At 44.4% G+C, this 144,179-nt stretch overlaps 4 protein-coding genes across 17 annotated transcripts in view; 3 read left to right on the plus strand and 1 right to left on the minus strand.

Moving 5' to 3' along the window:
• pdlim2 (PDZ and LIM domain 2 (mystique)) overlaps window positions 1-7,169 on the plus strand; it is a 9,461-nt gene extending 2,292 nt beyond the window's left edge. Inside the window, exons 2-5 of the mRNA XM_011619742.2 lie at window positions 3,467-3,585; window positions 5,751-5,869; window positions 6,025-6,136; window positions 6,279-7,169. Coding sequence (XP_011618044.2) covers window positions 3,467-3,585; window positions 5,751-5,869; window positions 6,025-6,136; window positions 6,279-6,465 — 537 coding nt within the window. The 3' untranslated portion in view covers window positions 6,466-7,169. The remainder of the gene's footprint in view (window positions 1-3,466; window positions 3,586-5,750; window positions 5,870-6,024; window positions 6,137-6,278) is intronic.
• A 16,738-nt stretch (window positions 7,170-23,907) lies between these two features.
• adgra2 (adhesion G protein-coupled receptor A2) lies at window positions 23,908-77,025 on the plus strand. Of its 3 annotated transcripts, XM_029829007.1 has the most exons (19): window positions 23,909-24,817; window positions 50,850-50,921; window positions 58,371-58,442; window positions 60,754-60,825; window positions 60,917-60,988; window positions 61,203-61,366; window positions 62,531-62,744; window positions 62,858-63,022; window positions 63,096-63,294; window positions 63,385-63,534; window positions 63,621-63,782; window positions 65,653-65,838; window positions 65,951-66,140; window positions 67,328-67,536; window positions 71,626-71,753; window positions 72,015-72,138; window positions 72,226-72,377; window positions 74,251-74,340; window positions 74,496-77,025. In XM_029829007.1, exons 1-19 carry the CDS (start codon window positions 24,513-24,515, stop codon window positions 75,913-75,915), a joined length of 4,146 nt encoding a protein of 1,381 aa, XP_029684867.1. In that variant the 5' UTR covers window positions 23,909-24,512; the 3' UTR covers window positions 75,916-77,025. The 3 variants fall into 3 exon arrangements, with proteins under 3 accessions (XP_029684868.1, XP_029684869.1, XP_029684867.1); XM_029829008.1 differs by lacking the exon at window positions 60,754-60,825 and having other exon boundaries at window positions 23,908-24,817; XM_029829009.1 differs by lacking the exon at window positions 58,371-58,442 and having other exon boundaries at window positions 23,908-24,817.
• Window positions 77,026-77,598: 573 nt separating this feature from the next.
• On the plus strand, window positions 77,599-84,400 carry rab11fip1a (RAB11 family interacting protein 1 (class I) a). 12 transcript variants are annotated; one of them, XM_011619739.2, is made up of 7 exons: window positions 77,600-78,282; window positions 78,942-79,378; window positions 79,465-80,150; window positions 80,247-80,326; window positions 81,232-82,797; window positions 83,138-83,246; window positions 83,430-84,400. In XM_011619739.2, the coding sequence occupies exons 1-7, from the start codon at window positions 77,933-77,935 to the stop codon at window positions 83,622-83,624; spliced, it is 3,423 nt and encodes a 1,140-aa protein (XP_011618041.1). In that variant the 5' UTR covers window positions 77,600-77,932; the 3' UTR covers window positions 83,625-84,400. The 12 variants fall into 12 exon arrangements, with proteins under 12 accessions (XP_011618042.1, XP_011618041.1, XP_011618040.1 ...); XM_011619738.2 differs by having other exon boundaries at window positions 77,600-77,980; window positions 78,056-78,282; window positions 79,465-80,326; XM_029829010.1 differs by having other exon boundaries at window positions 77,602-78,282; window positions 82,627-82,797.
• A 28,019-nt stretch (window positions 84,401-112,419) lies between these two features.
• Window positions 112,420-116,828, minus strand: adrb3a (adrenoceptor beta 3a). Its single transcript, XM_011619736.2, has one exon. The coding sequence runs from the start codon at window positions 116,313-116,315 to the stop codon at window positions 115,032-115,034; it is 1,284 nt and encodes a 427-aa protein (XP_011618038.1). The 5' UTR covers window positions 116,316-116,828; the 3' UTR covers window positions 112,420-115,031.
• Window positions 116,829-144,179: the final 27,351 nt, after the last annotated feature.

The following is a 144,179-nucleotide window of genomic DNA, read 5'->3' on the forward strand; positions in this document are numbered from 1 at the left end:
TTGTAAACAAACCTGTCAGTACAGTGAAACTTCTTTGGAGTAAAAGAGACACATAAAACATTTTGAAACAACAATGATATCATTGATCGGATTTGTTTGATTGATTGACATTAAAGCTGATCATGCAAATTGCATAAAATCTAAATATTTACCAATCTGATCAGATCCGGCATATTAACAAAGAGCTAACTCAAAGTTTTCAGTCATAAGGCGGTGAATCTTGCGCAGAAAAGCATTTTCGCAACACATTCAAACCTGATATTCAACTGGTATTCATCCTGGTATTCATTAAGATGGACTGCTGTCACTTAAAAAGAGAAAATGTTCATATTGAGCTATTTCAGCTATACGTCTGTACTTCATCTAATACACAAGTCTTGCTTAAGATGAAATATGTGAGATGTCAGAAGTTGAAAAATACATACAAGACTTTTATACCACAAAGAATTCCAGACATTTTTCAGAGTTGGTAAATAAGCAAAGCTTTAAACTTTTGAACATTTTAAAATTTGTTAAATGCAGTAGTTGTCTGAGAAGATCCCTTTTTCAACCCTCTTTTTGAGTTTGTATATTTCTTTTATTGGTGCATTAAATAGGATTTTGCTGGGCATCAGCAGTGTCCAGCCCCAGATCACTGCCTTACGTCAGCATACTTTTGAACAATGGGAACCATTCTCACCATGATATATCTGACATTCAAGTGGCTGACAAGTGGCTGTTAGATGCTGTCACTAGTCTACAGTATGTTTTCTGCACATTTTATGTTTTTAAAAATACCTTGTTTTAGTCACAAAATCTAGTCTCATAAAGGATTAGGACTGCATTAGAGATTATTTGCAATGGCAATCTTCAAACAAATGCCAAAGCCGCATGGTATATACAATACTGTATGTCTCCCTGAAAACCCTGAAAGACTCTCCCTGAAAACATCTGTTTTTATAAATTCTGTGAAACCACATCAATAACACTGTGGAGTTTCAGTGACGCTGCTGCAAGTAAACCAAAGTGTCACACCTTCTGTATTGGTGCACCAAAAACACTTGAGCTGTGCTGTGGTCAAAAGCTCCTTAAGGAAGTTAAGAAATTACAGCATTCCAGTCAGAACAGTCTATCCTGATCTTGCCTGTTTGTAGAGTTCTGCACTTTCATATTCTCCCTCTTTTTTTCCCCAATTCCACTGACCTTAATTTCCCTCAAAATTGAAGCCAAATTGTGTGTCCTCTGGGAGAATTGCATTCTATTTCATTTTATCACTTTCTTTCAATATATTTGAAATTTTAGCATGTAGCATGATTATTTTTCTCCAATTTCTTCTACTTCTAAAAGTGTTGCCTGTTGTTTCGGTCATTGTTTTGATTGAAGTTTTTTTTAAACCTCTTCATTTATTGGGCATCCATCCTTGTTGTCAAGTATTCTGCTGCTTCTATAGATACACTGCCCTTTTAGAACCCGGGTTTGCAAGAACACAACACCTTAGTAAGCATTGATATGTGAGCTGGCTGTCCTGGCTGAAAGCTGCCAAGTACAATTGATTAGCTCTTTTGAAGACCTCATTTTCAACTGGGATTTTTTTATATAAAGTATTAGAGCAGTAAATCAATACCATACATAAGGACATGCTGTCAACAACCAACTGCAAGAATTAAAAAATTAATTCTGAAGCTTGACAGATAAATTCAGATTACAGAGGTCTACATGGCAAAGATGTTGTCTGTCATCCATTCTATTATTTCTTTTTATAGAGTTATGTACCAGCCTTTTAGAATGGACCAAAAAATCAAGAGTGTTGGTGATGGGAGAAAAAAATGTACCATTCTTCACAGATGATGTCATAACACATCGCATGCACAAGTCAAACAATAAACCAACATGGGTTACATTACTGTCAGACAGTGCAGTGCGCTTTGTCGACAATACTGTAGTGTGTTGGGGTATACTGTATATGGAATTGGCTTCCCAAAATGCTTAGTGACATTGTGTTGGTGGATATAATTTCACGTTAATTCTGTCAAAAATCACCACAGATGTCTGTTATGCAATCTTTAGTCGTACTGTTCTATACAATATTCCACTAGTCTGCAATTACTGTTATAGGAAAAAGCACTTTAAAAAAAATAATAATTTGAATTCTAATTGTGGATTGATTAGTTGACTGAGGTGGATAAACAGTATTTCTCCTGTAGTTGAGCAGTGTGTGAGGTCCAAGAGCTGGTTGCCACACTTTATTCAGCCACATGTGTTACCCAAACAAATTTGTATATTTGCAGCTTTACCCGTTTCCTCTCAGGGTACGTCTTGAATGTAAAACCATCTACTGTCTGGCTGTTGTCGTCTCTTCTGGAATTACTTGCAATGTAAACAATGGTACATTGCAAGTAATGGTATGTGACTCAATGGGCCTGATTCTGGGCCTGATTCTGTATCATCATACTTTTATGTGAGGCTGCTGTCAGCTCATCGATGACATAGCCAGAGAGGGCTGGAATTGAATTAGCCCAAAAAACGGAATTGGCCCAGAAATGTAAAATTTGACTGCTCAAAGTTTAGCAATGACTAAATGTGAATAAGCAGACTTTTGCTCATCATATAAATGTATCCTACATTTGTTGTGATCCCCTCTACTGTCACAATTTAAACATTGGCTAACCCCATTCTTATATTTTCCTTTGTATGGTTAAGTTTTAAGTTTAAATAAATATTTTTTTCCTTGCCTGTCATCTTGATCTAATTTTTCCCAAATGTCATATATAGAGAGTCCATGTAGAAGGAAATTACATGTGTTAAATATCAACACTCTGCTTAACTGAGCAGTAACACAGGGACTTATGCCTCAGCACTGAGTTCTTGTGGTTGCAGCACTTAAATCAGGGGTGGGGAACTCCCGGCCTCCGGGCCGTATACGGCCTACGAGACCATTTCTACCGGCCCGCAACGCAATAAGATTTTTGTATTTTATATGTGGGACTAATATTTATGGTGGAAATCACAATATGCCACTCTCCGAGTGCTTTCTAGTTGTTATTATTATTGTCTTTATCTTTCTTTCTTTTAATTTATTTTCTTGATTATCTTGTTGTATTGCAGTTTTTGTGAGTAGAGGCCTCGAACAGGCCCTTACGGGTCTCTTGCCTCAACTCTGCACCTCTTTTTTTTTATTGTTTTGTATGATCATGAAAACATATTTTACTTGTTTGTCATTTTATTCTATTTTTTTGGGGTGATTTTTATATGCATGTGTGCTAAATAAATAATTCAAACTCAAATGCAGCAATCATGAGACTTAGCAACACAGTGGTTATAGACTTTTTTTTGTCTTTTTTTTTGCATCCCTAGGTATGTGTTCATAATAGTATGGCCCTCGGAGGACTTTATAAAAATTGAAATGGCCCTATATATGAAAAAGGTTCCCCACCCCTGACTTAAATGGTAGTTGGGTGCTCACTGTTGCTGACGTTTTCCATTACAGGAACACTGTTCTGCAGACGACAGAAACAACTCACTGTCCAGCAGAACTCCAACCCTACCAGGACATGACTCACCTCATAGCCCAATTGATCTGGATGTTCTCACATCTCCATGCCATAGGTAAAGTCCATTCCTAAGGCGATCGCACAATCACACTTAATTGCAAAATAAATATGATTAATGTCCACAACAATATGTTGTGTAGAACATAAATATGGAATATCTTGAAAAAGAACCAGACATACAGTTGAATAATTTATCATCAAAAAGCCTGAAATTATCATTGCGTAAAAGAATATTATATAACAAACTCAAAGATTTGTCTGGACTTCTTAGGGAATGTCACACATGCTACATAATATATCTGGAGTTAATTTTGTGATCTAAGAACATTTTTATCAAATATTTATGGGGATCTATTGACAAGTAAGTCACATTTGATTGCTTGTTGCGGGTCAGACCCTGGGATTCTGTAAAGCGCCTAGAAATAAGTTTAATTGTAACAAACGCTATATAAAGATTGATTGATTATGTGAACATGGGGGATGTAAATATTTTTTTCCAAACTTATATCAAAACTTACATTTTCAATACCTGTATTTGAGTAAAATTATTTTCTTTAATTAAACCATGATCACAGTCTTTATTAATGAATTTAATTATATTATAATCATATCATTATTTATTTACTTACTTTTTATTGGTTAACTGATAAAACAATAACAAAGATTTTTCATAATGAGCTAAAATAATAATCCTGAATAATAGAAGTGTTGAGCAGTTGAGATTTATTTTAGACCTGCCTAAATTTTTTTTTCCTCTTTTGTTTGCATTTGTATTTCCACTTCACATAATGGTTGATTGGCCCCTGATAAACCACCAAATTAGTGATGTGTCAGCAGCTGCAGTCAAATCCAAGCATTCCATTTAGCCAAAAATCCTGTGATTTTCTGTGGTTCTTCCCCTGATTGGCTTCACGTCGGAAGTCCCCAGCCTGACCACAGAGTCAGTGACACCCATTTACCCTCCCCTTTATGACACATAGCCAATGAGTGTTGGGCAAGAGTCACACCTTACAACTCTTATTTTGTTGTCTGTGTTAGTGTCGACATATTTAGTTCCGTGTAGTATGTCTTTTGAGAGAGCAGTGCTAGTCATACGGGACAGACTGTAACCAAACAGTTGGACTGTTTCTTTGTTCTATCTTTCTCTGTTTGTAAGGTGAGTCCTGCCATGAGTCATTTGAAGATTCTGTTTGGTTCAGGCCAAATAAAAGCATGATTGGAATTTGCCATGTCAATCTGAATGTTTTTAGTACGTGTGTGCTATGATTATATCATTATCCATTCTTGCTTTGTGCCATTGTGCACATTGAAACCAGAAGTACATTCATCATCAGCTCAGACATTTCACAGATGTGACAATAGAACCAAACAACCAACTTTCTGAAGTTGTGTAATACTTTAAAAGATCTGCCTTTCCCCAACTCTAAACCAACTATGTCATTCCTTTCACTCTTATGCTTGTATGTTCCTTATTTGAACTTGACTTTCCATTTATTTTAAGATTGCAGTTCCAGCAAGCATGGTGAGAGAAGTGAGATGGGAAAATAGGCTGAGGGTGGAGTAGAGAATTTGGAGGGTCTGTTTTCAATTGGAACCATGTTCGATGATGCATAGGGAAACACATTACATGTTTTGAATTTTCTGAATGTTCTTCTGTTCCCCAGAGCGTGCATACTTGAGGCTAGAACTGGAAACCAGTACACAAAACCTAAATTAATATAGCCTCCTCAATTTCTTTCACTTAAAAGTTTTTTTTGTTGCATTTTGTTGAATTTTTTTGTTGCATCTCACATTAAAGTATATTTGACACATTCAACAGTAATACATAAAACTTAATCAAAAGGGCCAAATACAATATGGGGAATTAAAAATATGATTATGGAAACACTGTATAGTTGTGCTCTTATCACACAGTTTGTCTTATATCATCCTGAGTTTATGCTCGTTTTCTGGTCAGGGTTGTCACACTATTAGTTTATAATAAACAGTCATGTTATAGAAAAACATTACTGTTGGAAATCCAGTGATTGAGAACTGTCACTTCACCTGGACAAATAAAGGTCTGATAAAAAAAAAAAAGTACTATCTGAAATTAGTGCAGCTGTGCTCAGGAAACACGTTAAAAAAAGACATGAATTCAACAAATTTGGTAAATATTAAAATATCTATTGTGATTTCTCTCTCTGGCAGCAGTTCAGGCTCTGATTTTGCCATGAACAGGTTTGACAAGGATTCTGAGGTGTACAAGATGATACAGGAGAACAAAGAGTCCCGTATACCCCCTCGTCAGTCCAACACCTTTAAAATGCTACAAGAAGTCCTGGAAGCTGATGAGAGAGGTGAGGAAAAAGATATAGCAAATTATTAATTGTAATATCAATCTAATCTTTATTAAAAGACAGCAATAACAGGTCTATTAATGACCAGTTTTTGTCTGAGTGTGTCTGTGTGTATATGTGCATATATGTGTGTGTTGTAATGTACTGTACTGCAGAGGCAGCCCTGCAGTTTCCTGGGAAGCTTTCACCCAACATCTCTAAACTGACCATGTCAGAAAGTGGTGAAAAAAAAACCCGCATCTGTGAAAAGTGTGGCGCCAGCATTGTGTAAGATTGGCTTCACTTGAACTTCTATAGATTGTGACCTCTGTTTGTGCTTTCCTATAATTTTCCTTTTTTGATCCTTGTTTGTAGACTTATGTGGAAATAAATCCATTATCAGCTCATCTGGTGTCATCTCTCTCCACAGCACAGTCGCTGTGCGCATCATGCACAACCACTTTCGCCACTCGGAGTGCTACACTTGCACAGATTGTGGTCTTAACCTAAAGATGAGAGGCCACTTCTGGGTAGGGGATGTGATGTACTGTGAGAAGCATGCCAAAGAGCGACATCAAGGCCTGGCATCCACTCAAGCCATGGTAACCCCTCACTGAGACTGGTGCTACACCCTCCAGGCAGAGTGCTGCTGAGCTTCCTAAGGTTCTGCCTCACCTGACCAACTTAAAGACTTTGGGATGGGGTGAGGTGGGGGCACTGGTTGACTAAATGAGGCAAGATGTTGAACAGCATTTAACAGTATTTTTCACTAGGAAGCTTCGCTTTTGCCTTTCTTGTACTTTAGTTTATTTACAGCTCTAAGGTTGCACAACCACAGTGGAATCTTTATATTGTACAAAGGCCAGATTTATCCAGCACCAATGCTGGAGACCAATTTGACAACACTGGTTTTCTGATTCAGAATCTGGATTCTTCTGGCTGTATGCAACTAAAACCCAGTGGACCCAGTACTGCGTGTTTGAGATGAAGGGGGAAGCAGCGTATGCATATATGAAATTACAGTCAGTTCAAAAGGGCTCAAGTTTTCTCTTTTTTGCATATAAAGCAAAATTTAATGACTAGAGGTAGTGGTGAAAATATACACAAAATCTCAACTTGTTTCTTATAGGTTCATTATTCTTTTATTTTAGTGTTATTGTGAGTGAATTGTATTCTATAATATAAATGCATATTGTGCTCATTGAACCATTCGCAATTACTTGTAATGATTCTAAACTCCAGATACAGCAGTACTCAGACACATTAACATTTTCAAAATTAAGTGCAACTAAATAAAACTTCACTGCCTGAGGTTTCTTCACTCAATTGTATTGAAATCATATGCATGAATCATCAGTTATATTGGTTTTGTTCACTGTCATTGAGCCGTTTCTTACAACACAATATAAGGTTTCACAAGCATCAGTTTTAAATTTCAATCTACCTTACACCAGAATCTCGACAGTGAATTGAAATTATGAGAACTCCCAAAAGATCCAAAGTCTAGCTTAAATTCACATTTCTCATTGTGAAATACGAATGGTGTTTCATTAATTATGAGATAACTTGACACAAGCCAGACCAGGCTAAATCTGAAAATGTAAAAACCCTATTCACGGGAAAAAAAATAGAAACAGAATAACTTCATGTCTTGGAGATAGGACAGACACAAAAACTTTTTCAGTGACCCTTTCTGTTCTGTTTTGTACCTTGTTGAAAAACATTTAAAATCCAAATTAAGTCTCTTTATAGAGCTGTGTCGAGGATGCATTCAACATAAACAGTGTGACAGATATCACAGCTAATTTTTAGGAGATAGAAACACAACAACGAACACATATCTAAAATGTGCGACATACATAAACCAAAATGAGATCATCAGAAAGCAGTTCGGTGTGTTCACCAGTAGAGGGCAGCATTGCAAAACACACATAAACTGTTCAAAAAAAGTAGAGGAACACTTTTTAATCAAAGAAAAGCAACCAATCAGTCAAACGTCTGGGATATTGATCTGGTCAGTTAAGTAGCAGAGGGGGTTGTTAATCAGTTTCTGCTGCTTTGTTGTTAATGAAATCAACAGCAGGTGCATCAAAGGGGCAACAATGAGAATGTTTTCGAAGTGTTTTTGAATTTTTTTGAGCAGTGTATGTATGTGTGTGCATGTGTATGTGCATATATATATATAATATACCGGATGCTACCTGATGTCAAATGAACATCAGGTAGCTACTGATGGCTACTGGAACAAGGAGTCATTCATGGAGCAGATCAGAGATCCTGGTTGTGATGGAGTGTTACTATGGGAGTAACCCCAGCAAGAGAGGGTGCATGCAGAGGATGTGGGAGAAACAGTTACTTCGAAACCCCACATCCTCACTGACTAAGAAGCAGCTCTTAGCTCAGTGTTCGAATATGCTTAAAAAGTAAGTTGCTAGATATTGATGAGGTACAGTGTTGTATCTTGTCCACAGTACAAATACGCTACGGCAAGGGGGAGCCAGGACGCCAGGTCAGCTTGTGGGTGATTTCACCATCATCCCCAAATATCGAGATTGGGTACAAAGCCCCAATGACAGACGGACACAATACATCATGAAGTCCTGAGGGAACTCAACGACCTCCTTGCCAAGGCTAACACAGTACCAGAATAATCTCTACTGAAGGACTTGAACGCGGCACTGCCAACCATCCCTACCACTACCATCACTGAGACCAATCAGCTGATGTATGCAATGGCACCTGTCATCCTACAGATGCTTGGCTACAAGATGAAGAGCATGAACAGCCAGAAGGAGCAAACTGCCCCATGGAGGAGAAGGCTAGAGGCAAAAATCATGGTGGCACAGAGAGAAGTCAGCCTTCTAACAAAACTGAGTAGAGGCATGAATCTAAGGAAAGAGCTGCCCAAGAAATGTAACAAACTGTCCACAACTGAGGCACTGGAGACTGCGAAGCAAAGACTCACAGCCCTTGCTACCCGACTAAAGAGGTACACAAAGGAGGCAAGAAGAATAAACAAGGTGTTCTCCACCAATCCAGCAAAGGTGTACTCTCAATGGCAGGGCAACAAGATGGCAAGAGACACCTCAGGGCTGTGACTGAGCAATACAGGAAGAGTATCTGGGAAGAGTGGAGGGTTTCACCATACCATACCATCCTCTACCGCTTATCCAGGGTCAGCTTGCGGGGGCAGCAGCCCAAGCAGAGAGGCCCAGACTTACCTCTGCCCAGCTACTTCTTCCAGCTCGTCCGGGGGGGATCCCGAGGCGTTTCCAGACCAGTCGAGAGACATAGTCTCTCCAATGTGTCCTGGGTCTTCCCGGGGGCCTCCGACCGGAGGGCCATGCCCTGAACACCTCACCAGGGAGGCGTCCAGGGGGCATCCTAACTAGATGCCCAAGCCACCTTATCTGGCTCCTCTCAACGCGGAGGAGCAGCAGCTCTACTCAGAGCTGCTCCCGGATGGCAGAGCTTCTCACCCTATCTCTAAGGGAGAGCCCAGCCACCCTATGGAGGAAGCTCATTTCAGCCGCTTGTACCCGTGATCTTCTTCTTTCGGTCATTACCCAAAGCTCATGACCATAGGTGAGGGTAGGAACGAAGATCGACCGTTAAATCGAGAGCTTCGCCTTTTGGCTCAGCTCTCTCTTCACCACAATGGACCGGTGCAGAGTCCGCATTACTGCGATTCGCCTGTCGATCTCCTGCTCCATTCTTCCCTCACTCGTGAACAAGACTCCGAAGTACTTGAACACCGGAGAAGGCACTCCACATTTTCCGGTTGAGAACCATGGCCTCGGATTTTGAGGTACTGATTCTCATCTCAGCCGCTTCACACGCGGCAGCGAACCGATCCAGTGATCGTTGGAGGTCACGGGCCAATGACACCAACAGGACCACATCATCTGCAAAGAGCAGATCCTGAGGTCACCAAGCTGGATCCCCTCAACACCATGACTGCACCTAGAAATTCTGTCCCTAAAAGTTATGAACAGAATAGGTGACAAAGGGCAGCCCTGGAGGAGACCAACCCTCACTGGAAACGAGTTCGACTTACTGCCAGCAATGCGGACCAAGCTCTGAAACTGATCGTATAGGGAGAAGACGGCCCGTAACAGGGGGCCCGACATCCCATACTCTTGGAGGACCCCCCCACAGGAACCCCCCGAGGAACACGGTTGAATGGCTTCTCCAAGTCTACAAAACACATGTGGACTGGTTGGGAAAACTCCCATGCACCCTCAAAGACCCTGCTGAGGGTGTGGAGCTGGTCCACCGTTCCACGGCCAGGAAGAAAACCACATTGCTCCTCCTAAATCAGAGGTTCCACTATCTGCCGGACCCTCCTCTCCAGTACCCCTGAATAGACCTTACCAGGGAGGCTGAGGAGTGTGATCCACCTACAGTTTGAACACACCCTCCGGTCCCCCTTCTTAAAAAGGGGGACTACCACCCCGGTCTGCCAATCCAGTGGCACCGCCCCGATGTCCACGCGATGTCGCAGAGTCGTGTCAACCACGACAGCCCTACAACATCCAGAGCCTTAAGGAACTCTGGGCGGATCTCATCCACTCCCGGGGCCCTGCCACCGAGGAGTTTTTTGACTACCTCGATAAGTTCAGCCCCGGAGATACGGGAGCTTGTTCCCAGGTCCCCAGGCCCTGCTTTCTCACTGGAAGGCACGTTGGTAGGATAAAGGAGGTCTTCAAAGTATTCCTTCCACCGATCCACAACATCCCGAGTTGAGGTCAGCAGCACACCATCGCCACTATACACAGTGTTGACAGTGCACTGGTTCCCCTTCCTCAGTCGCCGGATGGTGGTCCAGAACCTTTTCGAAGCCATCCGGAAGTCGTTCTCCATGGCCTCATCGAACTCTTCCCATGCCTGGGTCTTTGCCGCGGCAACCGCCGTAGCTGCACGCCGCTTGGCCTGCTGGTACCTATCTGCTGCCTGAGGAGTCCCACAGGCCAGTAAGGCCTGATACGACTCCTTCTTCAGCCTGACGGCATCCCTCATCACTGGTGTCCACCAAGGTAAATGAAACCCCAGGTGAAAGTGTTTACCTGTAGGACAGAAAGTCTGACTTGGATCCGGCCCTCGATGCCCACCCCTGCCCTAGAAGGAGCGCTCTCCAGCACTCCCTCTAAGGATTCCCTAAAGGGTGGATATGCTGAACTGCTGTTTGGGCCATAGGCACAAACAACAGTCAGGTTCCGTCCCCCCACCTAAAGGCGAAGGGAGGCTACCCTCTCATCCACTGGGTTAAACTCCAATATACATATATAAGGGGAGCAACGAGTATTGCCACCCCTGCCTGTCGCCTCTCACCATTGGCAACTCCAGAGTGGTAGAGAGTCCAACCCCTCTCGAGATGACTGGTTCCAGAGCCCTTGCCGTGCATCGAGGTGAGGCCGACTATATCTAGTTGGAACTTCTCAACCTCAAGCACCAGCTCAGGCTCCTTTCCCATCAGAGAGGTGACATTCCATGTCCAGAAAGCCAGTTTATGCAGCCGGGGATCAGACCGCCAAGGTCCCTGCATTTGGCCCCTCATGCAGGTGGTGAGCCTATGGGAAGGGTTTCACCTTAAGTCCAGCATCCTGAGGCTGTGTACAAAGTGAAAGGAAATGGCCCGAGGACTAGTAAATGTCCGAACTACTGTCCATGAGGAAACAACATGCCACCGAGATGGCCCCCTCAAGAAGATGGCCCCCACTGACCTACTGCTGAGTGAATGCCTCAGGCAACAAAAGCCTAGCAAGGAGGAGGAGCCTGAGGGGTTATTATGCAAGGACAAGCCCTGCATGGTATGTACCACTGACAAATTGAGGAAGTGGCTGATATCGAGAAAACATACCAGTGGCTGGAATAGGCCGGACTGAAAGACAGCACAGAGGCACCACTCATGGCCGCACAAGAACAGGCCCTGAACACCAGAACAATAGAGGCCAGGATCTACTATACCAGACAAGACCCCAGGTGTAGACTGTGTGGAGACACCCCTGAGACAGTCCAGCATATCACAGCAGGGTGCAAGATGTTGACAGGCAAGGCATACATGGCGCGGCATAACCAGGGTGACTGGCATAGTGTACAGTCATAGTGAACATCTGCACTGAATATGGACTGGAGGTCCCAGGGTCCATGTGGGAGACACCCCCGAAAGTGCTGGAGAACAAGCAGGCCAAGATCCTGTGGGACTTCCAGATCAAGACTGACAAGATGGTGGTAGCTAATCAGCCTGACATACAGTGGGACCACTACTTACGAACGTCTCTACATGCATATTTTTCAGGTTACGAAACGTCTCAACGGGAAAATATTTCCTCTTGTTACGAAGGAAATTTCAGGAAACAAAGGTCAAAAGTATGCTACCGCTGCTACATGCAGCTCGCGGAGTTTAGCGAACACAAACTTGCTTGTAGCTGCCATTGGCTATCGCCTAGCATCTTCCTGTCATCCCATAGCAGGGGACATCAATATTTACAGGTGTGTGTGTCCCAGCGTCGTCTCTGTTTAACTTTTATTCGCTATGGACCCCAGGAAAGTGATGGATAAAAGTGAAAAAGAAGAAAAGAAGAAGAAGAGAGGTTTTTTGTCAATACAAATGAAGCAAGAAATAATAGAAAAGCATGAAAAAGTGATGCGTTTGGTTGATCTCGCCAAAGAATATGGCCGTAATATGTCGATGATCGCCACAGTATTTAAACAAAAGGAAGCCCTAAAAGCTGCGACTCCTTCCAAAGGACTCTCTGTCCTTTCAATGAGGAGGTCGGCAGTGAATGATGAGATGGAAAGGTTGTTACTCGTGTGGATAAAGGAGAAAGAGATCGCTGGTGACACAGTGACCGGTGCTATAATTTGTGAAAAGGCAACCGCCATCTATAATGACCTGGTGACGGAGGATGCAGGTGGGGGAACTTCAGCGCAAGAATTACACCAGGAGTTTAAAGCATTGCGTGGGTGGTTTGAGAAGTACAGGAGGAGGACTGGAATTCACTCTGTTCTTCGCCATGGTGAGGCATGTAGCACAGACGACAAAGTGGCTGAAGAATTTGTGCAAAAATTCAAACAATTGGTGATTGATGAAGGCTATGTTGCACAGCAAGTTTTTAATTGTGATGAGATGGGCCTTTTTTGGAAAAAGATGCCTCGCCGTACCTTCATCACAGAAGAGGAGAAGAAAATGCCAGGCATGAAGGATCGCTTTACGCTTGCTCTTTGTGCCAATGCCAGTGGGGATTGCAAAATCAAGCCCCTGCTGGTGTACCACTCCAAAAATCCCAGAGCAATCAAGGCTCACAAAATAATAAAAGAAAACCTTCAGGTGCTATGGAGGGCCAATGCCAAGGCCTGGGTCACCCGACAATTTTTTGTTGAGTGGGTGAATTTGGTTTTTGGCCCTGGTGTTAAGAGGTACCTAGAGGAGAACAATCTCCCCTTCAAGTGCCTCCTCATTCTTGATAATGCTCCTGCCCACCCACCTGGCCTTGAAGATGATATCCTGGAGGAGATCTCGTTTATTAAGGTGCTGTACCCCCCACCTAACACCACCTCTATCTTCCAGCCCATGGACCAACAAGTCAATTCGAACTTCAAGAAACTCTACACAAAACCCATGTTCAAAAGGTGTTTCGACATCACTGAAAACACGCAGCTTACCCTTCGTGAGTTTTGGAAGCAGCACTTTGATATTGTTGTTTGCCTCAAGATGAGTGACATGGCTTGGCAGGAGGTGACCAGACGTAACCTTAATGCAGCTTGGCGAAAGCTGTGGCCCGATGTTGTTGCCCCACGAGATGTTGAGGGGTTCGAGGTGGAGGGTGAAGTTGAGCCTGAAGTTGATTAAATTATTTCGCTTGGCAAGGGCATGGGTCTTGAGGTGAATGACGAAGACATCAACAAGTTGATTCAGGAACACAAAGAGGAGCTTTCGACAGGGGAGCTGAAGGCGTTGGAAGCGATGCAACACACGGCAGTGCAGGAGGAATTCGGAGAGGACGAGGAGGAGGCAACCAGAATAAAAGACATTTTAGGAAAATTCCATGAAGTTTCAGAATTTGTCCCAGAAAAAGTCGGGCTATTGCTCATTATGATGATGTTTGCCTTTCACATTTTCGAAGGATTCTCAAAAGCCGACAAAAGCAAACGTCCTTGGATCAGTTCTTTAAGAAACATCAGGCAAAATCCAGAGAGAACTTGAACCAAAGAAGGCAAAAGGTGACGATGATAGCAGCTAAAAAGTAAACATAATTTTTATTCTTTACATTATTCTTTGTTTTTTGCATTATGTACAGTTCTGTTCGTTTATTGTTGTAGTTCAAATGTTTATCCATGAGATGGCGTGTTACCACAAGTGTTAGTAATGTTGCTAGTAATGACGGCTAATGTAAGATTAGCCTTTAATAAAGTTCATTTTGTTCCTGAAAAAGCCTTGCACTGATTTCCTACATTTATTGTGCGGTAATCTAATTGTAACATCTATTTGTTACATGTTTTGATGCATTTTTATGCTTTATAAAAATAATTATGTCCGAATTTTTGGGGGCTTGGAACTAATTAGGGCATTTACATGGAAAACGCATCTCTACTTACGTAATTTTCAGGTTACGAAGCAACTTCTGGAACGAATTAAATTTGTAATTAGAAGTCCCACTGTAGTGGTGATAGAGAAACACCAGAAGACAGTGGTGGTGATAGATGTAGCAATTCCAAGTGATAGCAACATCAGGAAGAAGGAACACGAGAAGCTGGAGAAGTACCAAGAGCTGAAGGAGGAGATAGAGAGAATGTGGGGCATGAAGGCAACTATGGTCCCAGTAGTGATTGGGACACTATGGTCCCAGTAGTGATTGGGACACTAGGGGCAGTAACACCCAAGCTGAGTAGTTGCTCCAACAGATACCAGGAACCACATCAGAGATGTCTGTCCAGAAGAGCGCAGTCCTGGGAACAGTTAAGATCCTGCACAGAAACCTCAGACTCCCAGGCCTCTGGTAGAGGACCCGAGTCTTTTTTTTTCTTGCAGGGCATATATATATATATCTATGCATTCAGGGCTGAGCCTATATTATGTACAAAACATTCAGTCATTAGGCTAATGAATGTGATAATGAGGGTGGTTCAAAGTGATTTCAGGTGCCTCTTGTCTTCTTTGTTCTTTGATGTTTCATTCTTTTTGCATTGTCTCTTAATTTCTGTCTGTCATTCTTTATTTGTTGTTTTTTTTCAGCTTTGTTTTTCTGCCTTAAATTTTCTTTTTTTTAAATCTGTAAATGATTGATGAAAAAAAAGATGGAGGGAGTGTGTTTTATAGATTCAGATTGTCCACAAAGAAAAAATAATAAAAGCCACCAGAGCTGACCCCACATTCTTAGCAATTACGTACCAGAGTTTGGCTGAACACCGCTTTTTTGTCAGAAACAGACAACAGACAGGATTCACCGGGGAGCAGGCAAAACAGAATGGTCAGGAACAGGCAAGGTCGGAACCGGGCAGGCAGGCAAACAGGAAAACGCTGAACACAAATAACGATCTGGCAGGGAGCAGGTGTGCCTCCGGGAACTAAGAAGGGGGCTCATTGGTGTCCAGATGCACAACAGGTGCGTGGGGCAAAGCAACTCAAGGGCGAGATTCCCTGCACCTGTGACAGAGCCCCCTCCCCCCTCAAGGGACGTCCCCCGACGTCCCCAAGGTAAGTCCAGGGTCGCCCTCCTGGGAACGGTGGGTGTGTGTGTGTGTGTGTGTGTGGGGGGGGGGGGGGGGGTTAGAACTCCTGTGACCCTGACGACTCCAACCCACGGTCCTCGTTCTCCACCTCCACGTCTGGTTCAGGCCTCCGAGGTCTGGCACGACCTACTCTCCTGGGTCATGAAGGCTGATCCGGATGTCTGGTGTGGAAGTCTCGAATTAGCTCCTTGTCTAGGATGTGTCGTGCAGGTACCCAGGCCCTCTCCTCAGGTCCATAACCCTCCCAGTCCACCAGGTATCGGAGGCCCCTGCCGCGGGGTTGGGAGCGCTGGAGACAACTGACTGTGTACGCCGGGCCCCCATCCACTAGCTGGGGGGGAGGGCGGGCGATCCGGGATCAGGGGGCTCTCGTGGGCAGGCTTAATTCTCGAAACATGGAAGGTGGGGTGAACGCGCATTGACCGGGGAAGCTGGAGTCTGACTGCCGCCGGGCTGATGACTCTGACGATGGGGAATGGACCCACGAACCATGTGGCCATCTTCCTGGATTCCACCTGAAGTGGCAGATCCTGTGTGGACAGCCATACGCGTTGCCCCACTCTGTATCTAGGGGCCGGGGTCCGGTGCCGGTTGGCCGCCACCTCGTACCGGGCGCCTGCCCTCACAAGATTGGCCTGAGCCCGGCCCCACATCCGCCTGCAATGGCGGGCATAGGCTGCTGCAGAGGGACAGGATGGTTCATCTGATTTTGCTGGGAACAGAGGGGGTTGGTATCCGTAGACACACTGGAACGGCGAAATTCCCGTCACCGAGCTGATCAAAGAATTGTGGGCGTACTCGACCCAGCCCAGAAAGGTTGACCATGTGGCCGGGTCCTGTGTTGCCATGCACCGGAGGGCCGTCTCTAGGTCCTGATTCCTCCTTTCTGTCTGGCCGTTGGTCTGCGGGTGGAATCCGGATGGACAGACTGGCGGTGGCTCCCAGATGCCCGCAGAACTCTTTACAAAAGATAGAGGCGAACTGAGGAACCCTATCTGAAACTACACTCTCCGGTAGGCCGTGAAGCCGGAAAACGTGCTGGATCACCATTTGGGCAGTCTCCTTTGCCGACGGCAGCTTGGGCAGTGGCACGAAGTGAGGCATCTTGCTAAACCTGTCGATGATCGTCAGAATGACTGTGTTCCCTGCAGACTGGGGCAGTCCGGTGATGAAGTCCAGGGCGATGTGCGTCCAGGGTCGGCACGGGACCAGCAGTGGTTGCAGTAGCCCGGCAGGGGCTCGGCATGGCCGTTTCTGCTGGTTGCAGATGGGGCAGGCATTGACGAATTCCTCGACATCCTCCTCCATGAAGGGCCACCAAAATCTCTGCCTCAGCAGGCCCGCCGTCCGACGTGCTCCAGGGTGGCAGACCAGCCAAGACGCGTGGGCCCACTCCAGGACCTCTGCCCTGACTGGGTCAGGCACGAAGAGCCGGTTGTTGGGGCAGGTGCTAGGTCCGGGTTGACTGGCAGCCGCCCTCCGGATTCTCTCCTCAATTCCCCAGGTGACTGCTGCCACGAAGAATGTTCTCCGGGATCCTCCTAGGGCCTTCGTCCTCCTCCCCCGCGAACTGCCGGGAGAGGGCGTCTGCCTTGCCGTTGAGTGACCCTGGGCGGTAGGAAAGGGTAAAGTCGAACTGAGTGAAAAACAGTGACCACCGAGCCTGACGGGAGTTCAGCCTCTTGGCTGTTTGAATATAACCAGGTTGCGATGGTCTGTCCACACGATGAAAGGCAGCACAGCACCCTCCAGCCAGTGCCACCATTCCTCCAGTGCCAGCTTGACGGCGAGCAGCTCCCGATTTCCCACGTCATAATTCCTTTCCGCTGGCATCAAGCAGCGGAAGAAGAACGCGCACGGGTGCAGCTTCTGGTCCTCCTGAGCCCTCTGTGACAGCACCGCTCCCACCCCCGTGTCGGAGGCGTCCACCTCAACCACGAACTGGCGACTGGGGTCTGGTAGTTGCAGGATGGGGGCAGTCGGAACCTAGGAAGTCCTAGGAAGCCCGCGTCCGCCTCTGGAGTCCAGGCAAACCCCTTCTTGGTGCTAGTAAGCGACATGAGTGGGCCTGCTGTGGAGCTATAATTTTGAATGAAACGCCGGTAGAAATTAGCGAACCCCACAAATCGCTGCAGCTGTTTGTGGGATTTGGGACGCGGCCAGTCCACGACCGCCGAGACCTTCCCCGGGTCCATCTGGATGTTCCCTGGCGCAATGATGAAGCCTAGCACGGGGAGTGGAACTGGCACGTCTCGGCCTTTACGAACAGCCGGTTGTCCAGTAGCCACTGTAGTACTGCCCGCACATGCTGTCCTTTCGAAAAGATCAAGATGTCGTCCAGGTAGACAAAGACAAACCGATCTAACATGTCCTGGAGTACGTTGTTAACTAAGGCCTGAAAGACGGCCGGTGTGTTTGTCAATCCAAAGGGCATTACAAGGTACTCGTAGTGGCCGGCCGGGGTGTTGAACGCTGTCTTCCACTCATTGCCCTCCCATATGCGAACCAAGTGGTAGGGGTTCATTAAGTCCAATTTCGTGAAGACAGTTGCCCCCTGGAGCAGCTTGAACGCGGAGGCGACAAGAGGAAGTGGGTACCGGTTCTTCACGGTGATTTCGTTGAGCCCCCGGTAGTCGATGAAGGGACGCAGAGACTTGTCCTTTTTTTCCACAAAGAAGAACCCCGCACCTGAGGGACAGGAGGACGGCCGGATCAGCCCGGCAGACAGAGAACTGGAGATGTACTCCTCCATGGCCTTTCGCTTCGGTTCAGAGAGGAAGTAGAGTCTTCCCTTGGGTGGTGCGGTGCCTGGGAGGAGGTCAATCATGGAGTCGTGCAGTGGAAGGGAGGTTGCCCGGGCCTTGCTGAACAGCTCGGCGAGGTCGTGGTACTGCTCCGGAACCCCGGCCAGATCTGGGGGCGTGACGTCAGGAGCCAAGGTCCCCCTTAGGGCTGGCGCTGGTACTAGGACTGGTGACAGTCTGTTCCCCACCCCAGGATCTCCCCTGTCTCCCAGTTGAGTTGCGGGTTGTGACGGCGGAGCCACAGGTAGCCCAAGACCAAGGGAAAGTGCGTCACCTCCAAGATGTGGAAGCGTATCTCCTCCCGGTGATTGCCCTGCAGCAGCATTGTTAGCGGGCCTGTCTGGTGACGGATGTTCCCCAGGTGATGCACATCCAACGCTTGGGCTGGGATGGCAGACGCCAGTGGTTCGTGTCCGAGGCCTAGCTGTCGGACCACCACCGGGGTCGTTGAAGGGAAGCAGAAATAGGACTCACCAGTATTCCCCCAGCTACTGGTGAGTCAGGGCTTTTACTGGACAGGTCGCCATGAAATTACCTTGAACTGACGCCACCTCCTGCGCTCCTCCCCTGAGAGCGAGGTGCGGCCAAGCTGCATGGGTTCCTCCTCACTGAAAGACGCTGCAGGCCGAGGAGGAACTTCCGTCGAGAACTTGCCTGCCTCCGCGAAGTGTCCCCGCCGGGCTCTCTCCCACCGACGAGCCTGAACCCTCAGGTCCACCGGGATTGCTAAATCAATGGCCCCATCCAGCGAGCTGGGGATGTCGTAGGCCATCATTGCGTCCTTAATGTGGGCTGCTAATCCATGCAGGAAAGTGTCCACTAACGCGGCGGGGGCTCCACTGGCTTCAGCTGGGCAGGGTGCGGAAGTCAACTGAGTAATCAGACACAGACCTCTCTCACTCTCTCAAATGCGACACCAGAGTTTGGCTGAACACCGCTTTATTATCAGAAACAGACAACAGACAGGATTCACCGGGGATAGCGAGCAGAATAGAATAGTCGGGGACAGGCAAGGTCGAGATCGGGCAGAAGGCAGACAGAATTTACCGGGGAGCAGGCAAAACAGAATGGTCAGGAACAGGCAAGGTCGGAACCGGGCAGGCAGGCAAACAGGAAAACGCTGGAAAATCATCTGAACACGAATAACGGTCTGGCAGGGAGCAGGTGTGCCTCCGGGAACTAAGAAGGGGGCTCATTAGTGTCCAGATGCACAACAGGTGCGCGGGGCGAAGCAACTCACGGGCGAGATTGCCCGCAGCTGTGACATTCTCAGTCCAGTTTCCTACTGCCTGAAACAGCACTGCCCCATTATTTATTTAGGCATCATTATCATGGACCAACAAAAACAAGTTTGCCTGATATTCTTATCTCCTTATAGCAGCTATACCCTGACTTCTTCATTGTGCCTCCTTTTCTTTCTCTGCATTCTCTTTACCTGGAACAGAATCCAAATGCAGACTAAGGTAAGAGATTACCTGCTTGGTATTGAAGACAATATTGAAGACCGGTGATTCCGGCGTGGTGCATGGAGAGAAAACACTGATATTGTGGCAGGACGAGGAAAGGCACAGCCCCCCAAACAACCAGAATGGAAACAGCAGAAAAAGGGAACAGCAAATAAAATAAAAACTTCAGTCCCTGACAGGGGGTTTAATCAACCTGCCATAACAGCTGTGGCGCCCCTCTTCTGGGAACGCAGATGAGTCACAGGCAGGAGAAACAAAGTCCACAGCAGGCTGTAAATTAGAACAAAGATCATCAGACGGGACATTCTGGACCCTAGGAGGACGGCCCCGACGGGGGACCTGAGCCGGCAACACATCCTGCCCAACCAGCAAATGCGCAGGCTTCAGCCTATCCAATGTGACCCGCTCCGCCCGACCACCCATATCGAGCACGAAACTCTTCGCCCCCGTCTCGAGCACCCGGAATGGGCCGTCATATGGAGGGCGAAGAGGTGACCGGTGGGCGTCATGTCGCACAAAAACAAAGCAAGCCGACGCCACGTCCGTCGGAACAAACGACCGCGGAAAACAGTGGAGCACGGGGGATGGAGCCAGAGCGGGCCCAGCCAAAAAGGAACCTCTGGCAGGAAAGTTACAAGGAGGTGCACTTTCCGGCAGAAATTCCCCTGGAACACGAAGCGGTTGCCCCAAGACCAATTCCACAGGTGAAGCAAACCGAGCATCACCCAAGGTAAACGATCCACCCAGCTGTCATTCGAAAGCGCGGCACGCAATGCAGCCTTGAGTGAATGGTGAAAGCGTTCACATAGCCCGTTAGCCTGAGGATGGTACGCGGTGGTATGGTGAACCTGTGTGCCCAATGACCTCACCATAGATGACCAGAGATCCGAAACAAACTGAGGTCCCCTGTCAGAAGTAATGTCGGACAGGGAGCCGAAACGTGCGACCCAAGCAGAAAGAAATGCTCGATTGACGTCTGCCGATGTCGTGGAGGGAAGAGGAACCACCTCCGGCCACCTGGTGGTCCGATCCACCATCGTGAGCAGATGGGTGTACCCGTGGGATGGAGGTAAGGGTCCCACCAGGTCCACATGCATGTGGTCGAACCGTCTGGCTGGAATCGTGAAAGGCTCAAGGGGTGCCTTTGTGTGCTGGTGAACCTTAGCATGCTGACACGCCACACAGGCTGCCGCCCATTCCCTGACCTCTTTGCAAAGGCCAGGCCAGGCACTCACCAGTTTCCCCGACGCACGAACCCCCGGGTGTGAGAGGGAGTGGACCATATCAAAGACCCTGCGGCGCCAGGCCACCGGGACCACAGGTTGGGAACGACTGGTGGAAATGTCACAAAGGAGGGTAACGGTCATGGGCTGTGATGTTGTTAAGACGACGAAAATCGCCACAGGGCCGCCAAGTGCCATCCGCCTTGGGCACCATATGGAGCGGAGAGGCCCATGGGCTGTTAGAGCGCCGCACAATTCCCAAACGCACTATTGTGGCGAATTCCTCCCTAGCCGTCTTCTCAGCGTCGAGTTGCCGTGTGCGTGCGAAAACGGGCGGACCCGCGGTGGGGATGAAGTGCTCCACCCCGTGCTTTGTGACGGCCGTGGAAAATGTGGGCGTAGAAAGCGACGGAAAATCACCCAGCAATCGCTGAAAAACATTACCTGCCGCAGCAAAACTGGCATGTGCCAGCGGCCTAGGTCCCCCCGTCAGACATGGAAAGGTGGCAAAAGACACAGCATCGATTAGACGTCGGTTAGCAACATCCACTAACAGACCATGAGAACACAGAAAATCTGCGCCTATGATGGGAACAGTAATGGAGACCAACACAAAGTCCGCACTCGCGTCCAGAAAAACAAACAGTCACGGACCTGGTACCAAATGTCTCAGTGGAGGAACCATTAGCGGCAGTCGGTTGGGGGCCTGCGGCCAAGGATGACAGGTTCGCGCCGCCTGGAGGGAGGAGGCTCTTCTGGGAGCCAGAATCCACCAGGAACCGCTGGCCTGACAGGGAGTCTTTGACAAACAGCAGCTCCTCCTGTTCACCAGCGACCACAGCTGCTACTGAGCACTGGCCCTGGCGTTTCCTTGCGTCTCGAACGCACATGGAGGAACGCAGCGCCGGGCCTTGTGGCCAAAACGCTGGTGGAAGAAAACACAGGTTACTCAGGAATCTGCCAACATGCTCTGCACGGAGGTCCTCCTAGCAGTCAGCAGCACACGATCCGCTTCTTCAGCCAAACCACGGAAATCACCTGCAGCCAAACTCGGAGAGTTCGCCAAGGCTGCCTGGACCGGATGTGGAAGTTGGCGCAGGAAAATGTGCGGGAAAAGAAACCCGCCCTCGTCTGAGCCCAGCAAAGACAGCATGCTGTCCATAAGGTCCACCGCCGAACCATTGCCCAAAGCAGGGAAAGCAGTTTGTCTGCCCTTTCCGCGGCGGATTGGCTGTACCTCCAGAGCAGGAGCTCTTTGATCGCTGCATACGTGCCATGCGGCGGCGGGTCCCGCAGCAGTTGCATGACGTGGCGAGTGGATTGCTGGTCCAGAGCCGCGACCACCAAATAATATCTGGAGTCGTCCTCTGTGACTCCTGGTGGAACAGTGCTTCGACATGCTGGGCAGCTTCACGGATGCGGTGAAACTGGCTGGCTGCGTGTGTCGGGGCGACATGGCCGAAGAGGAGATACCATCGTCTGCTGCCTCGAACATGTTCAAAACGGGGTCACCAATATGGCAGGACGAGGAAAGACTCAGACTGAGCAGATGGTTTTAACATCTTTATTCCGCATCCACCAGACAATACCGAATGGCGCTTCGAACAGTGCATCTAATCAAGGGCTAACCACGCCCATCACCCCATGCATCACCTGGGTGTGAGATACACCCCTATGTGTCCGCCACAATATTGAAGTTTGTCCGCATGTTATTAAAATACAAACTGATGTAATGTGTAGACTTAAACATGGCATTTTAAATGGAAGCTGTGCTTTCCAGATGAGATTTGGACCATAAGAGAGTCTGGGGGGGAGCTTTTGTCAGCTCAGAAAAACATCCCTGTTTCAGTGCTGACCAGGCAACCATGCACCCTTTGTGCTTAATAACCGTGTGGGACTTCTCAACCCCCTTCATTGCACAGTATGAATGCAGAAATAGCAAACCTGGGCTCCACCGTCAGCCTCGGAGCACTGTGCACCATTATACTGCAATGCTCAGGTGCATGACTGAGTTTCCTTTGCAAAATTCTCCTTAACAAGAACTCTCCCGCTTCACCATTTCATATTTTGAAATGTTTCAGTCCCATTCTCCTGGGCCTCTTGCCTATCCAAAAGGTCTTTTTAAAGTACAAATAAGAGGAATCTAGGTACGAACTTTGTGCACACACACACACACACACACACACACACACACTTTAATTATGTGTTTATTGAGGGGGACAGCCTAAATTTTAAAAAAAATGAGATTTTCCTCCGTGTAGAACCTTCATTGCATGAAACAGTGCACTATACTGGGAAAAGAACGTTGGAATTTGTTGTTTTAGTACATTTATAAATGATACATGAATGTTGCTTTCCACACAAGGAATCCAGTAATTCCTGAACATTAAGATATGTTTTACATGCACAAAAAAGAAAAACAACTTCTCAAACATTGTCAAACAGAGTTGATGTACAGGATGAAAGCATTGATTCTTCTATTCCTGCTGACAGCTGCTGAGTTTTGTAGAACACTACCAGGTGGTAGAGTGAAGAAAATTATAAACGGTCTACTCACACACTAATGTCCCACATTACAATTTATTTTAGATATGAACGTCAGATTATAGTTTCACCAGATAGTGCATTTGGCATTTGCTTTAGTCCATCCCTTCTTTAAAATCCTACCTTATATCCATCTTCCTTGTGACGGGTAAAATACATGCTAGAAAAAACTTTCAAATGTGGTTCTAACGGTCTTCTATATTTTCTGGCACTCCAGATCTTTATTTGTGAATCGAAGCCATCTGGACCGGATGCGCTAGGACCGCGAGGACACGGACCGAAAAATGTGAAGGAGTAGGAGCACTTGGAGTAGCATATGCAGTGGGGAGCTGTTTCTTGGAGCGTTAGTGGCAAGAGATAAAACCGCTATATTTTGGGAACGACACAGGAGATGATCAAGACAAGCTCATTTCTGTCTGCCACAGTTTTATTTCCCTGTAAAACTGGAGGCAGGCGTCTGTGGAGAAAGCTCTGGGCTGGTCACACTTTCAAAAACGTTGGCGAGTAGCGGCACGAACGCGTAAAATGTTGAGATGATACTCTTTACCTATTCTTTAATACGTGCCAGTGTGACCATTCAGTTTTGGATACCGTCAATCGCTGGAATAACTTTCACTTAAAGTTAGGGCACTTCAAGGGAAGTTATCAAATACCATCGAAACGTTTTTTGTTTTTTTTTTAATTTAAAAAAAAAAAAAGCCTGTTTGTCACTAGTGGGTCGTTTTGGATGGGCCATGACATAGCGGAAATGTTGGAACTTATTTCTACATATTCAGAAAATGACCAGATAATGAGAATTTAACTGCCCAACGGACTATTAATCTGCAGCGCGATCATTTCTGACCTCCTCGTCCTACTTAACGCCCCGCTGGAAGCTCCATGGTGGAGATATGGGATGACTGGTGGCGGCGATGCAGCTGAGGTGAGATTCAGCCGAAGGACAATGTATGGTCCCGGTTTTAGCTTTTGTTTGCTGTCGGAGCGTCTAGTACTGATGCTGCTTTTGCTGTTGTGCGCCACCGAGCCGAGGCTCTCCCAGCCTTGTCCCGGGTTCCTCGCCTCCTCTAGCGCCTGCAGTTGCACGGACGAGCTGTCCAAAGCGCATGGAATCCAGGCTGTGGGGAGAAGGGTCAGCTGCAGCAAAGAGGACCTGTTAGAGCCTCCCGAGGCCAGTCTGCTACCTGATGGGACCGTCAATCTGTGAGTTGAAAAAGTCCGACAAACTGTCTTTCGCCTGTGGCTTGAAATATAACTGCTATCCCCACATTAGTATAAGATAATTTGAAACCAGTGTGATTTTTGTGAGCATCAATGGTTTTAACTGTGTAAGTTTGAAGGTGTTCAGGAAACTCCAGATGGATGGTCATGAGTCTCTGCATGGATGCTTTGCTGTTTTGATAAGCCTTATTAGGCAAGATGTGCGTCTACTTTAACATTTTACTTTCTACTTTACATTCGAGGAATTAGTGTCTCCTCTGATAAGAAGACTTTTTCAAGCTAGGGAAAGAAGAAATATGTTCAGATTTTTCTTTTTAATATTGTGAAAGGAAATGGATGAGGCCTTGACATGATTTAAATACATTTTAGCAACTTATTTACTTAATCTGGACAGAACATGAAAGGACATGGCTATGGGCCAAAAATAAGAAATCATTTTTTGATGGGGCAGTTATCAGCAGCATTTAACAGCTGGGAAGACAGCTGCCCTGAAGAACATACTGTTAATGACATTGCATTATTGTCCCCAAGACACAAATGGGAATGAATAATAAAGAACAATTCATGATTATGTGCCTTTCTGCATTGGGTTTATGAGGTATGGAAAGTGAAATTATGCCTCAGGAGAGCAAAAAAATATGCAAGTCAATAGGCTCTATGTGTTTTTCTTAATTAAGGCAGAATAAACATCTGGCAGGGGGTGGGGGAAGGTTGGTGGCAGTTGTCAAGGCCATTGTGCCAACAAACTTTCACTGAGATTTTTTTGTTCAGATGACTCACACATGAGGGCTTCTCTCAGTCCAAGAAACAAACAATTCCTCCTGTATTGTGCTATTTTTACATTTACCCTCCCTTGTATTTCTGATGTCTGAAAAGCTCATTTTCCCGAAGAGTGGGTTCCACAACCTACCATCATTGCTTCATGACATTTGTTCCAGATGTGTAACGTGAGAAGCTGGGCTGATATTATTGCTGACAAGCTTCTACCAGCCTCTCTGAAATGATCACCAAATGCAGCAGAGTGGACCTTTCCCCCATGCTCCAAAGTATTTCAGGCCATGACAGCTTGCCATGTCTTCTCAGGCACAGCCTGGAGGAAAAATTTCTTTTCTTAGTGCTGACCCTGCAGGTTTGAAGAACAGCAGGCCCAAGGCTTCCGGCACTGGCGGCTACGTCTAATGCAAGACAGCTGGCCTCTGAACATTCCATCGGAGGCCCCTCAGCCTCATGGGAAATCCAAATGGGGATTTGTTTATTAAAACTATTAGTTGGCTGTTTGTTGTTCCAGCCAACATTGAAGAAGCCACCATCTTTCCCTGGTATTTAATTATATCACCTCCTCCTTTAGGTGTGCTTATATATGGCAGCATAATCTCACATTCATAACGTCCATGATGATAGAAGTTTGGTTGGAGGCATTAGTTGCTGTCTTATGTATCAAACAAAGGTTGAAACAATCAGTGATCTGTAAAATAATATATGCATCCAGTTTGACCCTGTAATGATCTGACTAGCTGTCTAATTTTCCAGTTTGAACCAGGATCCATATTAGTATGAATGGTTTTAATCAACAGACCGTAATGTTAGGACGAAGTGATTACGGTAAGTCATGACACAGATTGTGGTAGTGAAGTATTTTGAAACCTGGTTGTCATTGAATTTAATTGATTAATTTTCATGAACTTTGTGAACTACATAATATTAGTGAATTAAACATTACATATGATGTTTTTTCCCTATTGTGGGGAGGGGAATGGCCCTTTTCCAGCTACATACGGGCAAAGGCAGGGTACATCCTTGCATTGACTTGGCAACTCGTGGCACGGCCCAATGTCAGCATTTGGGGGTTTGTACTTTGGCAGTACTCTGAATGAGTCTCCCTTCCACAGCACCGGGGCTTGAATTAAGACCCCTTCACTTCTCAGCCCAGTCCCCTACAGACTGAGCTCCCAATAAACCATAGTCAAGCCACATATTTTAGACAGCTTTTTTAGACAGCTTATTTTTTAAGTACATTCTAGTTATAAAGTACATCTCCTTATTTTTTGGCCCCACTTTCCCTCTGTCATTAGATCTGCTGCTCCACAGTTCTTTTCCCTTCCCACCCCCTTTATCACAAGTTCATGGACACGCAGTAACTCTTAACCTAAATATTTAGTCGTCTTTGTAGGAAACTGCTATGTCCAAACTCCTTCCAGATGTGACCCAGTACAGACTTTTGTTTAGGCCTATTTATGTGCAGCTGTAGAGTTTTCCTTGGGAGAGAAAAAGCTGGATAGTGAGCAAAAAATCATGGAATTGTGAAAAAATAAATCTATCACCTCAAGTTGGACACAATTAAAGTAATGCAAAATTAAAAAAAAAAAAAAGGCTGAAGCAAAGGTCATAGATATTACAAGTACGATGAACAAATGCAGAAAGAGAAAGAACACAGAACAAGAAAGGATGGAAGGGGGAAAAGAGAAGCTGGCTAGGCAAATCAGAGGGATGTGGCTGTGGACATTCGAAATCCTCCAGGCCCTGACTTACAGGTCTTCTGCTGAGAAGGAGGAGCTTCAGCACGCCATCGCTCAGTGTGTCCATTATTTTAGTGTGAAAAGGGGGAATTTGGTCATTTTGCTGGTGAGATATGTACAATTGGCCACACTGGTTTATTTAGGGAAATAACCAGTAATCAGTGTGCAGTGGCAGTCTGTGTAGGAAGATTTTGCTGTCTGTATTACTGCGACTCTGTGACACTGTACCCTCTGCAAGATTGTTGTTGTCATTTATTTTAGTGACTTAGATTTTACAGTGAAGCATGCGCTGCTGTGCGTTCTCCACAAGTGCATGCTGGTCAGTCAGGTCGAGTTGTTTTGCTGACTCGTTGTCGAGGTTTTAAAATAAATAAAATCTTAACTTAAAATGACTAGTTGAGAGACTTCCACTTTATTCAAGGATTAATGTGTTTTAATGGTAGCCTCCTAATGTATTTGCTCTTCTTGCGTCAGATTAAAAGACTAAGACTAGTCTTTCGTTTGTCGGTTCCTGTTTATCATGACCCTTTTGGGGAAAATCTATTTTACAGTATTTTGCAATCATTAGTGTGTAATTGGCTGATTTTCATAGTAAAGTATTTTACATTTTCCATACATTATCAGCTTATTGAGAATGGGGCTATGTTTTTCTGTGTCATTAAGGCTTTCTCTTCCAAAATGGACCTCAGTTGGAAGGCACAAAACAGTAGCCTCAGTATCTCATTTAGAAGAGGGAAAAACAAAAGACAACAATGTTGGGAAGTAGTGTGGGAATTTAAAATCGGGTCCCTTTGGCTGAAATGTTAACAGAGAAATAAATAATTTGTTATTTGTCATTCATAATTTGACAACATGCAATTAAAGGCATGACACAACATTGTTCTGTGTAAGTTTGCAATACAATAATAAGAATCAAGCCAGTTTAGCAAATGCAACCGATAAAAACAGGACACAGTGTTGCAGTGTATATCAGCCAGAAGGTTTCTGGAATGTGCCACAGAATCCATCCAGTCAGTTCCATTCATTCCGTGTATTTATATTTTGCAATAACCTGACAAATTGTCCACTTGAAAGCAGGTAGGATAGACAGCCCAACTTCAAACCCATGATGAGATACATTAATTGAAAATGAATGAATGGCCAGTTTATGATGCTTTATGTTTCCTTAAGCTACGTCAACTGGCATTTGATTCACATCAAGGTCTTAAAATTGTACAAACCTTTAGTTAGTTTGTTGCTCTATGGCTTCAGAAACCTCCAAAAAAATCCCTTATTTTTTAAGCCTTAGTTTTGGTTCCATTTGGCAACACATTTGCTGCTGCTGTGGAAGGAAATCAAGTGTCAGATAGTGTCACTAGTTTGTGTATGGGACTTTTCAAGATGCGAGTATGCCAGCACCATCTTATCAGCTGGGAGAATTCCAGTAGAAAGGAAAGTGGCAGACCCCAATCATTCCTGCTGCAACAAGGTTTATTTATATGAAGAAAATTGCTGAGAGGAGGGGAATGGAGTGCCCCCTCCACACATGTAAAATTGGGGGAATGCTCAGAAATAAATCAAATAAGCAAACTCATGAGGACACTGGATACTTGTAGTTTTGTAATCCACTATAGCGCCTGCCAGTGCCACACACGTCATGGTCAAAGAACAGCCAACGTCTCATCTGTGGTGACTTTTAGTTAAAAAGACTGTAGTAGTTCCAAACCTGGCAAAAACACAGGTGCACGTTATCCTTGTAAAATCCTCCAAGTGATGATCTTAGTTAGTTTTATCTTTCATCTTAGATTTTAATTTCTCCTCCTCTCTTCTCATCTTACTCCAAAAATGGCTGTTTCTTACTTCTAACCAGTGGTAATTTCCCTTGCCTTTCCCTCCCCAGCTTCAAAACTTCAAGATTAGAGTCTACAGCAAACAGATACAGATAGAGATAACAGATGCCTATAGTAGGAATGCCTCTGGCCTGTGTGTGTGTGTGTGTGTGTGTGTGTGTGTGTGTGTGTGTGTGTGTTTATCAGCATGACATCATACATGGATTAGGTATGGAGAATAAAGACTAACAAAAATAACAAAATCAGTTAACTCAGTAATTGTGAAAGTTATGTAGGAAAATAAACAACTCATTTTTGACACAATTTTTTCAAATAAAGGAATCAAGACAAGATAGTAGTGTGGAATTTAATGGTCAGCTCCATCAAATTTCTTGTAGCATTTTTGGCATAAAAATGTGCAAATTGCTAATATTATAATATAAAAAAAAATCATTTTCTTGTCATCTTGTCAGATTAAATGTACTATGTGAGTTAAACTGCAGTAATAATTAAATGCAAACACTAGTCACAAAACTTAATTGGTTGTACAATTCTTTTTTGATCTGTTCCATATTCTCTTGTTGGAGGAAGGAATACTTATAATTTTTTTTTTAGTTAGTTTAGTTAATTCACCATTGAATCGTCAATTGTGCATTAAAATGGTTACGTAAACCAGCCAGTGAGAGTTCATAATTTATCATTACACATAAAACCACAAGACATTTTAATGCATTATGTCAGATATTTTATATAATGCTCTGTTTGCATGTCTGAACTGGAAAGAAGATGTGGTACAAACGCTCAAGTAAAACCTTCAATTTAAAGCACACCTGTCTGATCATCATGTAAATTAAAACTGAAACAGAAGACACAACCGTCTGATACCTTCATTAGAGTATCTAGGCCACAGAATTTAGCCAGCCTTTTGTATGAGAAGAGAACAGAGATTAATTATGAGACAGAACAATTAGACAATGTAAGCCACAGTGCAGTGTAACACAGTGCATTCCTCTCACAACTCAACAAGGACTAAATTGCTTCAATAAAGTGTGTAAACACTTTAGACAGTGATGAAACTAACTATTGTGTTCTTGTTCTCTACCTATAAAACTTTACATTTGACATTTCTTGATTTAACTGTAAATATTGCAGTAATTTATTGGAGTATCAACATTTGGTGGTGTATAAGCCAATTTTCTGAATTTTCTCAAGTTCACAAGTTGTGCATCTTTTGCTGACTGATGCACAGGTGGCAGTGCACATATACACACACCGATTAATCATCTGTCTTCAGTGGCAGATTTTCCCCAGTGCACAGTGTTTAATGTGTGCATGTGCACAAGACTATTTGCCTCTGCATGTGGAAAGGGTGGGCATGGCCTCAATTTTAAATATGGGATTGTTTCCTACCCTTCTAATTAGAGACATTCAAAATACTCAGCTTTGATTTTAAATCAGCTTTTGGCTGAGCTCTACACACATACACACAGAGTATGTGTGCCAAAGGACTGTACATGCTTGAAGCTATAATGTAGAACAGTGCATCAAATAGTGACTTATGTTTGGGTGTTTAGTGATTTATGTTTGAGCTATACACTAAACGTGTGTGTGTGTGTGTATATATATAAAAATCTCTTCCTCACCCTCCTGGGCGGTGCCTCCTTCCTTCAGACTCGGGTTCTTTACCAGAGACCTCGGAGTCTGAGGGTTCTGTGCAGGATCTTAGCTGTTCCTAGGACTGCGCTCTTCTGGACAGAGATCTCTGGTGTGGTTCCTGGTATCTGTTGGAGCCATCTACTCAGGTTGGGTGTTACTGCCCCTAGTGTCCCGATCACCACTGGGACCACTGTTGCCTTCATGCCCCACATTCTCTCCATCTCCTCCTTCAGCCCTTGGTACTTCTCCAGCTTCTCGTGTTCCTTCTTCCTGATGTTGCTATCACTCGGGATTGCTACATCTATCACCACCACTGTCTTCCGGTGTTTATCCACCGCCACTATGTCAGGCTGGTTGGCCACCATCTTGTCAGTCTGGATCTGGAAGTCCCACAGGATCTTGGTTTGCCTGTGGGATCCCCAGGTATTTGTAACTGTCCTGCACATCTGTGATGTTCCCTTCAGGTAGTTCAACCCCGTCAGTTGCGATCACCTTTCCCCTTCTAGATATCATCCGCCCACATTTGTCTAGCCCGAATGACATCCCGATGTCTTTGCTGTAGATCCTAGTGAGGTGAATCAGAGAGTCGATGTCATGCTCGTTCTTGGCATACAGCTTGAGTGTAGTGTAATGTAGTGTAGTGGCATACAGTCCATGTAGAGGAGGTGGCTGACGGTTGTTCCACTTTGGAACTGGTACCCATAGCCACTCTTGGTGATGATCTGGCTGAGGGGGTTTAGGCCTATTCCGAACAGCAGGGGGGACAGAGCATCTCCTTGATATATGCCACATCTGATACTCACCTGCACAATTGGCTTTCAGTTGGCCTCCAGAGTCATGTTCAACAGCTTCATGGAGTTCTGGATGAACTCTCTTAGTATCCTGTTGATGTTATACAGCTTTAGGCACTCTAGTACCCATGTGTGCGGCATTGAGTCATAGGCTTTCTTGTAATCAATCCAGGCAGTGCACAGGTTGGTGTGCCGCATCCTACAGTCCTGGGCGATTGCCCTGTCGACCAGTAGCTGGTGCTTGGCACCTCTGGTGTTGTTCCCTATGCCTTTCTGTGCTCTGCTTATGTATTGATCCATGTGCCTTCTGAGCTTAGCCGCTACGACGCCTGATAGGAGCTTCCATGTGGTGCTGAGGCAGGTTATGGGCCGGTAGTTGGGCGGCATTGTGCCCTTCTGGGGGTCCTTCATTATGAGGACTGTCCGGCCTTGGGTTAGCCACTCTGGGTGGTCCCCTGATATTAGCAGCTGGTTCATTTGTGCTGCCAGGCGTTCATGGAGTGCAGTATGCTTCTTAAGCCAGTAGGCGTGGATCTTATCGGGCCCTGGCGCTGTCCAGCTCTTCATTTTGGACACTCTTGTTTGGATGTCTGCTGAGGTGATGACTACTGGGTCGTGTTCTGGGAGTTGGCTGTGTTCAGTCTGTAGGTCTTGCAGCCATCGGGCAGTAGTGTTATGCGTTGCCTCTTTCTCCCAGATACTCTTCCAGTATTGTTCCGTCTCAGCCCTGGGGGGGGTCTGTTGTCATCTTGTTGCCCTGCCATTGAGAGTAGACCTTTGCTGGGTTAGTGGAGAACACCCTGTTTATTCTCCTTTCCTCTACTTCTCTTGTGTACCTCTTTAGTCGGGTAGCCAGGGCTGTGAGCCTTTGCTTAGCAGTCTCCAGTGCCTCAGGTATGGACAGTTTGTTGTACTTCTTGGGCCGCTATGTCCTTAGATTCACGCCTCTACTCAGCTCTGTTAGGAGGCTGACTTCTCTCCCTGTTGCCATGATTTTTGCCTCTAGCTTTCTCCTCCATGGGGCCATTTACTCCTTATGGCTATTCATGCTCTTCATCTAATAGCCAAGCATCTGTAGGATTACCGTTGCCACTGCATACATCAGCTGATTGGTCTCAGTGATGGTCGTGGTAGGGATGGTTGACAGCGCCATGTTCAAGTCTTCGAGTAGAGATTTGTCTGGTACTTCGTGTATTAGCCTTGGCAGGGAGGTAGTTGGGTTCCCCCAGGACTCCATGATTCTCTCTCTCAGGTCAGCTGCCCTTGACCCGATTCCGTCTGTCATTGGGGCTGTGTACCCAATCTCGATATTGGGGGGGGTGAAGATAAAATCACTAGCTGTGATAGCAGCTTCTTATTGCGGATATTCAAACACTGAGCAAAAAGCCGCTTCTTAGTCAGTGGGGACGTGGGGTTTCGAAGTACCCATCTCTCCCACATCCTCTGCATGTACCCTCTCTCGCTGGGGTTACTCCCGTAGTAACAATCCATTAGTACCATGTTCTCTGCCCTGCTCCATGAATGCCTTGTTCCAGTAGCCAATTTGACATCAGGTGGCCCTGGTTCCCTGACCCCTGACGCGGACCTTGTTGACCCGGGCGACGTCCAAGCCGGTATGACTCTATCAGTTAATGTTCCGCTCATACCGAGGTGTAGGCATATATGCGTAAGGAGCCTTGCCTAAGGGCTCGCCTGGATTCGAACCGACAACCTTCCGCACCAAAGTCAGTGGCGTAATATATATATATGTGTGTGTGTGTGTGTATATATATACATATATATATATATATATACACACACACACACACACACACATATATATACACACACACACACACACACATATATATATATATACACACACACACACACACACACACACATATATATATATATATATACGTGTAATCAGATACCCTGCTGGCATAATACCCTGGCCACTGGAAGAGATACAAGCCACTGACCTCAAGACAAAGAAGCTCCTCACCATGCACGGAGGGTTTCACCCTAAGTCCAGTGTCCTGAGGCTGTACACAAAGCGAAAGGAAGGGGGCCGAGGACTAGTAAGTGTCCGAACTACTGTCCAGGAGGAAACAACAAGCCTCCAAGAATACATCAAGAAGATGGCCCCCACTGACGCACTGCTGAGTGAATGCCTCAGGCAACAAAAGCCCACCAAGGAGGAGGAACCTGAGGGGCTATCATGGAAGGACAAGCCCATGCATGGAATGTACCACCGACAAATTGAGGAAGTGGCTGATATCGAGAAAACATACCAGTGGCTGACAAAGACCGGACTGAAAGACAGCACAGAGGCTCTACTCCTGGCTGCACAAGAACAGGCCCTGAGCACCAGAGCAATAGAGGCCAGGGTCTACCATACCAGACAAGATCCCAGGTACAGACTGTGTGGAGATGCCCCTGAGACAGTCCAGCACATCACAGCAGGGTGCAAGATGCTGACAGGCAAGGCATACATGGAACGGCATAACCAGGTGGCTGGCATAGTATACAGGAACATCTGCACTGAGTATGGGCTGGAGGTCCCAGGGACCAGGTGGGAGACACCTCCGAAAGTGGTGGAGAACAAGCAGGCCAAGATCCTGTGGGACTTCCAGATCCAGACTGACAAGATGGTGGTGGCCAACCAGCCTGACATAGTGGTGGTGGATAAACACCGGAAGACAGTGGTGGTGATAGATGTAGCAATCCCGAGTGATAGCAACATCAGGAAGAAGGAACACGAGAAGCTGGAGAAGTACCAAGGGCTGAAGGAGGAGATGGAGAGAATGTGGGGCATGAAGGCAACAGTGGTCCCAGTGGTGATCGGGACACTAGAGGCAGTAACACCCAACCTGAGTAGATGGCTCCAACAGATACCAGGAACCACACCAGAGATCTCTGTCCAGAAGAGCGCAGTCCTAGGAACAGCTAAGATCCTGCGCAGAACCCTCAGACTCCCAGGCCTCTGGTAGAGGACCCGAGTCTGAAGGAAGGAGGCACCGCCAAGGAGGGCGAGGAGGAGATTTTTTTTAAATTTTTATATGTATATATATATATATATATATATATATATATATATATATATATATATACCGTATTTTCACGACTATAAGGCGCACCTAAAAGCCTAGAATTTTCTAAAAAATCTACGGTGCGCCTTTTAACCCGGAGCGCCTTTTGTATGGATTACGGTAATATTGGTTAATCGCGGCTACCGTAGTCAGTAGGCGTGGCCGAGGTAACAGCAGTAAATTCAGTCCCAAACCATTTCTGTCTGTAAAGACCCCAAAATGGCTCCTTGCAAGAGACGCGCTTACGACGCAGAGTTCAAACTGAAGGCTATCAGTCACGCAGTTGAACACGGAAATAGAGCAGCGGCAAGAGAATTTAACGTGAACGAATCAATGGTGCGGAAGTGGAGGAAGCAACAAGACGACCTGCGCCAGGTATAGACTCAACGGAGCTTCCGAGGAAACAAAGCAAGAAGTGGATTAACAAAGGAACTCCAGCCGCTAGATATTGGTGTCAACGGGGCATTCAAAACTAGACTGCGAACTGCGTGGGAGTGGTGGATGACGAACGGCGAACACACGTTCACCAAGACGGGGAGACGGCGCCGAGCGTCATACGTCACTATCTGCCAGTGGATCGTAAATGCCTGGGCATCGACCGTGGTCCGAGCTTTCAGGAAGGCAGGGATTGTCACTGAAATGCCAGACAACACCAGCGACACCGACCCTGATGACGACTTTGACGAGACGGAGCCGGCCATGTTGGACGCCGTATTCGCACAACTGTTCAATTCGGACACCGAAGAAGAAGAAGAATTCGAGGGATTCCTGGATGAGGAATGAACTGATAAAGTGATCTTTACATGTTTCTTTTGTGTGTTTACAACTTAACAAGGCTGGTCATACTGTGAATATGGAAATTACCGTTTGAACAACGTTGTTATATTGCTATTGCTATCGCTTTGCATTACTTCGAGAGTTCGAGTTACCGTATATTGTTTACACTAACGTTTGATTTACCGCAACGGTACTACGTGATAAAAACGTTGCACTAAATCGAAGATTTATTAAACTCCACTATCCACTTGTGATAAAAATGTTGCACTGCCTGTTATAACTCGCTGTTATTAAACGAACTGTGTTACGCGAAAACACTACGTCACTCGGGAAAAATAATAAAACAGCTGTTTATTCGTTTTGGGAGTGAATAGAGTTGTGAGAACGACGGTTTGTATTCTATTAATAAAGTTTGACTGACTTATCTGGCTGTTTTATTGACATTCCTTTTAGCGCAGCTCGATCTAGTGAACGCGTCATGAAACCACAGGCACTACGCAGTTTCTATGCTATGCGCCTTATAGCACGGTGCGCCCTGTGTATGAAAATATTTCTAAAATAGGCTGTTAATTGAAGGTGCGCCCTATAATACGGCGCACCTTATGGTTGTGAAAATACGGTACGTATATATATATATATATATATACACACACGTATATTTGTAAGAACATGAGTAAACCTGCAACTACAAGTCCCAACACAACCATACAGATTCCCTACATGCTCTCATTTCACTTTAGCGCTACAAACCATACTTTAATGTTGCCTCTTTCGCCACAGTCTCTCTATCTAATGGCTACTTTAAACAATCAGGGGTGTCCGGATCATTTCAGAACAATATTTTTAGCATGTAATTATATGTTTACTCATTCTCAATTTGAAAATGCAGCCTTGAAAGGATTAGCTTTTTGGATGGATCCCACGCTGGCTAGTCACAAAAAGTACATTTTGCAACAAAGATGACACAATTACCTCCCAATGTGATAAAGTCTAGTCTCTTGTGAAGTATAGGCAGAGTTCAGGAAGAAGCAAGGCAGAAAGAGTTGACTCATGCGAATATTCACCTATGTGTAAACATTCTATACAATTATAGTGACACAGAAAGGCCTGTGTGATATTATCACTTATTATTATATATTATTATTATTATTATTGTTGTTGTTGTTGTTGTTGTTATATGTTCATCAGCTGTCACACTTTTCCTGTAGTGTCAACTCATTTTCCAGAGTTTATAAATATATTAAAGCCACACTTAGCTTTCCAAGCCTTTGACAGTAAGTCCTGATACTATTTTTCAGCGCATATCAACTTAGACTTATCACTTGAACATTACATTGTTTTCTTGGCTTTTTGACCCACATATTCTGCCTAATTTAGCAATGAATTGGGAAACCTGCTGTGAAAATACCTTTTGTCTGCTTTTTCCTGGAAAGCATGTTAAAAGCTGATAGCAAAGTACTTGAGTTATATTGGTTTGATTAACTACTACAGCAGTACAGCTAAACCATAGCTAACAATACACTTTTTAGCATTGTTTATTAGAAAAGCTTTATTGGATATTTTTTTTACGTTTTACTTCACTACCCACTACAAGTTATTTCTACATACAAATTTCAATGCACTAATGCACATACAGGTAATCTAATTTTTCAGATTCCCCCAGCCCCACTTAACCGCCCATCTTTTTTTAAAATTGAATGTACGGTGTATGTGTTTAATCTTCTCCTTTCTTACCTTTCTTGAGCTCTATCTTCCCTCCCCCTCCTCTTTATTCAGAGGGTCCACGCATTTGAGCCTGGTCCTGTTTGAGGGTTTTTTTTTCCTGTTGAAGGGATTTTTGTGATTTTTGACACTGTCACTTCAGTGTCAAGGAACACTGGTGGTCAGCCTCATTGGTGGTCAGCCTCTGGGTATCTGTAAAGCACCTACACACAGTCATGATTATAACAGATGCTATATAAATAGAGGTGAACTGAACTGAGTCAATTATAATCTGATATAAGTGAAACTGCAAACTGAGGTGATGTCCAGCGACAATTGGTTCCAGAATTTTGAAATGAAAAATGTTCTGCTTCAGACTTTGATTTGGCAGAAAATCAACAAGAAGCACCTGGCCAGCAGATCAGTTAAATTTTATGGTTACAAATTTAGCCACTTCACAAAAACAAATGTTATTTAAATCATGCCACTCATGTCATGTGCAGAGAAAAGCAGGTTTCACGGAGCATATTTTTTTCTTCTACTTTGCCATCTCCAATAAAAAGAAATTAAAATATAAAAAATGCAAGTAAAAATCTACAGTTGTATGATTACTGTAGATTTTGTCATCATCTGAAGGCATGAATATATGCGTTTACCTCTTAATGAGACCAACATGGCTTTGGGAAATGTGCGCGACACAATTAATCAACTGGTGAATGCAAACTGACGATTACAACAACTGGCAACTATAAAGCAGCTGACTAGCTTTGTTTAGCTTTAGCTTATCTCAGCATAGCATAGGGAATTGCAGCCAGATAATTTTGTGATTCCAATGTGGTATGGTGGCATGGACCGGCCACTGCAGAAATGAGGTGAGCAGCAGTTCTACTTTCAAGATGCAAGATGTGTTGCCCAGTGTTAGCTAGCAGTGCTGACACCTTGACTGAACCATATCATATAAGGAGTGGGGAGGGAAGCAGACCATGGCTGACTAGATTTGTTTATTTATTTCTTGCCAAAAACAACACTAATATAAAGACAAAAAATTAGTTTTTTAGTACTGTACGATGCAGAAATGTTTACTGTGACAGGTTAAAAATATTCAGATTTACTTTCCACTAATGTTTTATTCTCTGTGGCCCCTGTCATTCATGGGCCCAGTACACCTGTACTGGAGTTTTGTTGTCTTAATATTGTGCAATATAAACTTACTTTCTGATCAACGTTTTGTGGCTTTTCATTTAAAAACATATCCAGTGTGTTTTTGGGATAAAAACTTCCATGACATATGAAAGAGCAGAAGAACATGTTCATTCTTACTTGGTCACTTTCTTACAACATTGCTTGAAGTATTACTTAACACACATACGCAATTTGAAATAAATAATTTTAAAGACATTTAAACCTTGCGACTAACCGAATTTAGAGAGAAATAAAAGTCAGACGTTGATTGTGGATCAATCAAATAATATAAAGCGTGGATGAAGAGAGCCCATGAAAGACAAAATAATTAAAGAGACCATAAACCTAATGCCATACCAATGTTATAGACTCTCGGTCCACATAGCCATAAGATTAATGGTGTGGTACAATTGATACAATGCTATATGTTTTAGATCAACAGAATTGATGGTAAATATTATGGTGACGTTATCTTACTTGATGAAATGTTTTTTCTGCTCTTTCTAATACTGGATAGTTTGTTTATCTTGAGAATATTCTCTGCAGACCTTTACCTGCAGACCTAAGGTCATCAGCAGCAGATCTAACAACCTCTGTAATGAAGTTACTAGTCATTCTCCTTGTCTCTCTTAACTGTTCTGTAGTCTCGCTCAGAAACCACATTGCCTCCACTGTCACTAGCCTCAAGACACTGTTCCATCTGTCTTTTGGCTGGCCAGGAAGTCCACTCTCCATAACCCCTGAACTCTGAAACTGGGCTCTGAATAAACAACTAATTGACTGGGTTTCCTGTTTAGCCTAATAGGAATGCCGAGTATTTCTGGCTGTTTACAGTCTTGAGCCTCTCTCCCTTTCTTTGACTCTATGTTTTGTTTATAAAAGAACAATGTGCTTTGCAACAACTGTGCTTCAACATATTAGGCTTTGGAGATTTTTCGGTAGTGATCAGATGCTTTAACTCTGCCTGTTTTTAAAGTGTCTATTTGTCTGTGGGAAGGGTTCACTTCACTGTTTTTTTTTTTTTTGCCTTTGCTTATTTGTGAAATTCGATTTTCAAGTTTATATGTATAGCAGCATAAAAGCTTATTGTAATTTTGTCTGATGAAAGGCATTGACCTGAGCCAACACAGCAGTACTGCAATATCAAAACCATTCATGTGCAGAACATGTGGGAACATTGGAACATCTGTTGAAAGAAAGAATTGTGTCAGCATGCAAACTGTTCACATTAGAAAATCTGCAGAATAAAAAAATACGCTGACGAGCGTAGTCCAGAATATATTATTTGTATCAAAACTGTTAAGTAAATGGATAGTTGTCATATGTGACTTTCTCCTCTCTAAATTCTAAACTCTTCAGTAGTAATTTTGAATAGTAATAATGAGTAGTAACCAGAAAGTAGTAGTATTTAGCAGTAATCAGTTACTGTTTTATTTGCATCTTAAAATCAATCACATATAGCTGTCAAATAATTAAAATTGGAATCATTAAGTTCAGGGGATTTTACTGAGGTGTTTAGACACCTGAGGCCGATGATGTTGCCCAAAATCTTGAATGGAAAACTTTTATACGCAACTTATCTTGAGTTTGTAAAAGTCATTTGGTGTCCCTTCAAGCCTAGACTGGATGATTCAATCAAGACAGTGAGCTTGAAGGTACAAAGCTGAAGGTGGGGTTTTTATTGATGTGGAAAGAAACTGGGGGTCGATTGCTTCCACATAATCTGAGTTTAACGCCAGGTCCCACAGACACTCAGCTAAGATCACTTTTTAATGAGAAACACCCAGTGGTGCAGACCCTTTAGGCCCTTATAGCACTGAAGTGATAGCAGGCTGTTGCTAGAGCGCAGCATAAGCCATGCCAAACAAACAAGATTGAGACTGAAAAAGTCAACCTACATTTCAAGATCAAAACACTTTTCTGCATTTTTTTTCAACTTGTTTTTAATAATTTTCAATCATAACATACAAAAATGGCACAAAAGTAGAACTCACTAACAATGGCACATACACACACAATTAATTAATTAAAATATTAATAAAATAAACCAAAAATTGTCACACGCAATAGCCTTATAAATACGTATCATCGATTACTGCAGGGGTGGACAAATTCAATCCTTGAGGGCCAGATTCAAGCCAGACTTTCTGTCCTACAGGTAGACAATGCTTTCACCTGGGGTTACATTAACCTTGGTGAAAATGGTTTCTGCCTGATAAGACACAAAACCCAGCTTGAATCCAACCCTCAAGGACTGGATTTGCCCTCCCCTGTCCTAGAATCATGACAGCAGGGATGGGCAAGTCCAATGCAGAAAGGCTGGATTCCAGCCAGGGTTTGCATCCTACCAGGAAGAAACTGCTTTCGCCAAATGAGGCAGAACCCCAGGTAAAACTGAACTCGTGTGCCTATAGGATAGAAAACCCGGTGTGGATCTAGCCCTGCATTAGTCTCTCTCTATTAGAGCAACCATCCTCCTGCCTGCAGGAGGCCAAAGTTGATCTTGTTGTCAAAGTTGTCTTACATATAGAGTTAACAGAAAAGCCTTTCAGGTATATCCCTAAGATACAGCGTTTTGGAAAGCAGTATCTGTAATTTTACTTAGAGTGCGAACAACCATTTTCCAAAAAGATATGAATTTAGGACATTCCCATTTAAAATGAATCAGAGTACCCTTCTCAGTCAAACACTTTTCACAAGTATCTGGAGTCCCAGAGGACCATTTGTTAAGTTTCCGAGGGGTTATCTATGTCTCCATCATCATCAATACATGATTAATCTTAACTTGATTGAACTAATGCTTTGCACTTTATACTGACATTAACCAGGCCACCCTTGCGCAGTCAGTCCAAAATGCAGCTGCTCACCTTTAAAAAGGCCCCTATCCTGCCCCCCTTTACTGATTTCTTGTTTCTTTTAATTCTGGTAAATTTTAAATGTCCATCCATCCATCCATCCATCCATCCATCCATCCTCTACCGCTTATCCGGGTCGGGTCGCGGGGACAGCAGCCTAAGCAGAGAGGCCCAGACTTCCCTCTCCCCAGCTACTTCTTTCAGCTCGTCCGGGGGGGATCCCCAGGCATTCCCAGACCATTCGAGAGACATAGTCTCTCCAATGTGTCCTGGGTCTTCCCGGGGGCCTCCTACCGGAGGGACATGCCCTGAACACCTCACCAGGGAGGCGTCCAGGGGGCATCCTAAACTAGATGCCCAAGCCACCTCATCTGGCTCCTCTCAACGCGGAGGAGCAGCGGCTCTACTCCGAGCTCCTCCCAGATGGCGGAGCTTCTCACCCTATCTCTAAGGGAGAGCCCAGCCACCCTACGGAGGATGCTCATTTCAGCCGCTTGTACCCGTGATCTTCTTCTTTCAGTCATTACCCAAAGCTCATGACCATAGGTGAGGGTAGGAACGAAGATTGACCGGTAAATCGAGAGCTTTGCCTTTTGGCTCAGCTCTCTCTTTACCACCAAGCCAGATCCCCTCAACACCATGACTGCACCTAGAAATTCTGTCCCTAAAAGTTATGAACAGAATCGGTGACAAAGGGCAGCCCTGGCGGAGACCAACCCTCACTGGAAACGAGTTCGACTTACTGCCAGCAATGCGGACCAAGCTCTGACACCGATCGTACAGGGAGAAGACGGCCCGTAACAGGGGGCCCGACATCCCATACTCTTGGAGGACACCCCACAGGACCCCCCGAGGGACACAGTCGAATGTCTTCTCCAAGTCTACAAAACACATGTGGACTGGTTGGGAAAACTACCATGCACCTTCAAAGACCCTGCTGAGGGTGTGGAGCTGGTCCACCGTTCCACGGCCAGGAAGAAAACCACATTGCACATCCTGAATCCGAGGTTCGACTATCCGGCGGACCCTCCTCTCCAGTACCCCTGAATAGACCTTACCAGGGAGGCTGAGGAGTGTGATCCCCCTATAGTTGGAACACACCCTCCGGTCCCCCTTCTTAAAAAGGGGGACTACCACCCTGGTCTGCCAATCCAGTGGCACCGCCCCAATGTCCACGCGATGTTGCAGAGTCGTGTCAACCATGACAGCCCTACAATATCCAGTGCCTTAAGGAACTCTGGGCGGATCTCATCCACCTTGCCACCGAGGAGTTTTTTGACTACCTTGATAACTTCAGCCCTGGAGATACGGGAGCTTGTCCCCAGGTCCCCAGGCCCTGCTTCCTCACTGGAAGTCACGTTGGTGGGATTAAAGAGGTCTTCAAAGTATTCCTTCCACCGATCCACAACATCCCGAGTTAAAGTCAGCAGCACACCATCGCCACTATACACAGTATTGACAGTGCACTGCTCCCCCTTCCTCAGTCGCCGGATGGTGGTCCAGAACCTTTTCGAAGCCGTCCAGAAGTCGTTCTCCATGGCCTCATTGAACTCTTCCCATGCCCGGGTCTTTGCCTCGGCAACCGCCGTAATTGCACTCCGCTTGGCCTACTGGTACCTATCTGCTGCCTCAGGAGTCCCACAGGCCAGTAAGGCCCGATACGACTCCTTCTTCAGCCTGACGGCATCCCTCACCACTAGTGTCCAGCAGCGGGTTCGGGCATTGCCACCACGACAGGCACCAACCACCTTGCGACCACAGCATCGGTCAGCCGCCTCAACAATGGAGGCACGGAACATGGTCCACTCGGACTCAAAGTCCCCCGCCTTCCCCGGGACATGGTCAAAGCTCTCCTGGAGGTGTGAGTTGAAGCTCCTTCTGACAGGAGACTCTGCCAGACTCTGTCTGTAGGGCATCCTCCCCCACCATCGGAGCCAATTCACCACCAGATGGTGATCAGTTGACAGCTCTGCCCCTCTCTTCACCCGGGTGTCCATAACATCCGGCCGCAAATCCGATGACATGACCACAATGTCGATCATCGTTCTGCGGCCTAAGGCATCCTGGTGCCAAGTGCTCATGTGGACACCTTTATGCCTGAACAAGGTGTTTGTTATGGACAATCTGAGACGAGCACAGAAGACCAATAACAAAACACCACTCTGGTTCAGATAAGGGGTCCGTTCTTCCCAATCACACCTCTCCAGGTCACACTGTTGCTGCCAACATGAGCATTGAAGTCACCCAGGAGGACGAGGGAGCCCCCAGAAGGAGCACTCTCCAGCACTCCCTCTAAAGACTCCAAAAAGGGTGGATACGCTGAACTGCTGTTTGGGCCTATGGCAGTCAGGATCCGTCCCCCCACCCGAAGGCGAAGGGAGGCTACCCTCTTATCCATCGAAGTAAACTCCAATATACAGGCACTGAGCCGGGGAGCAACGAGGATTGCCAACCTTGCCCGTCGCCTCTCACCATCGGCAACTCCAGAGTGGTAGAGAGTCCAACCCCTCTCGAGAAGACTGGTTCTAGAGTCCTTGCTATGCATTGAGGTGAGGCCGACTATATCTAGTTGGAACTTCTCAACCTCAAGCACCAGCTCAGGCTTCTTTCTCATCAGAGAGGTGACATTCCATGTCCCTAGAGCCAGTTTCTGCAGCCAGGGATCAGACCGCCTAGGTCCCTGCCTTCGGCCGCTACCCAACACACAATGCACCTGACCCCCCTTGGCCCCTCCTGCAGGTTCCCACGGAAAAGGGGCCCCCTTGTTGCTTCTTCGGGCTGTGCCCGGCCGAACTCCATGGGCAGAGGTCTGGCCACCAGGCGCTCGCCAACGTGCCCCTTCCCCAATTTTATGTCATTTTATTTTGTTTTTCCGACCATTAATATTTATACCCCCTTAAAATCTACAACTCATCATCCCAAAAAGTTTCATTTAAATATTTTGTGGGGCACCTTCTTTATAAAATGTGCTATACATATATAAACTGGATTGGATTGGCTGATCATACTATTCAGTTAGGTCATTTTTCAATAAACAGATTGACAGTATTTAGCAGCAGCTTGCCTCTAATATTGCTTCAATTTTACCCGTACCAACTTTCCAAATCCCATCCTTCCTAAATTGATAAAACAAAGGTTCTTTCTGGCACCAAAATGCAAGGACAAAAAACTTCTCCATTTTCATTGATGATGTCACAGTTTCCCCGTCCCAACGTACTAACAGTCTGGGTATCATCCCTGACAGTATTCTCTCAATCCAGTCCCATATCCATTATATTGCTCTGTCAGCTTCTTAAAATCATCATACCTCTCCCCTGTATTACGAACTGCAGACATGAATCAAGACCCTAAATGCTTACACACAAGATAGGGTGAAGTTGAAAACAAGTTTACTGAGGTCCAAGTTCTGAACAGAGCCAAAGGGTGCAGGTGAGAAACACACACAGTCAGATTGGAGCAGGCATCCGAGAGACGATCTGCTTTTTTGTAGCGTGTCCCACATGGAGAAACATCAAAGCACTTTGGGGTATCTCTTCTCTTCTCTTCTCTTCTCTTCTCTTCTCTTCTCTTCTCTTCTCTTCTCTTCTCTTCTCTTCTCTTCTCTTCTCTTCTCTGGGTGAGACGTGTGAGAGCGGAGGAGCGAGTGAGTGGAAAACCGTGCAAAAGCGCTATTTTTCCTATTCTTTCTTGTGTGCGAGTGAATGCTAGATAATATAGTTTAATTTATTGTGGTGTTTGCAAGTTTATATTAGTTTATCGAATGTTTGTGTGAGTGTGTGGGGCGGCCAACGCCGGTTTAACCGGCTTGAGTCGGAAGGTGGGAGTCAAGGTGGGTGCGGGCTCCATGCTTAGTGTGGAGGAGGTGGCGCTGGCTGTGGGCCAAAAAATTGGCCACAGCTCAATCAAATCTGCCGCCCGCATGAATAGGGTGGTGGTGTTGTTCCTTGAAAAGGTGGAACAAGTCAACAAGTTGGTGGAGATGGGGATCACTGTGGGCGGACAGTTCGTCCAGGTAACTCCGCTAACACAGCCGGTGGCACGGATTACACTGTCCAATGTGCCGCCGTTCATTAGCGATGAGTTCCTGGTACGGGAGCTGTCTCGGCATGGGAAAGTGGTGTCTCCCATCCGAAAAATGTTGTCTGGCTGTAAGTCACCGCTGCTGAGACACGTAGTGTCTCACCGCAGGCAGGTGCACATGATCCTCAACAATAGGGCGGAGGAATTTAATTATCGTTTCATCGTTTGGGTAGACGATTTTGATTATACCCTTTTTGCAACTTCCTCCGCCCTCAAGTGCTTTAATTGTAATGAGGAGGGTCATCTCGCCAGGGCTTGTCCGAGCCGCGTGGCCTCGGACGCGCAGGCGTCGGTGGCTCAGCGCGGAAGGAAGCTCCGCTGCCCCGGATGGAGCGACAGCAGAGTCGTAGATGGAGGAGAAGCGGGACGAGTTTGTGCGTGAGAGTGAGGTGAGTGGAGAGAGCAAGATTGTGGAGATGGTGGTAGAAATGAATGGTGAGAGTGGTGAATCAGGGGGGAAGGTGGATTTAACTGGGGAGGTGTGTGATCTGAGTGGTGTGATGAGTGAGGTGGTGTGTGATTCAAATGAACTGGGGGAAAATGGTGAGGTGATGGGTGAAACAGTCGAACTTGGTGAGGCAGGAGAGACTGGAGACAGGATCCAAACGGGTGAGCAGGGTACAGTGGGTCAGGTGATGGGTGGACTCGATGGGCCAGGGATAGCGGCTGGTGAACGGGGTGAAAGAGAAGTGAGCACAGGTGAGCGGGGCGAGGGAGGAGTGAGCACAGGGGAGCAAGGTGAGGGAGCAGTGAGCACAGGTGAGCGGGGTGAGGGAGGAGTGAGCACAGGGGAGCGTGGTGAGGAAGCAGTGAGCGCAGGTGAGGGCACGAGTGGCGCGTCCAAGTGGTGGCTTGTTCCCGCAAAGCGGCGGAACAAGCGGAAAAGCGCCATGAAGGACAAGGGGGGCAAGACCAGAAGGCTGGAGGATACAGCAGTAGATACAGACACCAGCGACTGCAGGTCTATATCGGACGGCAGCGAACTGTCCGGCACAATGCCAGAGGGGCAGGAAATTGACCTGTACCCCTCAAGCTTGTTTAAAAAATTCCTTACCCAGACCAAGGGCATGAAAGGTCTTGATCTGGGAACATATTTCCCTGACAGGCTCCGTTTTATCCGGTCAGCAAGCTTTTTAATTAGAAATAAGGCAACGTCAGGCCTCACCGACCCTGAAATTTACAGGCTAAGGAAACACATGGGCAAAGCAAGAAAACAGCAAAATTGAAAAAATATCTTACTGTGGTTTCTTGTACTTATTTTTTACTGTCTTTGATTTTAATCTTTTCCCTTGGCATGAACATATTCAAAATGGGAACGTTGAATGTCAACGGAGCCAGGGACGCAAGAAAACGGGCACTAGTGTTCGGCACAGCAAAAAGAAAACGCATTGATGTCCTGTTCCTCCAGGAGACCCACAGCGACTGCGGCATAGAAGCGGACTGGGAGAAGGAGTGGGAAGGACAGGTGCTGCTGAGCCACAACACCACCCTCAGTGGTGGAGTGGGCCTCCTTTTTTCAAGGTGCTTCACTCCATCGTCCCTGGAGGTGGAGCATGTGGTGAGGGGACGGTGTTTGATGGTGAAAGCGCGCCTCCAAAACCACTCCTTGGTTTTTATTAATATTTATGCTCCCACCAACGGTACAGACAGGAAGAGCTTTTTAGAAAAAATCGGCACTGTTTTAAATGGTTGTGGGGATGATTTTTTATTCCTGGGTGGAGACTTTAATTGCACCGAGTGTTTTTTAGACCGCAACCATGCAGAGCCTCATCCAGCCTCGCAACATTGTCTGAGACAGCTGGCCTATTCTCATGGCCTCGTGGATGTGTGGAGGAGGATGCACGCAGACAACAGGCAATACACTTGGTCCCACTTGAGTGAGGGTAGGATCTCCTCGGCCAGACTTGACCGATTTTATTGTTTTAAACATCATTTTAGTGTTTTTAGGAGCTGTAGCATCACGCCAGTCGGCTTTACAGACCACTCGTTGGTTTTAGGCGAAGTCGCCGTGAAGAACATCTTGCCCAAGAGTGCATACTGGCATTTTAATTCCAGCTTAGCTCAAGACAACAGTTTTAGAGATGTTTTACGGCACTTCTGGTTGGGGTTTCGAGAGAGAAAATCCGATTTTACTTGCCTAAGACAGTGGTGGGACCATGGAAAAGTAGAGATACAGCTCCTGTGCCAGCAGTATACTCTCAATGCCACGCAGGTCGATCAAAGACCTGGAGATGGAGATAGTGGAACTAGAGGCGATTGGCAGCTCCACAGGAGATCGAGGGTGTATTGAAATCCTCCAATCCAAAAAAATGGCCTTGGCCAGCCTGCTGGACAGTCAGGTACAGGGTGCACTGGTCAGGTCCCGGATTCAAGACCTCACTGAGATGGATGCTCCCTCTAGTTTCTTCTTTGGGCTGGAGAAAAAGCATGGATGGAACCTAATAATCCATTCACTGTTTTCGAGCACAGGGCGGGAACTCGTGGAGCCGGGCCAGATAAGGCAGCGAGCGGTGGAGTTATTTTCCTCCCTGTATGAGAGTGAGTATCGCAGGGATGACGGCCTGTTCCATGAGTTCTGCGGGGACCTTCCTCGGGTCTCTGAGGAGGCAAACTCGCGGCTGGACAGGCCGTTGCAACTCGATGAGCTCCACGCAGCCCTGCTCAGCATGAAGGGAAGGAAGTCTCCAGGTGTCGATGGGCTCACAGTAGAGTTCTTTAAAGCCTACTGGGACATTGTGGCCCACGACATGCTGGAGGTCTTTAATGAAAGCCTGGCCTCGGGTTCCCTGCCATTGTCCTGCAGGAGAGCGGTGGTCACCCTCCTGCCAAAAAAGGGCAACCTGCAGGAGATCAAGAACTGGCGCCCTGTGTCTCTACAGTGTGTGGATTATAGGATTCTGTCCAAGACTTTGGCCTCCAGGCTGAGGGAAGCTATGGAGCAGGTCATCCACCGGGACCAGACTTACTGTGTGCCCGGCAGGTCCATAGTAGATAATGTCCACCTAATTCGAGATGTTTTGGAAGTCCCCAGATCATTGGACGTTGATACTGGTCTCATTTCGCTAGACCAGGAAAAGGCTTTTGACCGGGTTGAACACCAGTTCCTCTGGAAGGTGATGGAGAGGTTCGGGTTCAGCCCTGGCTTTATAGCGATGATCCGCGTCCTGTACTGTGACATTGCGAGTATGCTGAAGTTTAATGGCAGTCTGTGTGCTCCCTTCAGAGTGCGTAGAGGCGTCCGGCAGGGCTGTGCCCTCTCTGGAATGCTCTACGCTCTCTTCCTCGAACCCCTTCTCTCTAGGGTCCGTGCAAACGTGGATGGCCTGTTTTTACCGTCCTTTTACAGAAAAATTGTGTTATCTGCCTACGCAGATGATCTAATAGTAATGGTGCGCAGCCAGAGGGACGTAGATGTTTTATCTAATTTAACAGTTTTATTCAACCGCCTGTCCGCGGCCAGGGTCAACTGGCAGAAGAGTGAGGCCCTGGCCGTTGGCAGGTGGACAAATGGTCTGCTGGTCCTTCCCCAGGACCTTGCCTGGCGGAGGGACGGCCTAAAGTACCTCGGTGTTTTTATTGGAGATGAAGAAACTGAAAAGAAAAATTGGCTCAACACGTTGGAAAAGGTAGACGGAAAAATTCAAAAATGGAAATGGCTCCTCCCTCGCATGTCGTACAGAGGCAGAACTCTTGTCCTCAATAACCTGGTGGCCTCTGTGCTCTGGCACCGGCTCAGTTGCATGGAGCCACCCTCGGGGCTACTAGCACAACTGCAGACCTTCTTTTGGGACGGCATGCATTGGGTCCAGCAGGGGGTGTTGTACTTGCCCAGAGAGGAGGGAGGACAGGGCCTCATCCACCTGGCCAGCAGGACCGCCGCTTTTAGAATACCGTTTTTACAGAGGTTTTTAACAGGGCCGGCGGACCTAATGTGGAGAGATGTGGCCAGATGTGTCTTCAGACGGGTGAGTAACTTGGGGCTGGATGATGCTCTGTTTTTATCTGACTTTAAATTTGCAAAGTTAAATGGGCTACCTCTTATCAAAGTGTTGTTAAGGCATGGGCCCTTTTTAAAGTTGAGAAAAGAACCAGCTCTGAATCTCTGTATTGGCTGCTAAGGGAACCCACGGTGCACGGAGCCAGGCTGGATGTCTCGGCCGAAGCCCCGCCGAGGCTGACGGCTGCACTGTGGCGGACCCGGATCCTACTCCTCCAGCACGTAGTGGCCGTGGCAGGGCCAGACCTAACGGGCGCGGAGGCAGTGGGTTCCCTGTTAGGCATCCGCTCTACCCAGGCAGCTGAGGGGGTGCTTCGGCTATGGAGGAACAGACTCAGCACGAGAGAGAGGCGTATTCTTGAGGACTACGGCCAGGGGACCGAACCCGACAGCGAGGACCCCTTCCCGGAGATCAGGCTGGTTGCCCACCTCGGGAATCTAGACGGTCCTCTCCTCAGACCAGCAAAGACCTTCTCCCTGGTAGCAGTCGATAAGAAGACCCTATACAACGACTGTGTGAGGGTACTAAACAGGAGAGGACTGTCGAACAGGAGCACCAGCATGTGGGCCGATCGACTGGGAGGGGATGGAGCCCGCCCCTGCTGGAGGGTCCTTTACAAGCCGCCCCTGAAGAAGAGGACCGGGGACCTCCAGTGGAGGATCCTACATGGGGCTGTCGCCTTGAACGCTCTCCTCTCCAGAATGAACACTGCTGTGTCGGACCAGTGCCCGTTTTGTTCCGGGCGAGAGACTGTGGTCCACGCGTACAGTGAGTGTGAGAGGCTCACTGTACTTTTTAATGTCATGAAGGGTGTTTTTAATGGTTTTAAGGAAACCTTTTCTATTAGAACTTTTATTTTTGGCGCAGGTTACAACTCAAAAGCCGCTCGCAACAAGTGGCAACTCCTGAATTTTATCTGTGGTGAGGCAAAAATGGCAATTTACGTCTCCAGGAAGAACAAAATTTCAAAAACTGGGGATAGTGAGGCCGCCTCTGTATGGCGCTGTAATGTCCGGTGCAGGCTGACGTTGGAGTTTGGGTTTTATAAAATGATGAACGACCTCGGCAAATTCCAGGACATATGGTGTCACAAAAATGTTTTATGCACTGTGACAGAGGATCTTTTGCACTTTGCACACCCCCTGGTGGGATAAATTGTATTGTATTGTTGATTTCTTAATATTTATTTATTTATTTATCTATTTTTATTGTGGTTGGTGGTATCATTATTATTATAACTATTGTTATTGTTATTATGATTACTATTATTATTGTTATCATTATTATTATTATTACTATTATTGTTCTGTGGGTTTTCTAAACAGTGCGTTTTGTGGCCCTGTGTAAATTTGTGAATTAAAGTATTTTGTAAAAATCAAAATCTCTTCTCTCCTCTCCTCTCCTCTCCTCTCCTCTCCTCTCCTCTCCTCTCCTCTCCTCTCCTCTCCTCTCCTCTCCTCTCCTCTCCTCTCGACTCTCCCCCAGCAGCAATGGAGATGTCTTAAAAAGCAACATATTTGAGTTTAGCATCATCATTTTCAGAGAAGTGCACTAACAGTACTGTTTTTTATTGCAGGATTCTGAGCCACAACAAAATCCATGCTCTGAGAAATGGATCATTCCTTGGACTTAATTTTTTGGTGAAACTGTGAGTACTCTATTGTTATAGCTATTATTTCTGTTCTGCAGACATCAATATATACATTTCATATAGATGCGGCTTTTAAGAGATAAAATCGGATGAAAAACTTGTAGCTTATCCTGATGGACTTTGTAAACAGGTAAATGCTTCTGTTTTTGGGAATTGTCAGCTTCTTTCCAGCAAAGAGAATGCTACAGCCAGACCGGCTATAATGGCATTTAGTATGTTGAAACATTCATGGAAATACACTACAGTCCATTATCAAGGAAGCCTCCACTCCTCTAGATAAGAAAATGCTTTGAGTTTACATTCAACAATTTATTTATAACAATTTAGACAACAACAACTTGTAATTAAAAGTCCTGGAAATATTGGTTGAAAAGGAGTTAATCAGCCTCATTTAACTCATTGAACAATATCAGCCTCTGCTGGCTCATGGACACGCTGGTGGAGGTCTGGTCTCGCACTCTAACCACACATCTGCGCTCATGCTAAAAGTGCTTTCTGGTAGGAAAAATGCTAGGTTGACATTCACTGGCACAGTGCTGAAAGGTTTTGAAATGAAGGTAAGTTTACAATTAACCCTTTGCATTTCATAGTTTAGTTTTGGCTGTCTTGTTCTCCCATTTCGGTTTGTCTTATTGGGCCTTATTTCCATCATTGCCTCTACATATGTTCATCATTTTGGAGCAGTAGTGAATAGTTACTGTTATTATGTGGTGTTATAATCAAAGGCCAGGTCATGAGGTCTGAGTAAATGCACATCAAGGATTTACACTGCATTCTTTCCTGAAGAGGAGAAACACACTGCTAAATTTATTCTCATACAATCTCACTCTTGGACTGTGATCTTTCCTAGTATAGAAATGTTCTCATTTTCCTTTCCAGTTAAAGGTTTTTGGCTAACAGACACAGTTGAGCTGTGTGATCTGTCTGATCTGTGGGTGCTGATTGAGGAAGCCATCGAGTGTTGTTCAGTCAGCAGTCAGCATACTGTATACAGCCCTTTCTTTGGAGTAAACCTCCTCAGTCTGCTGCCTTGATAACTTGCCAATCCACCCAGTACAGCAGAGCTTTTTTTCTGGACTACTGTCAATTTTAAACAAATTTGCTACATTTTGATAAGGCAATACTGTACTGTTCAGAAGTCTTGTTAGAGGACTAGTGGAGTCAAACTCGGCTTCTACATTACAACTTGCCATCCCCAAAATAGCCAGTGAAGTTTGGGAATTGAATTAAGTATATTGACCAAATTATTACATTGAATTATAAATATTAGAACTTTCCTGATTATAAGATTAAAAAAAGACATTGTTGCTCCTTTATTTATTCCGCTCTTAACAGGATTTTAGTTTTGATTATTTCTGACTGCTGAAGATATATAAGATAACTGTTTGTCATACTTAGTAAAATTGTACAAAATTGTCTTGTCCTTTGTTACCAGCTACTACTACACTACTTCCACTCAAAATACCTCTATGTGTCTATGGTTGGCTGCAGACACCAACAGGCATTTATTACAGTACTTGGGCTGCTATATAAGCATATCCACTGCTGTACACACACCCCTTTTTTATGAGACCTCGCTGTGCCAATACCAAGCCAGGACCCTTATGAGTTTTGGACATATCCCGGCAGTCTTCTCTGATTAGAGTCAGTGTAATGAGAATAATGAGCAAGGAGGGCTGGGGCAGTCTTGCTCTCATCCAATTAGGGCCCAATGCACCATAGGACACAGGACAGGCAAGGCATGAGGGGCCCTCATTCTGAGCTCTGTTCACCCAACAGGGAGAGAGAGCAGAGAGCAGCAGTGATAATGGATAAAGGAATAGCAAGCTGCTCGCTTAGCTTGCTTGTAATTAATGCTGGTTGAGCAACAAGAATTAAAGCTGCAGGCAACATTGTTTGGGAGCAGAAAATTTCACACAGGGCTTGCTTCGTTTTACTAGCAGGTGGGATTATGTCTGTAAGAGAATATTACTGTGTGTACATATATACAGTATATCACTGAGGCTAAAATCATTAAGAAAACATTGGGGAGGTGAGCTTGCACTGTTTTGTTTTGTATTTGCTTCTAATGTCAGCAGTATTGGCATTATGCAATATTGCATAGTGCAACATTCACATAGTACACTCCAAATATGAAGACTTTTGAAGGGTGCTATAGCTAAAAACAAATATGGAAATTTACATGTGTTTGGGTCAGAATTTTGGTCAAACATACATGGGTGACAACAATTTTTCCATTTCTGGTAGGACATTCAAAAGTTGAATTTTCACAATAGTGTCTTAAACGTTTTGTTGGCCTCTTCACCCCATTTGAGGTGAATATGCTCAACACACATGGAGCAGGCTATCACAATGCAAACCATGACATTTCCAACCAGCGGGCAGGACTATATCTATTACTGCAAATTATAACATATATTTGTCCAGGCCGAGACCACAGAGATATGATCTTTGACCCTGGTTCTACAATGCACATCTAAGTTACAGCCACTTCCTGTTTTATGGTGAGAGATGAAAATTTACCTGTCTACCACACCCCCACCTGCTTATCAAAATTTAAAGCTTCATAATATGTATAATATGTAAAATATGAAGACAATCCAATCAAATCTCTAAGAAAAATCCTGCAAAAACAAGAGAGCCTTGCACCAGTTGGGGCCGGGGTCCTAATTAAAGGAAGTTTGCATTGAAATCATTAAGATACATTTTGTATGAGCTTGTGCAGGCAAGTTTTAGGAACATCTCTGCATGATGGAAAACATACACTCTCAATGTAGTGCATTTAAAAATACTCAGACCAATTCATTACTTGTTTTGATAAAATCAAGTTTGATACAGGGAGGCGGCCCACAGAGTCATTGCCCAAATCACTCTATTCTGAGCAGCTAAAGGTTAGCGAGTCCCTTATTGATGATAGTAAAGGAGTGAGAGAAGGAGGGAAAGACCAAGAGAGATAGTGGAGGAAAAGACTATCTTGAAGAATATCTTGAATTAGAGATTCTCGTATGTGGGAGACAAACAACATTTCCACACAAATTAAATTACTTTAAAGTTGGTGGGGAAGCAAGAAGTGGGCACATAAACATAGTGGAGATGGTGTGTATATACAAAAGACCGTCTCCTGGTTGACATCATACCAATCCACCATACTGTGCACGGGCCATTGGACTTTGTTTAAGTAGTGTCACCAAATGAGAGTGCATGACATTATGGCGTGGAATGGGTGAGGAAGGGGTTAAGCATGCTTTGAGTGGAAACAGAAACAGGAGGGGGGCTTCTTTAGTTGATAGGTTCCAGATGTCTCTTTCAGATAAAGTGAAGGAACAGGACATGATGGTGTTGTGAACATGGCTTAGTCATGGCTATAAGAGTTTATTAAAACAATGGAAAAACCACCGTAAACCCATTAACAAAATGTTAAATTTACATGCAAAAGTCTCACACACATTAATACAGTTTCAAAGGTATCATCCTTTCAGAGGCACTGAATTTTTCACTCTTATATATCTTTCTTTCTTCGATCTTACTTATCCCCCAACACATACACACACACACAAACACGAACGTACTTCCGATTGTTTCTTAAAGTTTATTTTTAACTCTCCCCTCTCCCAGTTCAACGTTTCTCCCCTTCCCATAGTAGATGTTATAGTCCACCTACTGTTTGAGCATTAATTGGCAGCCATTCAATGATAGATGAAGTGTGTTTGTTCCTGTTTCCCTTCTAGCCATTGAGAGTGTTGTGTATTGTTTGAACCCAGTGTTTATTCAGAAAGGCTTTGAGGCTACTTTAGATTGTTTAACAGAATATAACTGTCAACTGTTTCCAGCTTTTCACTTTTCAGAAACCTGTTTTTATGGACTGTGTTGTGGCTATTAAACTGGCATATACGGTAGTATGTTATGATCTAGAGTTCATCTGACTAATGCCATATATTGACTTTGATACTTTATGATCACTTTAAAACGAGCAGCTTTGTAAATTGATAAAGCTGCTCCACCACCATTATTTAAAAGATTGAAGAAATAATGGTGACAGATTTCCTCTTTTGACCAAAGAAATGCATCATTAAAAAAGAAACATTAAAATGGAAATAAAATATTTCTCATTAATTCTACTAATAGACCTTAGGTTGATGTTGCTATTGATTTTGTAGCATTTGAAATTGTAGCATTTGTTTGAATATAATATAGTGGATGATTGAGTGTTCATTGTGTAGTTTTGAAGGGGAATATTTTGAATGGCTGGCAGCACATTACATAAATATACTAGAATGGTGTTATTTGTACCTTTGACGTCATGGCTGCACCATTTGTTGCCAGATGACAAAAGTTGATTAGGTAATATTCGTAATTCCAAGAGAGCTCAGGGGAGGGGCTTGTGTTACAGGGCCCCATTGTAAGCTTGTGTCCTGACAGAAGTGTGCACAGCCAAATGTCATGTCACTCTGAATTCTGGCTAGCAAAGTAGCACAAGCTTGCAAAATTAACAGCAAATGAAACGAAAAATTAATGAGGCATGGGCTCTGCATCCTGACAAAAAATGACATGCAAAACAATGATGGTTTTCTCACAGCTGTTATTTGCTTTGCATTATCATAGAAGTGCAAATAAATGGTTGTAATTGGTCTAGTAATGCTTTCTATTTCCATTTTTAAAAAATCAAGAAATTCTTGATTTCAGTCTGCTGGTAATAAGCCAGCATTTCAGGCTTCCGGTCATTTTCCCAGTACCCTCCAGGGCCATGGCTAAAATGTTTTACGATTACTATCCTCTTGCTGCCATAAAGACATGTCTCTACTCTCCTGACTACATAGGGGCCGGGTGCCCATCCCTTAAACCTACAGTGAAGTAACTCTTCAGATTGGGCAAGGCCCATTACCATTATAAACTTAGAATGGGTGAGAATTAAAAATAGATTCTTATTGGCAGCTGCTGCTGTTAGCCCATCTGTAGCAAACAGTGGCCACTTCTGTGTCCGGAAGCAGGATTGAGTCTGTATAGGTCACTTGTGTGGGGTGGATAAAGTGCTGCACTCCCAAAGTTACTGAAAGAGCACACAACAATCATGCACATGTACACAATGTACACCACAATTAGTAAAAGTGAGGTACATGCTGCTGAAGATAATTTAAAAATTGTAGTGCTTCTTTGGAGTGTTCCGTCTATTGCATAATTCTTCTGCCTGGAGTAACCTAGAGAAAGCTGTTGTCATCGGTATCAAGGCCACTGAACTATGAAGCTGCTGTCAGGCTTTGGTTCTTTCTATTACAGATGGCACACAGGCAGTCATTAACTGCTGTATAGGAGGACTTCCTAAAGCTATATTTTCTGCATGCAGTATGTTTGAAATATGGTTGGCAGGAAATCTGAGGTTGATATAAGGATGAGTGAAATTGATCCAACTCTGTATGGAATACTTGATTTGAATATATTTATTTTCAGGTACCATTGAGCAAGGTAGTGAACCCCCAAATGGTCATGTAGGTCCCTGCAATGAGCTGGTGACTCGTTTAGGGGAGTATGCTTCTTTTGCCCATATACAGCTGGGATAGACTCCAGCACTTCTACCCCCAAGACCCCAAAAGGGATATAGCAGTAAAGGAAAACAAACAAATACTTTACTAAAATACTTTAATTTCCAACACATTAAATAATATTTGATTATACTTCCTTTTTTTCCTCCATGTCCTCCAAGTAAAGATAGAAAGGAACACAGCTAAATTCTCCATCAAAAAGTTCACAAAATTTTAAGACCTTTTATCTACCATCCATCCATCCATCCATCCATCCATCCATCCATCCATCCATCCATCCATTCATTCATTCATTCATTCATTGATTCATTCATTGTCAGTTTAGTGTTTTAAAAATCCATCCACACTCCTGTCATCTGAAATTGTTTTCATTTCCTGTAACATGTAATTATGGTGTCACAAATATCAGGGAAAAGCAAAGCCAAATGACACTGCTTAACTGAGAGGGAAATGTTTGATTGCATTGTATTAAGTAAATTGTCTAATTTTAACTATATTCCTCGTTTGATATGTAGATGCTTTATATGACCACCAAGTGTTAAACTTTATCCTCAGTATTCCTATACTTTCAATCTTGTTTATATTTTTAAGTTCAACATCTTCAACTACATGTCTGGGTCCATATATGAAGGTCAGAATCCCACATTCCACACATGATATAATTTCAGTCATTTTCAATTTAAAACTCTTTTCAAGAGTCACAGAGTGTTGTTGGTACATTGTTGTTGGTACATTGTTAAGGAGATGGGCACAGTTCAGCTTTTTTAATGTGAAGCTTCACAGTGTTTCTATCATTGTAATCTACTATGTACGTAATCCAATTGTAAGCAATGGTGCAACAAGCGTGTGGACACAAAGTGAAATCCTACATTTTTGCTGTCAACTAAATTCTTATCATTCTGCACAATCCTTGGTGTGGTCTTGCATACCACAATGGCATCTTGGACATATTCAAGAAAGATGAGAAAAAATACCTAAAATGCAGCCATACCAGTGATGTTTTCTTGCTCTAAATTCTAACAAATTAAATAGTATTGAAGTGTCTGATGGAAACAATGACTTTCTTTAGGATGAAGGGTCACACCACAGCCCATTCCAAATACCATCGGTCTTTTGAGACATCTTGAGCCCACTATTCCCACCTGGGCAATAAGAAATTTAATTTGAATTTGAACCAGTGATGAAAGTGATGAAAATCGGCTTCTGGCTGAAGAACTCAACTCACAAGTAATGTGGTGGACAAGACAAGGGAGAGAAAAGGGCAGCAACAGTATAAAATTAGCCCCTCAAAGGTCATTCATCACGGGATTACTAATTTTTAAACAACCTCAAAAATGACAGAAACTCTTGCAGTTTCGCCTTCATTTATTCATATTGTTTATCTGCATTGAAAGGCCAGGATTTTGAAAGGGGTTTTGCACAAATCTGCAAACATACCACTCTAAAACTCAAAAGCATGTTAAATCAATATAAAAAGAAGCTATAAAAAGAAGCTATAAAATGAGTTTTACAGTGTTGTGGATACGTTTTTTATTCAATAGAAACAAATGTATAAAATAGCACAACGGGTACCCATATCGATGTATAACATTTGTATCTTTCATGCTTGTGTCTGTCCTAGTTTGGAACAATTCCAGCCCACAGTTTTTCATTCTTGTCATTCACATCTGCTCTCTCAACAAATTACTATACAAGAAATGTGTAGTACTCACCAAGATGAGTTTGTTAGATTAATTTAAATGTGTATAATGCAAGATTTAAGTGGAGGAATTAACTTTCATATATGTAAAATTACCTCAAAGGAAAGTGTCAATCTGATCTCTTTATCGACATTGTTACTCCCTTTATTGGTATTTATTAATCCCTTTATTTTTACTGCTCATTTAGCTAATATTTTCTCTACCTGCAGGGATTTGAAGCACAACCTAATCAGCAGAATCATGCCAGGAGCTTTTTTAGGCCTTTCAAAGCTTCGGAAACTGTAAGTAGACGTAAATGTGACTCACATTTTTTTGGGGGTCAGTACATTAAAGATGGTAATTATGGGCCACACCAGTTGTCCTTTTAACATTTCACCATAAAAATCCATGAGGAAGTAAGTCAGCGAGGTGAGCGGTCAAGATGGTTGCAACATAGGTGCTTATCTGTCTTTTCGCTCTGACTGGTCACTTAAAAGGTTTGTGCTTAAACAACCAATTTAGTATCAATACTCATATTAGGTGGCATATGAGTAATATTATTGTTGAGTTGAAAGCAACCCTAATTCCAGAATAATAATAATATTAAGATACAGGGTTATAATAGTTATTTGGACCTTTTATTGTCTTCATTTAGCTCCAAAACAGTGCTCAAAGCTTTGATTTTCCTTATTTCTTTAACATTTCTCAAGTTATGCTACAAGTGCTTTTACAATGGACAATTCACCATTAATGCAAAGCTAAAGGTAACTTTCTCCACACTTATTGGATTGATTGATTGCTTGATTGCATGCTTGCTTGATTGATTGATTGATTGATTGTTTTTTTGTTTGTTTGAATATACAACATCTTCACTGAGACATAAGTTGTTTGCATGTTACTTGGGGCCCTAATTGATTTCATTTCAAGTTTGATATATTGTTGAATGTGAAAGGAAATGGGTCTCCTTTTCCCTTCTTTCTCAAAGTCCCAGCCACTATAGGAACTTTGTAACTGAAACAATGCTGTTACAATATAGTCAGTTCTATAAATAGTTAAAAGCTTCTGTCTGAACTAAAACCAGATTTCCCTTCTCTCAAAATCATGTTAGGTAAAGCTAAAATCTTTATCATTACCATTTTGTGTGAGCCAGTTTAGAAGGCTATAAATTACCCATCAAATGAGGGTTTTTTTTCTAGTATCAAGTTGTTTAAAGATGATACTGTTTTCTCAAATATTTTCTCTTCCTATGTTTTATGGATTTTACATTTTTACATTTATTATCATGTCACTAAATGTTACTATAAAAAGAGATATTGTTCTGCAGTGGAGAACTGATGCAGATTTAAATTCGAATTGTGCTTTCCAAAACTGGATGTAAAAAAAAGCATGTTAAAAAAAAAAAACACACAAGATAATTTTGTTTTAACTCTCTCCTAAAAATTGGCTCGAAAGGGTACCACCTCATTCTAACTTCACTTTTTAACTTTAACAATCTTTCAATACATTCAGTTGTTCCAGTTCATTTGGAGTCCAGTGACTGCATCTTTTCATCTGCAGAGGTCCACTACACAGCTGCAGACATCCCTTCCCCCTGCCAGATCCATCCTTAAATCAAGAAAACTCATATTTGCATTTGAATAGACACACTAAGCCTATAATTGCCATAAAACACATAGTACTAGCTAGATCATTTTGCTGCAAAGCACAACTGTGTCCCCAGACACCACAAACAAATTAAAAATCACACACACAAAAATGTGTTTAATCTGCAATGGAACTGCAGTAGCATCTTTCAGTTGCTGCCATCACGAGTCGATCCTGATCCCTCCCTGGGTCTCCTCCATCACTGGCCTCCCTTTATTCAAGTCAATTGCTAGCTCCTCTGGGTGGACCACCCCGTGCCAGTTCTGTGTGCTTTTTTTGCAGCTCAAAATGTACAGAAATTCATTGTCAGCACAAAACAAATCCTTCACTTCATTTGATAATCGCTATTTAGGCCACACAAAAGTAACTTCCCAGACTGCAATAGAGTTTTATATATTCTTGTGTTTTTGCATCCAGAGATGTGCAAGGGGCCGTCGCTGCAAGGGAAACAAAAAAAGGGGAAATAAACACATGTTTTGGACAGCTCTCTGGTGTGTAGAGCATCGCAAAATCTGCCCCGACTAAAGTTGTCCACCAAACTCGGATGTGCACGGTAGAAAATAGACCCAGCTTGTATCCCCACTGATGACAAGCCTATGCTAAAGTTCAGTCCAGTTTATAAACTATTTAGTTAGCTTTCCAACAGGAAAATATATGCATGTTTGATTACAAAATATCTAACTGCTGCAGGAAATGTTAAAATTACACATTTTGTAAAATTAGGAATAATGTAATTATTCCATGCTTAGGGCTGCTTTATTTGGTGATTTCCTCCAAAATTTTAGAATAATTGGAGATCCTAGATTGGCACTGAATGTGACTATCCTTGCTTTACAAGAAGCATTTAACAGAAAATGGATGGATGCATCGCAAATTTATTAACGACAAAATATCACAAGTATTTCTGAGATTATTCCACTTGCTTTAAAAATAATTAAAGCATTCCCTCATTTTTTCCTGCTTTTTTAGTGACTTGTCCAACAACCGCATTGGCTGCCTGACTGTGAATGTATTCCAGGGATTAACTAATCTCACAAAACTGTAAGAGAAGGATACGATGATTTTATTAAAATATTGTTTGCACTTTAGAGGTACTCGATTGAGTTACATTTGAATGTGTGTGTTTTGTTAGGAATCTCTCTGGCAACATCATACCAACCATTGATCAAGGAGTGTTTCAAGAGCTGCCATCCCTTAAACTAGTGTAAGTGTTAAAATGTTGGCCAGCCAACAAATTCACAGCACGCATATCTGAAACAATGTATGTAACAATGATGTAATTTGAACTAACATTACGTCTAAAGAATTAATGAGAGGAATAAGAAACAGAAAATGCCGGGGGAAAAAACAAAATAGTGTGGCTGAATCTCTGGAGTATGTCATTAGAGTTGTAACATCTCCAGTGAACATCTCCTCAGGAACTTTAACTCAGACTTCCTGACGTGCGACTGCAGCCTGCACTGGGTCCCCAGGTTCTTTCACAGCAGTTCAGCCCGTTTGGGGGAAGAAACCCTGTGTGCATTCCCCAGAAGTCTCAGGGGAAAACAGTTGCGTGGACTCAAAGAAAACCAGCTGAGTTGTGGTAAGATTATTTGAATAATGCAGTTTAACACTTTGCTACAAAGAACATAGTTATGTGTTTTATTACGCTCGCTGTGTCTGAAAACACACTCGTTCCCTATTCACTACTCACTACATGGGGGACATGGATTGAGTGAACTACGTAGTGCACTGAATTTAAAATGATCATTCAGACACTTCGGCGCACGCAAAATGACGTCATGGTGTCGCATAATAATTACGACCCCGGTCGACGGTAAAAGTGGCCAGGTCCATTTAATTATTTTAACGCATCCGAAATACATTCAGCGGTCATTTTATGAAAATGCAATATTTTACCCTATAATTAACTTTATATAATAAATACAATATTAATGTCAATAATAATAAAATAATAATTACTTATTACCTAAAATAATTGGTGTCCCTTGATATTTTCAAGCCAAGACGTGATGGCACATTCTCAAGTCATATTCCACTGCAGGGAAATCATTTAATAAAGCAATTTTTCATCACGAAATGGCTCCAGAGCTACTTTTCATCTTTGTAAATATTATTTTACTGAGATCCTGTCGCCTGGTGATTCCGAAGAACAATTTTAAGTGAGGGAGTGGGGGGCAGTGAAGGCTGATTGATTTTTTTTTTTACACATTTATGTTGTAATATTTTACGATGATCATATTGGACCCTTACTGAAAACAATTGTAAACTACACCTTGATTTCTTATTTCCCAAAAATTTCATATATCAAACCGCACAGTGGAAATTATGTTTTTTTTTAAAAAGTATCCCATCAGCCTTTACGGTGTCATGTGATACCGTAAGGGCTGATGGGATACATTTCCGAGTTAGGGTGCATCGGTTGTACACTACTTTTCGCAGTGCATTGTGGGATACATTGAGTGCACTAGATAGGGTACAGCGATGCTAAGAATTCGGACACTATTTCAAAATGGCGTCCACACTATTGAGCGCACTATGTAGGGTATAGGGGGTGGTCTCGGACACAGCAAATGACTTTTATTTACTGCATACTACACATACTACAAAAATAGTCCCAATTGTTTTATTGCTTTCTGCTACTATTTAAATACTGAATAGATAAATGGGTTTTAAAAAAGCTACTTTAGGAAATATTTGGCCAACTTTGAACAGTTTTATCTTTTTTCATCCTGTCCATGCCCAGGTGGACCTCTAGAGCTACACACTCTGTCACTCCTTCCATCCCAACATCAGGTGGTCTTTAAAGGTGATCGGCTGCCCTTCCACTGCACCGCTGCTCTGGTGGACAACATTACCACCATACACTGGCATCACAATGGTAAGCTGGTAACCTCAGATTCAGAGATAGGGGTCCAGCTGGAGAGCAGCGTGATGCATGACTGCACTTTTATTACCAGGTACTGAATGTCCGATACTCATTGTTTATGTGCATGATGTATGTTTTTGTATAAATGAACTGTACTTAAATGCATTTCTATTGTCTAATGAGGCATGTACATATTTTACCCAGTGAACTTATTATAGTCAACGTACAAGTAGAGGCCAAAGGAGTATGGGAATGTGTTGTCTCTACTGGCCGGGGCAATGCTTCTTCCAGTGTTGAAATAGTAGTCCTGGAGAATAACGCCTCTTTCTGTCCAGAGGATAAAATTGTCAACAATCGTGGGGAGTTCAGGTTTGTTAAAGATGCAATGATTGTTTTGTTTCACTGGGGGGCTTGAGTTCTCATGCCAGTATTTAATTTCCAGGTGGCCCAGTACTCTGGCAGGCATCACCTCCCATCAGTACTGCCTGCAGCTGCACTACCCCTCCTTGTCTATTGAGGGAGGCATTGAGCAGAAAAAGGCCTCCCGATACTGTGATCGTTCTGGAAAGTGGCAGGAGGGGAACTACACAGACTGTCACTATACAAATGGCATCACCCGTGTCCTACATACCTTCATTTTAGTTAGTATTCCTTTGCGCTTTACTATACACAATAATGAGTCCATTTTACATTGTCATATTCTGGTTTTCTCTTAACTTTTCACTTAACAGATGCCCATCAATGCTTCAAACTCTGTAACTGTGGCACACCAGGTGCGGACATACACCATGGAGGCAGCAGGCTTCACTGATTCTGTGGATGTATTGTATGTTGCTCGAATGATGGAGAGGTTTATGGAATATGTCAGACTGCTGGGAGAGGTGAGAATTTCTATTTTTATTTTTGAAAAATTATGCATATTGGTGTGAGTTGTTTCTCATTTCTTCGTATTATACTGTTTACCCAGTTGCCTGAGGTGTTGGTTGAGATGGGGAGTAACCTGATGCAGGTGGATGACCAGATTCTTAGTCTGGCCCAGAGAGAAAAAAAAGCCTGCAGCTCCATTGTCTACTCTCTAGAGATGCTTGCATGGCCTCAGCTCCACAGCCATGCTCAGGACTTCACCATGGTACAAACAAGTGCAGTTATATATCATTCTTGCTGTCTGCCAGAGCCAGTATGAAATACCAGGGTGAGCCTTTTGGTTCATAGGACCCTATTGGGTCTCATCGGGAATGTGGCAAAAAGCTGTTTATTTACAGGTCAGCAAACCATATTCATTGGGGTTGTCCCCAACTCTGACAATTAGGGCTTCTCCTTCTCCCTCCCTCTCCTCCTCCCTGGGCCCCAACTGGAGGAAACTCTTGTGCGTGAATGTTTTGGAGCTACGTATAGTACACTTAACCCTCAGGCACTTCCTGACTGGGTCTTGTCCTTCCCTGATGGAATGACTCAGTCATTCCCTATGAGAGTCTCAGATGTTCCTGCAGTAGGCCTCACCTTGCTTTGTATGTCTCAGTGCAATGCATCTGTAAGGGGTTCATAACACAGCTGCAGACATGCCAATTGCCCCCTTCAGAGAAGTGTAAGCCGAACCCAACTATGGTTTTCAATGATACAGGTAAAGCAGAGCAGTTATTGACTAGTTTGCCTTAGACACAATTAACCCATACTCACAAGATGCCTTGGTGCATTCTTGGCCAGACACCCTTCTTAAGAGAATATTGCAATCACACGATGGTGCTGGTGGCTCCCTCTTGGGAAGACATTCTTTCCTTCCTGATCTGTTTGCTTCACAACAGAGCGCCTCTGCCTCTCCTTCTCAGGCAGGATCTCCTGTCATAGCTAGAGGGAAGTGTTTGGCATCCTCACCTGGGGCACCTCCAGTTGCATGTCTGGCCCCAGTACCTGTTCTGCTCAGATATTTGCAGACATTGCTGGATAAAGATCTTGCAGCCTCTAGATTGAAGCTGTATGTTGCTGCTATGTCTCTACCTATCTGCTCGACATACGTTTGTGGATGGTCGACTCGTGGGGTCACATTCTCTGGTGAGCAGGTTCCTTAAGGGTAAACTTCTGTTGTGGCCTCCACATACTCTTTGAGTGTGTTCTAGGGATTTGCTTGTTGTCCTAGAGGTCCTTATGTTCTATTTTTTTGAGCCACTTGTGCGTGCTGACCTTAGGCAGTTGTCTGGCAAGTCTGCTCACTCTTGCATCTACCAAGCGGGATCGTGAGCTTCATGAACTGTCTTTAGCAAGGGACTGTTTGCAGTAGCATCTCACATTGAGATTTCTGCTTTGTTCTGTAAGTCCAACGCCCTACTTCCGTGTCAAGAACGGTACAAAAGCAGTGCCCTGTCCAAGCAGAGGGTCTCATATTGGGTTGTTAATGCCATATCCAATGCATACAGGCTAGGTGGCCTCCAGATTTCCTGGCCAGGAGCATCTCCATGTCATGGGCCAACTTGAGCGGCGCTTCACTGACTGTGCTGCAGCTTTGTGGGCTTCTTACTCGACCTTTGCCTACTTCTACAGAGTGAATGACGCCACTGCCAGTTCTCTGGTGACAGCTGTGTTTTCTGTTGCTTCACTCAGTCTCACTCAGTCTCCTTGAGTGTCCTCATGGCCGTGTATAGTTCATCCAGGTAGTTAATACTAGCTCTGGCAGTCAGGAAGAATTCAAATGAATGAGTTATGAATGTAATTAAGGTTGTATGAATTTTCAATGACCTCCAGGGAGTGTCACTCAGAATCTCATTGAGAAGATCCTTTAAGAAATATATGCAGGGTGCCAGCCCCCTTTATCAGCTTGCATGCGCACCCAGGTCATGGGACTTTGTTGGTATAATGTCTCGATCTGCATATTTGCATGTTCATTAGATGTAATAAATAGTCTTCCCTGCTAATAACAGGTGAGCATTGTTAATTAAAAATGACTTGGTCCAAGACTTTGTTGAAAAAATCCGTGCTGAAAATGTGTTATTTTGAAACGCATACAGGTGTCCAGGAACATCGTGATGGAGGCCCACCTAATCCGAACAACCCACTTTATTGGAATAACTTGCACTGTATTTCAACATCATGAGGTCAGCCAGGGATTGTTAGAGCTGGCTCAGGATGAACAACTTAATTTTCGTTGCAGTACTGGCTCACATAACACCTCACTTATAAATTTTCCCCTAAAGGTAAAACATCACCATCTGCATCCTGCAAACATTAAAGCTTACATTCCAACATTATGTACAATCTATTTCCATTTGTACCTGCTTTCTTTGTAATCGAGACATTTTTTTCCAGAACACTGTTGCACTGGCCTCTGTGACTCTCCCAGCTACTCTCTTCCCTCCTGATGTCCCTGCTGACTGTAAACTACAAGTTGTAGCTTTCAGAAGTGGTAGTTTTTTCCCTATTTTTGGAAACTCAAGCAGAACCAGAACACATTCTCGGCAACTTAGTGTCAACACTCCTGTTATCTATGTTGGTTTGGGTGAGGATGAAGATGTCATTTTTTTCTTATCACAGCAATATCAATAACAAACTCAGTACCGTATTTTCACGACCATAAGGCACACTGTAATAAAAGGCGCAGTCTCAGTTATGGGTGCTATATCTGTATTTAAAACATACATAAGGCGCACCGTATTATTAGGTGCATGCTAAAACATACAGTAAAAAATGACAACGGAAGTAAAACAGTGAGTTTCGACACGTTTATTGAACAAAATATTAATTCTTCCGCCACAAAACCATCAAAGTTTTCATCTTCTGTATCTGAATTATACAGCTGCGCTATTTCAATGTCCAACATCCCGAATTCCTCTTCTTCATCATCTGAATCAGACTCACCGACCGGTTCCGCTTCAGCGTTGATGCCGACTTTTGTGAAAGCTCTTACAATACATGAAGACGGTATCATAGCCCATGCGTCTACAATCCACCCGCATATGGTGGCATAACTTGCCTGCCGCTGCCTCATAGATGTGGCTGGGCGTAATCCGCGGGCAGCCGCTGCGCAACAGTTGTCCTTGAGCGTATGGAGAGATGCCACCTCCTCACCAAGATCGACCTCCTTGGAAGTGCTCAATGTCCATTTCTTCAGCAATCGCTTTGGCCTTTGGTGACAGTAGAGACGCCCCTTCCAGTTGTTTGCTGTCCCGAAACCAACTGTTCTACTTGGTCTTTCAGCTCGGGCCACCTTGATTTGTTCCCGCGGAAACTCAGCTTCGTCTTCCTCACTTTCGTTCACTTTCTTGTTTTCTCCGCTTTCTGACCATGGATTAATTTACATTAAAATGTCTTGCAGCTGCTCGATTGCCATTTTCAGCCACATATTCGATGGCCTGTAGTTTAAAGTAAGCCTCATACGCGTATCGCTTGACCGGCGCCATTTTAGGGGATCCTTACGCATAGGTGTGCCGCTAATCGATGGGCAGAGTGTTTACCGTACTGCACCTACCAAAGGCACACAGCAGATTTTGGAACTCAGTCCACACACAAGGCACACCATATTATAAGGCGCACCATCGATTTTTGAGAAAATCTCAGTGTTTTAGGTGCGCCTTATAGTCGTGAAAATACGGTAAATCACTATTTAATGAGGTTGTAGTTCCATTAGACATAAATGCTCAGTTTAATAGTAGCTTAAACTTTTGTTCATCTCCTCTCCTCCGCCAGATGGGTGCAGCATGTGGAACCACTCAGAGCCAATCTGGGTTTCACTGCGCCACTTATCTCCTGGCACTGCTGCTGTGGCAGCCCAGTGGAGTTTGAAGTCATTAGAGAACCAAGGAAGTTGGAGTCAAGAAGGCTGTGAGTTGATCCACAGTGACAGCAGCACTTCCACAATGCGCTGCTTCCTACTCAGCAACTATGCCGTGCTGCAGGTAGAGAAATCTACACACACACACACACACACACACACACAAATATATATATAAAATCTCTTCGTCGTTCCCCTGGGCGGTGCCTCGTTCCTACCTTCAGACTCGGGTCCTCTACCAGAGGCCTGGGAGTCTGAGGGTTCTGGGCAGGATCTTAGCTGTTCCTAGGACTGCGCTCTTCTGAACAGAGATCTCTGATGTGGTTCCTGGTATCTGTTGGAGCCATCTACTCAGGTTGGGTGTTACTGTCCCTAGTGTCCCAATCACTACTGGGACCTCTGTTGCCTTCATGCTTCACATTCTCTCCATCTTCCCCTTCAGCCTTTGGTACTTCTCCAGCTTCTCGTGTTCCTTCTTCCTGATGTTGCTATCACTCTGGATCTGGAAGTCCCACAGGCTCTTGGCCTGCTTGTTCTCCAGCACTTTCGGGGGTGTCTCCCACCTGGACCCTGGGACCTCCAGTCCATACTCAGTGCAGATGTTCCTGTACACTATGCCAGCCACCTGGTTATGCCGCTCCATGTATGCCTTGCCTGCTAGCATCTTGCACCCTGCTGTGATGTGCTGGACTGTCTCAGGGGCATCTCCACACAGTCTGCACCTGGGGTCTTGTCTGGTATGGTAGACCCTGGCCTCTATTGTTCTAGTGCTCAGGGCCTGTTCTTGTGTAGTGTGTCTTCATGAGTAGTGCCTCTGTGCTGTCTTTCAGTCCGGTCTTTGTCAGCCACTGGTATGTTTTCTCGATATCAGCCACTTCCTCAATTTGTCGGTGGTACATTCCATGCATGGGCTTGTCCTTCCATGATAGCCCCTCAGGTTCCTCCTCCTTGGTGGGCTTTTGTTGCCTGAGGCATTCACTCAGCAGTGGGTCAGTGGGGGCCATCTTCTTGATGTACTCTTGGAGGCTTGTTGTTTCCTCCTGGACAGTAGTTCGGACACTTACTAGTCCTCGGCCCCCTTCCTTTCGCTTTGTGTACAGCCTCAGGACACTGGACTTAGGGTGAAACCCTCCGTGCATGGTGATATATATATGGTCCGTGACAGGGGTCAGGGAACCAGGGCCACCTGATGTCAAATTGGCTACTGGAACAAGGCATTAATGAAGCAGGGCAGAGAACGTGGTACTAAAGGAGTAATCCCAGCGAGAGAGGGTACATGAAGAGGATGTGACAAGGGCAGCTGAGAGAGAGAATCATGAAGTCCTGGGGGAACTCAACTACTTCCCTGCCAAGACTAACAGACCAAGTACCAGACCAATCTCTACTGGAGGACATGAACACGGCACTGTCAACCATCCCTACCACTACCATCACTGAGACCAGACAGCTGATGTATGCAGCGGCAACGGTAATCCTACAGATGCTTGGCTATAAGATGAAAAGCATAAATAGCCATAAGGAGCAAATGGCCCCATGGAGGAGAAGGCTAGAGACAAAAATCGGAGTGACACGGAGAGAAGTCAGCCTCCTAACAGAGCTGAGTAGAGGAGTGAATCCAAGGACAGAGCAGCCCAGGAAGTATAACAAACTGTCCATACCTGAGGCACTGGAGACTGCTAAGCAAAGGCTCACAGCCCTGGCTACCCGACTAAAGAGGTACACAAGAGAAGTAGAGGAAAGGAGAATAAACAGGGTGTTCTCCACCAACCCAGCAAAGGTCTACTCTCAATGGCAGAGCAACAAGATGACAACAGAACCCCCAGGGCTGAGACTGAACAATACTGGAAGAGTATCTGGGAGAAAGAGGCAACACACAACACTACTCCGCAATGGCTGCAAGACCTACAGACTGAGCACAGCCAACTCCCAGAACAAGACCCAGTAGTTATCAGACTTAGCAGACATCCAAACAAGAGTATCCAAAATGAAGAGCTGGATAGCACCAGTGTACTATCCACACCTACTGGCTTAAGAAGCTGACTACACTCCATGAACGCCTGGCAGCACAGATGAACCAGCTGCTAACATCAGGGAACCACCCAGAGTGGCTAACCCAGGGCTGGACAGTCCTCATAATGAAGGACCCCCAGAAGGGCACAATACCGTCCAACTACCGGCCCATAACCTGCCTCAGCACCACATGGAAGCTCCTATCAGGCATCATAGCGGCTAAGATCAGCAGGCACATGGATCAATACATGAGCAGAGCACAGAAAGGCATAGGGAACAACACCAGAGGTGCCATGCACCAGCTACTGGTCGACAGGGCAATCGCCCAGGACTGTAGGACACGGCACACCAACGTGTGCACTGCCTGGAGTGATTACAAGAAAGTCTATGACTCAATGGCGCACACATGGATACTAGAGTGCCTAAAGCTGTATAACATCAACAGGACACTAAGAGAGTTCATCCAGAACGCCATGAAGCTGTGGAGCACGACTCTGGAGGCCAACTCAAAGCCAATTGCGCAGGTGAGCATCAGATTATCTGCCCCCCCTGCTGTTCTGCATAGGCCTAAACCCCCTCAGCCAGATCATCACCAAGAGTGGCTATGGGTACCTGTTCCGAAGTGGAACAACTGTCAGCCACCTCCTCTGCATGGATGACATCAAGCTGTATGCCAAGAACGAGCGTGATATCGACTCTCTGATTCACCTCACTAGGCTCTACAGCAAGGACATTGGGATGCCATTCGGGCTAGACAAATGTGGGCGGATGGTATCTAAAAGAGGAAAGTTGATCAGAACTGATGGGGTTGACCTACCTGAAGGGAACATCACAGATGTGCAGGACAGTTACAAATACCTGGGGATCCCACAGGCAAATGAAAACCATGAGGAGGCAGCTAGGAGGTCAGCCACAGCTAAATACCTACAGAGGTTAAGACAGGTCCTGAAAAGTCAGCTGAATGGTAAGCATAATATCCAGGCCATAAACACCTACACCCTGCCAGTAATCAGATACCCTGCTGGCATAATATCCTGGCCACTGGGAGAGATACAAGCCACTGACATCAAGACAAGGAAGCTCCTCACCATGCACGGAGGGTTTCACCCTAAGTCCAGTGTCCTGAGGCTGTACACAAAGCGAAAGGAAGGGGGCCAAGGACTAGTAAGTGTCCGAACTACTGTCCAGGAGGAAACAACAAGCCTCCGAGAGTACATCAAGAAGATGGCCTCCACTGACCCACTGCTGAGTGAATGCCTTGGGTTCCTCCTCCTTGGTGGGCTTTTGTTGCCTGAGGGGCTATCATGGAAGGACAAGCCCATGCATGGAATGTACCACCGACAAATTGAGGAAATGGCTGATATCGAGAAAACATACCAGTGGCTGACAAAGGCCGGACTGAAAGACAGCACAGAGGCACTAATCATGGCTGCACAAGAACAGGCCCTGAGCACCAGAACAATAGAGACCAGGGTCTACCATACCAGACAAGACCCCAGGTGCAGTCTGTGTGGAGATGCCCCTGAGACAGTCCAGCACATCACAGCGGGGTGCAAGATGCTAGCAGGCAAGGCATACATGGAGTGGCATAACCAGGTGGCTGGCATAGTGTACAGGAACATCTGCACTGAGTATGGACTGGAGGTCCCAGGGTCCGGGTGGGAGACACCCCCAAAAGTGCTGGAGAACAAGGAGGCCAAGATCCTGTGGGACTTCCAGATCCAGACTGACAAGATGGTGGTGGCCAACCAGCCTGACATAGTTGTGGTGGATAAACACCGGAAGACAGTGGTGGTAATAGGTGTAGCAATCCCAAGTGATAGCAACATCAGGAAGAAGGAACACGAGAAGCTGGTGAAGTAGCAAGGGCTGAAGGAGGAGATGGAGAGAATGTGAGGCATGAAGGCAACAGTGGTCCCAGTAGTGATTGGGACACTAGGGGTAGTAACACATAACCTGAGTAGATGGCTCCAACTGATACCAGGAAACACATCAGAGATCTCTGTTCAGAAGAGCGCAGTCCTAGGAACAGCTAAGATCCTGCGCAGAACCCTCAGACTCCCAGGCCTCTGGTAGAGGATCCGAGTCTGAAGGTAGGAAGGAGGCACCACCCAGGAGGGTGAGGAAGAGATTTTTTTAATATATATATATATATAGACACACACATGCACATGTCATTATACATGTCTTTTCAATTTTCCAGGAGGTGTCTGACGTTCCCAACTCTACACTTATCCCTGTGAGGGCGCTCCACCCTGTGGTCTATGCATGCACTGCATTGCTCCTCCTTTGCCTCTTCACCGTCATCATCACACATATATTACACCAAAGGTACTGTGGTATGTGTATGCATGGAGGGAGGTGTCGCTGATTTGTTGGCCTTTATAGGTTTTCTCTTTATTTCAGTTTCTTGTACCAAATGTATTGTTCATAGTTGATACTTCTGTAAAGTATAAGTGTTTGCAAAAGAATTACAATTATGAACTATGCTCATTATTATGACTAATCATCAAATGCTGTTTTAGGTGTTATAATCATTGTTGCATTTTTTGTGAAGATTATGAAAAATAACTTTTATATCTATTATTTCAGTTCCGTCCATATATCCAGAAAGAAATGGCACACATTACTTAATACATGCTTCCACATCGCCATGACAACAGCAATCTATGCAGGAGGCATACGCTTGAACAACTACCCAGTTGTCTGCCAAGCAGTAAGTGGAAAAGTTACACATTTTCTCATTTTCTTACATTCAAGTGGTGTGTGAAGCTTGGAGTCTCAGCTGACTGTAATGCAACAGGTGGCAATTGCTCTGCACTACTCCTCGCTGTCAACCCTGCTGTGGTTTGGAATCAGTGCCAGGGTAATCTACAAAGAGGCTGTGTGGCGATTGCCACAACAGTTGGAAGGAGAGTCTCCAACTCCAGAGCCTCCACAGCGGCCTATGCTCAGGTCAGTGAACACAGCTCACTTAGACCCACACTGCATACCAGGACTTTGCTGTTCACTATCAATAAGGATTTAGATACATTCTGGTGCATGGCCACCCAGACTGTGGTGCATGAAATTTGTTCTTTGTGCTTAGCAACCAAATTACCATTATTTTTAAAGATTTATTGGAGGGACAGAACAGGATATTGCTGTGAGGCTCAACAAAGATTTATAAGGCAGTGTAAAAAACTGGGGAGGAAATAACTGTATGGGAGTACTTTACCAGAAGCAGGGGAAATTCAGAGGGTGCACTGTCTCCCCAAATATCTTGTTCTATTTCTACTCCTGCTGCCGTTGTGATCTGAGAACCTCATATTATGACCAGCTATCACCCCTTTGTTGCCCACTGGGCCATGTGTATTGTGATACAATAATGGACTGGTACTTGGAATGACTGCAGAAGCTCTGTTCAGATAATATCAATAAATCAAAAATCAATCAATCAATCAATCAATCATTTTTTATTTGTATAGCGTGTGTTACAATCAAAATTGCTTGTAGGAGCTCAACAGAATCCCAGGGCCCCAACAAGCAACAGTGTCAAGGAAAAACTCCCCTTTTAATGGAAAGAAACCTTGAGCAGGACCAGGCTCATATGGGGGACCCTCCTGCTGATGGTTCGGATGGGTAGAAAGGAGGAGAAGGGGGAGGACAGAATAGAGGAGAGGAGAGAATAGGCAGAGATCAAGGAAATACATTAATTATAACAAAGTGCTGGTGTAGGAGTTGAGTCAGCGGGGTCGGATGTCAGTAGATCAGGAGAGGAGTCGAGGCGAGGTGAGGCAAGGCCATAACTCAGCACTGTGACAGAGGCCTGGTGGGTCCGGTGATCATGTTTCTAGAACCCAGCAGCCTCAGCCTATAGCAGCATAGCTAAAATTAGACAAACTTCTAAATATGATAATTAGTCTGTCTAGGATAATAACTGAAACTACAGAATTACTAACAATAAGCTTTTTCAAAGAGTAAGGTCTTTATGTCTAATCTTAAAAGTAGAGATAGAGTTTGCCTCCCGTACCTGGACAGGGAGCTGGTTTGAAGATATCCAAGTCTTTATGTCTTTAAGACAGGTCTGAAGCTTCACTAACTGCTCTGTCCTCTCTGGTTTCATGGATAAATATAGCTGAGTGTCATCAGCATAGCAATGAAAATGTATTCCATGCTGCCGAATAATGTTCCCTGAGGAAAGCATGTACAAGGTGAAAAGGATTGGTCCAAGTACAGAACCTTGTGGAACTCCATGGCTAACCCTACTGTATGAAGAGGGAACGCCATGAACATGACTGGTATCTATCTGATAAATATGATCTAAACCAGTTTAGTGCCGTTCTTTTGATCCAAATCATATGTTCCAGTCTCTGTAACAGGATGCTGTGATAAACTGTATCAAAAGCAGCACTGAGGTCCAACAGAACCCGCATAGAAACCAGTCCATGATCTGAAGCTATAAGAAGATCATTAGTAACTTTAAAGTGCTGTTTCTGTGCTGTGAAATGTCCTCCAGTTCAGATGGGTGATGCCAAGTTTCAAATTAACTGGATCTATGTTTGGGTCTAGGATTAATTAATAACTTAGCATGATAGATTGCTGCCACTCCCCCTCCTCGACCAGTATCACACGGAATATGATAATTAAGATGGTTAGAAGGAGTGGATTCATTTAAGCATAACATACTCCTCCTGAAGCCAGGTCTCAGCAAGACAAAATAAGAGAGATAAAATACTTTCAGATACACTTCATAAAGGTCTTATAGAATGAATTACCTTTATCTGACTTGTAAATCTGCTGTGAGCATGTGTTTAATAGATTTCTTTTAAATATCTTTTTATTAAAGATTTTACCTGATAGCTGGGGGAGTACCTCTTATCATCTGTGGGATTACAGCAGCTGTCAATATCAACAACTATGCTGACAACAGCTCTTAGTGAGTACTTTCATTTCAATTCAAAAGCTGGCTTTACTTTCTGTTATTGTTCTGTTTCAGAGCAGAGCAGAACTTTTACCTTTTTTTTTGTTTGTTTTTTTAAATCATTTTTGATGACTCCAAACTCCCCCCCCCCCCCCCCCCATGTCTTGCAGCTGCTGGCTTGTGTGGCGACCCAGCCTCGGATCTTTCTTTGTGCCTGCTGGTCTAATAGTATTAGTGACTTGGATCTATTTCCTGTGCACCGTGTTTCGCCTCAGGTACCAGGAGGTCAAAGAGTGCACGGGAACGACACAGTCTTCTCCTGTCATTGAGAGCCAGCCGGCATTGCCAGGAAGCACCAGACTACTCTCCACAGATTCTGTTGTGGAGCCACTAAACACTAATGTATCACCAGAAGACCAGTATTCCTTGAAGATACAATACTTAGTGTTGGTGGCAACCCACTTCCTGTTTTTGTCTGTCTGGTGTTGTGGGGCCATGGCAATATGGCTAATAGGACACACTAGCTTGTTGTTTTGCTGTCTTTATGGAATAGCTGCCATAGTGTTGGGAGTGTTTCTATTTTTACATCATTGCTTTAGACGTAGGGATATTCAAAATTCATGGTTTGCATGTTGCCGAGGCCATCTGCACTCACATCATATGTCTACTTATACACACACCTGTGTTACTGGAAGTGGAATGCAGAACTCTGAGCAGGGATCAGGGCTTTTTATCAACTGCCATCCACCTGGTGACTCCCATTGCTCTTCCTCTGGCCAGGCCTCTTCAACACCTAGTGGAATCAGTAGTATAGGCTCTGGGCCCTTCAAACTAACCAATCTGTTACAGGTGATACAAGACAATTCAAATGGCACATCACATGCCCCTGCAGGCAATAACACTAGCACCAGTACTGAAAATATCACAAAGATATCAAACACAATTCTACCTATTGGCAATCCAGCAGCTTTAGTGCATTCCCAAAGAAAAAAGATTGGTAGCAGAACTAAACAAGGAAGTAACCAGCATCATCATCGGGCTGAAGGCAGGGGTCACTTTCGTCTCAAAACCCTCAGCACTGCTAGTGGTGGGGGCAGCCTTGGAGCTTTAGGATCTATTGAATTAGAACACACAAATACTCTTCATGCCATTTACAAACTAGCCACAAGTGAGAAGGGCAGTATCCAGCACAGCCTCTCAGAGAACCAGGCCAGCCTGCTCACCAGTGTAAAGTGTTCTGGAGAGTCAGTTGCCACCAGCCCTTCAGAGGGAAGTGATGGGGGTAGCAGTGAGAGCCTTAAACCCTTCACCTTGTTGCCTTCAATGGCTAACAGAGCAGGCATGCATGGTGTTCAAAGACGATGTGCCAGCAGAGACAATTTTAAATATTTATCTGCTGCACAGCAAGAAACAAAGCGCTGTTCCTACCCTACAAACAGTGTCAGCACCCCGACGCCAGGTGCTGCTACCCAAAATCGCACCCTGAAAAACTCAGTGCTTCAGCTGGAGCGGGACGTAAGCAGTCCCGACAAATCCCAGAACTTTGTTGGAATGAAGAGTGGTTTGTGGAAAAGTGAAACCACCGTGTAAGCAATACTTATATTTGAACTTCTATACATGACCTTAGAATAGAATCCAAAATGAGTGGTTTATTTTTTAGCAATCTTTTGAACTTAATTGTTATATAATTTAAGACATGAAATCGTAAAAGGCAACCAGGACCACAAACTGGTACTGCTGCTTCCAAAGCATTGTTCATTGTCTGCTGGAGGAAAATGGATGTGAGGAAAACAAACAACTTTTTTGTTGTAAAATTGTAATATAAGAAATGAAATACTTTTTTTCACATAAAATGAAGATACTTTTGAAATTGGCACGTATTATTGATTGTTGATGTGAAATATACAGTCAAATTGTTATCCTTATCATTATTATAACTTACTATTTGTATTATTATAGTTGGGATTTATCTATGCATATTATATATTTTGCATATTATATATGAATGTCCAAAATATAGAGCAAAACACATTTAATCTTAGAGCATTTTTTTTAACCCTTACTACCTTACCTTTTGTTGTTAATGTGTGTGAGAAGGTGTGTATAGCCGGCGAACCAGAACCATGTTTAAAGAAAAAAAAACGTGTTAAACTGTACTGCAGGGACTATGGTATTTAATTTTACTGGACTAAATTGATAGATTTCAGGAATTTACACATTGTAAAATCGAAGTTATGTATCCACTATGCAACTCATTGTCACAGATTTTATCATTGTTTTTCCAAAATTAGGTCAACGTGAAATAAGATGTATCAGTTTGAGATTGATTAAGATTAAGATTAAGATGTACTTTATTCATCCCCGTGGGGAAATTGAATTGATGATGCTATTGTTAGCTGTGTGCAAAGCTTTTAAATCATGTTGAACATGAAAATGGTCTGTGACTGATTTTGACAATGTGTCTTCATATAAACAAAAATGTTTATATTAAGACACATTTTCCTTGGCAATGAGTCAGTTTGGATTTTAATCTTATGGTGACATTTTTTTAAAACTGGTGTAGATACTGTTATCTCCAGCATTTTAACTGGCCACTGATAAATTTAGCTGTGATACTGCAGTGGTTTCCAAATCATGATCAGGTTGGCCAAAGATTTAGAAATACGAATAAATAATGTGTCATGTTTTTCTCCCATTGTAGCAAAATTCAGTGTGTTGACTTTGCGCGCACGTACACACACGCAAATATACACATATAGATCAAATAATAAATTCTGACAAATTCCCAGTCCATGTTATACACCTAAAAACAAATCACAATATAGACAGTACAAGGTTACAAGAGATTGTTTCCAATCAAACAGATGGCAGATAAAGTATCACAGGAGTATGGCAGGAGTAATAAATTGATGTAAAATAGCTGACCTATCAAGTTCTGGCTATTAATCCTAGTGACGTAGATGGACTTAATAATCATAACGTACTGTTTAGTGGCCGTCCACGAATATTTTTTTAAATGATTTGTGCTCATAAGCCAAAACATATTCGCTCTAAATTCGGCCCACTATTTGCAAGTATTCTACACTGAGTTTAATTAGTTGGAAGTTTTAAATGATTAACAGAAAAGGAGAACGGAATGTTTATTTCTAGATGGTTTATTTAAAAACTATTCTAGCGTCTAAAATGCTACTCAATGGCTGCTACATACGTTCGGCCAGTGTCGAATCAGAGACCCGCTGAAGAGCCGACAGAAATATTAGCCAATTAGAAGGCGCTATTCACCCCTTAGGGGCTGGACTTTAATATCAGGGAAGTGAAGTTGTTTTTAGTGTGTGCGGAAGTTGATTTTTGATCTTTTATTGAAACTCAAGGAATCAGTTGCACTGCAGTAATGTCGCGCTGGAATCCCAATAGCCAGTAGAAGATGGGAAAGAAGTTCTTTCGTCGAATTTTTTTTAGTTTCCGTCATTAAAGCCAGGCAACTGAACACATCCAGTCACAGGTACACCGAAAGTGAAGCAGAGTCCTGAAATTGGTCATCCGAAATTTGAAGGCATTTTATAGTGAAATCGGCGATATATTTGCTAAATCTTAACGGACTTCAGTCATGTCACTGGCCGCCCAGAGCCAGATGTGGTTTCCCACGAATGTCCAGGTAACGGTGCTTCAGGCTCGGGGTCTCCGTGTCAAGGGCAAAAATGGCACCAACGACACGTATGTAATCATTCAGGTTGCCAAAGACAAGTTTTCCACCTCGGTTGCTGAGAAAAGCGTCTCTCCTGTATGGAAAGAGGAGGCTTCGTTTGGCCTGCCGCTCTTCCACTCGAGCAACGCTGAACGCTGCACTCTGTACATAACAGCCATGCACCGGGCTCATGTGGGACTTGACAAGTTTCTGGGCCAGGCAGTGATCAACCTTCTGGAGCTGTTTGACAACAAGTCTCGCAAGAAGACAGAGTAAGTGAACTGTTCCCACTTAGCATGCATGAGTGCGTGTAATAGGAGAGGCATGCATACAAATGAGCCCCGTCTTGTCTGTGTAGAATAGATTCTGATTCATCCAGGTCATAGTTATCCCAGTTAGGATTTCTTTGTTGACTGGAATGTGTATGTGAAATGTCAAGCTCGAGTCAAACAAATGAAGTATATGATCTTATTTAATTACAGACACTTGAATTAGGTTACAGCATAGTGTACACTAGTGATCAAAATACGGTTTAAGTGTTTCATGTCACTTTAGGGATACAATGATTGTTGGTCCTCGGAAACCTGCAGTGAGGAAGCTGCTGACAGATTGTTCCTCAGAGTGCCTCTACTTGATTGTATAGTTCTCCTGAAAAGCATTTGTTGAGTAAAAATGTAAAGCCATGAAGTCAGAAGATCACCAGTAAAGTGCTGTATACATACAATTGATTTACTCTAAAATACAAATTTGCACAAAAATGCAAAAAATACTATCCTGTAGAGTTTACTTTTAGTTTATTTTTTTTAGAAGATATACTGTCATTTGATGAAGGCAGCAGTCTGTCTGAAATTAGGTTGAATGTTAAATTTAACATAATACTTTATTATTCATGAGCTCATAAGTTCATGCCATTTTTTCTTGTTATTTACAGTTGGTTTAAGCTGGTGGACAAGGCAGGAAAAGATGACAAACCACGTGGAGAGGTGTTGCTAGATATCCAGTTTATGAGAAACAACATGTCAGCCAGCATGTTTGACCTTTCCATGCAGGACAAACGGCGCTCTCACATCTCCAAACTAAAGGACAAAGTCCGAAGAAAGAAAAAAGATGGTTTCACTGATTCGGCCTCAGCTATTGTTTCCCCTGTCAGCCAGATTTTTACTGATAGTGAGGGGGAGACAGATACACAATCACTTAGTCAGTCTTCAGGAGTGAAAAAAAAATCCAAGCTCAAAACTCTTTTTGCTCCCAAATCAAACCTACAACGCAATATCTCTCAGTCATTGTCTACATTGAGAGCTCATCCAGAGAAAAGCTCAGATCTCACCAGCAACCACTCATCGGACCTCAGTGTTGACTCTCCTGAAGGTAACCTACTTGCCTTCCCTCATTGTACAAAGTAGATAATTCTGCATGTGGATAACTACATAATTTCTCACTGTCTTCTCCCACAGTTAAAAAAACATTTAAACTCCTGGGGCATAAGCGAACAGCCAGCTCTGATAGCAAGACTTCTCAAGGCCCAGTCTCACTGCTGGGTTGCTCCAAGCAGAGCAACAGTGACCTAAACAACCTGTGCATCAATGGAAGTCATTTATTCATAGAAGATACCAAGAGTGGTTCTACTGTCAGTCTAAACAGTATAGGGCAGGATTCTGTGGAAGATGTGCTGAAACACAATAGACATGCTTCCTGTGTGAGGTCAGATAAGATGATTCTGGAGCAACAGTGCCATCTACAGCAGGAAGAGAAGAGTGAAGGAGAAAAAAGGTGCATAGCCGAGGCCAAAAGGCTGGAGGAAGAAGAGAAATGCAAGCTAGAGGCTTCCAGACTAAAAGAGGAAAAGGAAAACAGATCCCGTGAGGAAGGGGAGAAGAAGCGATGCATTTCTGAGGATGAAACACAGAGGAAGAAATGGAGAGAAGAAGAGGAAAAGATCAGAAAATTAGCAGAAGAATGCAAAATGTCAGATTTAGCAGAGAATCCGAGACTTGAGGAGGAATGCCACAGAGAAGAAGAGCAAAGACAACAGGAGGAAATTTCCATGAGTGAGAGGCTGACATCACTGTTTGGGATTGTCCGGAAGAAGAAGGAAGAGTTACAGCAGGATATTAAAGATGAGCCACCCACACAGGCCCCTGTGAGTGACTACAGTCTGCCCATTTCCCAGTATTTGACCAACCCGTTTGAGGACATCCCCCTCAACTCTGTTCAAGTTGGCACCTTTGTGTCCCAGAAAGCCGACATCGGCCATCAAGACCGTTCAGCCATGGTCTTCCTCAACCGTACTGCCAAAGTGTCTGCAGTTAAACCCAGGTAGTTCCTCTGCTAGCTTCACATTCTCAACAGGTTCCATTGTGCTAATATTCTGAATGTTTAAGATGGTTTGTGTACTGTGTGTGTGCTGCTTCCAATATGTGCACAAATTATACCACCTGCACTTTTTATTTCTCTGCAAATGTTTATTACCCGCTGCAAAAATGTTCCTTTTAAATCCATTTGTGTCTAAGTCTTGTAAGATGTAGCCAAAATATGATTTTTGTTGATCCTGTTTTTGTCACACCTACCCCTGCCAGCACTAAAACAAGGAAATGCAAACCTTTCCCCTTGCTTTTTACACAGAGTGAAACTTGTGTGTTGAATGACAAAAGCTTTGAATTTCAGCCAGTGGCTGATCAACCTGTTTGTCCGGTCTGTAAAGATGGAACTGGTTGTAGCTTATGCATGTGAGGAACAGGTTGTAGACTGAAGAGTCATTTCAAGGAGTGACTGAACTATCAGTTGAGCTTATTTGTTGCTTTGGTGGCATTTTGTTTAGTATTTTCTGAATAGTTTTATTTGTGTTGTAGAGATGGATTTTCATATCTGGAACATAGTGGTAAGCACTGGTTTCTTTGGGATTTTCAGCAGTCTAACTGTTATTTTCAGGAACTTTTAGTTGTTAATGATTATCTGTAAAGATTTGAATTGTGCTGCTGTTGTAAATTAGCCATCATTCTGTGGAGAGAAGGTCAAGACATTTTGTACATTTGATGATGGGAAAGTTGTTGGTTTTCATTAATTGTGGAAATGGGTTAAGTGTAATGTTGTGTTTGCACCAACTTTTAGGAAGTTTTCTAGTTGTCAGGTTGACAACTCTCTTGAAACTGAACCCCCTGACTGTATGTTCTTTCTCTCTCTCTCTCATTTGTCCCAAATTATTTCCCTCCTACACTCTCCAGTGTTGACTCAACTTTAGGGCCACCAAATATCCACATCACTCCTTTTGGTTCCCTTTGTGACAGCAATAAGAGTATTTCCTCTGTGAAATCTTCGGTCAGCATGGCAGAAAAGAAGAGAGCCCTTTTGCCACCTTCATACCAAGCACAAGGAACCTCGAATGGTGGAAACCCCATGAAGGTCAAAGAGATCAATAACCCTGTATATGAAGAAGGAGAGACATTGCAACGGATTAAAAAAAATACTTTACCACTTCCTGATTATGAAAGCCTATTCCCTCAGAGGAGACATGCAGTCCAAGGACACAGTCAGTGGGATCACGTGATTGCTGAGGTCAATCAAAAGCACATTGACACTTCGCCTAAATTTTTAGGAAAGGAAATGAGTGTAGATGGCCCTGAAGATCATGATCCCACCATGTCTTCTCCCCAGCAATCAAATCCTGCTTTAAGGTACTGTCCAACCAAACCTCAAGACACCAAATCGACAACATCACGAAAAGAAGCGTCCCAGATTACTCGTCAATCAGGAACGCCTCCACACCCTCACCCCACACCAGGTTCCAGTCAAAGGCACAACCAGGGTTTTGCTCAGTCTCCCATCGGACCTAGTTCATCTACTGTCCAGAGACCTGTGAATACTAGTGCCTCCAGCAGGGAAAGTGTTTCAGCGAGGATGAGGGATGAGACTGTAAAAGTGTTACAGTCATCTCTTCCTCAACAGATTGACCAATTGAACGCATTGGAAGCTCGAGCTTCAGAGAATCAAATAAACACACACCTCACTTTAAAGAAAAATGCCCCTACAGCCAAGCCCAGGCAGAAGACTAATGGTAACCAGCTGACACAAGAACAGGATTCTACTGCAGAAGTAGATTTTTCTCCTGCTAGTTCACTGCCGTCGAATACAAGTATGAGTGGCACAGATAACAATTGTCCATGGACAGAGAACTTTGCAGTGTTTGACCCATTCCCAAGTACTGATCTTCTTTCAAAAGATCCATGGACACAGCTGACAAACAACTATCAAGACCCTTTCACAGGAGGTGGGCAAAAAGAAGAGAAACTTGAAGACTGTGGAATGACAGTAGAAGATTTAAATGACATCTTTAGTCAAAACACCCCAGTTGACGAGTGTAAGAAAGATTCCACGCAATCTAGTCCTTCCTTCAAAAGGCTGCCAAATCAGACTATTGCAGCCACAACTCAGTCAAATAAAATGTGCAAGTCCCCGGAAACCTCCACACCAATAACCAGATCTGATCATAATCGCTCTGCTAGAAACACCAAGAATGAGTCTGGATCACAAAAACCTCAAGCTGATGAGAAAACACTGAATACTGATGGCAGAAGAGAGAATCCAGTTGGAACTGAATCTCTTTTTTTCATTCCTCCCAGGACCATCTCAGACTCCCATCAGCAGGTAATTATGGAAGAACCCATGGAATATCAGTCAGAAAATGGGTCAAGTGGAAAGATGCCTTTGAGGGCATGGGTCTCACCGTCTGAAGTTCAGCCTGTCAGTGCTCAAAATAGCAGTGGAAGTGGACTAATGATTTTCCCACGCAGGTGAGATAGAAGGTTGTTTATGTAGTATATTTTAATATTACTTGGCCGAAGGAGATAAGGTGCTGAGATTTTCCTTTGGTGTGGAAGCTCTTTTCTTTACGGGGTTCTTCCTTTTCAGTTTCAATAGATGGAGTTCAATTGGAATACTGGAAATAATAGAAAAGCTTAACGTTCATGAGCCTAATTCCCCCGAAATAATCAAAGGGAGGAATTATGTCATTTTTAATATACTGTTAATAATAGTTTGTGCTCCCTTAAGTCTTTCTTTTTATCATTTCATTCTGACCTTCTCATAATATAGGTATGTTGCTTAATGAAAATATTTGCACTTTGTCCACAGATCACACCCTGTGAAGCCCATGAACTCTCAAACTGAGAGCCAGCATCCTCTCAGTACTCCTGCTGTGAAAGAAATTAGAGTTCAAGACAGCACACCAGGAAAGATTCAGGTACAAACTGTATTTTATTCCCCATTTCAGCAAGCAAGTCACTCCCACAAATCCCTTTTTTCGCTAATGTCCCAGATAAGAGATTTTTGTTTACTTTGTCTACATTTGCTCCAAAATGAATTTTTTAAACCAGAAGCATCAAGGTAAATTGTAAATGTTATGTTTGCTCTCGTATGGCCTCAGATGACAGACTCAGAAAGCCAACCTTACACTCAGCTAACCCAAGAGGAGTTGATCACACTGGTGGTGAAGCAGCAATCGGACCTCTCGAGAAAAGATGCTAAAATTATTCAGCTGGAGGAGTACATCGACAATCTGCTAGTCCGCGTCATAGAGGAGAAACCCTCAATCCTACAGTGTCTTCAGGCTTTGAAATGATGCTAGGAAAGTCGGAGCTACTGGAGGTTAAAGGTCAAGTTGACTTTGTAAATGGCTATTGGGAGAGATTTCTAATGTATGAATGTATAAGAAACACTCGAATGTGTTTGAGAATGTTGGAATACCTACTATAAAATAAAATCAATTAATTATCAACAAATAACAAGCAAGTAATGAAAATATTTTTATTGACATAAATGTAATTGTTTTGACCCTTAGATTTTGGAATCTGCTTTAAATACACTATGTTAAATTGATACTGGTAATTGATGCATGAACAATCTTGTTTTGACCTTTATTTAAAACTATAACACAAAATACCAAAGTATTTTTCTTTACATTTTCAAATACATTGCTTAGCATTTTGGTATATAATATTTACTTAAGTTATACATCTTAGACACATATTGCTTATAAAATCATTAAACATTTTTTGGAGTGAAGAATGAGGGTTTTGACTTTTCCCCTTCTCAAATGTATTTAATCAAGTGTCTTCCTCTTTCAGTTGCATAATTTAAACCATTTTACCTGCACCTTTGTGCCTGTAATTTAATTAAATGACTCTGCACATATACCCTCATCTGACAATATCACTTGTATTTACATCCAGAAACTAAACATTTGTGCCTTGACTGTTCTGGCTGCTTTTCCAGATCATACTGATTACAGACTTTTTCTCCTCTTTCTACAGTGCTTCTATTTTGTACAGCGTTGACAAAAAAGGTGCTACTGTAATTGATTTTAAATCTATTAAATAAAAGTACTGCTCTGCAAAACTACTAATTTTATTTAAAATGAACACTATTTCTGAAAAGGAAACATGGAGGGTGTTTGGGTACTAGGGGGAGGTGCCAAACATTCAATGCCAGGGTGCCCTTGAGCAAGGAACAAAACCCACAATTACTCACATAGGGCCCTGTAATGAGCTGGGCCCTATCTAGGGGTGGAGACCGGCCTCCAGTACCACCACTACATATACCATAAACTTTATGTATGTATCAGGGGTCACCAACACAGTGCCCTTGGGCACCAAGTCGCCCGCAATGACCACATGAGTCGCCCGAAAGCATGTTCTAAAAATAGCAAAACTCGCAAGTGAGGTGCGTCTAAGAAATTTTTTTCTACCGCTATTTTTTTTAAATCACACCTGCATTTACATAGATTTTAAAATGGCAATGTCTTAAAAATATAAATAAAGTGAAGGTGAACTCTGACCTAGTTCAAATTGTGGCAAAGTCAAGTTGTCTACACTTGTCTACACTTGTTTTGCACGTCGTACGGGCCGAGGGCCAGTGACCAAGAATGATCTGACAGGAGTGTATTCTGAGGGAACACTGACACATGTTCTACTTCAACACCGTAAGGCAAGATGTCTGTGTAAATTCTCAGTCATCCAGGTCATTGTATCCAAGGTAGTTTTCTCTGTCAACTGGACTGGGTTTCTTATCTTGAAGACGTTTCGCCTTCTATCCAGAAGGCTTCTTCAGTTCTGAAATCGCTGGGGAGAGAGCTTGAAAATATATAGCCCCTGTGGACCATTTGCATGCTAATGATCTGGGTGGTCACCTGAGAGTCGTTAGCAGGGTCGTTGGTCGGGTCGTTCACCTAGTTTCTGTTGAGGTGTCTCCCCTTTGTCTGCTGGATCACATGGTGATGAGTCACTGGGTCTCCTGGAATGGTGTGAATGTTTGTTTTGCTGTTGGAAGGAGTGGAGGACTGCATTGTACGTGGGTGATAGGAAGTGCCTCAGGCCACCACCTCTGTTTAAGGATGGTTTTTCCAATTTAACATGGATAGCTTCCTTGACCCCCCTTTCAAACCAGCGGTCTTCTCTGGACAGTATCCTTACTTGGCTGTCCTCGAAGGAGTGCCCACTCTCCTTTAAGTGTAAGTGGACTGCTGAATCTTGACCCGAAGAGGTGGCATGTCTGCGTTGTGCCATTCTTCTGTGGAGAGGTTGTTTGGTTTCCCCAATGTACAGTTCCTTGCATTTCTCCTGGCACTGTACAGCATAAACAACATTACTTTGTTTGGGTCTTGGTGTCTTGTCCTTTGGGTGTACTAACCTCCGTCTGAGAGTGTTGCTGGGTTTGAAATGAACCGGTATGTCTTGTTTCTGGAGGATCCTCCTAAACTTCTCCGAGACTCCAGACAGGTAGGGGATGGAAACGCTGCGGCGTTTGTTTCTCTCCTCCTCTCCTTTGCTGGGGTCTGGCTTTCTTGAGGTTTTGGTGAAGGCCCAGTCTGGGTAGCCACATGTTTTGAGAGCTGTCTTAATGTGGTCCTGTTCCTTCTTTCTGCCTTGGGATGTGGTGGGTATTTCTCTGGCCCGGTGTTGGAGAGTTCTGATCACTCCCAGCTTGTTTTCCAGTGGGTGGTGAGAGTCAAACTGAAGGTACTGGTCGGTATGTGTAGGTTTTCTGTAGACTTCGATGGTGAGATTTCTGTCCTCAGTGATCTTGACTGCGCAGTCCAGAAAGGCCAGACTGTTTCCTTTTACATATTCCCGGGTGAATTTTACATGCTCGTCTGTTTTGTTGAGGTGATCGGAGAACGCTTCCAATTCTTGTGTTTGAATTTTGACCCAGGTGTCATCCACATACCTGAACCAGTGGCTTGGCGCAGTTCCTGTGAAGGATGTCAGGGCCTGGGATTCCACCTTCTCCATGTATAGATTGGCAACTATGGGGGATACTGGTGAGCCCATGGCACAGCCATGTTTCTGCCTGTAGAAGCCTTCTCTGTACTGGAAATAGGTGGTGTTCAAACACAGGTCCAGCATGGTGCAGATTTGGGCCGGTGTTAAGGTTGTTCTTTCTGTAAGATTCTTGTCCAATAGAAGGTGCTTGTGGATGGTGTCTATGGCGCTGGCGGTGGGGATGCACGTGAAGAGTGACGTGACATCATAAGATACCATAGTCTCTTCTGGAAGTAGTGTGAGTCCACTGACTTTTTGAGCAAAGTCTTGGGAGTTTTTGATGTGGTGTGGGGTGTTGCCAACCATGGGCGACAAGATGGAGGCCAAGTATTTGGAAATGTTGTATGTTACAGAATTGATGCTGCTTACTATGGGTCTGAGAGGGGTCCCTGGTTTGTGGATCTTGGGCAATCCATATATGCAAGGGATGGTTTCTCCTGGATATAGACGGTAGTATTGTGGTCTGTCAATGGCTTTATCCTTTTCCGGTTTTTGTAGTAAGTCTACCACCTTCTTCTTGTATGAGCTGGTGGGGTCTCGCTTGAGTTTCTCATATGTAGCGGTGTCTGTCAGGAGACTGAGTATTTTGGTGTCATAGTCAGTGGTATTGAGTAAGACCGTGCACCTACCTTTGTCAGCTGGTAAGATGGTGATGTTCTTGTCCTTGGCTAAGGATGCAATGGCTCTTTTTTCCTCATTCGTGATATTGGAGGTTGGAGGTTTTGCACTAGCAAGAGCGGCTGTTACCTTGAGTCTAATCTGTTCTGCTTCTGCTTCCGGGAGTTTGTTGTTTCTGATGGCTGTCTCAGTGGCTGTGATGAGTTCGACAGTCAGTACCTCTTCAGGGGTGACTAAAAAATTCAAACCTTTGGACAGCACTTCCTCCTCGGTTTGTGTGAGCTCCCTGTCTGATAGGTTTTTTACCCATTTCTCCCATTGTGAGTCAGACAAGGATGTGTCATGGTTGGAGAAGGGGTTGGTTCCGCTGGGGTTGTGTTTTGCCAGTAGGGTGGTGAATTTTCGGATCTGACGTTCCTTGGTCCTGGTGTGTTGGGTGTACTGAGTCCTGGAAACGAGTTTGGCTATTTCTTCCATTACTTCAGAGGGGAGCAGTAGGTGTACAGTGAGAGTAAAAAGTATTTGATCCCTTGCTGATTTTGTTGGTTTGTCCACTAATAAAGACATGATCATTCTATACTTTTAATGGTAGATGTATTCTAACATGGAGAGACAGAATATCAAAAAGAAAATCCAGAAAATAACTTTAAAGAATTTATTTTAATTTATTTGTTTTTCATTGAGGGTAATAAGTATTTGATCCCCTAGTATGCATTAGGAGTTCTGGCTTTCACAGACCAGTTAGATGCTCCCAAACAACTTGTTACCTGAATTGAAGACACCAGGTCTAACTAATCACCTGTATGTAATACAGCTGTTCACAGAATCAGACAATCAGACAGATTCCAAACTTTCCACCATGGGTAAGACCAAAGAACTCTCTCAGGACCTCAGAGACAGGATTGTTGACCTGCATAAATCGGGAATGGGCTACAAAAACATTAGCAAATTGCTGGGTATTAAAGTAACAACTATTGGTGCAATTGTGAGAAAATTTAAGAAGTATAACATGACCATCAATAGACCTCGGTCTGGTGCTCCACAGAAGATTTCACCTCGTGGGGTGGCAATGATCATGAGAACAGTGAGAAATCGGCCTGCAACCACACAGCAGGAGTTGAATGACCTCCAGGCAGCTGGGATCAAAGTCACCAGGAAAACAATTGGCAACACTTTGCGCCGCAATGGATTAAAATCCTGCAGTGCACGAAAGGTACCCCTGCTTAAGAAGGCACATGTGGAGGCTCGCCTCAAGTATGCCAATGATCACCTCAAAGATGCACAAAGTCGTTGGGAGAAGGTTCTGTGGTCAGACGAGACCAAAATTGAATTATTTGGCCTAAACTCTACTCGTCATGTGTGGAGGAAGAAAAATGCTGCCTATGATCCCAGGAACACTGTGCCCACCGTCAAGCATGGAGGTGGAAACATTATGTTTTGGGGGTGTTTCTCTGCCAAGGGCACAGGGCTACTTCACCGCATCACTGGGAAGATGGACGGAGCCATGTACCGTGCAGTGCTGAGGGACAACCTCCTCCTCTCTGCTAGGAAGCTGAAAATGGGCCGTGGCTGGGTCTTCCAACATGACAACGACCCAAAGCATACAGCAAAGGCGACAAAGGAGTGGCTCAAGAAGAACCATATTAAGGTCATGGAGTGGCCCAGCCAGTCTCCGGACCTCAATCCAATTGAAAATCTATGGAGAGAGCTGAAGGTCCGAGTTGCCAAGCGACAGCCCACCAACCTTAATGATTTAGAGAGGATCTGCAAAGAAGAGTGGACCAAAATTCGCGTGGATATGTGTGCTAACCTTGTGGTTAACTACAACAAACGTTTGACCGCTGTGCTTGCAAACAATGGCTTTGCCACCAAATATTATGTGCTTTTGGATAGAGGGATCAAATACTTATTACCCTCAATGAAAAACAAATAAATTAAAATAAATTCTTTAAAGTTATTTTCTGGATTTTATTTTTGATATTCTGTCTCTCCATGTTAGAATACATCTACCATTAAAAGCATAGAATGATCATGTCTTTATTAGTGGACAAACCAACAAAATCAGCAAGGGATCAAATACTTTTTACTCTCACTGTAGTTCCTCCCTTCTTTTCGAGGGAGGAACTACACCTTGCATATATGGAGGAACTTGCATATATGGATTGCCCAAGATCCACAAACCAGGGACCCCTCTCAGACCCATACCGGGCCAGAGAAATACCCACCACATCCCAAGGCAGAAAGAAGGAACAGGACCACATTAAGACAGCTCTCAAAACATGTGGCTACCCAGACTGGGCCTTCACCAAAACCTCAAGAAAGCCAGACCCCAGCAAAGGAGAGGAGGAGAGAAACAAACGCCGCAGCGTTTCCATCCCCTACCTGTCTGGAGTCTCGGAGAAGTTTAGGAGGATCCTCCAGAAACACGACATACCGGTTCATTTCAAACCCAGCAACACTCTCAGACGGAGGTTAGTACACCCAAAGGACAAGACACCAAGACCCAAACAAAGTAATGTTGTTTATGCTGTACAGTGCCAGGAGAAATGCAAGGAACTGTACATTGGGGAAACCAAACAACCTCTCCACAGAAGAATGGCACAACGCAGACATGCCACCTCTTCGGGTCAAGATTCAGCAGTCCACTTACACTTAAAGGAGAGTGGGCACTCCTTCGAGGACAGCCAAGTAAGGATACTGTCCAGAGAAGACCGCTGGTTTGAAAGGGGGGTCAAGGAAGCTATCCATGTTAAATTGGAAAAACCATCCTTAAACAGAGGTGGTGGCCTGAGGCACTTCCTATCACCCACGTACAATGCAGTCCTCCACTCCTTCCAACAGCAAAACAAACATTCACACCATTCCAGGAGACCCAGTGACTCATCACCATGTGATCCAGCAGACAAAGGGGAGACACCTCAACAGAAACTAGGTGAACGACCCGACCAACGACCCTGCTAACGACTCTCAGGTGACCACCCAGATCATTAGCATGCAAATGGTCCACAGGGGCTATATATTTTCAAGCTCTCTCCCCAGCGATTTCAGAACTGAAGAAGCCTTCTGGATAGAAGGCGAAACGTCTTCAAGAGAAGAAACCCAGTCCAGTTGACAGAGAAAACTACCTTGGACCGTAAGGCAACACTAGATCAATGGTGTGGTTGAAGCTATGAGTTGGTTCATTTATCTGCTGAAAGAAAACAACAAATTCAAGTAGTGAAATGAAACAGTCTAGCTTTCAAATGAGCTGTACTGTAGTTGCATTTAATTGGTGAATTGTAAAGAACATACCTGAAATACTCCACCACAATGTTGACCTCAAAGTATTTTTCTTTAATCAAGCAGGAACTCAAGTCAAACTTTAAGTTCCTGTTTGGGGAAATCGTAACATCTGGACTTGAAAATTCTCTTTAACATACACTACAAGGTTATGGTGAGCAGAGCCCTCAGAGGAGTACATTCATGTAGGCCACTGGAATGAGACATGCTCTTGACATTTTTTTTCTCATCCTAACATCCGAAGCTGTGGGAAAATAACTGAGAAACATTATCCCTTGGGGTGGGCCAGGCATATCAAACTCACTCTGCATAGCAAAGCTCCTGAGCAGGCAGAAGGAAAAGACCATGTTTCCATACCCGAAGCTTTTACTGTGGAGGGTGTTTCTGTCACAATGCATAAACAACTGGACTTGCTGCAGGTTTTCCTGTACAGTTCAGCTAGACTTTCCAGACTTGTATTTACAAACTTTTACAATAGCTTACAATATTACAGTACATACTATTACCATGGCTAGCCCTCGGAATAGTTATTTTATTTTATTTGATAATTCCAAGTTTGACTAGTCACCTGACATGAGATGAAACCTTTAATCCAGGGGTCAACAACCTTTTTGAAACCGAGGGCAACTTCCTGGGTACTGATTAAGGCAAAGAGCTACCAGCTTGATATACACTTCTGACATCACCAATTTTCTCAATTTAGCTTCAACAATATGTTATTATTAATAATTAATGATATTTAGCTGTGTGGAGACAGTGATCATGTTAATAATTTCTCACAATAAATAACAACAATGATAACAAGTTAGAAAATAGATTAATATCAATGTAGAACACTTTATTTCTATATTTTCAAGTGCAATTATTTTTCAATTGAACATTTTCAAATGATCACTTCTACAACAGTCCAAGAAAATCACAATGTACCTACCTTTTTTAACATTTTAAACAAAAACCCTGTACAAGCCTAAGAAAAAGCATGTACAAGCCTGATAAAGACCATCAGATGCTCTGTACTGCTGCTGTCCACCGACTCATCACACTGGATAATAAACCACTTGCACCTCGCCAGATCACGGTCCAACAGGTCGGCCAAGAACATCAGAGAGTGAGAGATTACATCGATTAGGTACTTCTCGTCTTCAAGCACAGTTTTACCAATTAACATCATTGCTTCTTTGACAACCGCCCCATCTGAAAAGGCCTTCTTTTTCGTAATCGAGAATTGCGTAGTTCTTAATGAGGCTTCGGTTGCTTTTTGGGAGCTTTAAACCGGTCTCATGAAAAAAAAGATTGCTGTTAGTAGATCGCATGGCAAGCTGTGAAATGTTTCTTCGCATTGTGTCGTTTTGCCGTCGCTACAGTCGCCCCGCAAATGAGACATACGCAGGCTCTTTTCACATTGTTAAAATCAAACAAAAAAAACCCTCTACCTTCCATTAATCGTGAAAATGAAAGGTTTTCTTTCTTTTTCTGCCACCTTTTTTGGGGTTAATCTTTTTTATTATTATTATTGCTGTCCATAAACGCTACGTTTTGGGTATACGCATAATATTGTGGCGAGCTCGGGTTCTGGGATGCGGAAGAACTCAGATGCAGATTTCAGTCAGCTTATTCTGCTGTTCAAACGCAGAAAGAGCCACTTTAATTAACACTCAATAGAAAACACACGAACAAAGGGAAGTCTTCAATGACACACATAATCTCGTTTATGGTGTCCAGGTGCGAACAACAATTAAAACAGTAATTAAACACATTAACGACCAGAACTCAATAAATAGAACATTAACATTGAAAGTTACAAAGGATAACATTTACAACAAATAAAAACAGGGTTAACACAAACCTGAACCCACAGAACACACTACTACAAAGCATGCTGGGAATTTCCCACTCTGACCCTCCCCAACACACTACAATATTAACCTTTGAACAATATTATTTATATTAATAATTAAAAATATATATATTGTCATTTCCAGTTCAAATGGAAGTGTGATTTAAGCAAGAATGGCAAAAATAAGATAAAATAAATAGATGCAGCTCACTGATAAGTGCTATTTAAACTGTTGGATTGCAATACCTCTCGTGTGTCACTGCCAATCCGCGTGTTCTTTGAATGAAGACTTCAAGATGAATAATGCCAATTTCAAAATGTATTTAAAAATAGAATGAATTCAAGATACAAATACAACAGAGCTCCAGGCCAGTTCATAACCCTACAATAACAGAGTCAATTGTCAGGGCATGAAGTCTGACCACCTAACTATCCCATGACCCAATCTTTTATAGAAACACAGATGCAAATTATCAATGCTAATTCAGTCCAATCCAGTCCTTCTTCTTGGATGACCTCGTCTTCTTCTTCCAGTCCCATTGGATGCTTACACAGTCCTTGTTCTCCGTTGTCTCCCAAATGGCCAGTTCTAAGTTCACCTTCTTGCAGAGGAACTTATCAACACCAGTAAACTATTCTGTCACGTTTTATGATGGGGGTTTAACTCTTTCCGTCTGACTGTCTCCTCCTGCCTCCAACTGTCTAAACAACATTCATGTCAAGGAAGAGTCAACTGACTGCTTATCTTTATTCCACTTACTAAACATTCTACCATTCCTAACTTCTAAAGTGCTTCTAACAGAAAACAGAAACATATGGTACAACACATGATAATAAAATAAAGACAATTCTCTTCAAAGCTAAATTTAGAACCATCCTACGGGCGACTAACGTGGTCCTTACGGGCGACCTGGTGCCCCCTCAACTATTAAAAATATAGGGAAAGTTTATAAATGATAAATGTTCCTGGCATTAGTAACGTTCCTAAAGGCAGACAACAGTCATGTTTTGGGGGGCAGTACAGCACTGAAAGAATTATTTCTCTTTATTTTGACTGGCCTTTATTTTGGCAAAATATAAAGGCCAAGAAAAGCTCACAAAAGCGGTTGGCAAGTCAGTTCCTCTTGAAGCCAGCCCTGGCAAACAAAGCACTTGCACGACCATTGTCACAACCTTTGTTATCTTAGGGTTAGGGTTTATCACATGCACGCATGTTAGCGAATATAAAAAACTGAAATAGCTGATACATATGCACCTTAAATATATTAGCCAGAAAGTCAGGGTTAAAATAATTTCATGCGACAAAAAAGTTGGTCAGGGATAGTGTAATCGGGGGTGAGGCCCAGCTAGTCACCACTAAAAAAAAAATCTAAAAAAAATCATTGATTTATTTTTCATGATGACAGTTGCCTCTCCTGGCCGAACGCCTGGTCTATGAACTCCGGCCAGAACTTAATGTCCACACTAGATGGCAGTGTGCCCATCAAATGTATTTCTGGCTAGATAAGCTTGCTTCATCCATGACACCACATTATCTCCATAACACTTCCTGTTTGGTGAGACTGAAACATTTAAGCAACATCCCTATAATTATAAATAAGGAAAATAGAAAGAAAACAGAGGCTGGGCCTGATTTTTGATCAATTCCATTGTATATTTTTTTAAAAAGGACTTATATAGTGGTGGTGTTGTAAAATCAAGCAGGAGAAGTAAGAAGTACTAAAAAAAAATGACAAAGCATACAATGTGGTGAAGGGCTGCTGAGAGGGGATTGGATTAATTTGAGGGTGAGTCAGAAAGAGCAGGAGAATATCACTGCAACAACCTTTATGTTTCTTTAATGGACTTTATTCTGAAGTTCTATTTCTCTCCAAATAAGATCAAACTGTAAAGTGGACATTTTTAATCTGAAATTAAAGAAACAATTTTTTTTCTGTTTGTCATTTATCACATCTTAAGATAGTCCCAACTTCCAGGTGAAATTCTAGAGTTTAGAATATAGTGCCAAAGAGGTGCGTGGTTGTATACTGCTATTAAATCAAATTCCAAACTGTTATGCTTCTGTATCTTTCTCTGACATGGCAACACAAAACAAGCCTGGTCAGAGCAGTATTTGTGTTTTGACTAAAACAATATTTAAAAAGTGATTTTAATCTAATCCTTAGAAAATGTTTAACTGGAATCATGTGGTAAGAATTTGGCTCAGTTCTCAGATGGGATAATGGGTTCCAATCCAAGCTGTTGGTTTTGGGGGGGTTCTATTCCAGTGCTATCCCAGTTTGTTTGCAGACAATGTATTGTACCCCCTGTTTATTTTATTATTTCTGTTTATCTGTTGTCATTTCCTTCTAGTATCTATTCTGGCTTTTCTTCAAATGTTTCATTTCACATTTCACATGTATAAAAGTGTAGGCTACCACCTTCGTGGTGGAGGGATTTGCGTGTCCCAATGATCCTTGGAGCTCCGTTGTCTGGGGCTTTATGCCCCTGGTAGGGCCACCCATGGCAAACAGGTCCTAGGTGAGGGACCAGACAAAGCGTAGCCAAGACCCCCTAATGATGGAAAACAACATTGGTCCTATGTTTCCCTTGCGGGTCACCAGGGCCCCCTCCTGGAGTCAGGCCTGGGGGCGGGGCACGTTGGCGAGCGCCTGGTGGCCGGACCTCTGCCCATGGAGTCCGGCCGGGCACAGCCCGAAGAGGCAACATGGGACCCCCTTCCCATGGGCTCACCACCTGCAGGAGGGGCCAAGGGGGTCAGGTGCATTGTGTGTTGGGTAGCGGCCGAAGGCAGGGACCTTGGCAGTCTGATCCCCGGCTGCATAAACTGGCTCGAGGGACATGGAATGTCACCTCTCTGATGGGAAAGGAGCCTGAGCTGGTGCGCGAGGTTGAGAAGTTCCGACTAGATATAGTTGGCCTCACCTTGACACACGGCAAGGGCTCTGGAACCAATCTTCTCGAGAGGGGTTGGACTCTCTGCCACTCTGGAGTTGCCGGATGGTGAGAGGCGACGGGCAGGGGTGGCAATTCTCGTTGCTCTCCAGCTCAGTGCCTGTATATTGGACCACCATCCGGCATCTGAGGAAGGGGAAGCAGTGCACTGTCAACACTGTGTATAGTGGCGATGGTGTGCTGCTGACCTCAACTTGGGATGTTGTGGATCGGTGGAAGGAATACTTCGAGGAACTCCTTAATCCCACCAACGTGCCTTCCAATGAGGAAGCAGGGCCTGGGGACCTGGGGACAGGCTCTCATATCTCCAGGGCTGACGTTGCCAAGGTAGTCAAAAAAACTCCTCGGTGGCAAGGTCCCGGGGGTGGATGAGATCCGCCCGGAGTTCCTTAAGGCTCTGGATGTTGTAGGGCTGTCGTGGTTGACTCGACTCCGCAACATCGCGTGGACATCGGGGGCGGTGCCGCTGGATTTGCAGACCAGTGTGGTAGTCCCTCTTTTTAAGAAGGGGGACCGGAGGGTGTGTTCCAACTATAGGGGGATCACACTCCTCAGCCTCCCTGGTAAGGTCTATTCAGGGGTACTGGAGAGGAGGGTCCGTCGGATAGTCGAACCTCGGATTCAGGAGGAGCAATGTGCTTTTCGTCCTGGGCATTGAACGGTGGACCAGCTCTACACCCTCAAATCAAATCAAAAATCAAATCAATCTTTTATTTATATAGCATCTTATACAATCAAAATTGTTTCAAGGCGCTTTCCAGAATCCCAGGGCCTAACCCCAGACAAGCAACAGTGGCAAGGAAAAGCTCCCCTTTAACAGGAAGAAACCTTGAGCAGGACCAGGCTCATGTAGGGGGACCCTCCTGCTGATGGCCGGCTGGGTAGAGAGAGGGCGGAGGACAGGTAGAGGATAGAATGGAGAGGAGATGAGAGGGGAGTGGAGGGAGAGGAGAGGACGGGCACAGAGCACAGAAACACATACAAAAATACACTATTTATGGAAGCCAACGGCCGAGTGGGTCAGCAGGGCCGGAGGTTATCATGCAGCTCCGAAGGCGGTGATACCTGTAAATGAATACAGAAGGGGGGGGGGGGGGGGGGGGGGGGGGTGGCAGACAAACTACACAAGAATCAGCATAACTAGTCTACTTGATGAGGAGAGGCGAGGAGAAGAGAAGAGAGGAGAGGAGAGGAAACCATGACCTAGTGGGGTGACAGAGACCTGGTCAGGTGATCATGTTTCTGGAACCCAGCAGCCTTGGCCTATAACAGCATAGCTAAGATGTTAACCTAATACTAACCTAATAAAAACATATATCAAAATGGTGCTGTCTCAGGCGGCAGCCAGTAGTAGCAGCTCCCTAAACTTAATTGTTCTTTTTTAAACTTTCGTAGTGTTTTCTATACTTGTTTACATTCTTTTCTATTTGGATTTTCTTTCTTTCTTTCCATTTTCAACTGGAGTATTCAGACACCATGTTCTGGAGGCTCGAATACTTTTTTCTCTGTTTTGCGGTGCTTGGGTTATTCGCGGCCCCCATCAGCTGTGCCGAGAAGCGGAGCGGTATTGTCTACACGCGAGACCAGCTGATGGCTCTAAGACCACCATCCTTCGTGGTCGGAGAGAAGCCCCTAATCCCTAAGGAGGTGAGGAGGAAACAACGAGGGACTAAGGCTGGAGTTAAACAGAGGATGAAGAGGCGACGTTTTAAACCCTGCGTCCCCGCGGTCATAACGGGGAATGTCAGGTCCCTGGCAAATAAGATGGACGAGCTGGAGGCGCTCACACGGACCCAGCGGGAGTACAGAGAGGCCAGTATCATGTGTTTCACGGAGACATGGCTCCATGGACTGATACCGGACTCTAATGTGACGATCGCTGGTTTCACCACTGTGCGAGCAGACGGAGACACCACCGCGGCCGATAAGAAGAAAGGAGGGGGACTGGCCGTGTTCGTTAGCAACAGGTGGCGCAACCCGGAGCATATTCATGTCAAGGAGCGCGTGTGCAGTCCCGACGTGGAACTTATTGCTATCAGACTCCGTCCATACTATTTGCCACGGGAGTTTACTAACGTCATCGCCATCACCGTTTATATTCCTCTGACCGGTAATGCGGACACGGCCTGTGACGTTATTCACTCTGTCACGGCTGACCTGCAGACTAAACATCCCGGAGCCTTTATCCTCATCACAGGTGACTTCAATCATGCCTCCCTTAAGTCCACCCTCCCTACATTCCACCAGTATGTCCAGTGCAGCACGAGAGACAGGAAGACTTTGGATTTACTGTATGCTAATGTCACCAGTGCATACACTTCCACAGCACTCCCTCCGCTAGGCAAGTCTGACCACAATCTCGTGCTGCTCTCCCCATCATACACACCTGTGGTTCAGCAGCAATCAGTCACTGTGAGGACTGTTATGAAATGGTCTGATGGTGCCATGGACTGTCTGCGGGATGCCCTGGAGACCACCAACTGGTCTGCTCTCTGTGAACCACATGGTGAGGACCTGGATGGACTGACAGACTGTGTTTCCGACTACATCAAGTTCTGCACTGAGAACTCCGTCCCCACCAAGAAGGTACGCTGTTACCCAAACAACAAACCATGGGTGACAAGTGACCTGAAGGCCCTTTTGAATAAGAAGAAGAGGGCCTTCACTGCTGGGGACCCGGCTGAGCTCAGGAGTGTACAGAAGGAACTGAAACGCAGTCTGAAGGAGAGCAAGGACACCTACAGGAAGAAGCTGGAGCAGAGACTGGAGAGGAACCAGACCAGGGATGTTTGGAGTGGGATGAGAACAATCACTGGCTTCCAGAAGAAAGGAATACGCTCAGCTGATGGGAACGTGGACCAAGCTAATGAGTTGAACCAGTTTTTCAACAGGTTTGATTCTAGCTCCCCCTCCCCCAGCTGTCCCAATATTCCTCTGGATAACAATGGGTCCCCTTCACACCTCCCAGAGCCCCTAACACCTCTGCCAACTTCTTCCCCCTCCCCCCTGCTGACACCCCACATGGATCCCAACATGTCACCCATCCCCCCGACAGGACTATCCATCACGTCTGGCCAGGTGAGGAGAGAGCTGGAGAGGCTCAACCAGAGGAAGGCTGCCGGACCGGACGGCATCAGCCCACGAGTGCTGAGGAACTGCTCCAGGCAGCTGTGTGGGATACTGCAGCACCTGTTTAACCAGAGCCTTCATCTTCAGAGGATCCCAGTGCTTTGGAAGACATCCTGCCTGGTCCCGGTGCCAAAGAAGACCCATCCTGTGGCACCGAGTGACTACAGGCCAATAGCACTGACCTCCCACATTATGAAGGTCATGGAGCGGCTGGTGCTGTCACACCTCAGACCTCTGGTGAGCCCCTTTCAGGACCCTCTGCAGTTTGCCTATCAGCCCAAGGTGGGGGTTGATGACGCAGTGATATACCTGCTGCAGAGGGCTTACTCCTCCTTGGACAGACTAAACACCACAGTGCGGGTCATGTTCTTCGACTTCTCTTCTGCCTTCAACACCATCCAGCCAAGACTGCTGAGGGCGAAGTTGGAGAAGATGCAGATGGATGCTCCCCTTGTTTCTTGGATCGAGGACTACCTGACAGGTCGGCCACAGTTTGTGAGACTGCGGAGCTGATGAGCAACACAGGAGCTCCTCAAGGAACTGTGCTCTCCCCATTCCTGTTCACCACCTACACAGCTGACTTCCAGTACCACTCTGAGACATGTCATCTCCAGAAGTACTCGGATGACACAGTCATAGTCGGGTGTGTGGAGAATGGACAGGAGGATGAATACAGGGACCTTGTGGAGAGTTTTGTCAGGTGGAGCAGGGAGAACCTTCTGCAGCTCAACGTGACCAAGACGAAGGAGATGGTGGTGGACTTCAGAAAAAGCAAGTCCCTCCCCAGTCTGCATTAGTGGGAAAGATGTGGAAATAGTCCCATCTTACAGGTTCCTGGGTGTCCAGCTGGACAATAAACTGGAGTGGTCCACAAACACCGATGCTGTTTACAAGAAGGCCTCCTCAGGAGACTCAGGTCCTTCAGTGTTTGCAGCAGGATGCTCCACATGTTCTACCAGTCTGTCATGGCTAGCACCATCTTCTTTGCTGCAGTGTGCTGGGGTACAGGCATTAAAGCAAAGGATGCCAACAGACTTAACAAACTGATTAAAAAGGCAGGGTCTGTTGGCTGTAGACTTGACAACTTGGACGAGGTGGTGAGGGACAGGATGGTGTTGAAACTGCGGACAATCATGGACAGTCCCTCCCACCCCCTCCATAACACAGTGGACAAACTGAGAAGCAGCTTCAGCAGCAGACTCCTGCAGCCTCGCTGCTCTAAGGAACGGTACAGGAAGTCATTCCTGCCGTCCGCTATCAGACTCTATAACTCATCCAAACCCAGCCAATAACAATAACTGTGTAATGTTCATGCTGTAATTTTATTTCTAATTTATTCTATTCTATTTATGTATATATGCTTATAATGCTTATAATATGTATATATATATATGCTTATAATATATGCTGTATATATGCTTATAACATTCTAATCTTATCTGTATTTATTTTTTCTGTCTCTTTACTCTGCATACGCTGCTACTATAATTCAATTTCCCCACGGGGATGAATAAAGTTCATCTTAATCCTAATCTTAATGATTAGACAACCCCCTAAGTATGATAATTTGTCTGTCTATAGTAGTAACTGGGACTACAGAATTTACGACAATAAGCTTTTTCAAAGAGGTAGGTTTTAAGCCTAATTTTAAAAGCAGAGATGGAGTCAGCCTCCTGTACCTGGACAGGGAGCTGGTTCCACAGCAGGGAGGCCTGGTAGCTAAATGCTCGGCCCCCTATTCTACCTCTAGAGACTCTGGGAACCACAAGTAGACCAGCATTCTGAGAGTGGAGCGGTCTATTGGGATGGTAAGGTTTCACTTGCTCCTCCAGGTAGGATGGAGCTAGGCCTCTGAGGACCTTGTAGGTCAGAAGAAGAATTTTAAAAATTATTCTAAATTTAACGGGCAGCCAATGAAGAGACGCCAGTACATGAGTAATGTGATCTCTTTTTCAATACCTGTCAGAACTCTCTCTGCAGCATTTTGAATCACCTGGAGGCTTCTGTTGTATCTGAAGCCTGTGTATCTATTCTGTGCAGGCCTTTACTTCTGTAAGTCCGCAATGTATTTAGCAGCCAGCCTGATGCCATATTAGGAAATGCTCCACATGTGTCTTGTGTCTTCTGCCTTACTGTAAGATCGCAATGGAAGTCTTGTTATTGCTAAGAGAAGCATTGGAGAGATGACAAGAGATGACATTGGAGCCTGTAGGCTTCTGGTATGCGGATGTGTAGCATGAAGCCTTTCTACTACTCCCATTTTTGGTATTAACTGAAATCTATGCCATTGGGTTTGCTATATTGTGTAGCATGAGGTCATCAGAAAAGAATGTGTTTAGTTGACTGTATAAGAAGGAGCTATCGATGTAAACATTTCAGAGTTCTCCACCAACGGGACCGCGAAACCTCCCTCAGGCAAACTGCAGCGTCCGATTGATACCTGACTGTTCTCTCCAATAAACATCTATGATAACCAAGTCGGTGTCTGCGAAGATTCCTTCCTGATCAACACATCTCGACTACCACCAGAAGAAAATTCACAACACTTCTTAAAGAGTTGTTTGGACACCCTGATAATAACAAATTACAATAGTCCAGCCTGGAAGTAACAAATGCATGGACTAACTTTTCAACATCTTGCCGTGTCAGTGGTTTCCTTATCCTTGTGATGTTCCTTAGGTGAAAAAAGGCACTTCTAGAAACTGTTTTAATGTGTGAGTTGAAGGAGAGATTTTGATCAAAAGTTACTCCAAGATTTCTCACAGAGAGACTAGATGTTAATGAGATACCATCTAGAGTGATCATGTGATCTAATCTATCCCTGAGAGGTTCAGGACCAAACACCATGACCTCAGTTTTTCCAGAGTTAAGGACGAGGAAATTTGAAGACATCCAAGACTTTATGTCTTTAAGACAGGTCTGGAACTTCACTAACTGCTCTGTCTCCTCTGGTTTCATGGATAAATACAGCTGAGTGTCATTAGCATAACAATGAGAATTTATCCCATGCTGCCGAATAATGTTCCCTAAGGGAAGCATGTACAAGGTGAAAAGGATTGATCTAAGTACAGAACCTTGTGGAACTCCATGGCTAACCCTACTGTATAAAGAGGGAACGCCATGGACATGAGCAAACTGGTATATATCTATATATATATATGGTATATATCGATCGTATTTATCTATATAAATATATAGATAAATACGATCTAAACCAGTCTAGTGCTGTCCCTTTAATCCCAATCATATGTTCCAGTCTCTGTAACAGGATGCTGTGATCAACTGTGTTAAAAGCAGCACTGAGGTCCAGCAGAACCAGCATAGAGACCAGTCCATCATCTGAAGCTATGAGAAGATCATTAGTAACTTTAAGAACTGCTGTTTCTGTGCTGTGATGAGCTCTAAACCCTGACTGAAACATCTCAAACAGGCTGTTTCTCTGCAGGTGCTCCAGTAACTCAACAGTCAGGATCCGTCCCCCCACCCAAAGCCGAAGGGAGGCTACCCTCTCATCCACCGGGGTAAACTCCAATATACAGGCACTGAGCTGGAGAGCAACGAGAATTGCCAACCCTGCCCGTCGCCTCTCACCATCCGGCAACTCCAGAGTGGCAGAGAGTCCAACCCCTCTCGAGTCATCACAACCTTCTCAAGAATTTCAGAGATAAAAGGAAGGTTGGATATCAGCCTATAATTCGCCAGCACGTCCGGATCCAGTGATGTTTTTTAAGCAACGGCTTAATCACTGCCACCTTGTAGGACTGGAGTACATAACCTGTCACTAAAGAACAACTGATCTGGTCCAGGATAGATCTGCCTATCATTGGTAAAACATCCTTCAACAGGTGTGTTGGGATGGGATCTAAAAGACACGTGGTGGTCTTGGATTTATTAGTGATGACGCCTCAGAAAAATATGTAGGAGTGAAGGAGTTTAAGAGCTCGTTGGAGACCCTGTATGTTCCCACAGTCAGCACATCTGGTGATGGTCTAGCAGCTGTTGGGATGGCCTGGTTAGCTTTTTCTCTGATAGCTAGAACTTTATCAGTGAAGAAGCTCATGAAGTCTTCACCACTAAGGGAAGAAGGAATTTGTGGATCCAAAACACTGTGACTCTTGGTTATTTTGGCCACAGTGCTGAAAATAAACCTGGAGGAAAAAAAAAAGAAGGAAAAATAAGCTGTTCTAGCCTTACAGAGGGCCTTGTTTTATAAACTACCAGACAGTCTTTCCAGGCTAAATTTTACAAGAATACCACTTCCTCTCTAGTCTTCGCACTTTCTGCTTGACGGTCCTTATGTGTGAATTATACTGGAGGCATGATTCTCAGTGAGGCTGCTGCACCTTCAGCAACAGAGTTGACCTTGGCACGGCTAAGATTACAGTGATTATTCCCTGCAGAAACACATGGTGGTCCTGGGATCAGCACAGGGATCACTTCCTTAAACTTAGTTACAGCATTATCTGAAAGACATCTGCTATAGTAAGATTGTGTTCTGACCATAGAAGAATCGTTAATCATAAATGTAAAAGTGATCAAAGAATGATTTGACAGGAGTGGGTTCTGAGGGACCACAACACCGGAAGTCAGAACTAGATCAAGGGTGTGGTTGAAGCTATGAGTTGGTTGATTTTTCTGTTGAAGGAAACCAACTGTAAACGTCTAAATTTACAACTGTAAACGTCTAAATTTACAACGTCTAGATGGATGTTAAAGTCTCCAATAATCATGACTTTATTTGTTCTGAGGACCAAGTTAGATAAGAGGTCAGGGAACTCAGACAGGAACTCTTAATGTGGCCCAGCAGGGACCCGATATACAACTACAAACAAAATGGGCTTTTTCATCCTCCAGTTCAGATGGGTGATGCCAAGAGTCAGGCTTTCAAATGAACTGGAGATGTGCTTGGGTCTAGGATTAATTAATAACTTGGAGTGATAAATTGCTGCCACTCCCCCTCCATGACCAGTACCATGAGGAATATGATAATTAAGATGAAAGAGTAGATTTATTTAAGCTAACATACTCCTCCTTGTTGGGGAAAACACCAGATATTTGTTACAGGACATTAAACCCTACAAAATGATGTGCTGTGTCTTCCGGGTGAGTATTGTGTCACTTCCTGTCTTCTCAATCGTTCGTTGGTTGCATTGTGCGTTGCATTGGTGTGTTGTATTAACTTTACTTAAAATTTTGAACACTTGGGACATTCTAGTCACCTGATATCAACAGTGAGAAACAACCCATATTAAACAAATACAGGGCTTCGCCGATTACTAGCGTTAGCATGGTCTGTTTCACCCGGTGTCTTTGTCTGTTCAGCGTGTGAAATGTTTAGTTACTCCTCCGCCTCCCTTAGTGAAGGGAATAGGTGCAGAAAGTGTAGTTTATTTATGGCTATGGAGGCTAGACTTAGCGAGCTTGAGACGCGGTTCCGCAGCTTGGAGTTAGCTGGAGTTGCGTCAAGTAGCCAGGATAAGCTGGCTGCTGCGGAGCCGCCTAGCGTAGCTTCAGCTAGCGGTCCCCCGGCAGCAGCCGGCTAGCCAGGGTGGCTGGGTGACGGTTCGTAGGAAGCGTAGCCAAAAACAAAGGCCCACGGTGCACCACCACTCGCTTCCCGTGGCTACCCGCTTTTCCTCACTCAGCGACACACCCGCTGAGAAACCGACCCTGGTAATTGGCGACTCTGTTTTGCGCAACGTGAAGCCGACTCCAGCGACCATAGTCAAGTGCATGCCGGGGGCCAGAGCGGGCGACATAGAAGCAAATTTATGGCTGCTGGCGAGACGTAATCGTAAATTTGGTAAAGTTATTATTCACGTCGGAGCCAACGACACCCGGCTTCGTCAGTCGGAGGTCACCAAAATTAACTTGGAGTCGGTGTGTAACTACGCAAAAATGATGTCGGACTCTGTAGCATTCTCTGGTCCCCTCCCCAATCTGGCCAGCGATGAGATGTTTAGCTGCATGTCGTCGCTCCGTCGCTGGCTGTCACGGTGGTGCCCTGAAAACCAGGTAGCCTTTATAGACAATTTGAGCACTTTTTGGGGAAAACCTGGTCTGATTAGGAAAGACGGTGTCCATCCCACACGAGATGGTGCTTCTCTCATTTCTAGTAATTTGGCTAATTTTATTAGACCCAAAGTGACCTGACAATCCAGGGTCCAGACCAGGATGCAGAGTTGTAGTCTTACACACATCTCTGCTGCTTCCTTAGAATCTTCATCTGCCAACAATAACATATGTAACACTATAGAGGTAGTCTCTGTTCCACGGTTAAAAGTTCACCAAGCACAGAGCAGGGGAGCGGTCAATCACCAAAATCTTATTAAAATTAATACTAAAGCACAAGTTGGAGAAACTAATATCACAATTAAGTGTGGACTGTTAAATATTAGATCTATTTTGTGTAAATCCCTGTTAGTACACGACCTGATAGCGGATCATCACATTGATTTATTTTGTCTTACTGAGACCTGGCTTCAGGAGGAGGAGTATGGTAGCTTAAATAAATCTACTCCTCCTACCCATCTAATTATCATATTCCTCGTGTTACTGGTCGAGGAGGGGGAGTGGCAGCAATCTATCACTCAGTTATTAATTAATCCCAGACCAAAACATGGCTTCAGTTCATTTGAAAGCCTGACTCTTGGCATCACTCATCTGAACTGGACGGCAGTTCTGTTTGTAGTTGTATATCGGCCCCCTGCTGGTCCACATTCAGAGTTCCTGTCTGAGTTCTCTGATTTCTTATCTGACTTGGTCCTTAGAACGGAGAAAGTCATTATCATTGGAGACTTTAATATCCATGTAGACGTTGTAAATGACAGCTTTAGAAATGGCTTCATTACATTACTTGAGTAAGTTGGTTTCCTCCAGCAGATAAACCAACCTACTCATAGCTTCAACCACAACCTTGATCTAGTTCTGACTTACAGTGTTGAGGTAGAACATGTGTCAGTGTTCCCTCACAACCCACTCCTGTCAGACCATTCTTTGATCACTTTCACATTTATGATTAAGGATTCTTCTATGCTCAGAACAAAGTCTTACTATAGCAGATGTCTTTCAGATAATGCTGTAGCTAAGTTTAAGGAAGCGATCCCTGTGCTGATCCCAGGAACACCGTGTGTTTCCCCAGGGATCAATCATTATAATCTTAGCCCTGCTGAGGTTGACTCTATTGCGGAAGGTGCAGCAACCTCACTGAGAATCACGCTTGATTCTGTTGCCCCCCTGAAAAAGAAAATAGTAAATCAGAGGAGGTGTGCCCCCTGGTATAATTCACATATCAGGACCCTCAAGCAGAAAGTGCGAAGACTGGAAAGGAAGTGGCATTCTTGTAAAATAGACAGCTATCATGTAGCCTGGAAAGACTGTCTATTAGTTTACAAAAAGGCCCTTCGCAAGGCTAGAACAGCTTATTTTTCTTCTTTAATTGAGGAAAATAAGAGCAACCCCAGGTTTCTTTTCAGCACTGTGGCCAAATTAACCAAGAGTCACAGTGTTTTAGATCCACGTATCCCTTCTTCCCTTAGTGGTGAAGACTTCATGAGCTTCTTCACTGATAAAGTTCTAGCTATCAGAGAGAAAGCCAACCAGGCCATCCCAAAAACTGGACCATCACCAGATGTGCTGACTGTGGGAACATACAAGGTCTCCAACGAGCCCTTAAACTCCTTCAGCCCTATATATTTTTCTGAGGCGTCATCGCTAATTCAGAAATCCAAGACCACCATGTGTCTTTTAGATCCCATCCCAACACACCTGTTGAAGGATGTTTTACCATTGATAGGCAGTTCTATCCTGGACCAGATCAATGGTTCTTTAGTGTCAGGTTTTGTACCCCGGTCCTACAAGGTGGCAGTGATTAAGCCGTTGCTTAAAAAACCATCACTGGATCCTGATGTCTTGGCAAATTATAGGCCAATATCCAACCTTACTTTTATCTCTAAAGTTCTAGAGAAGGTGGTGGTGACTCAGTTACTGGAGCACCTGCAGAGGAACAGCCTGTTTGAGATGTTTCAGTCAGGCTTTAGAGCTCACCACAGCACAGAAACAGCACTTCTTAAAGTCACTAATGATCTTCTCATAGCTTCCGATCATGGACTGGTCTCTATGCTGGTTCTGCTGGACCTCAGTGCTGCTTTTGATACAGTTGATCACAGCATCCTGTTACAGAGACTGGAACATGTGATTGGGATTAAAGGGACAGCACTAGACTGGTTTAGATCATACTTATCTGATAGATACCAGTTTGCTCATGTCCATGGTGTTCCCTCCTCATACAGTAGGGTTAGCCATGGAGTTCCTCAAGGTTCTGTACTTGGACCAATCCTTTTCACCTTGTACATGCTTCCCTTAGGGAACATTATTCGGCAGCATGGGATACATTTTCATTGTTATTGCTGATGACACTCAGCTCTATTTATGCATGAAACCCGAGGAGACAGAGAAGTTAGTGAAGCTCCAGACCTGTCTTAAAGACATAAAGTCCTGGATGTCTTCAAATTTCCTCGTCCTTAACTCTGGAAAAACTGAGGTCATGGTGTTTGGTCCTGAACCTCTCAGGGATAGATTAGATCACATGATCACTCTAGATGGTATCTCATTAACATCTAGTCTCTCTGTGAAGAATCTGGGAGTAACTTTTGATCAAAATCTATCCTTCAACTCACACATTTAATTAGTCTCTAGAAGTGCCTTTTTTCACTTGAGGAACATCACAAAGATCAGGAAGCTGCTGACGCGGCATGATGCTGTAAAGTTAGTCCATGCATTTGTTACTTCCAGGCTGGACTACTGTAATTCTTTATTATCAGGGTGTCCAAACAACTCTTTAAGAAGCCTCCAGTTGATCCAAAATGCTGCAGCCAGAGTTCTGACAGGTATTGACAAAAGAGATCACATAACTCCTGTAATGGCGTTGCTTGATTGGCTGCCCGTTAAATTTAGAATAATTTTTAAAACCCTTCTTTTGACCTACAAGGTCCACAGAGGCCTAGCTCCATCCTACCTGGAGGAGCTAGTGATACCTTACCAGCCCAATAGACCGCTCCGCTCTCAGAATGCTGGTCTACTTGTGGTTCCCAGAGTTTCTAGGAGTAGAATGGGGGGCCAAGCATTTAGCTACCAGGCCCCCCTGCTATGGAACCAGCTCCCTGTCAAGGTACGGGAGGCTGACTCCATCGCCACTTTTAAGATCAGACTTAAAACCTACCTCTTTGAAAAAGCTTATTGTTACTAATTCTGTAGTTCCAGTTACTATCATAGACAGACAAACTATCATAGTTAGGGGGTCGTCTAATCGTTAGGTCACATCTTAGTTATGCTGTTATAGGCCAAGGCTGCCGGGGTCCGGAAACATGATCACCTGACAGGCCTCTGTCACGCCATTGGGTCATGGTTTCCTCTCCTCTCCTCTCCTTTCCTCCTCCTCATCAAGCAGACTAGTTATGCTGATTCTTGTGTAGTTTTTCTGCTCCCCCCCCCCCATCTATTTACAGGTATCGCCGCCTTCGGAGCTGCATAATGACCTCCGGCCCCGCTGAAGTGATTGTATATCGTATTTTTGTGTGTGTTTCTGTGCTCTGTGCCTCTCCTCTCCTCTCCTCTCCTCTCCTCTCCTCTCCTCTCCTCTCCTCTCCTCTCCTCTCCCCCTCCCCCTCCTTCTCCTTCTCTTTTTCCTCCCCCTCTCCTCTCCTCTCCATTCCTCTCCTCTTTCCCCTCCTCCTTCTCCTCTCCTCCACCTCCCCTTCACTCTACTTCTCCTCTCCTCTACCCCTCTCCTCTCCTCTCCTCTCCTCTCCTCTCCTACCTATTCTATCCTCTACCTGACCTCCCCCTTCTCCTCTCTCTTTACCCAGCCGGCCATCAGCAGGAGGGTCCCCCTACATGAGCCTGGTCCTGCTCAAGGTTTCTTCCTGTTAAAGGGGAGTTTTTCCTTGCCACTGTTGCTGGGATTCTGGAAGGTGCCTTGAAACAATTTTGATTGTATAAGACGCTATATAAATAAAGATTGATTTGATTTGATTTGATTCCTGACGCCAGGTCTCAGTAAGACAAAATAAATCAATGTGATGATCCGCTATCAGGTCGTGCAGTAACAGAGATTTACACAAAAAAGTTCTAATATGTATTACTCTACATTTAATTGTACTATTAGTGTATTCTATTTGTGCTTTGGTATGCATTTTAATAAGATTATGGTGATTGACCGCTCCCTTGCTCTGTGCTTGGCGAACCTGAGGGTTCTATGGAAACAGCAGATAGGTGTGTAAGACTACAACTCCGCATCCTGGTCTGGACCCTGGTTTGTCAGGTCACTTTGGGTCTAATAAAATTAGCCAAATTACTAGAAATGAAAGAGGCACCATCCCGTGTGGGATGGACACGTCTCTGCTCCAATTGTCTACAAAGGACACCTGGTTTTCGGGGCACCACCGTGACAACCAGTGACAAAGCGATGACATGCAGCTGAACATTTCATCGCTGGCCAGATTGGGGAGGGGACCAGAGAATGCTACGGAGTCCAACATCGTTTTTGCATAATTGCACACCGACTCTATGTTAATTTTTGTTACCTTTGTGTCGTTTTCGCCGACGTGAATAATAACTTTATTGAATTACGTTTACTTCTCGCCAGCAGCTTTAGATTGGCTTCTATGTTGCCCACTCTGGCCCCTGAAATGCACTTAACTATGGTCGCTGGAGTCGGCTTCACGTAGCACAAAACAGAGTCGCCAATTACCAGGGTCGGTTTCTCAGCGGGTGTTATCGAGTGACTAGAATTTTCCCGAGTATTCAATTTTAAGTCAACTGAATCCAACACACACCGTGCACAGTGCACCAACGAACTATTGAGAAGACAGGAAGTGACGCAATACGTTACCCAACGGAAGTCTCCCTGGATGTCCCGGTAGTGTCCCGACCCCCTCAATCAGAGGTTCAACTATCAATCTAATCCTCTTTTCCAGCACCCTGGCATAGACTTTCCCAGGGAGGCTGAGGAGTGTGATTCCTCTGTAGTTGGAACACACCCTCTGGTCCCCACTCTTGAAAATAGAGACCACCACCCCAGTCTGCCAGTCCAAGGGCACTGCCCCCGATGTCCATGCAATGTTGCAGAGGCGTGTCAACCAGGACAGTGTTGGATTGCAATACCTCTCGTGTGTCACTGCCAATCCGCGTGTTCTTTGAATGAAGACTTCAAAAAAATAATGACAATTTCAATATGTATTCAACAATAGAATGAATTCAAGATACAAATATTACAGAGCTGCGGGCCCGTTCATAACCCTACAACAACAGAGTCCATTGCCAGGGCATGAAGGTGGTCAGACTTCTAACTATCCCTTGGCCCAGTCTTTTATAGAAACACATATGTAAATTATCAATGCTAATTCAGTCCAATCCAGTCCTTCTTCTTGGATGACCTCGTCTTCTTCTTCCAGTCCCATTGGATGCTTACACAGTCCTTGTTCTCCGTTGTCTCCCAAATGGCCAGTTCTAAGTTCACCTTCTTGCAGAGGAACTTATCAACACCAGTAAACTATTCTGTCACGTTTTACGATGGGGGTTTAACTCTTTCCGTCTGACTGTCTCCTCCTGCCTCCAACTGTCTAAACAACATTCATGTCAAGGAAGAGTCAACTGACTGCTTATCTTTATTCCACTTACTAAACATTCTACCATTCCTAACTTCTAAAGTGCTTCTAACAGAAAACAGAAACATATGGTACAACACATGATAATAGAATAAAGACAATTCTCTTCAACAGCCCTACAACATCCAGAGCCTTAAGATACCCCGGGTGGATCTCATCCGCTCCCGGAGCTCCACCGCCAAGCAGCTGTTTCACTACCTTGGCAACTTCTGCTCTGGAAATTGAATGGTCCACCTCCTGGTCTTCCGAGTCGGTTCCTCCTTGAGGATACGTGTTGGTAGGATTGAGTAGCTGCTGGTAGTATTCCTTCCACCGCCGGATAATTGCCCCAGGAGACGTCAGCAGCTCCCCACGTGCACCTAACACAGTGTGGGCGAGTTGCTGCCTGCTGCCCCTAAGGCGCCGGACAGTTTGCCAGAATCTTCTCGGAGCTGACCAAAAGTCTCCCTCCATAGTCTCACAGAGCAGCCATGACCTGTAGGCCTCTTTCTTCAGCCTGACGGCTCCCCTCATCTCTGGTGTCCACCATCGGGTACGGGGGTTACCGCCACGACCAACACCAGCGGCCTTGCAGCCACAGCTTGTGACAGCCGCTTCGACGAGCTGAACATGGCCTATTCAGACTCAATGTCTCCTACCACCCTCAGAACGCGATCGAAGCTCTGTCGGAGGTGGAGGTTGAAGGCCAGCCTGACGGGTTCCTTCACCAAGCATTCCCAACAGACCCTCACTAAGTGTTTGGGCCTGCCAGGTCCCACCTCCACCTGGTCCAACTCACCACCAGGTAGTGATCAGTTGACAGCTCTGCTCCTCTCTTCACCCGAGTGTCCAAAACATATGGCCGCAGATCAGCTGACATGACTATGAAGTCAATCATTGACCTGCGGCCCAGGCCGTCATGGTGCCAAGAGCACCGATGAACAACCTTATGCTTGAACATACTGTTAGTTATGGCCAAACTGCGACTAGCACAGAAGTCCAATAACTGAACACCACTCTGGTTCTGATCGGGCAGACCGTTCCTCCCAATCCCGCCTTTCCAGGTCATGCTGCCGTTGCCCACGTGAGCGTTGAAGTCTCCGAGCAGCACGATGGAGTCCCCAGTCGGGACACTGTCCAGCGTCCGTCCTAGATCCTCCAAAAAGGGCGGGCACTCTGAACTATTGTTTGGTGCATACGCACAAACAACCGTCGGAACACGTTCCCTGACCCGAAGGCGCAGGGAAGCAACCCTTTCACTCGACCGCGAGAACCCCAACGTCGAACTAGAGGCTCGCCATCATTTTGATGTACCATGCTGGGTCTTACGAACCATTCTTTGTTTGACCCTTCACCTAGGACCAATCTGCCTTGGGAGACCCTACCAGAGGCAAACTGCCCCGGACAGCATAGTGAATAGGGTACGCAAACTCCTCCACCACGATAAGGTGATGGTTCACGGAGAATAGTAATGTACATAACATAATAGTTTTTTTTCTTTAGTGTTGTATATCACTGCTACACGTGAATTTCCCCGATGTGGGATCAATAAGTTTTGTCTGTCCGTCCGTCCGTCCGTCCATCCATCCATCCATCCATCTATCTAAAACCCAGCTCATTCATGGACTCTCTTCTACTCTGAAGTTGCCCACAATGAGGCAGTGAGCTTATAGCTCCCCGGTTTATTCACCTTGGGTCTCTTGCTGTTTTAGCTTTGTAGCTCTCTGCACTGTCCCAGGAGTACTGGAAGGTTCTTCAATTGAGGACCCCATCATTCTACTGGGAAACTTTAATGCTGTCAGTGATAGAATTAACTGGAGGAGTGTGATTGGGAAAAACAGCCTTCCTGATCTGAACCCTTGTGGTGTGTTTATTGTTGGACTGTTGTGCTACTCACAGCTTGTCAAAACAAACTATGTATACTATATATGTATATGAGTATAAGGGTGTCTATCAGTGCATGTGGTATAAGGACACCCTAGGCCAGTGGTATATTATCGATTTCCAAATTGTGTCGTCTGGCCATTTGACTTGAACACTCGAGTGAAGAGTGGGGCCGAGTTGTCAACTGTCCACCACCTGGTAGTTGGTCGGTTAGTCAGACAGACAGAAAGAAATATAATACGCCAAACCTTTGAGTGTAGGATCTCTTTACCAGTCTAGCAACTTTTTGGTATCTTGCTCATTTATGCTGCAGTGGGCAGACCTGAATTTTACTGTGGGCATTTCTGGGAAACAATCTGACCCATATTTATATCGACATATCTAACCAGCATAAAGTTACAGTTTGGTTTTCGCTGGTATAAACATTACATGCCAGCATTTTAAATGAAAGGTGCCCTTTTATTTTGTTTTTTATGTTAATATAACAGCAGTATTTAGAATCATTCAGAATAATGATCATTTAGAATTATTTAGAATAATGATCTACTTCTCCTGACTGAGGTGATTCAGTATTTATACTGGCAGTGGCAATCTTCAATTTATGTGAATTTTATTTTGAAGTTTTTATCAAGTTTGAAGTTAGTTGCAATATCTTTAGAAGATGATAATTTAATCACTATACATGTAAACAAATTTTGCAAAAAGAAACAAAAGACAAATATTGGTGAAACCAACTGTAGCACTTTTGGATCTAATGCAAATTGAAAGCATTATCTCTTAAATTAAATTCAGACAATAATCACTCATATGTCAATAAAAAAAAGCATTTTGTCCAAATACATTCATTCCGGTGCAGCAACATAGCTGCATCCAGTGATTAAATTGTGGTTCATCAAAATAAGTTGCATTGCTGTAAATCAGTTGTGCTCATAATCATAGTTGAAATACACAGCTAGTAGAAAGTATTAGAAAGTTTCAGCAATTTAAGATTATTATATTAATGCTAATCATTCTAATAAGTAATATAATACTACTAATAATACCACTAATAATAAGCACTATAATACTATAATAATCATACAATTGAACATCAGAGCTGAGGCCCTTTTTGTCCACTGATTCACAGTCCGGTGGGGGGGAGTTTTTATGTGCTGCTTGAGGTCTTGATTGAGTGATAGGAGATTTGCACCATGGGCAGGGATGTGCACTACATTTATAATAATACGTATGTAATATTTATATTTTACATTTACATTTAGACTTTGACACGTTTTGCTAAATGTGAGAAAAATAGTTGGACGTGAGTGTTTCACATTCGACTCTCCATACTTGGGTCCTAATAAACATTAAAAAGACAGCAAAGTCCTCGCTGGAACTGGTCAATAGCACTGGCCGAAATAATAAATATTACAATTACAACAGGGTCCTCATGTAGTAGACCTGAGACCCGCTGGGAACCTAATAATAAAAGATGTTGAAACTCAGCTATGTTAATCAAAAGACAAATGTAAAATGTTTTAATCTGTTAAATCCGTTAAATTTTGTATGTTTGCCTAATGAATCTAACATGGTGTATATGTGAAGGCTGGATTCAGCTGTGGGTGTTGATAAGAGCAGCAGTGATATGCCTGCATGTTTTTTAGTGAAAACAAACACTGGTCCATTTGCAGCATGGTTCAACTCATCAATAGTAACCAGTAGAGTCTGTGGTTGTACTGTACACCATTTCACACCACCAGGATTTAACTAAACTAACCTGCAGAGAGGAACATGATCATTAACGCTGGTGATCATTAAGGACTGGTGTGACAGTATTGACATAAATTCAACATATCGGCAGCCTGGACACTTCCTTTAAGCATTTTGTCACATTCCTTCATTAACCCTGTCTTCTGTGGTCTAACTTGCATTTAATATCCAGCTCAAATCATCTGCTGAGTCCAATAAGCCTTCGTCTGGTGGTGATTTATTAAAGAGTAGAGTCGATTCCTTTTAAGGAAGGCTTTTGTATAACTAAATGTCTCCTGCACTAAAGGACAATTGATCACATCTATTACTCTGACAGGTAAAAATAACAAAGAAACAAATATAGATACTGATCAAAGTTTTAATCAAAATGACGTTTCAGTTCTTCTTTAAAAAAATAACTATGAATATATTTAAATATTTTAGAACGACAAATGTTAGAAAGCTTCAACACAAAATGATGGTTTTGCAAAACACTTGCAGCACGATGTTAGTGTGATATTTTAATATCCAAGGCTCAGCAATATAATGTAAATCCATACAGTCCTTGAGCCTGGGAAACACCAAAAAAGAAATAGAAATTCTTGACATTATGTTTTAGGTAGTTTTTTTGTTTTCATTGTTTAACATTGACCAGTGTATTTTACTCATCTTCCAAAAACCAGAATCACCTTTGAGTATTATATAATAGACAACAATAGGACAATTGTATGAGGAAGAAAATTTGGTCATGTTTTGAAATGTCATTTTTAATTTGACTGCATCATCAACGTATCTCTTTGCAGCCCTGTTGTTAGCATGCAGTAGTGCGATAGAGTGCTATTGAAGCAGTCTCTCCCACCAGTTAAACAACCTTAATCAGCATGTTTTCCTTTGCTGCCACTTCTGTAAACAGTGTCTGCAATCAGGGGGAAGTCTTGTGCATCAGTGATAAGATTTATTTGTTTCAGAATGTGTTGGGCAGAGCACACTGCTACATGCTCTGTGTTCTCAAATATGCACTTTATTTAATCGTCTGTTCTATTACAGTCACTCCCCCTCATTATTATTGTTTTTACAAATAATGTCTTAATTTTATGTGCAACAATATTAACAACAATAACAATACAATCTATTTTTAGTATTTTTATTAAATATATTTTAAATCATGCAGAAATAGCAAATTTGCAGAAATTTGCCTATTATTTGTCCAAACTGAAACAATCATATGACCACATGGTCACAATTTAACAGCACCGCGCAACACTGCAAAATTTGCTATTTGAAAACTATGTTAACAAAGTGGACCACATCTGATTTCCTGTGATATCGATTATTCACTGTTATTTCTGCTTTGCACCATGATTACTTATGCTCACATGCTGCATGTTATAGCCCTGAAAGGGTTCCACTGTCCATACAGGTTTGAGTTACTCTGAACACATTTTTTGAAAAATCCTTTGCGTTGTATTCATGATTTGCTGACCAGAATCATGCTGTTGTAAACTAATTGTTTCATTTAATTATATTGTCTTTACATACAAGGATAGAGATTTAAATTTGCTTGTGAATGATATTTATCATATGAAAAGCAATAATTTAAAAAGTGGCCTAGATGAAGGATCTTACTACTTTGTTTATTGTTCTGATAAGTCACCGAACTCTGTACTGCCATTGGATCGTGAAGGACCAGGGGACACCTCCTCACCTTTGTTGCTTTCCTGATTACTCGTCAGGCTAGCCTCAGACTTGCTGGCTGGGGACTTATGGAAGGACCCAGGTGCACTGGACCGAGCCTGCAATAGAAAACATGAGCAGCGAGTTTGCAGCTCTTTATAGAATGTGTTGAGCTGTAAAGATGACAGCCAGGGACAGCCCAGCAGGGTCTTGAATGCCGTACGAAACTCTGGACTCCTGCAGTAAATAATGGGATTGAGGCCAGAGTTAATGTAACCCAACCAGTTCAACAATCTGAAGACCTTCTCTGAGGGAACCTCTCTGTTAAATACGTTGATGATATTTGCTACAAAGAATGGCAGCCAGCACACAGTGAAGGTCCCCATGATGATACCCAAAGTCTTAATGGCTTTATGTTCTTTAACTACAATTAACTTAGATGGCCTTCTTTTGGTGTTTTTTCTCCGCGCGCCGTTGTTGCAGCTCCTGGATGCTGGGCATACCAATGGCATGATGTTGTTAACATGGGAGCCAGCTTGCAACTGCGATGTTGGACACTCTTTCTGGAAACGCAAACGGTTCTTATCAATGAGCTGGATCTGCCGTGTTGCGATTAGAAATACTTTTACATATACAAATATCATGATCAGCAGTGGAATGTAAAAAGACACTATGGAAGATATAATAGCATAGGCTCTGTTGGTCACAAAGTCACAGCATGCAGGGTCCGCATAGCATTCCTTTGCTGTCCTGTCATCATCGCGCCAAAGCCCATTCATAATGGGTACAAAGGAAATTAAAGAGGACACAACCCACACCAAACAAACTATGACCCTGGCACGACACTTGTTGAGGAGAACCTTGTGTCGCAGGGGCTTTGTGATAGCTATGTAGCGATCCACTGCTATGACACACAGTGTTTCTATGCTTGCTGTTACACACAGGACATCTACAGATGTCCAGAGATCACAGAAGGTGTCGCTGAGCTTCCACTGTCCCGTCACCACAATTGTTGCCCCCAGAGGTACCACAAAGACCCCCATGATGAGGTCCGCGCAGCCCAAGGACATGATAAAAATGTTTGTTGTTGTCTGAAGTTGTGAAGTACGAGTAACAGCAATGATGACAAGTAGGTTTCCAATAACTATGATCAGTATGATGGTAATCATTATGACAAGGCTCCAGGGTCCAGCTGCATAGTAGCGTGCTGTGTTGTTGGTGTCATTCAGGTGGTTATCCATCATTCAGAAGCTCTGCTGCAGTTTGAATACTTCTTCAGATCAAACTTAACAAAATTAAAGTGCCCGTGGTTCTCACCACCATCATAAATATGCTGAAAAAAAATCAATTTGAAGTCTAAGTTGGCACTCACTGATTACATTTCACCCGTTAGTGGTCCTTCAAGTTTGCAAAGAAGCGATTGTTTGCCAAAGTTCTTCTGATGGTGAGAACATGTTCTTAAAAGTGATGTATCCTGGCTGTTCCACAAATTTTGTTTCACAAGGTTGTTGCACTTTCCTTTATCCAGAAACCTTGAAGTGAAAGTTGTCAGCAGGAATTCCAGCTGTTGTACTTACAATTCCACCGGGATAAGAAAAAATTGCAGTGTTGCTCATAGAAAACTGCATGAGCCACAAAGACAAAGCAACAGCAATGCTATTGCAACAGAGTGGCAATCCACAGTTTCCTTTTCCACTCTCCCTCTCTGTTCTGTCTGTTTCTCTGTCTCTCTTGCTCTCACTCTGTCTCTCTCCAGTGTGCTTGAATCTGTCTGACTGCTAAGGGGAGGAGCTGAGTTGTCTTGTGCCATACATGGATCAGTCATCTCCAAGAGACACGAATAAAGGATACAAATGCTGAACATCAGGTGCCTGAGAAATACAATACAAACTAACTAATGAATCACTCCACTTTTGAACAAATATACAATTATACAAAAGCAAAAATTGCATGGACAATACAAATTAACAATGTGGCATAAACTTTTACAAATGATGAAAGAATTAACAAAGTGGCCAATTCAACAGAAATGACCTACCAGAAGTCACTCAGAAGTTATCGTAACTAGCACTGGTGGGAGAAGGTTTTCACCAAAAAAGAAGAAAAAATTTCTCCAAGTTGTAGTTTTCTCCTCTTTATTGACAGACTTTACATAGAGAAAATTGAATGTGTGTATGCTACAACATATTATTATTATTATGGCTATAACATATAGCTGTAACAGCCTTCATAAAGACATTAAGAACCTAAAATAAAGTAAACAAAACCCCAGTTAATTGAATAATGAAGCAAATATGTTTTGTTCCTTTGTGGAGTGAAACTCATCAAGATATTGTTTCTGTTTTTAGAAGCACAGTGAAGCAAAAACAAGACCTGTGAAAATCTATCTATATGTAGTTTATCATAACCATCAGCATGCCACTTAATGCGTTATGCAGAATCAGTTCTACATGGTTCGACTCAACCCTGTTATGCAAAGGCTGAAACCTGGACCCACAATGCAAACAAGGTGGGTAGTGAGAGATTTTAATGAAAAATAATGATTTGAACTGCAGCATAAAGCTGGAGTAAATAGGAGTCTGCACGCAGGGTTCAAAGTGACCAAGTGCTTTGGAACTTAGAGGTGCAGGTGAACTAGGAAGTTGGGCAAATAAGTCAGGAAAACATCAGAAATCTTGTAGGTAAAAAATCCAAACAGCATTTTCAGAAGCCACCCTCTTCCCACAGGATGGTCCACAATGAACTAATGAGGAGTGGTCAGCTGGTCTTTTATGTTGTGTAAGTACGTGAGTTGATTGTGACAAATGAGCAGGAGCAAGAAGTAGACCAATGCCGCCCATCCTGAGACCAACAAGGAAGAACAGGAACAGACGAAAACAAGCAAATCCTAACAGACATGGTATGGTGCAGCCATGTTGATTTTCCATTAAACAATCACACCATGGTGGCAGAGTCTTCATAACAAGGCAGTATGAAACTGTTGTAATGTCATTATTGTCTGTCTAACATAAAAGACAGAAATCGTGATACAATAAATAATTAATTATAGTTTTTGCAATGAACCTTCACAGAAGGTTTTGTGGCTTCAGTGTAGACCTATAAACCAAAACAATAAAAGGTTGATAAAAAAAAGAAGAATTAAACATATTCACCTTATCGTTGAAAGAAAACTTCTTCTGATTTTCTTGCAACAGTGACACTACAATAATTTCTGGGTGACGTCTGGTCATCTATTTCTGTCCAATTTGCTATTGTGTTTTAGAGAAGGTAAAAGTGTTCCATGATTTGTAAATTTCTTTCACCATTATATATGTAAGTTTATCCCATTTTCTCAATTTGTTTTAAATGTAAATTAAATCTTTGGGAGGACTTCCCACAGGCACAAACTGGACAGGCTGCTATATAGGCCTTGGCCTCTCGAGCCGTGGAAAGCCATCAGAAGTGTTGCCTAAGGAAATGCAGGAGTCCATGAGAGCCCAGAGTGGCAGGTAAGTTTGGAAGAACTCACTGCAGGACCTCAGACCAGACCCTGTCTGGAACAAAGAAAGGGTTGGGGGGCCCATTACCTGGATCTGGCGTGGCCTCCAGGACCCTCCTCTCCACTAGCCAGGAGGCAGCTTCCACAACACAGGATAGCAACACAATGGAGCTAGGTTCAGAGTGGGAGGGATCAGGTGAAACCAGGCGGGACAGAGCATCTGGCTTGGTGTTGCGGGAGCCCGGATGGTAAGTGAGGGAGAACCTGAAGAGACCCAGGAAGACGGCCCACCATGCTTGACGAGAGTTCAGTCTCTTGGCGTTTTTAAGGTAGGACAGGTTCTTATGATCTGCCCAGATCAGGAATGGTTGGACCGAACCCTCCAGCCAATGTCTCAACTCCTGCAATGCCAGAAGAACTTCAAGCAATTTCTTATTTCCTTCGTCGTTGTTCACCTCCACTGGGGAGAGTCGCCGACTGAAAAAGGTGCAGGAAAGGAGCTTCTGGTCACTGGATCGTGCTGGGAGAGAACCGCCCCACCCCTAAGTCAAAGGCATCCACCTCAACCACAAACTGACGGTTGGGGTCCGGGTGACGCAGAATGGGAGCGGAGGTAAACAGGGACTTCAGCCGACAGGGACTTCCGCCTCCCTAGACCACTGGAAAACCCTTAATGTAGAGGTTAGACTAGTAAGGGGAGCTAGAGCCTTACTATAGTCCCGAATAAAGCGGCGATAGAAATGAGCAAAACACAAGAATCGCTGGAGTTGCTTGCGGGTGGAGGGAGTTGGCCACTCTGCCACTGCACTTACCTTGGCAGGGTCCGGTGAGAGCTGTCCCTGCTGCACCACAAACTCGAGGAAGGAGATGGTGTGAGGGTGATGTTTGGTCACCCGCGCTGTTCGTTCACTAGACTCAGATCAATCACACAAACAACAGGAGGCCTTGCAAGGGAGAGCTGACGAGCAGTTCAAGCTTCCTCTCTCAACTCCGTCCGTCTGCTGCTCGCTCTCCTCTTTTATTTGGTGCACACAAGATTTATGTCAATCTGACCTCATGATTCCTTCTCCTCCTATCTCTACGACTTCCTCGTGTCCTTGAACATGGTACCTCTCAGTGCTGGGTACCTCACAGCTTCAATACTTGGTTCAAACACTCATACATTCCTTTTCTTAAACATTCCTTAAACACTCTAAATCTACTCACTATAGCATTTAAACGATAACAACAATAATTCTTCTCACAATGGACTTTGAGGGGAACTCGCACTTCTCTGCCTTGACGAAGAGCTTGTTGTCGAGAAGACGCTGAAGAACCAGGCGGACATGCTGCACGTGCTCCTCCCTCATCTCGATCAGGATATCGTCAATGTACACAAAGATTAACTGATTTAGCATGTCCAGAAGAATGTCGTTAACTAAGGCCTGGAATACTGTGGGTGCATTGGTCAGACCAAAAGGCATAGTGCCCCAGGGGGGTGTTGAAAGCGGTTTTCCATTAATCACCCTGACGAATCCGGATCAGATTATAAGCATTCCGAAGGTCGAGTTTGGAGAAGACCAGGCTCGAAGGAGTGGACCAAAGGCAGAGTCAAGAAGGGGTAAAGGGTACTTATTCTGGGAGGTGATGTCATTAAGGCCTCTATAGTCAATTCACGGTCAGAGAGAACCATCCTTCTTCTGTTCAAAGAAGAAACCTGCCCCCAGAGGGGATGAAGATGGTCGAATCAGTCCTACTTCCAGCAACTCTCCAATGTATTTCTCCATAGCCTCCCGCTCTGGTTGAGATAGTTTGTACAGACGGCTGGAGGATATTCCCATGGGCTCACCACCTGCAGGAGGGGCCAAGGGGGACGGGTGCATTGTTTGTTGGGTGGCGGCCAAAGGCAGCGACCTTGGCGGCCTGATCCCTGGCTGCAGAAACTAGCTCTAGGGACATGGAATGTCACCTCTCTGATGGGAAAGGAGCCTGAGCTGGTGCGCGAGGTTGAGGAGTTCCGACTAGATATACCTCGACGCATAGCAAGGGCTCTAGAACCAGTCTTCTCGAGAGGGGTTGGACTCTCTACCACTCTGGAGTTGCCGATGGTGAGAGGCGACGGGCAGGGGTGGCAATTCTCGTTGCTCCCCAGCTCAGTGCCTGTATATTGGAGTTTACCCCGGTAGATGAGAGGGTAGCCTCCCTTTGCCTTTGGGTGGGGGGACGGATCCTGACTGTTGTTTGTGCCTATGGCCCAAACAGCACCCACCCTTTTTGGAGTCCTTAGAGGGAGTGCTGGAGAGTGCTCCTTTTGGGGGCTCCCTCGTCCTCCTGGGTGACTTCAATGGTCACGTTGGCAGTAACAGTGTGACCTGGAGAGGTGTGATTCGCAAGCACGGCCCCCCTGATCTGAACCCGAGTGGTGTTTTGTTGTTGGACTTCTGTGCTCGTCTCAGATTGTCCATAACAAACACCTTGTTCAGGCATAAAGGCGTCCACATGTGGACTTGGCACCGGGACGCCTTAGGCCGCAGATCGATGATCGACTTTGTGGTTGTGTCATCGGATTTGCGGCTGCATGTTATGGACACCCGGGTGAAGAGAGGGGCAGAGCTGTCAACTGATCACCACCTGGTGGTGAGTTGGCTCCGATGGTGGGGAAGGATGCCGGACAGATCTGGCAGACCCAAATGTATTGTGAGGGTCTACTGGGAACAGAGTCTCCTCTCAGAAGGAGCTTCAACTCACACCTCCGGGAGAGTTTTGACCATGTCCCGGGGGAGGCGGAGGACATTGAGTCCGAGTGGACCATGTTCCGTGCCTCCATTGTTGAGGCAGCTGACCGGTGCTGTGGCCGCAGGGTGGTTGGTGCCTGTCGTGGCGGCAATGTCCGAACCCGCTGGTGGACACCAGTGGTGAGGGATGCTGTCAGGCTGAAGAAGGAGTCGTATCGGCCTTACTGGCCTGTGGGACTCCTGTGGCAGCAGATAGGTACCGGCAGGCCAAGCGGAGATCAGCTACGGTGGTTGCGGAGGCAAAGACCTGGGCATGGGAAGAGTTAGGTGAGACCATGGAGAACGACTTCCGGACGGCTTCAAAAAGGTTCAGGACCACCATCCGGCATCTGAGGAAGGGGAAGCAGTGCACTGTCAACACTATGTATAGTGGCAATGGTATGCTGCTGACCTCAACTCGGGATGCTGTGGATCGGTGGAAGGAATACTTCAAAGACCTCCTTAATACCACCAACATGCCTTCCAGTGAGGAAGCAGGGCCTGGGGACCTGGGGACAAGCTCCCGTATCTCCGGGGCTGAAGTTATCAAGGTAGTCAAAAAACTCCTCGGTGGCAGGGCCCCGGGAGTGGATGATATCCACCCAGAGTTCCTTAAGGCTTTGGATGTTGTAGGGCTGTCATGGTTGACTCGACTCTGCAACATCGCGTAGATATCGGGGGCCGTGCCGCTGGATTGGCAGTACCGGGGTGGTAGTCCCCCTTATTAAGAAGGGGGACCGGAGGGTGTGTTCCAACTATAGGGGGATCACACTCCTCAGCCTCCCTGGTAAGGTCTATTCAGGGGTACTGGAGAGGAGGGTCCGCCGGAGAGTCGAACCCCGGATTCAGGAGGAGCAATGTGGTTTTCTTCCTGGCCGTGGAACGGTGGACCAGCTCTACACCCTCAGCAGGGTCTTCGAGGGTGCATGGGAGTTTGCCCAACCAGTTCACATGTGTTTTGTAGACTTGGAGAATCCATTCGACTGTGTCCCTCGGGGGGTCCTGTGGGGGGTCCTCCAAGAGTATGGGATGTCGGGCCCCCGTTACGGGCCGTCTTCTCCCTGTACGATCGGTGTCAGAGCTTGGTCTACATTGCTGGCAGTAAGTCGAACTCGTTTCCAGTGAGGGTTGGTCTCCGCCAGGGCTGCCCTTTGTCACCGATTCTGTTCATAACTTTTAGGGACAGAATTTCTAGGTGCAGTCATGGTGTTGAAGGGATCGGGTTTGGTGACCTAAGGATCTGCTCTTTGAAAATGATGTGGTCCTGTTGGCGTCATCGGTCCGTGACCTCCAACGATCACTGGATCGGTTCGCTGCTGCATGTGAAACGGCTGGGATGAGAATCAGCACCTCCAAATCCAAGGCCATGGTTCTCAACCGGAAAAAGGTGGAGTGCCTTCTCCGGTTCAAGGAGGAGGTCCTGCCCCAAGTGGTGGAGTACGAGATTGACAGGCGCATTACTGCAGACGCCGCACCGGTCCATTGTGGTGAAGAGAGAGCTGAGCCAAAAGGGGAAGCTCTCGATTTACTGGTCGAGACGAGCCAGATGATGGTGGTGCCCCCTGGACACCTCCCTGGTGAGGTGTTCAGGGCATGTCCCTCCGGTAGGAGGCACCCGGGAAGACCCAGGACACGTTGGAGAGACTATGTCTCTCGACTGGTCTGGGAACGCCTGGGGATCCCCCCGGACGAGCTGGAAGAAGTCGCTGGGGAGAGGGAAGTCTGGGCCTCTCTGCTTAGGCTGCTGCCCCTGCGACCCGACCCCGGATAAGCGGTAGAGGATGGTATGGCTGGAGGGTAGGGGGGCCCCAGGAAGCAGGTCAATGGCACAGTCGTAGGGTCAATGAGGGGGTAGCGACACAGCGTGCTGCTTGCTAAAGACTTCACCCAGCTCACAGTAAACCTCTGGCACAGTGGAGATCCGGGACCCCAGGTGCTGGCTCCGAACTGCTCAGTGAAGAGGAGAGAGCTGAGCGCAAGCAGTTTGAATGACAGCTTATGCTCCAGCTAGTGAGCCTTCTGGCCAACTCATCAAACTGCGGGTTGTGGCGGGCTAGCCAGGGGGCGCTGAGGGCTTCCGGGGAGGAAGACGAGTGGATAAGAAAAAACTGGATTGTCTTCCGTGATTACCTGATATGATGAGGGTCAGAGGTGCCATACAGTCGGTTACTTTGGCCAGGACAATACCATCTAGGTTCAGGATGGTCTTTGGCTAGGACAGGGCCTCAACGGGGATGTTTGCCTGCTTGCCCACATCGAGGTCAATAAAATTGTCATCAGCACCAGAGTCCACCAAGAACAAGAGACAGATTTACTCATGAAGCCAGAGGAGTGTTCCAGGGAGTGTGAGGCGGGAGAACGTATAGCTCCGCTCGCCAGCACTCCAGTATGTGCAGACAAGCCTAGTCCCCTTGGCCGGACCAGGCACCCACTGATGAAATGGCCTGGTTGCCCACAATACAGGCAGACCCTCTCCGACAGCCTACGCTGCCTCTCAGAGCGAGTGCAGCTGGCACGGCCCAGCTGCATGGGCTCCATGACTGCGGCTGATAGATCTGGGGTAGATGTTGGTTCCATCAAACTGACTGTGGGGCTACTTGGGGCTGCTAGAGAAGTAGGGGGGAGAGAATGGCTAAATTTGGACCTCTGCCTCCTTCTCTCTGAGGCAATTGTCCGTGCACGTTGTGAGGGAGATCAAAGTCTCGAGGTCTAGTATCCCATCTGGCACTCCCAATTTTGTTATGTTCCTCCACCAGCCCCTTAATATACACTCCTCGTAGAGTCATTCCAACCACTGTCTGCGGCCAGAATGCGAAACTGGATGGAATAATCTGCAACCAATGTGCACCCCTGACATAAGGAAAGAAGCATGGCTGCCGCCTTTTTGACCTGGTCCGGGTGATCAAACACACATGTTCGCTCCTCCTTAAACAAATAAAACTGGGCAGAATCAAATCAAATCAATCTTTATTTATATATTAACAGCATAGCTAAGATGTTAACCTAACGATTAGACGACCCCCTAAGTATGATAATTTGTCTGTCTATAATAGTACCTGGAACTACATAATTCATAACAATAAGCTTTTTCAAAGAGGTAGGTTTTAAGTCTGATCTTAAAAGTAGAGATGGAGTCAGCTTCCCGTACCTGGACAGGGAGCTGTATCCATAGCAGGGAAACCTGGTAGCTAAATGCTCGGCCCCCCATTCTACTACTAGAGACTCAGGGAACCACAAGTAGACCAGCATTCTGAGAGCGGAGCAGTCTATTTGGGCTGGTAAGGTGTCACTAGCTCCTCCAGGTAGGATGGAGCTAGGCCTCTGAGGACCTTGTAGGTCAAAAGAAGGGTTTTAAAATTTATTCTAAATTTAACCGGCAGCCAATGAAGCGACGCCATTACAGGAGTTATGTGATCTCTTTTGTCAATACCTGTCAGAACTCTGGCTGCAGCATTTTGGATCAACTGGAGGCTTCTTAAAGAGTTGTTTGGACACCCTGATAATAAAGAATTACAGTAGTCCAGCCTGGAAGTAACAAATGCATGGACTAACTTTTCAGCATCATGCCGCGTCAGCAGCTTCCTGATCTTTGTGATGTTCCTCAAGTGAAAAAAGGTACTTATTTAATGTGTGAGTTGAAGGACTGATTTTGGTCAAAAGTTACTCCTAGATTCCTCATAGAGAGACTAGATGTTAATGAGATACCATCTAGAGTGATCATGTGATCTAATATATCCCTGAGAGGTTCAGGACCAAACACCATGACCTCAGTTTTTCCTGAGTTGAGGAGGAGGAAATTTGAAGACATCCAGGACTTTATGTCTTTAAGACAGGTCTGAAGCTTCACTGACTTCTGTCTCCTCTGGTTTCATGGATAAATAAAGCAGAGTGTCATCAGCATAACAATGAAAATTTATTGCATGCTGCCGAATAATATTCCCTAAGGGAAGCATGTACAAGGTGAAAAGGATTGGTCCAAGTACAGAACCTTGAGGAACTCCATGGCTAACCCTACTGTATGAGGAGGGAACACCATGGACATGAGCAAACTGGTATCTATCAGATAGATATGATCTAAACCAGTCTAGTGCTGTCCTTTTAATCCCAATCATATGTTCCAGTCTCTGTAACAGGATGCTGTGATCAACTGTATCAAAAGCACCACTGAGGTCCAGCAGAACCAGCATAGAGACCAATCCATGATCTGAAGCTATGAGAAGATCATTAGTAACTTTATGAAGTGCTGGTTCTGTGCTGTGGTGAGCTCTAAAGCCTGACTGAAACATCTCAAACAGGCTGTTTCTCTGCAGGTGCTCCAGTAACTGGGTCACAACCACCTTCTCAAGAATTTTAGAGATACAAGGAAGGTTGGATATTGGCCTGTAATTTGCTAAGACATCAGAATCCAGTGATGTTTTTTTAAGCAACGACTTAATCACTGCCACCTTGTAGGACCGGGGTACATAACCTGTCACTAAAGAACCATTGATCTGGTCCAGGATAGAACTGCCTATCAATGGTAAAACATCCTTCAACAGGTGTGTTGGGATGGGATCTAAAAGACACGTGGTGGTCTTGGATTTCTGAATTAGCGATGACGCCTCAGAAAAATATATATGGCTGAAGGAGTTTAAGGGCTCGTTGGAGAACCTGTATGTTCCCACAGTCAGCACATCTGGTGATGGTCCAATTGTTGGGACGGCCAGGTTAGCTTTTCCTCTGATAGCTAGAACTTTATCAGTGAAGAAGCTCATGAAGTCGTCACCTCTAAGGGAAGAAGGGATATGTGGATCTAAAACACTGTGACTCTTGTTTATTTTGGCTACAGTGCTGAAAAGAAACCTGGGTTTGTTCTTATTTTCCTCAATTAAAGAAGAAAAATAAGCTGTTCTAGCCTTACGGAGAGCCTTTTTGTAAACTAATAGACAGTCTTTCCAGGCTACATGATAGCTGTCTATTTTACAAGAATGCCACTTCCTTTCTAGTCTGCACACTTTCTGCTTGAGGGTCCTAATGTGTGAATTATACCACGGGGCACACCTCCTCTGATTTACTATTTTCTTTTTCAGGGGGGCAACAGAATCAAGCGTGATTCTCAGTGAGGTTGCTGCACTTTCAGCAATAGAGCCAACCTCAGCAGGGCTAAGATTATGATGATTGATCCCTGGGGAAACACACGGTGTTCCTGGGATTAGCACAGGGATTGCTTCCTTAAACTTAGCTACAACATTATCTGAAAGACATCTGCTATAGTAAGACTTTGTTCTGAGCATAGAAGAATCCTTAATCATAAATGTAAAAGTGATCAAAGAATGATCTGACAGGAGTGGGTTCTGAGGGAACACTGACACATGTTTTACCTCAACACTGTAAGTCAGAACTAGATCAAGGTTGTGGTTGAAGCTATGAGTAGGTTGGTTTATCTGCTGGAGGAAACTAACTGACTCAAGTAATGAAATGAAGCCATTTCTAAAGCTTTCATTTACAACGACTACATGGATATTATAGTCTCCAATGATAATGACTTTGTCCGTTCTAAGGACCAAGTCAGATAAGAAATCAGAGAACTCAGACAGGAATCCGAATGTGGCCCAGCAGGGGACCGATATACAACTACAAACAGAAGTGGCTTTTCTTCCTTCCAGTTCAGATGGGTGATGCCAAGAGTCAGGCTTTCAAATGAACTGGAGCCATATTTTGGTCTAGGATTAATTAATAAGCGGGTGTCCGGTTCTCAATGACGGCAGTGGCCCACCGCGCCACTCTGCCTGATAATAATTTAACAACAAAGGCAATCGTAGCCCTATCAGAAGGGTAGGTCAGTGGCTGCAAATCAAAAACCAAGGAGCACCGCAACAAAAAACTACCACACCTGCCCGCTTCGCCTGAGTACCGCTTGGGTACGGGAACGTATGGCTCACATGGTGCAGCGGAAAAAGGAGTTGCCGACGGTAAGGCAGCAGAGGCGCTGGGCGACTCTGAAGCAGCGGGAGACTGCGAAGGAGGAGCTGGCCTCTTCTGCCCAAGGAGAGTCGGGACACTAGCGGAAACACTCTGGAAGGAATTCCAAATCCCTGACAAGAGCGCACCCTGCACCACCAAGGCTTGCCGAACCGCGTCATTGTCTGCCGAGTCCATATTGGTCTGATCTAAATGTTAGGTCGCAATTCAGGCAGCACTCTTAAGCAGACAAAGAATAGCTGATGGTGTGAAAACAAGACTTTAATTAACTTGGGGAGTGAAAGGGTGTGCAGAGTGCAGATCGTTTTTCCGAATGAGGGGAGTGGGGTGACCTAGGAAGAGACATGAGAAAAACAGGGAAAGTTACTTGCCGGGACAGAACACGAGAAAATACCATTGACCCCGGTTTACCACAAAGCCGACGAAATGATCAGACTCTGGTGAACAGGAGGTAGCGGCTTTTGAAGAGTGTTGATTAGTGATCAGCTACATGTGTGACGTCACCGGCGAAAGGTGCCCACGCCCCCCAGTGAGAAAACCAGGAACACAAAACACAAACAAAAAGCAACACACAGGCCATGACACGTCTCCTGCAATGCCCTTTATTTGACTCAAAGAAAAAAATGAAAATAAAAAATTGCTGTCTGTCACAAACTGGACCAATAAAGATGAACAGTGTCATCTGTGAGATTCATGTCAGATATCCAGGACTGAACTGCAGCACAGAGGTTTATTTTCCCTGTGCAGGTCCTTTTTTGGTCTGATTGACTCCAACACTGCAGCTGTGGTTGCTCAACATATAATTCCAAATTCAAAACTGGGGATCGTCATCACCCAATCTTGTAGGTGTCAATGTGAATTTATGGAGGTTTTAAAGGAAGTCTCACATCGGTCTAGCACAGTTGCAACAAAAATATTTATAAGGTCCACAACAAGATGGCAAAATCATTTGGAACGAGACCATAATGAAACTCGGAGTAAATATGTGACTTGATTTTTTGTGAAAATGTCTTTAATCGTCTTATGCTTATCTTATGGTTCTTAAAGAAGAATCTACAATTTTATACTGACTGCATGGAATTGTCACATACAGTCTATGTTGTCATAGCAAAAAGACAAAAAGTAAAAACCCAAGCTTGTGTATTCCAGAGTATAATCCATCCATCAATCAAGCATACCAAATGACATGAATCTTGCTAATCTACAAGTTTGCTAAATAAGAATACCTTAAGTTTTTTTTCAAAACAAATTTTAATTCTTTTTGTTCATGTCTGTTTACAATACATTGTTAGATCTCAAATATAATTTGTATGTTTCCAACACAAAATCAAACATGTTATTTTCTATACATAAAGCCTGACAGATCAAACAGGTTAAAAGTGAAAGATTTTTGGAGGATTTTCTTTCTTTAAACATCACACCTTAATGGCAGCTCAGATTGTTTTGTTCATACGCAACTGTTTGTCTTGGTAGCTTTTGCTTTGCTTTTTAAATTTTTAAATTTAAAAATTTGAAATTCTGCATTAGCTTGAGAAGTTAATCATGACTGGAGTGGCTGGGAAAAATGGACATAAGAATGGTCTGACAAGAGATCATTTATGTTGTTGAACAGAATTGTCCTTACCTTGTGACCACGTGTTTGCTTTTTTGTATATGTGTCTGTTTCTATTACAGTTAGTTTAGAAGTTAGGGATAATATAATCATTACCAAGAGTAGTAAAGATAAATATTCAGCTGACTCTTCCTTAACATGATTGTTGTAATCAAGGAAGACAGTCAAACTGGACAGCATAGTGGTGTTGATAAGTTCATCTGCAGGAAGAATGTGAACTTTGACCTGGCTATGTGGAAAACAACGAAGAACAAGAACTATGTCAGCAACCTATGGAACGGGAAGAAGAAGACGAGGTCATCTAAGCAGAAGAACTGGATTGGACTGAATTAGCACCAATAATTTACATATGTGTTTCTATAAAAGACTGGGTCAAGGGATAGTTAGGTTGTCAGACTTCAAGCCCTGACAGTTGACTTTGTTATTGTAGGGTTATGAACTGGCCCGGAGCTCTGTATTATTTGTATCTTGAATTGATTCTATTTGCTAAATACATTTTGAAATTGGCATTTCTCTTCTTTTAGTCTTCTTTCAAAGAACACTCGGATTGGCAGTGACACATATGAGGTATTGCGATACAACATTGTGAAGATACAGTATATTCAATAGGCCTATTATTTATATAAGTGTGTGTGTGTCTGAGTGCGTGCGTGTGACTGTAATGTATTCTGATTGTATTCAACTTTGCTAATAGACTCCACTAGTGCTGTCTGACTGACCACATAAGATTACATTCTTTCTTTTAATGTATTTATATTTCTCTCCTGCGCCACACAAACTTCAGACCTATTCTCTATCAGGCTCATTAACAGCAATATAACAATCCTCCTTATGCCCACTCATCATCACATGCTATTTATGTTCATATTAAAGCTTGGATACTTTAAAACATGTGTCACAAAACATTTTCAATCCAAAAAATATTCAAACCTTGCTTTTTTCTCTTCTTTTCTTTTTTAAAGTGGCAATATCATTAAAAACTTCTCTATAGGACTAGGTGTTAGAGTCCCGACCTATTCATGGCAAGTTAAGAAGACTTGGATGGAGCGGGATTGGCACTCATGATCCTGTGGTGTCAGGATCATGCTCGACGTTGGTGACATGTTATTGTATATTTCACATCTGTGTAGCTTGTAATCTCATTCTTACTTACACCAATATAAATTATTGGTATTATTATTTGTCTAACCAGAGGAGAAGTTTGACTGAAAAGAGAATGACATCATGTGGATCCAAATTTGGGAATTTAGATAGTGAACCACACGACAGTCTGCTGAAGCATAAATGATCAACTTGTAAACATAATGAGGATAATGTTAATAATGAGCCCTTAAGGCCTGACCATTTTTCCACTTCCAACACCGTACTCTCTCTCCCCAAACAAGTAAACACCCATTCACAGCTGGGCTTAAACACTCTGCACTGTCCTGGGGCATGTGAGTCACTAATGGTTTCCCTGGGCCTTGAAGTGTTTTCCCTGGGCCTTGACTGGTTGATCACCCTTAATGGCAGCTATTCATGAAACAACCTCTCAAATGACAGCCATTCAGCCATTTGCTCCAACAGAACCAAAAACAGTCTTGATTTCCACCAAGATTGTCAGAACTAAAGAGACATCTTCCATTTTTTCCCCAACAATCTACTTCACTCCACTTGCAATAAATATTATGTAAAGATGACAATTAACAAACAGTAGTTCAATGACCAGAATTGCATGATTTGGAACCATCATTTTTTTATTTTAAAGAGAAAACTTCCAGTGGAAAAAAATGTCCAGTGTTGTTCCTCACATAAATACAAAGAATTGCACAAAATAGAAAAAGTGTATGTTTAATATATTTTAAAAGACGCTAGCAGTGTTAATCTTTTTTTGTTTTTACAGTGGATGAGAATGATGTATAGATGCAGTATCGCTATTGGTACCTTGAGGAAGTGCACCTTTTAGCCCCTTCTGAAAGCTGAGCCTCTGATGTCATTTAGAGCATATTGTAAATAGGCTTAACTTCCTAACTGAAGATAAAGTTGAGTGAAGGAAATGTAGAGGAAGGGGAAATGGGTTGTGTCATCTACTACTGAACAATCTCTCATTGAGAAGAACAACATGGTTCAAGCTGCTTACAATACTATTTCTGAAGAAATAATGCTTTCTCAAATGGCACATTTTATGGTAGAGATACTTGAGAGACAGATGAACAAGAGGCCAGTGTGTGTGTGTGTGCTGGGGAGGGGTCATGCCTTCTTTTTTGTTACTACTTGCACTGCATGCAAGTTACTGGGCAAGATTAGGAAGACACACCTTGGTGCTGTTTTCTAGTACAGTATCTATTCTGTGTTTGCAAGAATCTCGACTAGCCACTTTATGCTTGAAATGTACTGAGGAGACAGCGTCAGGATCATCTGAATGTCGGAATGTGTGGATGGAGGTGGGATAAGCTTGAGAAGATAAGGAGAGGAGATTTTTTGTCTGAGATGGCGGAGGAACACGAATGGCATGAAAACATGTGAGCACACTACGATAACATCTTTTCAGTCAAATTCCTTTTTTCTGTGAAACAATGCTGCCATTGCTAATGGCATGTGGCTGTGAACAACAAGCTTAAACCTGTTTCTCATGAAACATTTTTTTTAGGTACTGTTCGTCTCCATATTTTGTTCTTCCTGTGTGGATAGGATAACAGCTAAAAAATGCAAACAGGACATTTTGTTACTCAGGGGAACTAATCCTCATTACAAGGGGGTGGGAACAACACTGCTAAAGAAACATTTAATGGCGTCCTACAGTCATCATGCAGTCTTACTGATGTAGCACTATGTGAAAAGCTGGTTTTGGCTGATAATACCAATAATAAATACATTTATAATTATGATTTTTCACATCAACTAAAATATAAGTTCTGAAGTTCCTCTACAAAACAAATATTTTTGCTTTTAAATTTTCAAATATATAATGACCTTTTTCTGTCGGGATCTGTCTGCTGTTTATTTTGGCATTGTTTTTCCAGCTTTGTTGATGGCTTGTACTGTCTTCCCTGTCTATGGTAACACTGTATCATTATCAGTCAGTAGTGTACAGTGGGACTTTTTCCATTTTAAAATAAATGTGCCAGGCTTGTTCAGCAGTGCCAAGGAGGTTGGCAACACATTGGAGGCTGCGGAGGGCACTGGTGGCACAGCTAGCACGCTCGAAATGCTGAGAAGGTTTGCCAGTGCTTGTGTGGTCATATATTCATTTTCAAAGATTATAATAAGGCCATTCTGTGCGTACCATCCCGCTCCTGCTCATCTTTATTCTTTTCTTTAATCTTTTCTTAGGTCTCCTGTCAAACCCATGCTCTTTCAACAGACTGGAGATAGTTCCACAAATAAGAATAGTTGTTAGTGTTATTATTATTGTTGTTGTTATTGTGGGTTAGAGCCATGTTAACCACCAACAACACCACCTTGAGTTTGGACCCAAGGAACCATACTACAGATTTATTACCAGCTACAAAGGACACTCAGGTTCATTCATGCAGAAAGGATTTTAGATGGAGGTCAAGGACCACATTCACCGTTTGGATTGGACTTGGATTTTTAGAAAATAGGCACATGTGGTAACACAATTATAAAAGAGATTAGGCTAACAGAGGACAGAGGGAGGCTGGGGGCTTACCAGTGGGAGGAGTCATTGAAGAGAGAGATGAAGTCCAAAAAGGAAAACAAGGAACACACCACACACACACACCACACACACACACACACACACACGCACAGGGGATCACCACCACCCCAAGGAACCACCACTACCCTCAGCCTCCAGCCCTAAAGAAAGAGGAGAAAACAATTAAACAGCATTAAAGAAAAACAAATCCCACAACTTCAGCAACCAAACTGTAAAAGAACAATCAAAAAACCGAAGTAAATCATTTTTATTCTATTAAAACAATTCTGGCCAGAGATGTCCAATCAACTGACAAAAAATAATAAATTTAACAGCAATCACATGTTTTAAGGCCAGCTGAGACCTGGCTATGTGTAGCCATCAGCTGAATGGGGAGGCTGTTCTATAGGTGAGGTGCAGTCAAACATAAGGCTAATTTTCTCATGGTGCAGAGCTGGGTGCTGGGAACGCGAAGGAGGAGGCTGCCTGTAGACCTGAGAGTACGGGTTTTAAGGATTGTGGAACATCTGGCAGTGCTAAAAGGGGCCGAAGTCTGGAAATGTTGTGGAGGTGGTGGAATGAGGTCTTGCACAGGTATTCATATGGTCATTGAAGGTCAAATACATGTCAAATTGAACTCCCACATGTGTAAACAAGAGAGGGATTGCCTTGCTAACAAAAGGGAAAATTAGGAACCTGGTCTAGGGTGCAAATGAGGAGGGCCTCTGTTTCATTACTGTTAAGCTGGAGGAGGCTGCTGTTAATCTTAGTCATTTTCTCCTCCAGACAAGCATAACAGTGGAAGAAGATCCAATGTCTGCCAATGATTCGACCGACAGGGAGTATATATATGAATAAAGGAAATCTTGAATCTTGAATACTGTAAATAATGGAGAGTAGGACTGACCCAGCGGAGCACCATAGGTGACAGCGAACAACCTGGACGTATTCGGTTCTGATATGGTCCACATTATCAAATGCTATTGTCAGACCAAGGAGGTGCCATCCGATACCATTAATAGGTCATTGATCACCACGAATAAAGTTATGTCAGTGTTGGGCTGAATGAAAGCTTGACTGAAAATGGTTGTTAAGTTTATGTTGTTCCTGAAACTGAGAGGCAACTGCTTTCTCTAGTGCTTTGTACAGAAAGGCAAGGTTCGAAATATGCCTGTAGATTATGAAAGCCTTCAGATTCAACGTGGGCATCATTGGGAGGGGATGGATGACAGCAACATCGAGAACATGACCAGTTTGAAATGAGAGGTGTACAGCTTGGGTGGTGATTGGGCTCAGAAGAGGGACATATAACTTTAGCAGGGTGGTTGGGACGCGGTCAAAGGTACAGGTAGACAATTTCCTTTCTCTTAACTGTGTCCCACACAGTGGCCAGAATCTGCTGCCAAATCTCTATTTTCCATGGATGCTCAGCAGCTTGTGGAACTCAGGATCTTGCCAGATCATTGCCAAGAATGCTAAAAAGGGTGTTCATTCGTATGCGTGTACATTCCAAAGATCAGGAAACTACTGACGCGGCATGATGCTGAAAAGTTAGTCCATGCATTTGTTACTTCCAGGCTGGACTATTGTAATTCTTTATTATCAGGGTGTTCAAACAACTCTTTAAGAAGCCTCCAGCTGATCCAAAATGCTGCAGTCAGAGTTCTGACCTACCTCTTTGAAAAAGCTTTTTGTTACTAATTCTGTAATTCCAGTTACTATCATAGACAGACAAATTATCATACTTAGGGGGTCATCTAATCATTAGGTTAACATCTTAGCTGTGCTGTTATAGGCCAAGGCTGCCGGGGTCCGGAAACATGATCACCTGAGAGGCCTCTGTCACCCCACTGGGTCATGGTCTCCTCTCCTCTCCTCTCCTCTCCTCTCCTCTCCTCTCCTCTCCTCTCCTCTCCTCTCCTCTCCTCTCCTCTCCATCAGCAGGAGGGTCCCCCTACATGAACCTGGTCCTGCTCAAGGTTTCTTCCTGTTAAAGGGGAGTTTTTCCTTGCCACTTTTGCTTGTCTGGGGTTAGGCCCTGGGATTCTGTAAAGCGCCTTGAAACAATTTTGATTGTATAAGACGCTATATAAATAAAGATTGATTTGATTTAACTAAAGATTGAACGTGTAACTCACATGCTGCATATTGCAGCCAGTACAGGGAGTCCAGTTGTGTATCACAATAAGACAGAAAACACATTTGTTTCACTTTAGGATTATATGAAAATAAGTTAAAAGGGCAATTTTGGAATAATCAAAATTAGAAAAGTCAGTTTTCAGGCACAGTCTGTGCGCATGTCTCGCAGCAATGCTACAGTGCCTTAACAGAATTAAGTTGTTGTTTTTTGTTTTTACTGCTCTTGAAACACAGTTTCTGTTATACATGAGTTGAGCGCATCACACTTTGTGCTAATTTCAAACGGGCTTCAATTTAGTCTTTTACTCAAAAGGATCACAATTTTTGTAAGTTCTCATACTCATACAATGTGTCTATATGCTGTAGTTAAAGTGCAACCTTAGTGATTCGTACATGACTTTGGGTTACGTCCCCTCAATTCTGCCCGTGTTACTATGATGACCAGCTCTTACAAAGAGATACAATTGTGATTAAGTAGAAAGGACTAAAATGTCTATTTTCTAATTTAATCAATTTTATCTTTTAATTTGCAAAACCTTAAATTATTAGCAGTAAAATACAATAGAATATGTGGAAATTTGGGTTAATCAAGAGCAATGCATGTTGAGCAAATGTACAACATGGTTATTAAAATAACATGAACTAAAGTGCTTAGACTAAATGCTTTGAGACAAAATTCATGATATAAAGTGTTTGACATATGGGGATTTATTTGAAAAATACTATTTTGGAGAAATATTTATACCCATCCAAATAATACACTTATGCCCTCTACCTGAACATACTGTCTATACATACTACAGAGATGAAGATGGTTTGAACACATTTCATCCATTTTTTAAACCTCTTGAGACCTAGAAAAAATGTTGCATTTACTTTTTTTCAGAAGTAAGTCCTCTAGAGAGAACAAAAATACATTGCTGGATGACTGTGTGCAACCGGCAACAGCATTAATACTACCATATATGGAAATTTGCTGGGAAATAATATTTTAACTTTGTATTTATATAATTTCTATTTGTATCACTAAATAACAAATACATGAATACACAAATAGTTTGTGTCAGAGATAAAACCTCTCAAACCTACTGTATTGTTTGTGCTATCAGTGTCATCTCCCCTGGATTAAGGGTATGGCCTGGGTCTGTGGTATGCTGTTTCAGTCAGGTGTTGCTTGTAAATCCAGACACATTACATCAGATGATCAGATTTCTTTATGCATTCTTTCCAGATCAGATAAATCTCCATTTCAACTTCTGACCTAAACGTCATGCCAACAACCCATTTGCTGTCAAGTTTAAAGGACAGATGTGATTCAACACTTTAGATATGGACTTGCTGATTATAATAATAGACCACAGCCATGTATGTCAAATCATGTCCAGTTAAGTTTATCTACAAAACTGTTGCTCTAGAGACCGTTACATGCTGCACAGTTTATGTCTTTAAGGCAGACCTGGGGTTTCAGGCCTTTGATAAATATGCAAATGAGTCTTTACAGATATTGATGGCGTTTACTGCATTTAATGCTGTTGGAACTGCCTTCTGAAATTTATTCTTGGCAACATATTAGAACATATGTTATAGCTGCTTGTAGTCTTATAATAACAATTTAAATTTTGTTAAGTTATGGTCTGACAAAACAGGATTTTGGAGACTCAAATTTTCATTATCATAACATGAGGGTTACCGCTATATCAACTATGTCGAACTTTATTTCACCAATAACATCACCTAAGGTTGGGGCCCTATGATGACCCCAGTCTCCCCTCCTGAACACTAGTCACTCTGTGACTAGTGTTCAGACATTAGCATTAGCATGGCCTCACCGTCTGTTTCACCTGGTGTCTCAACCTGTGTCTGTTCAGTGTGCGAAATGTTTAGTTACTCTTCTTCCTCCTTCAGTGAAGGAATAGGTGCAGAAAGAGTAATTTATTAATAGCTCTGGAAGCAAGATTTGGCGAGCTTGAGACACAGTTCCGCAGCTTGGAGTTGTCTGGAGTTGCGTCAGGTTGCCAGGAGAAGGTAGCTGCTGCGGAGCCGCCTATCGTTGCTACTGGTAGCTGTCCCATTGGCAGCAGCTGAGCAGCCGGCTAGCCAGGGCGGCTGGGTGAAGGTTCGCAGGAAGCGTAGCCCAAACAAAGGCCCACGGTGGACCACCAACCGTTTCCCATGGTTAACTGTTTTTGCCCACTCGGCGACACACGCGCTGATAAATCTATTCTGTTTTGCGCTATGTGAAGCTGACTCCAGTGACCATAGTTAAGTGCATTGTGGGGGCCAGAGCGGGCGACATAGAAGCCAATCTAAAGCTGTTGGTGAGAAGTAGATGTAAATTCAGTAAAGTTATTCGAGTCGGCGCAAACGACACCCGGCTTCGTAAGTCGGAGGTCACCAAAATTAACAAAGTCGGTGTGCATTTACGCAAAAACGATGTGTCGGACTCCGTAGCATTCTGTGGCCCCCTCCCCAATCTGGCCAGCGATGAACAGTTTTTGGGGAAAACCTCGTCTGATTAGGAGAGACGTTGTCCATCCCACCCAGGATGGTGCCTCTCTCATTTCTAGTAACTTGGCTAATTTTATTAGACCCAAAGTGACCTCACAATCCAGGGTCCAGACCAGGATGCAGAGTTGCAGAGTCTTACACACCTCTCTGCTGCTTCCATAGAACCCTCATCCACCAACAATAATATATTTAGCGCTATAGAGGTAGAGTGCAGTTAAAATCTTGTCCATCCTGGTCTGTCTAAGTGAGGTCATGGTGAATTCTGCTGAGCTGACCAGTGATACCACACTATGTGTTGTAAGAACTATCAGAGCATGACCCATCACTAAATGTGCTGTTTTTTGTAAAGGTTTTGCTACCCCTGCTACATACCTTACACATTGTGGCTGCATGTTTTCAATGGGGTCCAGAAGTACCCGCCTATCAGGCCATATCCCTGCCCGCCGCGTCTCCCACACATGCCTCCCCTAGAACTGACCCAATACGGGTTTATCGGAGCAAGATTTTGTTGCGGACCTAACGGATCTGGCTGCACCTGCCGAGGAAACCGTTGAACCATCTGTTTCTCTTCCATTCATTTATCATTAAGCTTTTTCTGTGCCTCATCTAACTGCATTTTTAGGAGCTGTTCCTGCGCTGTCATCACCCCCTCTTTCTTTCCCTGTTGTTTAACTTTAAATTTGTTGATGTGATGAGAGAAATGTCTCTCCCAGACATCAGATGTGCTGCCTGAAGGTCAGGATTTCCTTCCATGGCTTCTTTCACTGATTGTGGAAGTCATAAAATTATTGCCTGACGAAACAAAGTGGTGATTATCGAAACCAGGATGGCACCCTTTGGCACACATCCATTCCTCTTTACACCTCATAAGGAATCCATGTGCCAACTCACTTTCCTCCCACTTAAATCTTAAGTCCTGCATTGCTCCTGGAGATACTGGAAATATCTGTCTTATAGCTTCACCAACCCTGGTTGCACAAGGCCCAAAATGTGCAGCATTAGGTCTATCTGTCAGGATCCAGATAAGAACCCAAATGCGACACACGAGTCTGGCTGAACACCGCTTTATTGTCGGACACAGACAACAGATAGGATTCTCCGGGGAGCGAGCAGAACAGAATAGTCTGGGACAAGCAAGGTCGAGATCGGGCAGAAGGCAGACAGAGTTTACAGGGGAGCAGGTGTGACGGCCCACTAGGTGGCCTCATGTCTGGATTTAATATTTGGGATATGGTGTCTTTGGCTGCGCCTGGTCTGGTGTTGTGCTTGGCCTGCAGATGGAGCTGTCTGGACCTGTTTGGGAGGCCACCACTCCAGGTGGGGCTCATTAACCTGATGAACCAGTGATGGCTTAAAAACCCGTGTTCAGGACGGAGATGGGGCTGATCGGGCCGAGGGTCAGCTGCTGCAGAACGGAATTGGAAACCTTGCCGAACGCGTCCACTGGAGAGTGCCAGTCCCGTTGTTAAAGCCTCGTTGGGATTACCCTCGTTGGATTCTGATTATACCCTGTTGCACCCTACTGCTTTCACCGTTACCATTGACTGTTCACTTTACTTTTCAATAAATCCCTTTTTGTTAAAAGTGCTTGGTCTCCCCGTTTATGTTGTGGTCATTCGGAGCCAAGTGGTCATGACATATGGGGGCTCGTCCGGGATTCTGAACTTGTCTGCGGAGTGGTGAGTAACTGCCGCAGCCCAATCTATCGATCAGCTGTTTCTTGCTTGTTGGTGCGCCAGCTGAGTTTGTTGGGGAGACCTTTTGGTTTTGGAGCTTTTCCCGTGGTAGGCTGTAGGGCAATTTGCGCTGTTTTTTGTGTTTTTTGTTATTTTAGCTTGTTGTTTTTGCGCTGCTGCCTGGGCTGAAGACTCAGCCGTGAGGGACAGTTGTTCAGTCAGAACAGCTGAAACTCAGCGGTATCGAGTTTAAAAATTTTGGCTCTGGGGCAGAGCGTGAAGAGACAGGTGGAGTTTGGTGGGAGGCGTTTGATACGGGAATCGCTTCGTTGATTCATTCATTCATTCATTCATTCGTTATTCTCGCCCAGCACGCGTCGGCAGGGTTTATGCCACTTATTGTTAATTGACTGCTCGCTGTGCCATGTCTGACCTTGATTTGTTTTTTTCAGCTCCGACTATAGCCGCACTGGGGACCTTCAGTAAGGCCCAGTTATTGGAGGTAGCTGACTACTACCACTTGGAAGTAACCGAGTTAAAGGGGAGAAAGAAACGGGAAGTATTTGATAGCTTGTTAACTTCGTTAATGGAGCTCCAGGTGTTGTCGGACGGGACACACACAGGAAAAGCTACCCCTGCAGGTGCGTCAGTTGTCAGTAAAATGTGAGACCATCATTTGACGTTCGAGCAGCGCAAAGAATTATTACAGTTGCAACATGAAACACAAAAGGAGCTGGCTATGCTCAATTTGGAACAAAAGAGACTAGAGTTGAGAACTAAAGAAGAGGAGCGCTTGTTGGAACTGGAACGGATGCGTAATCATCGCAGTGAGCAGGGCAATGTGAATAATATGGTTAAGTTACTGCCTAACTTTAATGAGCGCGATCCAGAGATTTTTTTCTCTTTATTTGAGCATGTCGCGACTGAACGTGGCTGGGGCGTTTCGGATCAGGTAATACTGCTCCAAACTGTCTTAACAGGCAAGGGCCAGGAGGCGTTCATTGCGTTGTCACCTGCGGAGAGAAGGGAGTATGAAACGGTGAAAAATGCTGTATTAAAAGCATATGAAAGAGTTCCTGAACACTATCGACAGAAATTTAGGAATTGGCGAAAAACGGACAAACAAACTTATACGGACGTGGCCAGAGAACTTGTGAGCCTTTTCAATCGGTGGTGTGTGTCTGTGGGCGCAAATACTTACGAGACATTGACTGATTTATTAATCCTGGAGCAGTTTAGGAACATATTGCCTGAGAGGATTGCAACCTATGTGCAGGAGAATAAAGTAACATCCGCTGCTCAAGCCGCCGTCCTCACAAACCCTCCCGTGATCGGTCACAATTGGAGTATAGCCGTCCAGATCGTTCTCAACCAGAGTATAGCCGTTTCGGTCGCCGTTTCTTTTCGGGCAATGACGCGCAAAGAGGGCCTTCGAGCAGGCATGGTAATGCAGCCCGCTATCAGGACGATTCGGGTGAAAAGTGTCGCTATTGTTTTGAGCCAGGCCATTGGAAAAAGGAATGTCCTTTACTCGCAGCTCGAAATAAAATTCGTACTGGGAGCACTAAACCAGTGGGATGTGCGGCTCCAGCTAAAATTGATGCCCCCCAAACTGAGCGTGAGTCGGTGCGCCCGAACCCAAACATAAATGGCAAAGATGTCGCAACTACAACACAACATATCGACTACAGTCCATTTATTACGGAGGGGTTCGTGTCAATTGTGGGCGATGCGAAGAAAGTCCGTGTCCGTATTTTGAGGGACACTGGAGCTTGCGTTAGTTTCATCAGTGAAAAGGTTTTGCCTTTTGATGATGTGTCAGACACGGGAACGAGTGTGCTAATTCGTGGAATTGGTCTAAATTCATTTTCAGTGCCAATACATAAAATTCACTTAAGCTCGGGGTTGGTTGATGGAGTGGTAAATGTAGGTGTCCGTCCTACATTGCCAATTGATGGCGTGGATGTCCTTTTGGGCAACAATCTAGCAGGCGGTCGAGTGTGGCCCGAGCCTGTGCCTCCTATGGTTAAAACTAACCCAGTACCAAACACACAGCAGAACGATTGTTCTACAGCGTTTCCTGAGGTCTTTACAGCGTGCGCAATGACGAGGGCTATGTCTAAAAATCTGTCGACACGATCTAGCTCCTCTAACGGGAAATATGTTCCAGTTCTTCCTCCATCACTGTCGCGTGAGAAAGTGAGCCTGGCGCAAAAAGAAGACAAATCTTTGTCCTTTCTGTTTGAGCAAGTGTCCTCAGGCTCTAGTGCAGAGTACGCTATCGATCAAGGTCTCCTGCTACGCAAGTATTCGCCCCCAGGGAAGTCGGATGTGGCAGGTCCGGTGACCCAAGTGGTGATCCCTATAGGGTATCGGGACGTAGTGTTGGAAACTGCGCACGGAGAGGCGTCTGGGCATTTTGGAGTCAATAAAACATATCGGCGTATACTTGAACATTTTTATTGGCCTCGGATAAAACGAGACGTGGCTAAATTTGTGAAGTGTTGCCATGTGTGTCAAATGGCTGGAAAGCAGAATGAAAAAATAGAGCCTGCACCATTACAGCCTATTCCGTCGGTGGTCAAACCATTTCGGCATTTAATTATTGATTGTGTGGGGCCGTTGCCGCCGTCAAAGTCGGGTAGCGCTTACCTTTTGACTATCATGTGTCAAGCAACTCGCTATCCTGCGGCCTATCCATTAAGAACAATTACCACCAAAAACGTTCTAAAGGCATTGACACAATTTATGGCCGTATTTGGTATTCCCCGGGTCGTCCAGAGTGACAGGGGGTCAAATTTTACGTCGGCTGCTTTTGCGGATGCACTCCGCCAGTTACGTATTCAGCACAATATTAGTAGTGCGTACCATCCTCAGAGCCAGGGTGCTCTTGAGCGTTTTCACGCGTCACTGAAGTCTCTATTGAGAGTTTACTGTATTGAGCTTAACCGGGATTGGGAAGAGGGCCTACCCTGGTTGTTACTCGCAGCCAGGAGTGTAGTGCAGGAGAGCACTGGGTTTAGCCCTAACCAATTAGTGTTTGCGCACCAAGTTCGCTGTCCCTTGGATGTTTTACGAGGTGATATGTATGTTGGTTGATTATGTACATGGTTTTCGGCGGAAGCTATTTTTGGCATGGAAGATGGCCAGTGACAATTTAACTGAAGCACAAAAACAAATGAAAAAACGATTCGACGAAAAATCAAAACTCCGTGTGTTTAGTCCAGGAGACCAAGTGCTCGCATTACTATCTCTCCCTGGGTCTCCGTTCGCTGCAAAGTTTTCGGGTCCTTATGTGATCAAGAGGAAAATCTCTGAGACGAATTACGTGGTGTCTACTCCTGATCGCAAGCGGGCTACGCAGCTTTGTCACGTTAATCTCCTGAAACCTTATTACACCTCTTCCAATGCTTCGGGGGGAGCGAAAGCAGTAGCTCTGGCTGGGGGCGGGGCGCCGTCTCTTCAGGTGGCAGGTGGAGATGACGGGGTCGGTCCTGATGATGCGGTGCTGCTGGGGAGGTTGGATAATTCTGTTAAATTGGCGGAGTTAGACAAACTTGTGGGACATCTGGGTGAAGATCGCGCTGAAGAATTAAAAGATTTGATTCTGGAGTTTAAATCGTTATTTTCTGACACACCTTCTTGCACCCAGTTAATTACACACGATATTGATGTGGGTGAAACAAGCCCAATAAAACAGCGTTTTTACCGCGTGGCACCTGAGAAAAGCAAAGCTTTAGATGATTGTGTGGAGTATTTAGTAAAGAATAATCTGGCTCAGCCTTCATTTTCTAGCTGGGCGTCACCGTGTTTGCTCGTACGGAAGGCTGATAACACCTATCGGTTTTGCACCGATTACCGGAAGGTAAACGCAGTGACTAAGCCAGACTCATTCCCTTTGCCTAGGATCGATGACTGTGTTGATCGGGTTGGTGCTGCACAATTCGTGAGTAAATTCGATCTTTTAAAGGGTTATTATCAGATAAGGCTTACTCCGCGTGCACAAGAAATCTCCGCATTCGTTACACCATCTGGGCTCTATTCATATCGGGTTATGGGGTTCGGTCTTCGGAATGCCCCTAGCACATTCCAACGGCTCATGAACCGAGTGGTCGCTGGGTTGGAGGGATGCGCTGTTTATTTGGATGATGTAATTGTCCATAGTGAGACGTGGGACGATCACATTGCGCGCACGGGCGCGCTCTTTGACAGATTGGCATCGGCGAACCTCACTCTCAACTTGGCTAAGTGCGAATTCGCAAAAGCTACGGTAACCTACCTAGGCAAAATCGTGGGGCAGGGGGCAGTTCGGCCTGTCAGTGCCAAGGTTGAGGCTATCCATTCCTTTCCTCCTCCTACCACCAAAAAGGAGTTAATGAGGTTTTTGGGAATGGTTGGGTATTACCGGGGGTTTTGCCTAAATTTCTCGACGGTGGTTTCACCATTAACAGATTTGTTAAAAGCGAAATCCGTGTTTGTCTGGTCTCCGGAGTGTCAGCGTGCATTTGAGAATGCAAAATTACTGTTGAGTTCAGCACCGGTTTTGGCTGCGCCGCGATTGAATGACCCATTTCAGCTGCAGGTGGACGCGAGTCATGTCGGGGCCGGTGCGGTGCTTTTACAGGCAGATGGAAATGGAATCGATCGTCCAGTATGCTATTTTTCACGAAAGTTCAAGAACCATCAGCTGAACTATTCGGTCATTGAAAAAGAAGCATTAGCATTGGTTTGGGCGTTGATGCACTTTGATGTTTATGTGGGCGGGGGTTCCCAAGTAGTGGTCTACTCGGACAATAATCCCCTGACGTTCCTAAACTCATTGCAAAACTCCAATCAAAGGTTGATGCGGTGGTCTTTATTCTTACAGCCTTACAATTTAGTAATTAAACACATTCGTGGGGTGGAGAATGTTATGGTGGACGCTCTCTCCCGAGCTCCGTCCGAGTGAGCCTCGGTTGTTCTGTGTCTGTCTGTCCGCCTATGTCTTTGTTTGTCGCCCTTAAATGTGCTTTCCAGGCGCCGGATAGCTGGACGGCCGACAAGTACGCTTGGGTGAGAGACAGGCCGAATGCTTGGGGTCACGTGAATTGCAAGTGTGAGGCTGTAATGTTTGAGAGTGTGCATGAGCATGTGTGTATGAAGGTTTCTTTTGGTTAAAATATTTTCTTTTTCGTTTAATGGGTTTTGGTAATTAACTCCCCCTCCTGCTATGGGCCTTTATCTTTTGGGGGGAGGTGTGACGGCCCACTAGGTGGCCTCACGTCTGGGTTTAATATTTGGGATATGGTGTCTTTGGCTGCGCCTGGTCTGGTGTTGTGCTTGGCCTGCAGATGGAGCTGTC

Source organism: Takifugu rubripes, chromosome 21 (genome assembly GCF_901000725.2).
Source record: "Takifugu rubripes chromosome 21, fTakRub1.2, whole genome shotgun sequence".
NCBI classification, from domain to species: domain Eukaryota; kingdom Metazoa; phylum Chordata; class Actinopteri; order Tetraodontiformes; family Tetraodontidae; genus Takifugu; species Takifugu rubripes.

Coding starts and splice junctions, on each gene's coding strand:
- adgra2 (XM_029829007.1), top strand. CDS start 24,513: ATGACTGGTGGCGGCGATGCAGCTGAGGTGAGATTCAGCCGAAGGACA. Junction 24,818..50,849: donor CCTGATGGGACCGTCAATCT/GTGAGTTGAAAA, acceptor TTTTTATTGCAG/GATTCTGAGCCACAACAAAA. Junction 66,141..67,327: donor TGTTATCTATGTTGGTTTGG/GTGAGGATGAAG, acceptor CTCCTCCGCCAG/ATGGGTGCAGCATGTGGAAC.
- rab11fip1a (XM_011619737.2), top strand. CDS start 77,933: ATGTCACTGGCCGCCCAGAGCCAGATGTGGTTTCCCACGAATGTCCAG. Junction 82,798..83,137: donor CTAATGATTTTCCCACGCAG/GTGAGATAGAAG, acceptor CTTTGTCCACAG/ATCACACCCTGTGAAGCCCA. Junction 83,247..83,429: donor GCACACCAGGAAAGATTCAG/GTACAAACTGTA, acceptor GTATGGCCTCAG/ATGACAGACTCAGAAAGCCA.
- adrb3a (XM_011619736.2), bottom strand. CDS start 116,315: ATGATGGATAACCACCTGAATGACACCAACAACACAGCACGCTACTAT.